This window comes from Eubalaena glacialis, chromosome X (assembly GCF_028564815.1).
Source record: "Eubalaena glacialis isolate mEubGla1 chromosome X, mEubGla1.1.hap2.+ XY, whole genome shotgun sequence".
Classification (NCBI taxonomy): Eukaryota; Metazoa; Chordata; class Mammalia; order Artiodactyla; family Balaenidae; genus Eubalaena; species Eubalaena glacialis.
The window spans coordinates 20,767,056-20,899,243 of NC_083736.1; the positions used below are offsets into that span (position 1 = coordinate 20,767,056).

Here is a 132,188-nt window from a genome sequence, read left to right on the forward strand (position 1 = left end):
ACACTAAGCACTTTCTGCTTTTCTTCACGGAAACAACGGACTTCATATTCCAGAGAACATGCCCCCAAATGCATCACAGCCTCCCTCTTGAGCAATGTTGCAATAGAAAGTTGCCTTCCCAAGGGGAGGATTCAGAAAATGAATCAGAGATATGACCCACAAAATGCCACAGATACAAAGACACACCAAAACCTTCTCAAACTTTAAAAAATGGGGAGAAATGTATCATATTGCATTCATTACAGGAAGGGCCCCATTGGACACATGGAACCAAAGTTTACAAAGTAAATATGAGACTTTTAATATTAACTTCCTTGCTTTTCTTAGAACTTGTTTTTAAATGTTTTTGTTATTTCTATCTGTGTCAATGTTATATGGGTACAGGGTTTCAAGAGTCAAACAGTTCCACTAAGTCTGTTGTAAAAAACAGGAGTCCTATCGTCTCCCTCTCCCCAGCCTTTCCTTGTGTGCTAGTGCCATCCCTTTCTTCTTGGCTTCCTGGGGTTTCAGGCGAAAGTAATGTATGTGTTCAGACACTATCATTACCCGAAAGCCATTTTCTCATAATTTAGAAGAGATATGGAAGATAAATGAGATGGCTGATACTTAAAAGCTGATACTTTCCCTGTAGTGAACGAAAGCATTTAAAATCATTCCTCCAGACTTCCCTGGTGGTGCAGTGGTTAAAGAATCCGCCTGCTAACACAGGGGACACGGGTTCGAGCCCTGGTCCGGGAAGATCCCACATGCCGCGGAGCAAGTAAGCCCGTGCGCCACCACTACTGCTCCTGCGCTCTAGAGCCCGCGAGCCACAACTACTGAAGCCTGCGCGCCTAGAGCCCCTGCTCCACAACAAGAGAAGCCACCATGATGAGAAGCCCGTACACTGCAATGAAGAGTAGCCCCCGCTCACCGCAACTAGAGAAAGCCTGCGCACAGCAGCAAACACCCAGCGCAGCCAAAAATAAAATAAATAAATTTATTTTAAAAAAAAATCATTCCTCCAACCACACTCAAATTTGGGGTCACTAACAAAATCCCAGTATTGTGTCAAATAAGCATTTAAAGGACTCACTAATGACTTCACTTTTGAGTGTGGGGAGCAGTCTTTGCATCCTGTATTTTCCTCCATCTTTGCATTTGTTTTTTGTTCCACCTGTCCTGTACACTCCCAAAACAGGCCAGCACTGAAGTGAGTCTTCAGTGTGTACCTTCAGGGTGTACCTGAGAGGAGAGAGAGTTTACGGAGTGACTTTGCCAATGCTGAGTCTGAAGACTACGTCACAGGTGGGAGGGTGGGCAGGGAGAAGAGTCACTTCCTTCGCTTTTCTTTTGCCTTTAAGAGTCACAGCTAAAGTTGAACAACTAAGTTCTAGAGCTGATTAAGATGATAAAGGCCCTTAAATGTGAAATACAGGTGACTCAGCACTGAACAAAATGTGAACAAAATGTGAAATAGTGAAACACTTGTTTCTGAAAACAAACTTTTCTCCCACTGAGAAATGTGCTTGGCTATCATTTCATAAACTTAAATAAGCCTGAACTTCGGTTATATCTGGAGTTTGACCTAATTGTACCTTTAGAACTATGTGCTGGCTAATTATTGACTTGAAATCTGAACCTCTCAGAAGGGAAACAAAACATCAGACAGGAGGTGGACAGGGTGAAAACCAAAACCTCAGGCAAGTTTCTTTCAACCAGTGGTGAACAAAACCATTATTGCAAATATTTACTTTTAATTAAAATTAAGCCTCGGATGAGGGTGTAGTCCCACAAATATACTGCTGGTCCCTCTGACAGTGGTTTTTGCATTAACTTGGGTGGGTGCAATGAATTAAAAAGTGAAAACTTACACTCACGGTAAATTCCTCAGCTCCTATAAATAATCATGAATAGTGCTGGTCACAGACGAAAATGTTCCTCTAAATACCCAGCCTTTTCCAAAAGATTGTGCCAAGTGTGTTCATCAAGATAGGAGAATGAGGAAAACATAATCTGTCTCTTTTTTTTGCTGAGCTCAAGCATTCTGAATTTTATCTTTAAACTAATGAAAATCATCATTACTCATTACTTGGCCTAATTTTAACTGTCACAGATTTGCTATTTAACCACAAGCTAGTTGCATTTTTCTATCTCTATATGTGAACACAGGCATTTTACATATATTCTGAATTTTCTTTGAGCCATTTAGATATAATGTCATTGATCCATTAGGGAAGTGCCTTGCATCACACAGGCCTCTACTGGGCTGGGATCCAGCACTGCACTTAGCACAAAAGTTGCTGACCCAGCGGCCCAGGCACCTGCTACTCCACTGCCTGGGTGGGTGGTCCCTCAGCAGGGCTCGATTCTTCTATCTACTACTATTATTGTGACTCTGTCCCAAGGCGTGACATAGGTGATAAGATTGATGAAGGCATTCTTTAGCGCCACTAGTCCCTTTCTTCCCCACTGAAACAATTGCTTTTAAATCTTGATTTTTGACAAAGCAATCTTTCTCAGGACACATTATTACAGAACAAAACATGCCACATCTGTCTCTTCAGAGAAGCTTAAATCACTCTGTATGGTAGAGAACTGTTCTCTCCAAAGCCCTAAAGTTATTCAAATAGATCCATCCTGATTAAGTTAGAGATAAATTGGATTGAGAGTCAGTCTTATAAGAAAAAAAGGTCATAAGAAACAGAATAAAGAGTGTAAATGTAAGTAGAGAGTATTACCTCAGGACAGAGAAAAACAGAGTACAAATGCACTGAGGTCAGGAAATAAGCCAAAAAGGAAAGATATAAAATAGCACTTAGAAAAGTATAAACAGCTAGGGAAATGCAAGATACTATAATATGCAAAATTTATATTCCCTGCAGTTCAAAGTTCATGGAAGGCATGCAAAAAGTATTAAATACAAAAAAAGGCAGATACAAACAGCCATGAAAGGAAAAGATCATAGTATAAAAGCAACTGAGTTGCCCTGGGTGGGAGGTGATTCTCTTGTTATCCTAAATATGGGCCAGATACTACTGGGTGCCAGCTCTGTGAGACCCACCCTCCTTGGAGGAGTTAAGAGATTTTAAGGCAATGTTTCAACACGACTAAAGTGTTAAAAATGGAAGTAATACCTTCCAATTAGGAGACTCTGAAACACCTTTTGATTGATGATCTCCAGAGCACGCTGTGGTGGGGGCCATTCCTTCATCTTCTCTAGATCAACAGTGAGGAAACCTGTGGATTCTCTACTTTCTGGAGGCGACAGAGGAAGCCAAGCCAATGGGAAAAGCCTGAAACAATAATAGTATATTTATAGTGAGATATTATAATTTAGGCACAGCTTTAACGTATTTGGTTGACTGGTGTAGTAACACGAAAGTATTTCAGTATAGCAGGAAATAAAAGATTTCTGGGTCACTGGGGGATTATTCTAGAGACAAATATGCTTCGGCTCATTAATCCAGTAACAATGCTGGCACCATTCCTGTCATCTTGGCTCTGTCAAATGTATTTAACATTAACATGTGCATGTTCCATTTGTGTATTGCTATCTTACCAACTGCTATCAGTTCTGGAAGGTCAACAATTTAGGAATTAAATTGACACTATAAGAATACAAAGATGACTTATAATTTCTAAGCTTGATTGAAATTTGGAAATTCTCAACCCTCTTTCATATAGTTTCCCCACCCATCCTTCCTGGCTGGCTGACAAGTCAAAAGAAACTCCTGCTGTTCCCACCAGCACCGGGAAGACGGAGTTCAATGAGCTGTGCATTTAGAGGCCACAAAGGCAAATACAAGGCCTACATACAGAGAACCAACACACACAACCACATACCATTCCTCCACTGGCAGAGGACAGAGACTACGTCATTATGCATCTCCCGCTGGCAGTCAATAACTGGAAGATCTGTACAAGCTGGGAGGCAATGGCACACAATAAGGGGTCCCGGTCATTGTTTTCTTTTGTATGTCTTCTCATCAGGGTCAGGCAAACTATTACTTACAAGTTTTGTTCCTTGTGCTGGCAATAGAAGCATCGTCTCTCAGCTCCAGAGCCACTTTTCCCAACTTGACCTTTGGAGACTGCCTGACAGCTGATGCTAAGAAGCAGAGTGAATGGTTTTAACACACACACACACCATGCACACATGCATACCCCCCCACACACATACATGTACACTCAGAGACACACACAGGGACATCAGATACACTTGAACTGTCACTCAATAAATAATAAGAGGAAAAAAAGCAGGACAACTTTTTTTTGTAACTTAGAATTTTAATTATGTACATAAATAGCAACATGAGAACGAGGAGTTCTAAGGCTTATACATTATCTCTAGGTGAAAGAACTTCAGATTAGTCCACTTGGAGTATGGCATCACCCAAGATAACAAAGAGGCCTAGTATAGTTTCTCCTGAAGAAGAATGCCAATTTACTACATTCAATACTAACTTCTCTGCCATTTTTCTGTAGAAATACTGGTTTACCATATGGAGTTTCCAATGTTTACCTATAACTAAAAGAAAAAGAAAAACATAAATAAACAGTTCCTCCCAAAATAAAAACAGCTCTAAGATTTTGCATTTTGAAAATTCTTTAGGTTTAAGTAATCACATCAAATACTTATAATACCATTATATGACCATGAGGATCACAATGAGCCAGAGAAAACAGTAATTATTCCCATTTTATAAGTGGGTACACTAAAAACCAGAAAGGTTTTGTGTTACATCAATACTACATGCAGATTCTCAGCTAGCTGTGTATCTGAGATAAACGGATGGGTGAATAAATTAAAAATAAACGCTTAAATGGCACAGGACACACTACATCGCTCCCCTTCTGAAAACCAAACAACTACATTTCCATCCACCTGCTGGAGGAGAGCATGATTATATCATTGCTAGTCCGACGCAAACCTTTCCTCACATCACCCCATCATTCTTTTCTGGAATGAAACACACATCAAATCCAAAGACACCAAAGACAAACCAATTCTTCTCCAGATTGCCTTTTTCCTAATACGTAATGAATCCACTTAGCAATTAGAGGTTTATAAATATTTTAGAGGCCAGTGACTACTCACTTGATCTTTTAATATAAAACTAAAAATTCTTAAACATCTAAACCACTAACTTACCTTTTCTATCTCTGTTTATTAATCTGTTTTGAACTTCTCTAAGAATTCAATAGATTTACTGCATTGTTAAAAAAAAACTACAAACTGCCAGTAATCTATATTAATAAGGATTCAATAGATCATGGTAGTCCATACTAGGAAATTATGAAGCAGCTAAAGGAGGAATGAGATAGACCTATAAGTACAACAGGGAAAGATGTACACAACATATTAAGTGAAAAAAAAAGCAAGTTCATTCATTCAGTCAACATAACTAAACATAACACTGTCTACAAAGTATTCTTACCAAAAAATTGAACCAAAATCTGATTTAGCCTTCAGATCCAACTATCAGTTTATGGGAAATGCAGAGAGGAGAGGAACCAAGAGATAAACAGAATGACACTAAATGGATGCACTCAGCCACAGCCAGAGCATGGGAAATTTAAAGGACAAATAAGCCCAGTTTTTCAGCAAATAAATGATAAGAGAAAAATGAGGGAGAAGGAACTATTACAGTTTAAAAGGGACTTAAAACATCTGAAAATAAAGACAGTTTATATCTTTGTAAAAAAATTAAAAAACAAAAAAATAAAAGGGACCTAAGAGACTCATCAGTCAAATGCAGTGGGCAGATCTTGTTTGGATCCTGACTCAAACAAAATAACTGTAAAAAAGTTATTAATGAGACAATCAGGGAAATCTGCAAACTATCTGAATATTAGATGATATTACGGAATTAGTGTTAATTTCTTTAGGTGTGATAATAAAACTGCAATATGTGCCTGCATGGAGCTTTCAGTGTACTTGCAAAACAGTACAAGGAATATGATCTCATTCTATCAAAAACCCAAAAGCATGTATGGATGCGTGTGTGTGTGTGTGTGTGTGTGTGTGTGTATGTTACACATAAAGAAAAAAGTCTGGAATGATGTACCAAACTATCAACAGAAATTACCTCTGGGAAAGGAATGGAGGACAAGACAAGCTTTAAAAATATTTATCTAAAAAAAATTCTTTACAACAAATATGCATCGCTTTTATAATTAAAAATTACGTCTCCAATAAAGAGCTAACAAAAATTAAAAATGAAATCAAGGCTGTGTATATAGTAAGCTGAACTCTGGCCCAGAATATTTTTGAAAGAATGAAGTGGATATGTACATAGTTTTCCTTTATTCTGTGGCTCGTTGCCCCTGTAAAGAAATATAACCATATTCAGTGTAAAGTCTCTGAAGGACACGTGTGACTTCCTGGCTGTTTACCCACCAGTCGCCTTTCTAACAGCATATCTGATGCACATCGGGCCCCACTTTCCAGAGATGCCAGTTCTAGGGTAGGGCTTACGCCTCTGCTTTTTAACAAGCTTCCCAGGTAACTTGTATAACAAAATTTGAGAAATGCTGATTTGGGGTTACTATATGAAAGGCTGTGATGTGAAAGAGGATCTGGATTTATTTTCTGTGACTGCTAAGGCAAGATCAGACCATTGTGTAGGAGTTACAAGGAGACATATTTTTGCTTAGTATAAGAAACAGCTCCCTAAAAATTAGGACTGCCCAAAGATGGCTGTCCTGTGGGGTGCTTTTCCTATCAGTGGAGGTGAAAAGTGGGAACACACAGGGCTACAGAGAATTTACGCTTGAGGCTGGGGGTTGGGCCAGATGACCCTTTTCAAATTCTAAGATTATATGACTCTCTAGGTCTCTGAAAACACGGAGACAACTTGAGAAAGAAAACCTCAAACCCAGAGCTTTCATGAGTTTTAAATAGTAGCCATGACTTATGATAAATGTGACACTGATTTTTTAAACAAATTTCTATTATAAAGAAAATGCATATTCATTGCAAAAAATTTAAAAATACATAAAGTTATATAGAAGAAAAAATATAAAAATCATCCATAATCCTACTATCCGAAGATACATACTTAAATTTTTTGTTGTGTTTCCTGGTCATTATCCTCTCTAAAAATGTATCACACTAGCTTTTTTTTTTTTTAATTTAATAATTGTGCATATGTTCCCATGCAATTAAATATTATTGAAACATAATAACATTCCTCTTTATGGACATACCATAATTAAACCATTTTCCTGTAGCTGAATATTTAGATTGTTTCCAAATTCAATATAATCTAATTACCATGAAATCATAAGTGCTATTATATAATTTTTAATATATACACAAAATAATATTAACATAACTAGTGTTTTCTACTTAGCAAGTACTCAATGGGTAAATATTGAACATATGAATGAAAACAAATGGTGAATTGAGTATACGACCAGAAGAAATCACACTGATTGACTTTATCAGATACCATCCTAAATTTCTCTAGACTCAAGTTACTCAAATCTGCAAAGAAAGACGACACCTATGAATTCCCTATATCACTTACTCTATATAATCTTGAGCTTCTCTACAATAGTCATGCATTCAGCAAATGTTTATTGAATGATTATTAGATGAATACAACTGTGCTTACTATAGTGAAATGCTGTCTGAAAAAAAAAATAAGCCTAAGAAATAATTGTTTGAAATAGGTTTATAGACAAATCCCAAATGTCGAGTTCTAGCTTGTCTAAAAAACCCAGGTACTTCTCAGGAACAAACACAATTAAAAACTCATAGCACTTAAGCCCAGAAATTAAAGACGGAATGAAATATCATCCTGACCCTTATGTGTCCACACGAAGTTGAAATGGCTATAATTAATCAAATTAAATTAATTAAAGACAAGTCATTTCAATTGGTGCTAATAATGCTAAAAATAACCACAGAGTTTTCTTGTTCTTTACCTGATTAAAATGGGCAGAGCATGGAGTATTCTACTTATTTCCGGGTGAATTCTTCACATTTTCCGACTTGTAAAACAGAAAGTAAGAATATTAATGCAGTTTGAAAAGAAATAGTAAAACTTCTAAAGAAATAGTAGACTGTCTCAAAGTGCACATCTTCACTATGTGACTGAATATTATCTGATGCAAAGTGACCCATGTCTCGGTAAACTGAAGGAATTACTAGGGCTCCCTGAGGGCCCTGCTGTAAAAAGTGACTCAGGCACAGAGAGCAGGAAATAAAGCTCCATTAATCCTCACTACACAGATTCGGCCAACAGCTGATTTGATAAAAAATCCAATCAATAGTGAAAAGATTTCTTTACTACTTCATGCCACTGTAATTGTTAAAGAAGGTTACTGAATCACTTTGCTGTACACCTGAAACTAACACAACACTGTAAATCAACTATACTCCAATAAAAAAAAAAAAAAGAATAATCATCATGATCTGAAACTAAAAAAAAAAAAGGTTTTACACCTATGGGACGGTTTCCGATGGGTACTCCACTCCGTATATCATCCACCATAGGGGCCAAATCACAAAACATGTTTACTCTGAAAGAGGTTATAACCAGACCGCACCCATTCCGCCTGGCCACCATCTGGGAACATATAATTAGGTCACGTCATCAATGAGAAGTAAGGTAGGAAAGGTTCTAGTGGGAAAAGTTCACGTGCTAAATGTTTAAGGCCTTACTTTCTTTCCCAGATGTTTTTAAGACTTTAATTCTGAAAACACGTTAATAAGACCTGATGTACGTCAAGGATCTGAGCTCTCATGAGATGGCAATCTGAAAAACACTAGGCTGTAGTTGGGTGGGCAATAGGGCTGTGATTCTGTGGTCTAGACTTGGTGCAGGTTCTGCCGGTGGCCTTCTCTCAGAGTTATCCACGGGTGAAGGAGGGGGAAATGTGAGAAAGCAGGACCACATGCCTAACCCTGTAATTTCAGAGCATGGTTTCTAGGCAACTTCAGGCTTACTGAAGTGGTTGAGAACCTGTCTCTAAGCATAGTGATCATACATCTTGGCTTGCCCAAGTTATACATACTGGTTTATACCTATTGTCCCAGCATAATTAATAGTGCCCCCTTTCACTCTCAAGAGTATCCTGGTTTGGATGATAAATTATATGGTCACCCTATCTACAGACCACATTCACTTGATGATGGAGTTCTGGGGAAAAAGGCCATACGTATTGCTTGGTGGATCATCATACAATATCCAGGTCTACTTGTTGCTCTGAACAGAGCTCTACAGGACTCAGCGCCTATGCCTTACGCTATTCCTTGAGAGCCACTTTCACACACACACACACACACACACACACACACACACACAGAGGCCTTCTTGCTGTTGCTCTTCCAACTTGCCAAGCTCTTTCCTGGGATAAGACCTTTGCAAAATAAATCCCTTGACCTAGACTGGTCCATCCCAATTTTGGCCTGGCTAAATGCTATTCATCCTTCAGATCAAGGCTTTCCCCTGTCCTCTGCCCTTCGATTCAGATAAGAACCTTTTATTCACATTGATAGCACCCATGCACTTCCTGATTTGTGTAATTCTTTCATTCATGTTTGAATCCTTCACAAATATATATAAGTTTCATGAGGGCACAATACTCCTAGAACCTCCTAGCACACAGTATTCAAACATTCGTTGAATAAACAAATGAAATGACGTAGAACCTAGAGACCTGATGAGTATTTAAAAAAAAGTTTGGGTATTAATGAAGAAGAGATAAAAAGAGGCTTATGAAGGCAAGTGAGATAACCATGTCCAACAATTGGGTCTGTCATAAAAACCATGTGGTTCCCTACTCAGTTAAATGTATTTTAGGTCTGAATCACCTTAACATAATGCTTGCCAAATACTTCTAGTGATATTCTTATATATTCTACTACCTATATTTGCCAGCAACTCAATCTCAAAAATATAAGATAAGATATATTATCTTAGAATAAGATAAGAATATAAGATGCTAAATTCATAAGCTTTTTTTTATCCTTTGGACATTAAGAAAATGAGCACATAAAAACATTCTTCTGGTTGAAGAAAACAATTCTGTTGCTAGGAAATTTTTCTTGTTTGATTACATATCACTTATAGTATAACAAAACATGACAGTCAAATATCTCACTAGTGAAGTATTGAACCTATCCACCCTATTACAAATCAGATCTCTCTTGGCAGAAACCATCATCATCTCAGCAAAAACAACATTCTGACTTCAAAAGACAGTTTGTGACTTAGCACAAGCCAGAAATCAAATTTTTTTGCATTTTCGGACAGTTTTATTTAAAATATTTTACAATGCAACCATTCTCCTTATAATCTAATTTCAATACATATTGGGTTTCATCGTTTTTTAAAAGTGATTGATATTTTATTTAACCCAACACATCTAAAATACTATTATTTCAACATGTAATCAATATAACATCAATCAACATTAAAATTATGAGATAGTTTACAATCTTTTTATCTGTACCATGTCTTCTAAATTTGGTGTGAATTTGCGCTTACAGCATACCTCAGTTCAGATTAGCTACACTTCATGTAGTCAACATCTGGTGCCTGCCATATTGGATTGCAAAGGGCTAGAGGAATAAGCTAAACAGCACTGCACTGTGATGGTTAATTTTATGTGTCAACTTGGCTAAGCTACAGTAGAAATTTTATTTTCTTACCATGTCCATGAACATGAATAATAATTTCTATTAGCAAAACTGAAACATTTGTTTTAATCAAAATATTTATTTCTAATTAGTATGCACTGCCATATGAAGGGGGATTTCCAGCCAAATTTTGAGGTACAGCAATCCACTTGAAATGTCTGATCCCCTCACCAGTTGAATTATTTTGATCAATTACTTAACTCCTCCAAAATGCAGTTTCCTCGTTTATAACATGGAGATAGTAACAGAACCTGCCTCACAGACTCTTCCTGAGCATACAGTTAGCACCCAGGGCCAAGCTCACAGCAAGTGCTCAATAAAAATGACCTATCCCAAAAGAAACGAAATTGAGTTATATGTAGTGACGTGGATGGACCTAGAGACTGTCATACAGAGTGAAGTAAGTCAGAAAGAGAAAAGATAAATACCGTATGCTAACACATATATATGGAATCTAAAAAAAAAAATGGTTCTGATGAACCTAGGGGCAGGACAGGAATAAAGATGCAGACATAGAGAATGGACTTGAGGACACGGGGAGGGGGAAGGGTAAGCTGGGACGAAGTGAGAGGGTGGCATGGACTTATATATACTACCAAAGGTAACATAGATAGCTAGTGGGAAGCAGCTGCATAGCACAGGGAGATCAGCTCGGTGCTTTGTGACCACCTAGAGGAGTGGGATAGGGAGGGTGGGAGGGAGACGCAAGAGGGAGGAGATATGGGGATATATGTATATGTATAGCTGATTCACTTTGTTATTACAGCAGAAACTAACACACCATTGTAAAGCAATTATACTCCAATAAAGATGCTAAAAAAAAATTACCTATCCTATGTGGTAGGTCACTTAAGTTTTTTGATGAGGAAATAAAAGGTAAACATAAATGACCTGTTAAAGACCCCAGTGAAATTCCAGTTCACTGGATGTGGTAGGCAGAATAACGGCCCCCTCAAAGATGTTTGCACCCTAATCCTGGAACCTGTGACTGTGCTACCGTACATGGCAAAGGAGAATTACGGTGGCATTGGAGTTAAGGTTGCTAACCAGCTGACCTTACAATAGGGAGATTATCTTGGATTATCTGGGTGGGCCCAATCGAATCACATGGGTTCCTATAGTCTAAGAGGACGGAAGACAGGGTCAAAGAAATGGGACATGAAAAGGACTCATCTGCAGCAGCTGGCTTTGAAGACGAAGGAAGAGGGCTGGGAGTCAAGGAATGCTGCAGCCTCTAGAAGCTGGGAACTACCCTCAGCTGACAGCTAGCAAAGCAGACCTTGGTCCTATAACTGCCAAGAAACTAAATTCTGTCAACAACCTCAATGAGCAGGAAGCGGATTCTCCCCTGGTACCTCCAGAAAGGAACGCAGCCCTGCTGACACCTTGAGTTAGCACCGGACTCCTGACCTACAGAGTCTAAGATAATAAATTTGTATTACTTTCAGCCAGTAAATTTGTGGTCATTTGTTATGGCTGCAATAGGAAACTAAAACAGATAGGAGGACTTTTGACTAAGGAGTATAATAAGCCCTAGGGCTCCATTTTCCATCAGAAAATGCTACCTTCTCCTATGCAGATGTCACATGACATCTATCATGGCTACCATTTCTAAAGTCTGTCCATTTTCTCAGCTTCTCACATGGATAAACTCAATCCTTGAAACAGCCCCATGAGGTACTACCCCCATTTCCCAAGAGCACCAGAGCAATTTCCCAAGGTTTCAAGGCTTGTAAGAGGTGGGGGTGGGGTGGGAGTGGGGGAAGAGCCCGGTGCACCCACTCTGGAGTCCACTCTCTTGGCCACCAGGCCATGCTGCATCCTGCCTTGTCTACCTTTCCTCATACCAAAAGTGTATGCCTTTCGAAAAAGGAGACATTTTTTTTCAAGATTTCTTACTTTTTATTTTGCTAAGTAATGATGTTTAAAAAAAAAGAAAGGGACTTCCCTGGTGGCGCAGTGGTTAGGAATCTGCCTGCCAATGCAGGGGACACGGGTTCAATCCCTGGTCCAGGAAGATCTCACATGCCGCGGAGCAACTAAGCCCGTGCGCCACAACTACTGAGCCTGCGCTCCAGAGCCCACGAGCCACAAATACTGAGCCTGTGTGCCACAACTACTGAAGCCCAGGCGCCTAGAGCCCGTGCTCTGCGATAAGAGAAGCCACCGCAATGAGAAGCCCATGCACCGCAACGAAGAGTAGCCCCTGCTCGCCACAACTAGAGAAAGCCCATGCACAGCAATGAAGACCCAACGCAGCCAAGAAAAAAAAAAAGAAAAATCATTGCCTAGTACCTTTATTTCTTAGAATTTTAAACAGCAAAAACTAGAAAGGGCACAAATTCAGAACAAATTTAGCTTTATGGAAAACCCACCACATTGTCCTTTTTATTTTATTGTGGTAAGAACACTTAACATGAGATCTGCCCTCCTGACAAATTTTTAAGTGTACAATACAGTAACGTTAACTACAGGCACTATATTGTACAGCAGGTCTCTAGAATGTATTCATCTTGCATAACTGAAACTTTATACCCATTGATTAGCAACTCCCCATTTTCCCCTCCCCCCAGCCCCTGGCAACCACCACTCTACTCTCTGCTTCTATAAATTTGACTATTTTAGATACTTCATTTAAGTGGAACCATACAGTATTTCTCCTTCTGTGACTGCCTTATTTCAAAGATGATCATTTTAAAATCACATAACTTACAGCAAAACTTGAGTGTGTTTAGAAAGCTAAGGAATTTCGAATGGAGAAAAAGAAAGCAGGACACATTTACTCAGGATGATGGCTGCTGCTTCCCTTTCATTTTCCTGCTGAGCCAGCAAAGGCTTGAATACAACTATTAAAAGCTCAGCTTTAGAAGTTCTGCTCAGTTTTCATGTTAGTAACAGGTTTATATTTCTTTTATATTTTCCTTACCTTCAAAGAATTATTAAGATTTTTTTTAGTTACTGTTGGTCTTTAACAGTCATTCTACAATTCTTTGATAGTAACTTGTCACATTTTTAAAAAATCTAGTGAAAATTAAACATGACTTTTACTGAAACACACTGCTGTGTTTGGCTAATGTAGAAGACAACTCCAAAAGAGCTATCTGTGACCCTGGGGCCTGACACCCACAAATAGCCTCCATCTCTGAAACTCAGGCTTTGAGCTGGGACTATTCTGAAAGGGTTTCAGATTAGCAATGGACAATCAATAGCTTCATGCTTTTATTAAACACCTAGAGTCAAAGAGTGAAAACTGTAATGGAAAAGATCTATGAATCAACTACATTAAGTACTTCTGATCATCAAAAGACACCAAAACTGAAGAGACAAGCCTAAAACTGGGAGAAGACATCCGCAAACATGTGACCAAAAATATTAGTATCTAGGAAAAAATAAAGAACTCTTATAAATCATTAAGAAAGGAACTAATGACCCACATAAAAAATGGCCAAAAGACATGAACAGGCATTTCAAGAAGAAACCAATAAACATGTGAAAAGATGCTCAACCTCATTAGTAATCAAAGGAACATACAATAAAACAACAATGAGAGATTCTGAGACCATTTTGACATGCCAGACAGCGAGGAAACTATTGCAGAGTCCTTGCGTCATGTCAAAAGGACGCAGAGCCAACTTCTACTAGCCAAAATGGAACAATCTGAACTCCAACAAGGATAAGAAATACAAAGCATTCAAACCCAAATATATTTAAGTCTACAAATTCAAAATGATTCTTAAAAAAACCCCACTAATTGGTGACCTTCTGAGGATGAGAGGGAACCAATTTATTATTTTGAAAACCAGATAAATAAGAGCAAAAATTGAGCATTTATCCTATCTTTCCTATAACTGAGTAACTAAATAGTATATGAGGGGAAGTAGCTCCTTATTAAAGTGTTCTAGCTATTATGTGAAAATGAAATGACAGAAGTAGAATATCACCATTTTCCAACTCCCAGTGAATCAGTAGGTCTAGGCATTGAGCCTCAACAGCCACTAACACCAAAATGGTAAAGTGAAGCAAAAACTTAGATGCCTACATAGAACTATAGCCTTGCCAATAGGATCAAACACGAACTTGATTAGGCAGCCTCTGGATCCAGTGGCCAATCTACAGGAAACGTAGAGAAGAAAGGAACACGCTCAACTACACCGTAAGCGTGCAATCCGCAAAACCCAAACTGTAGGAAACTCTACAGGTCCGACACGCCAGGTTCCTTCAACAGACACAGTGTAAGGAAAATAAGAGGATGGAAGGGGAATCTGTAGATTAAAAGTGACTTAAAAGGGAAAAAAAGACTTAAAAGGAATATCAAGTCAGAAATAATCATGGGCAAGACTAAAGTGACAGGGATAAAGACTTAGGTGACAAAGCCATTAAGAAAAACAGGGAAGTTACTTCCTACTATGGAAGTCAGGATAGTAGGTAGTTTTGGATGGAAAGAGAGGAATGTGATTGGGGTGAGCTACATGGAAGGGCTTCTGGGGAGGCTGGCAAAATTCTGGGTTTTTGTCCTAGATGATGGTTACAAGGGTGTGTGCCTTATAATAATTCACTCAGCTATAAAAAACTCAATTTAAAAATTGTTGAAGGAAAGCACATTATTGTGGCAACTGAGGAAATCTGACTATGGACTGTATATTAGATAATGATTATGGAAACAGTGAAATGTCAACTTTCCTGAGCATGATAATGGTATTGTGATTATATCAGTAAATGACCATGTTCTTTAGAAATATATGCTGAATTAGATATGGGTAGAAAGCGCAATATCTACAACTAACTCTCAAATGGTTCAGAAAAATAAAATACACATGTGTGTGAGCACCCAAGCATGTGTAAAAAGACAAAGCAAATGTAGCAAAACGTTAATTGGTGAATCTAAGTGAAGGGTATATTCATTATACTATTCCTGCAACTGTTCTGTAGTTTTGAAATTTTTTTTCAAAATAAAAATTGGGGAACAGGGGCTTCCCTGGTGGCGCAGTGGTTGAGAATCTGCCTGCCAATGCAGGGGACGCGGGTTTGAGCCCTGGTCTGGGAAGATCCCACATGCCGCGGAGCAACTGGGCCCGTGAGCCACAACTACTGAGCCTGCGTGTCTGGAGCCCGTGCTCTGCAACAAGAGAGGCTGCGACAGTGAGAGGCCCGCGCACCGCGATGAAGAGTGGCCCCCGCTCGCTGCAACTAGAGAAAGCCCTCGCACAGAAACGAAGACCCAGCACAGCCAAAAATAAATAAATAAATTTATAAAAAAGAAAAAAAATTGGGGAACAAAGTAAAGACACACACACGCACACACGCACACACACACAAACACACAAACACACCCCACAGTGAAAAACTATTTTAAAGGCACCAGACTGGCAAAAATGGAAAACTTGTCACCTAGTAAAATTGATGTGCAGACCCTATGAACTAGGAATCCTGGCCTAGAAAAACTCTTTTTTAAATTAAATTTAATTTAATTTAATTTTTGGCTGCGTTGGGTCTTCGCTGCTGAGCGCGGGATTTCTCTAGTCATGGCAAGGAGGGGCTACTCTTCGTTGCAGTGCACGGGCTTCTCATTGCAGTGGCTTCTCTTGTTGTGGAGCATGGGCTCTAGGCGCGCAGGCTCCAGTAGTTGCAGCATGTGGGCTCAGTAGTTGTGGTGCACGAGCTTAGTTGCTCCGCAGCATGTGGGATCTTCCCAGACCAGGGATCGAACCCGTGTCCCCTGCATTGGCAGGCGGATTCTTAACCACTGTGCCACCAGGGAAGTCCCTGGCCTAAAAAACTCTTAACAAACCATGACACGTACAAAAATATGCTCAAAGCTGTGTGTGCAACAACAATATACTGAAAGCCATCTAGCTAGCCATCAACATGGGTATTTTCCCACAAAGAAATATTCCATAGCAGTGTAAATTAATAAATTACAGGCATACAACCCATAAACATAATGTTTAGGGAACAAAACAACTTGCAAAATAACACATATAGTAAGACTCCATCTAAACTATATATTTATATGTATATTTGATAGTTATATTATAAAGGCAAAAAACAGGCAAGCTCAACTACAGTGTTTTAGAATAAATACGTTATGTGGTTCAACTAAAAGAAAAAGTTTAAAGAAAAACAATGGAATGAAAAGCACAAAATTCTGGATAGTGGTTCTCTCTGGGGAGATGGAAGGGCCCAGGAAGAACTTGGAAGACATTGGTAATTTCCTATTTTTAAAGATGGATGGTTTGTTGGTATATGTATGGTCATTATACTGTTGGATTTTAAACTGTAAATATACATATATATGCAGTTATTTTATATTATATATGTTGTATTTTATGACATATATTTTTTATGTTCTTTTATCTCAAAAAAAGAAAAAAAAACCTAAATCCATTATGATGACAATATTTCTGGACACACCCATCTTTGCTTCACAGTTCTGACAAAGAATTCATTTTAGCTGAAGCAGATAAATTCCTCTTCACTGACCAATGACAGGACTGAAAGACCACCTCATCCAAACTTCGTTGATAGAAGACTCAGTGCAAACATTTAGAATTAATTCCTAAAAGGGAAAAGGGATGTGGCAGAGCAAACAATGCCACAGACTGAGGGTTTCTGAGAGTAATACAGCTCCATGGGAAATAATATAATTGAGAACTGAACCATCATTCATACCACTTAAAATTTCAGGGCCCCATTATTTGACAATGAAATGCCATCGTCTTTTATTGATTTCCCTGCCCCCCACTTGTTGGACTTTGTGGGTTTCAGTATTTTTTGTTTGTTTGTTTTTGCTTTATTAACGAGAGCAAAGACTTAAGCTACCCTGGAACAGGAATCTTTTGGGGCCCGGGAACTCTTTGAAGGGAACTGAAGAACACCTCATGGAGGAGATATTTGTTTGTTTCTTAGCCTGTTTGGAAATTGGTTTTCAAGTTAGGCTTCAATTACCAGTCTCAATTAGGTGCAATCTGATTCATAATTGTTTGTACTATAATAATGTAACAGATGTACCTACTTTTGGTTGTAAATAGTCAAAGAAATTTGTGGCATGCAGGGATCTAGTTCCCCTGCATTGGAAGCACAGAGCCTTAACCACTGGACCACCAGGGAAGTCCCTCAGGGCCCCATTTTAAACACAACGTCCACAAATTTCTTTGACTATTTACAACCAAAAGTATGTACATATCAAATAATTCCCAAAATCTAACTATATCAAATCTTGAATTAATAAGGCCTTCTGATATTTTTCATTTAAAACTTGTGCTAAATGTTTAAGTAGTCAACATCCATTTTATTATCTTCTATTCACAACAGATAGCTGTCAGGACAACTGTGCTTTGAGAGTAAATGAATGGAAGAACACTAAGCTCTCAGTGACGCTCAAGAGGGCAAGAGCATAGAAAGAAGACCAGAGGAGACATGCAGACCAACCCCAGGCTAATTAGGCATCTTTACTATCTCACTCCCCAAAGACTTGCATGTAAATACGAGTAGCTGTAATAGGCAACGTTTTCAAATTACCATAAAATGCTGTTCTGCTTAGTTTGCATTCCAACCACAGTCCCACTGGCGTGCACGTGTCTGCCTGACACCACAGTGAGCGCTCAGAGGCTCCCAGGGGATCCCCCCCACCATAGCTTCCATGTGCATCGGTTCTGCACTGACACCACAGCGAGCACTCAGAACTGAGGAGGAGTTTCATTTTCCACATTTCTTTCTAAGGCTGTGTATAGCTTTCCTGACATTCTGTTTCCTTTCCCATATTAAACTCAGTGTGGACTTAAGGAATTTTTTAAACAGGAAAGAAAGCTTCCAAAGAAAATGTCAGAGAAATGAAAATAAAACTATGAGCGTTTATTCTTTAAAAGGGATTGCCAAAGGGCACTTGATATTAATACAGAACTTCCTACTCAAGAGCTAGTATAAACAGGCTCAACAGAGACTAATTCATTTACAAATCACCAGTACAATAATTAGTCTTACGATTTCACTGGAAGATTATTTATGTAACTAATGAGGAGGGCTTATAATTTATTCCGTTAATGTTACTTCCAAATGCCAGTTCGAAATCCTGGGTTTTGAGATAGGTATGTATGTATGTATGTATTTATCTATTTATCTATCTAGCTATTTATTTATGGGCCATGCCGCATAGCATGCGGGATCTTAGTTCCCCGACCAGGGATCGAACCCATGCCCCCTGCAGTGGAAGCTCGGAGCCTAACCACTGGACCACCAGGGAAGTCCCTAGGTATTTATATTTTTAAAAAGGGTATTCTGATTTGAGATGACAGGAGTCAAAAGTATTCTATGATACAGAAGGTACGTTAATAATAAGAACCCTAATTCTTCCTTATCGAGCTGTGCCTCTGAGTGCTTGGAGGAGACATGATGCCTTGTTCTATACTCACTAATCCTTATCAGAGGAAAGAGAGAATGTCCCAGCAAACATGGGCAACATTTAATCAGCTAAGTGGCTGTGAGAAGAGACAAAAAAATGACCTGTCCTTATAATTCCACAACCTTTTCCCCTCTGCTGTTCGCCCACCAATCAGCACAGTGGCCTGTAACTGGTGGCTGGTCCTGTATATGCCCTTAACTGGGCCCATAGGCTAGGGGATGAACAGTTACAGTACTGATAAAGTGAAGAATGAAGCCTATGATGAATGAAATAGCAAGAGGAGGAGTCTCGGTTATTTGTCTTTTGCTGGGAGCATAGCATGTTCCCTTTGAATCTAGTTTTGAAAAAACTTTCAGATAATATGCAACACTTTGAGCCAACTGTAAATACAATACAGTGGAAATTATGGTCTAAGACTGGGGTGGAATGTATTTTATGGTCCCCACTTATTCAGCCCTGCTGAAAATTATTAAATGCACAGAGGTTCTATTGCTCCTCCAATAAAGGCCACCAGGGAATCTGAGCTAGAAGCATAAGGAAATACAAACAGAAAAAGCAAGAGCAAGCAACAGGGCATCAAGAATTTTATAAAACCCGAGAGAAACCACATATTTAAACCAAAAGGAAGATAATGAAAAAGATCTTTCTCACCTTTTGAATATTCTCCCTCCACAAATCTTCAACGACTATGTATCCTCGTAAACCCCAGTCATATAATTTCTCCCCACTGACCTTGAAACAAAATATAAAAGATCCATTGCTATTCCATACATGAAGTGGTAAGGAAGAGAATTTTCTGTTTTCTTTTGTCCTGTTTCCAAAAGAACTGTATTTAAGCATACGACAAACACAGGAATCTTGGGACATACACATTAAAACTGTGCAATGTAAGCAAATAAAAGATAGTAAGAATGATAGCATAAAAAGAAAAAATAGCTTGCCCGTGTATAGTTACTGTTTAAAATAATTTGCCATAAATTATAGGTGTATATTTCAAACTTTCACAATTTCAAGGAAAAAAAATGTAGATCATTGCTGATATGGGAAATGCCTGAAGATCAGACAAGAAGGAAGGCTACTACCTATCACATCTAGCACGTAACAGCCAAACAAGTCTGAAAATCAAGCTTAAAATCAATCATTCATTTTAGGGGCTACGTAAAAAAATAGGTGAGCTCAGTAAAGATGCTCTCAGTCTTCCCAGATCCCTCAAAACATAAAGTCTTTGAGCTTCTACAGTGATTTTGCCTCCTGTTTCAAAATCCTTTCTACAACATCCTGAGAGGTAGGCCCCAGGGTCAGAGAATATTTTGGGGTCAGTGAGCTCACTACCTTAAAATGCACTTGTCCAACTTTGGCCTGCTGGCTTAAATTGTTGGAAACTTTTTTTTTAAGTATTGAGCTTTCTTAAAAAAAATGCTTCCAATAATTTGCATTCGTTGGTCCTACTTATGACCATATTGATTATTCTTCTAAATGACAGTACTTCAATTTTCTGAAAGCAGTTATTATTCTCTTCCTAATTTTTATAATAATTTGTCTATGTATAGCATTTTACTTTACAAAGCACATTCACATGATTTATCTCTATTCTATATAACAACCCTATGTGGTAAGTAGGCAAAGACTGTAAGGAAATATTCAGAGGCCAAGTGACTCATCCAAGATCACAGTGCTAGTAAATCCAGGGGTTGCTGCAACATGCTGGTTTCTTACAAGTTACATTCTTCCAGTTGCTCCAACTGTTCTTAGAATATGATATGATTCTCAGACCCACTGGTAGACATATCAAGCATTTATCATGAGTATGGCACTGTTTTCAGTGCTTTAAATTTGAGAGAAAAATAATATTTGCCATCACTTTAAGGGTTTTCTTACAGTACTTTTCTCCAAACACTACTGAACAGAAAACAGAATATAAGTGATTAAGTGGCTTGTCCAAGGTCATGGCATTCATTAAAAAAAAGAAAAAAAAAGAAGAGGAAGTAGAAAAGAAACTGTGAAATAGGAACTAAATGACACTAAAACGGTATCAGAAATTCTCTTTCAGTCGCTGATGTTGTTTTGTTTTACTGTGGCAAATACACATAATATAACATTTACCATTTTAACCACTTTTAGGTGTACAATTCAGTGGCATTAATTACATTCACAATGCTATGCAGCCATCACCACCATCCATTTTCAAAACGTTTTCATCATCCCAAACAGATCACTAATGTTTTATATCTAGTGAAACTAGTTAATTGCTTTGCTCTGGCTTACCCTAGGTACAAAATAAAAGACAAAACTCCTTCCCACTGACTTTAAAAATAAATTAGAATACAGCTCAGATTTGCATGCTACTATCTTGGTTGTGAATACAAAAAATCTTTTGCAACATATGCTGTGGCATATAAGATAAAAAAAGACCTCTACTCAGAGGGCAGCCACATATGCTTCTCAACCAGCAGCCAATTTACTATTTAAACCATAACAGACTGAGATGATGTTTGATCATTTTTATGATCTAGGGCAGGCAGACACGATTCACTGTTCCAGAGCTGGGGCTGAAGCAGGCAGAGGATCAGTAACTGTCTGCCTCCAGGACTGCTGTAAACAATGTTAAGGCCATGCTACGAAGATCTTACTGGTATTTGCCACCAAAGGCAACAATTTCCCGCAGCTGGAGCCACTGGGCTCCCACCTTCAACTGCAGCACCGTCTAGGAATCTAGACTCGATACTGTCACAAGGACTCCAGGGGGCACAGTTTCAGGTCAGTTTGGCTCAGAGCCCTCAGGGCCCAAATCTGGTGATGGCACTGCTATTCCTCCTAGGACCAAGTCTCAGTGTGAGATGGCAATTCTGGCAAATGAGTCCTTGTCTCCATAAGCTGTCTAGGACCTCAAAAGCTCGAGTCTGCCTTGCTCTTGCCAGTTTTCCAAGGGACTCTACATGTAGAGTCGCACTAAGTCCACATACCACTGCCCGGAGAGAGTCTAGTCTTTATCAGTGGTTCTCAAATATTATGGGCTTGCTAAAAATCCCCCAGAGGGCTTGCTAAACCACATATTGCTGGCCCTAACCCTCAGAGTGTCTGAGTCAGTAGGTCTGGGTTGGGGCCTGAAAATGTGCATTCCTGACAAGTTCCCAGGTGATCCTGATGCTGCTGGTCCAGTGACTACACTCTGAGAACTGCTGGTCCAGCTGTTATGGACTGAATTGTATCCCCCAAAATTCATATATTGAAGCCCTAACCCACAGTGTTAATACAGTAGACTGTATTTGGAGACAGGGCCTTTAGAGAGGTAATTAAGGTCAAGTTCGTCATAAGGGTAGAGCTCTAATCTAACTAGTGTCATTATAAGACAAGGATGATAAACCAGGGGAGTGCACGCACAATGACAAGGCCACGTGAGGACACAGGGAGAAGGTGGCCATCTGCAAGTCACGGAGAGAGGCCTCAGGAGAAACCAACCTTGCTGACACCTTGATCTTGGACTTCCAGCCTCCAGAACTGTGAGAAAATAAATTTCTGTTATTTAAGCCTCACAGTCTGTGGTATTTTGTTACGGCAGCTCAAGCTGACTAAGGCATCAGCTTTATCCGTGTTCTTGCCACTGTGTTCTACTTGCCAGGATGCCATCAAACTGAGGCCTGAAGGGTAGGAAAGGAGCAGCCAACTGACAGCCCTGAGAAAGGCGTTCCCAGCAGAAGGGACTGCACTCCCTGTAGTCCCCAGCAAGGAAAGCGAGGCTAGCACCAGGATGAGGGAGAAGGCGCAGAGGGCCAGAGCACAGGCCCATGCCTGCAACTCCAAGGAGGGCAGGTTGTGACCAGATAAGCCCAAACTGAGAATGACCTGTAACTATCAGCTTTGGAATTTGAGTCTCTAGATTTCCATGTAATTATGCAAAAAAAAAGGCATAGCAAATTTTCTTTGATTAATATTCAAATTAGCATGCATTCTCTGAATACTGACATTGGAAGGAGGGCCAGAACTGAGGTACATAGTGCAGAAAAACATTTAAATTTGTTGTAGTTCATTTATATGTGCAAACAAATTTTAGTCTGGTGTTAGAAAGGCTGCAAAATAAAATTAAATTAAGCAGTAAACCCATACATACATAAGCAAGAACAAAGGACATGCAAGCTTACTGGATCTAACTTACCTGGACAAATACGATGGCTTGTTGTGGATAATAAAGAGAGGCAGCTAATCCCATGAAACCAGGTGGATACACCAGCTTCTTTATTTTTGAACCTATTAAAAAAAAGGTTATGGACACCATCAGAGTATTCATTATCTTCACCATTACAGTTTGCGTCATATATCTAACATTGAGTAGGACTTCTTTGGTCTTAGACTGACAGAGAATGTGCCTAATATATGAACCAAAAAGGACCACCACATTTTCGTAGCTTTAGGAAGATACAATTCACACAACTCACCCACTTAAATTGTACCATTCAATGGCTTTTAGTGTATTCACAGAGGTACACGGCCATCACCACAATTAATTTTAGCAGTGATCACCCAAAAAGAATCCCCACATCCGTGAGCAGTCACCCCCCAATTCCTCCATCACCTCCAGCCCTAGGAAACCATTAATCTACTTTCTAGCTCTATGGATTTGCCTACTCTGGACATTTCGTATAAATGGAATTACATAATATGTAGTCCTTTGCACCTGGCTTTTTTCATCAATACAATGTTTTCAAGAGAACCACCATTTCTAAGGAAACAGAAAAAAAGATTGTTTTAAAAAGAAAACCACACATTATTTTGGTTTCTAAGGTTTACATTCTTTCATAGTAAACTGGTTTCCTATTTAAATACTGAATGCAAGCATTCCTCTCCTCTCCTTTCCAATACCCCATAAAAATAACAGTAAAAGAATAAAATACAGATAATAAACCCACAACGAAGAGAAAATGTATGGAGGGGCTATTGGCTATTAAGAAGTGTCAACCAAGTTTCAGAAAACGGAGAGTGGATGGGAGCAAGAGGACAGACAGCCTTTAAATCCTGAGCAGGGGCCACAGCAGAGGAGGGAGCAGAATGTCCCTGGCAGCCCAGAGATGTCAGGTACCATGCAGGGTGGAGAGGGCAACCAGGGATCAAGATAGAGGGAGAAATACAAGTCCTGTGCATGGACCAGGTGAGCCTCTCCTTCCTCCATGCCATGCCAGTGCAAAACTGCCTGTGGTCATGCCATCTCGCCAGACAAAATCTTAAAAGGGGGGCAGGGTATCGCGGAAGAAATGCCATGGATTTGCTGCTGAGAACCGAGACAGCTGCTGTGAGCGCATGTGCGTGTTAGTGCTCAGAGTCCAGCCTTCCCCAGGTGGGCACTGTCACCCCCCACCTAAGGGCAGTCCCCTTTTGGCTCACCCTGAGGGAGAACCTGCTTGCCAGCAAGCCCCATCTATACGCAAAAAGTTCTTATTAGAGTTTCAATTGCCTTGTTCTTTCTTGTTTTGTTTTTTGCCTTGTTCTTAAACATGACTGTACAACTGAGGAAAGTTGAGGAAAGCCTGCAACATAAAAGAGAAGATCAAGACAAGCAAGAAGGAAAAATGACCCTAAAGGAAAGAGAAGAACTTAAAAACAAAACTAAACCTGTTATTAAGTATCATCAATAAATTCAAGAAGCTACTGCATTAAAAGAAAAATGAGTTCTGTGAAAAGAGAGCAGAAAAGAGCTCTTGGAAATGACCAAAGTAAACTAATGCAAAAAGAATAAAATAGTCAAGAAAATACAAGAGACATATGGGGTCAGTTTAAATAGCTCAATCACAAATGAATTCGTGTTCAGGAAAGAAAAAGAATGAGAGGAAATTTCCAAATAAATACAAGATATATATTTGCCTACAGCTGAGGGCTGCAAGCCACCAAAATGCCCAACCAAAGAATGAAAAACATCTATATGTAGTCACAGCACCATGGAAGTTCAGAACACTGAAGACTAAGAGAAGATCCTCAAAGCTTCCAGAAAAAAAGAAAAAAATGAATCACTTCATAAGGAACAATCATGCAGACTGGTTGCTGACTCTCACACCTGCAACGCTGGGTGCTAGAAGATGCAGCCTTCAAAGTTTTGATGGAGAACAAATTCTACGACCAACCAAACTATCACTAGGTATGAGTCCTTTCAGACTTGCAAAAACTTGGAAAGTTTACCTCCAACATAGGCTTTTTTGAAAGTGACTTAAGCATGTAGTTCAACAACATGGCAGCAAATCTAGGAGAAGACAACATGGACCCCAGGCAAAGGGGGTCAAACCCAAGAGAGCATGGAGCCATGTCCCAAGACAACAGCTGTGTTGACTGAGTCTCAGTCTAGACTGTGAGAATACGTAGAGCCCTGGGAAAGGGGAAATGAACAGACAGAAGGATGGAGAGCTGGGAGAAATGAGAATGAGATTAAGAAAACTGGTAGAGGGTAAAACTGGAGAATACACTAGAAATGGACTTGACACAAGAAACAGTCTCCACTCAGAGGCACGGGGTTTTTGAGATGGGACGCATATAGATGCTAGTGCAATGTATGTTACTCACATTTACAAAGAAGAATGTAAGTGCTGTTTATCGGTCTTAAACTTTAAACAGACAAATCCCCCAAAATGGAACTGGGGTTACAGAAGAGAATACAAATACTATCAATCTAGACTCTTAATATTATGTTTCTCTCCCTGTCCTATTGCCTTGACTGAAAGGCTATAATTACTCTAGAAGAGAAAAGCCTTTTACACCCCTGGAAGCCCACCTGTACACTTGAAGCTTTAAGCACCTGGGCAGCTCATGAAGGTGAGGACCAGGTGAAGGACAGCAAACCCTCCAACCAGCCATTTTTCACTCCTCTAGGGAAAGCTGATAGGCAGCAGCTCTTGAGCTTCTAGCTCCTAGTGGTTCACACAATGAGCTCGGGGCCCCAGAACTTCTGGAAGAAAGTGCAATCCCCTGTCTCCCTGCCTATCTCCACACCCACACCTCCCAAGAAGCCAGTGGTCTACACTGTAACCGTCAGCATTGCCAGAGGGGAACCACTGGCTGCCAGTGCTGGAGGGAGCCACCAGAAGGCAACAACGGTGGGCAACGACCACCTGCCACCCTTGGGTGTCCTGGCTGGGCCCACTTCCTCTGAATGATCATCCACTCATCTCTCTTCCAGAGAAGTACCTCTTGTCCTCACCACAGTCCTGGCCACCCTCACCACCATTATCTGCCGAATGCTCAAGAAACCTATCCATATGATCCAGCAATCCCTCTTCTGGGTATATACCCAAAGGAAATGAAATCAGTATCTTGAAGCATCCCATGTTCATTGCAGCATTATTCACAATAGCCAAGACATGAAACCAAACTAAGTGTCTTTCAATGGAAGAATGGATAAAGAAATTGTGGTATATATTTGCAATGGAATATTATTCAGCCTTTAAAAGGAAGGATATTCTACCATGTGCAAAAATATGGATGAACCTGGAGGACATTATGCTAAGTGAAATAAGCCAGACAGAGAAAGAAAAAACAGTGCAAGATCTCACTGATATGTAGAATCTAAAAAAGTCAAATACATAGAAGCAGAGAATAGAAGGGTGGTTATCAGGAGTGGGGAGGTGGGAGAAATGGGGAGATATTGGTCAAAGGGTACAAAGGTGCAGCCATGTAGGATGAATAAGTCTAGAGATCTAATGTACGGCATGATGACTACAGTTAATAATACTGAACCCTGGACATTTACTAAGAGGAGATTTCAGGTGCTCTCATCACAAAAAAGGTAACTATATGAGAAGATATATTAATTAGCTCGAGTCTAGTAATAATTTCACTATGCATACGTGTATCAAAACATCATGTTGTACACCTTAAATACATATAACTTTTATTAAAAAATAAAATTAAAATAAATAAAATGTTAGATTGAAAAAAAAGAAGAAACGAAACTCCACCAGGAGGGACCTTCTGAGCCCATCGTACTGCTGCCAGCATAGGGGACCTGGAGGGGCCTGAAAATCACTCTGACCACCCATGAACATACCTACCCTCCCACTCCCCACTCATCTTGCTTAGGGACCCCCCACCCCAACGTTGTTTACCTCAGGCCCTTGTACCCCAGCACCCACAGGAAAAGATCTGTTGTTTGGTATGTGCGCATGAGTATGTGTGCATGTGTACTTTTCTGAAAAAGAATTAAGGTTTTAAATTATTTTAATACAACCGAGCCCTCACAGGAAAAGGAAGAAGAGAGAGGAACATATAAACAAGCAAGAAAACAAAAGCAAAGACAAAGGACCCGCAGTAGTGGTGTCCTTCTGCTGCTGTTCTGCCCAGGAGAGCACAGCCCCCAGTCGTCCTCAGGACAGTCACCACAGTGGATATGCAGGAGATAAACACGGCGTAAAGAGCACACATGGCACAGGGAGCTCTCTTTAGGGCTGTAAAACTGCTCCACATGCTCTACCCATGGAGAGGGAAGGAGGAAGCTAATCTCACTTGATTCCACGTTCCTGGCTCCCTAACACCCAGTCAAATTCCAACACCTTGGCCTTGGGATCTTCATAAATTCTAAACACTATCTAAATAAGATAGGAATGCTTTCCTAGACAGCTTTACAGAAGGAGGGGAAAGAAGTTTGGGACAAAAAGCTGGTTCAACTATTGCCCAAGCTGATTAGTAAAAATAAACTCTGCATTTAATTCTTATATATCCTGCACAAGACGGGAGGAGGACACAAAAACTACAACAGGAGTTCATTCCACACACTGGGGGAGTGGCACCAGGGCAGCATTCGTCCAGATTCTAAAAGAGCGGTTAAGGCATGTATAGGAAGGTTTTTAATATTGAGAAATGGTTATAAGACTAGTCTCTATAGTTATCTTTTATGGGGACCAATTACAGGGTTCATAATCTTTATAATTTAGGAATTTTTGTGAAGTCTGAATTTTACAATCAGTGAAACTTCAAGTAGTTCATAACAAATTCATCTCATTATAATGAAGTATTTTATCATCCTGTATTTCCTATAAATGTTTTGTAATCCAGCAGTAAGGTGTAGTAATATCTTTAAGTTGATATTTGTTAGCTTTTAATTTTATTTTTAAAAAACATTTATTTATTTCGCTGCATTAGGTCTTAGTTGCGGTACGCGGGATCCTTGTAGCATGCAGGCTCTTCGTTGCAGTGCACGGGCTTCTCTCTAGTTGTAGCGCGTGGGCTCTAGAGCACAGGGGCTCAGTAGTTGTGGTGCACGGGCTCTCTAGTTGTGGTGCAAAGGCTCCAGAGCGTGCGTGCTCAGTAGTTGTGGCACGCAGGCTTAGTTGCCCTGTGGCATGTGGGACCCTAGTTCCCCGACCAGGAATGGAACCCGCGTCCCCTGCACTGGAAGGTGGATTCTTAACCACTGGACCCCAGGGAAGTCCCTAATTTTAAGTATTTTTAAAAGTTTTTATCATCACTGACTGAAGGTACAAGACATCAGGAAATTAATAAACTCTCCATGAAATCACTGTTACTAGGAATAATAGCCTGATCTTTTATTTTAATATAAATTTATTTTATTTATTTATTTTTGGCTGCATTGGGTCTTTATTGCTGTGCACGGGCTTTCTCTAGTTGCAGGGAGTGGGGGCCACTCTTCGTTGTGGTGCGCGGGCTTCTCATTGAGGTGGCTTCTCTTATTGTGGAGCATGGGCTCTAGGTGTGTGGGCTTCAGTAGTTGTGGCACGTGGGCTTCAGTAGTTGTGGCTCGCGGGCTCTAGAGCGCAGGCTCAGTAGGTGTGGTACACGGGTCCAGTTGCTCTGTGGCATGTGGGATCTTCCCAGGCCAGGGCTCAAACCCATGTCCCCTGCATTGGCAGGCGGATTTTTAACCACTGCACCAACAGGGAAGCCCTAATAGCCTAATCTTAACAGTGAAACAGTTACAGTTTCTCAGGTGTGACAGATCTTCATTAATGAAAGTTCACTCTTTCTGTATCAAAGAGCAACAGGAATTTGACCAAGTAAGTGTACCTATAAAGGATAACTAATTTCTTTTTTTTTATTCTAATTAATTTTTTTATTGGAGTATATTTGATTTACAATGCTGTGTTAGTTTCTGCTGTACAGCAAAGTGAGTCAGTGATACATATACATATATCTACTCTTTTCTATACTCTATTCCCATATAGGTCATCACAGAGTATTGAATAGAGTTCCCTGTGATATTCAGTAGGTTCTTATTAGGGAAAATTATCTTTTTTTTTTTTAAAAACATCTTTATTGGAGTATAATTGCTTTACAATGGTGTGTTAGTTTCTGCTTTATAACAAAGTGAATCAGTTATACATATACATATGTTCCCATATCTCTTCCCTCTTGCGTCTCCCTCCCTCCCACCCTCCCTATCCCACCCCTCTAGGTGGTCACAGAGCACCGAGCTGATCTCCCTGTGCTATGCGGCTGCTTCCCACTAGCTATCTATTTTACGTTTGGTAGTGTATATATGTCCATGCAACTCTCTCACTTTGTCCCAGCTTACCCTTTCCCTCCCCATATCCTCAAGTCCATTCTCTAGTAGGTCTGTGTCTTTATTCCCGTCTTGCCCCTAGGTTTTTCATGACCTTTTTTTTTTTTTTCTTAGATTCCATATATATGTGTTAGCATACGGTATTTGTTTTTCGCTTTCTGACTTACTTCACTCTGTATGACAGACTCTAGGTCCATCCATCTCACTACAAATAACTCAATTTCGTTTCTTTTTATGGCTGGGTAACATTCCATTGTATATATGTGCCACATCTTCTTTATCCATTCATCTGTCGATGGACACTTAGGTTGCTTCCATGTCCTGGCTATTGTAAATAGAGCTGCAATGAACATTTTGGTACATGACTCTTTTTGAATTATGGTTTTCTCAGGGTATATGCCCAGTAGTGGGATTGCTGGGTCGTATGGTAGTTCTATTTGTAGTTTTTTAAGGAACCTCCATACTGTTCTCCATAGTGGCTGTATCAATTTACATTCCCACCAACAGTGCAAGAGGGTTCCCTTTTCTCCACACCCTCTCCAGCATTTATTGTTTCTAGATTTTTTGATGATGGCCATTCTGACCGGTGTGAGATGATATCTCATTGTAGTTTTGATTTGCATTTCTCTAATGATTAATGATGTTGAGCATTCTTTCATGTGTTTGTTGGCAATCTGTATATCTTCTTTGGAGAAATGTCTATTTAGGTCTTCTGCCCATTTTTGGATTGGGTTGTTTGTTTTTTTGATATTGAGCTGCATGAGCTGCTTGTATGTTTTGGAGATTAATCCTTTGTCAGTTGCTTCATTTGCAAATATTTTCTCCCATTCTGAGGGTTGTCTTTTCGTCTTGTTTATGGTTTCCTTTGCTGTGCAAAAGCTTTTAAGTTTCATTAGGTCCCATTTGTTTATTTTTGTTTTTATTTCCATTTCTCTAGGAGGTGGGTCAAAAAGGATCTTGCTGTGATTTATGTCATAGAGTGTTCTGCCTATGTTTTCCTCTAAGAGTTTGATAGTGTCTGGCCTTACATTTAGGTCTTTAATCCATTTTTAGTTTTCTTTTTGTAACCAAATGTATATAATTTCTTTCATTTTATTTTTTTACAATTTCTATATATGTTTAAAATCAAATATACTGGAGAAAACAACCGTATCAATTATACATCAAGAAGGCCATATTCAGGAACTAACTCATTACTCCAAAAACTGCTAAGTGAAAAGAAAGAATCAAATGTATATGTTATGTCTCCCTTATGAACTGTTTAAAAAAAAAAAAACTACAAAATTGTACCTACCTCTAGCCAAAAGGAGTCCAACAACTCCAGCAAAACCAATAACACCAAGTCTTGGAAAAAATCCAGGAGGTGCATTTTGGAGATATTCATAGCTGTCTACAATAGAATCAGACCAGGAAACAGTTTTATAAATTGCTCATTAAAAAACAAAACATGTACATCAACTATATTTCAATTAAAAATAAACATAAACAAAAAGAACAAAACAAAAAAGTCAAATATAAGCAGCACATGTAGTAGCAAATGCTTTTCAAATAATGTATTCTTTGCTTTCTGTTAATATGCTTCTTTTCAACAAGTTCTTTTTATGTAACAGATAAACATGATTTACTAGTTACATCGCAAGTATCCAATTTTCAAACAACTTTTTAGCCTGATGACATTCTGACAATAAAGTAATGTTAGATTACCTTCATATTCCTGAAGGCAACAGATCTGAAACAATTATTCATAAGGGCAGAAAGACAAATATAGGAATCCCTTGCTATCCAAACACAGAAACAGAATAAATTTGGATAAATCTTTGGATAGATCTGTCGCTATCAGAAGCTTTGCTGCTTGCTCTCTAAAATTCAGGAACCAAATACATTAGACTCTGGAAAAAAAATGTATCTTTTGCCATCTGAATTCATTATTTAAACTCAAGATAAGAATAAATCTGGATAATGAAGGAAACTTGTAGTGCAAGTATATGCAGGAAATAGTCACTGTTGATAGATAAAATAAATACAAATAAATGCAACACGTGAGTCTACTTGCCACACCTGACCATGCATTATGACCTCATTCACATGATGCCGCCTCTCCTCTCTCCTGAGCCAATGCCACCAAATAAAAGCCAGCTTAAGTCCTACCTCCTCAGAAAAGCCTTTCCTATACTCATCAGCCCACACCTCTCTTTCTCCTCTAAAGTCCCACCATATTTATTTTCTCTACCGTCATCTGATGCCTAATTGTATGGCCCTTGTTTTTAATTATTCAGGGTGTATTTTATGTCTCCTCAAAGAGAATATCTGCTCCTTAATGGTGGACTGCTTAGACTTCTATGTCATTTTCCCCCAGTGGTAAATAGTGGATGTTCACTCAACAGATACTTATTTGAAGCCCTGCTAGGAGTTAATGGATACTGAATGAATTAACAAAGGGATTTCAGCTAGGTCATGACTTGAAAAGCCTGCAGGTCTCTCAACCTCATCTTCAGCACTCCCGACCTGCTTCCAGTTCCCGGCACACGCAACACTAAGTCACCACTCCAAGCCTTGGTCATGCTGTGCCCTCTGTGTGGAATGCCTCCCAACTCCCACCCCCATGTTTTGGTGTGGCTAACTGTTCATTCAAGACTCATCTCAGAACTCCTTCCCTGACTGCTCCCATCTCCCCAATCTCTGTTAAACTAGTCTCTTTCCTCTGTACCTTCAATGGTGGTCTACGACTGTTTCTGTATTTGTGCTAGTATTGAACACTTTATTATATGCACCTCACTGGCTGTGACCATTGTCTCAATCAGCCTCTCTTCAATGCCTGCCACGATGGTGACTTAACAGACGTACATGGAACTGAACTAATTGGAATACTCAATAATTCTCTCGTCTAGATAATACTAGGCATGTGCCAGTTATCCTTTTCTTGGTTTCTTTGGGAAATGTGGTGATCATTTTAAATACTACTATACAGCTTGTGTTCTTTGCACCAATTCCTGTCTGGCCTTTTACTTATTTTGCCTTTAACCTGGTTCTAACTTTTCATCCTCTTGTCTGGGTCATTTGAGGCAATTTTCTGCTTCCCTTTATTTTTGCCTACCAGCATGGTATTTTCAATTCTAGACAGGCACACAGAGCAGGTGATAGAAGGACACCCAGATGCCTTGGTGAGCTGAGCCAAAGTGGGAAAATCACAAAGAAATGGGAAAGAAGATATGCTGTAAGACTACACTAAATATGAAGCCCAGCTTCTAGCAACATGTCTTGGCTATGAGTCCTGGGAAATGGACTGGTTGCCTTGGCAGACAACAATGCAACTCATAATGGAACGTTTCTTCTTAAGTCTTTGCAGTAACTATGAGTCCAGGAGAAGAAAAAAAAGACTCATATTGCAAATACTGCCTACTGCTGTGAACCAATGGGAAATGATAGGCGACAATGAAGAGACACCTCAGTCACCCATATAGATAAAAGAGCAGGAGTTCTTTAGCTTTCTCAGGTAAAAAATGAAGGTAACAAAGTACCTAACTGCCAAGGTTGTTATGAGGATTGTACATAAATTAATACTTTCAAAGCACTTAGACTAGTTCCTGACACATAATAAGCACTAAATAAGTGTTTATAAAATTAAGATATTAATTAACATACATGAATAATTTAAAGAAGTGGTAAGCTACTGATATGTCTGTCTTCAAATGAAGAATTTACTTATATAGTAGTCTCAGGGGTATCAGTGCATCAATACTATGATAATCTTCACAAAGAAACAAATTGTACTCATGCTTATTTTATTCTGTCACGGAAACACTTGTAAAAACAAGAGGATGACTGGCTGAGATGTCCAATAAAGGGAATGAAATATGATCAATGTCTATTAATTTATCAGTTCCTGATATTAGTTAGAACACAGACTGTGAAACCAGTTTATGAGTGTATATGTTAAGTGAATGTGAAAAACAATCAAAGGTGATAAAAAACAAATGAAAACATGGAAGAACACTACGAATTATGCAATAACGCCTTTCCTAGGCACACCAGCCCAGTTCCTTCCTGCCTCTAAACTTCTATAAAATGTGTTAATAGTTGTGCCAATGAGCTATCCTGATTCTGAAAACCTATAGATGAGTTAGGACATTGCACCTGGAAATAGATTTAAAGAAAGAAAATCCAGTGTATCTGCACCTGCTAGGCCAACAATCCTAATGATCTTGAAGAAACTTACCTGAGTGTTTGGGGACACTAGTTCTCTGAAATCTGATGAAAAACATAGATCCTCTTTCCAGAAAAATCCAAATAGCTCTAAAATTCTACACACAATTTTAAGGAATTCACAGATCTCCTGGAGCCCATCAATGGACTTCCAGTTAAAGAATCCAATGTCAAACAAACTGATTATGCCTAATTAAAAATCAACTTACCTAACCCCCACTGAACCAAACTTTGCATCCTGGGCTTAGTTTGGGAGTACATTTCCTAAAAAGATGAGAAAAAAAAAAAGAATCAATAGGATTTGCTGATTAGAAAGTAGCAATAAATATATTTGTCTTTACTGAATAAATTATCATGTTATTAGCACTTTTTGAACAAAGGGATACACTGTCTATCTGGGTTTTTTGTGTTGTTTTTCCTTTTCTAATTTCCCCTTCACCACAAATTGCTCAGCAGAATGGCTTATTATTGCCACAGGAAGCAAAGATTTCAAGTAGAGTGGTTTCAACAACCCAGCCTTTTCATTCTTCTACTGAAATTGAAGAGGACGAAAAAAAATCAATCCCCTTGATAATTAAAGTGGATATTCTTTCCCTGTGAGATTAAATCATTCATATTAAGTCTATTTCCTGATTTGCCATGATTTTAGAGCCTATGTCTGAAAACTGCCCATTTGAAGCAGGAATGACCAGCTTTAATGGGACAAAGGAGTCTATATCCAGGTTTGGAGAAACATTTACCCCAAATGAGCAAATGAAGTATTAACATTCTCTTAATGACAACAATAAAAAGGCTTTGTACATGAACATCAGATGATCCTAAAGAAAGCAAGGGACTACTTCAAAAAGTGTACAGTAAAGATGGGAAAAGAGATATGTGGGTATCAGAAGATATCAGAACCAGTTGCCACTTGGAAAAGGATTTGTTTATTTTAATTCAGTTCAAGTCAGAGCAAGTTACCCTAATACTGTTAAATGGCCTTAAATAATAAGTGCTGAATTTGGGTGAGGACATAAAGAACATTAAAAAAACCTGAGTACTGCTTCATTAAAATCCATTATTAGTTTTTTTCTGCACATGAAAAGAGAAAAACTACAGATCAATGTCTAGACTGCCCACTTCTTTTGCTAGCATAATGTTTACTATGAAGAAAAATTAAATCAGTTCTTCAAGAAAGGGACTAGAACTTGTAGGCCTGAAAATGGAGCCAGGAATGAGAAAAATTTTCATTCATGAAGACTTCAATCTATAGGAAAATAAAACCAGTGTAATCACACAAAAAAAGCTTTTTTACATATAACTAGTACAAATAAACATGTTGATAACTATTCTGAGGCATTTTGTTGCACTAGGCATCATGCACAGATGAAAACGTAAAAAACAAAAAGCAACCTTGGGTTGAAGGGTAGAGACAAAGTACTTTTATAACCACAAAAAAAAAAAGAGCAAGAGGGCTTCCCTGGTGGCGCAGTGGCTGAGAATCTGCCTGCTAATGCAGGGGACACAGGTTCGTGCCCTGGTCTGGGAAGATCCCACATGCCGCGGAGCAACTAGGCCCGTGAGCCACAACTGCTGAGCCTGCGCGTCTGGAGCCTGTGTTCTGCAACAAGAGAGGCCGCGATAGTGAGAGGCCCGCGCACCGCGATGAAGAGTGGCCCCCGCTTGCCGCAACAGGAGAAAGCCCTCGCACAGAAACGAAGACCCAACATAGCAATCAATCAATCAATCAATCAATCAATCTTTAAAAAAAAAAAAAGAGCAACAGAGAAATAACAGTAGCCATGCCTACATGATACAGAAATATTTGCAAATGTGCTGACCTTATCTTAACCACCAGCAGATGGTTTAAAAATCTTCTAGTCCATTCTCTACGTCTGCGTCTTTATTCCTGTCCTGCCCCTAGGTTCTTCAGAACCTTTTTTTTTTTTTATATTCCATATATATGTTAGCATACGGTATTTGTTTTTCTCTTTCTGACTTACTTCACTCTGTATGACAGACTCTAGGTCCATCCACCTCACTACAAATAACTCAATTTCGTTTCTTTTTACGGCTGAGTAATATTACATTGTATGTATGTGCCACACCTTCTTTATCCATTCATCTGTTGATGGACACTATGTCCTGGCTATTGTAAACAGAGCTGCAATGAACATTGTGGTACATGACTCTCTTTGAATTATGGTTTTCTCAGGGTACATGCCCAGTAGTGGGATTGCTGGGTCGTATGGTAGTTCTATTTTTAGTTTTTTAAGGAACCTCCATACTGTTCTCCATAGTGGCTTGAGGACACGGGGAGGGGGAAGGGTAAGCTGGGACGAAGTGAGAGAGTGGCATGGACATATATACACTACCAAATGTAAAATAGATAGCTAGTGGGAAGCACCCGCATAGCACAGGGAGATCAGCTCGGTGCTTTGTGACCACGTAGAGGGGTGGGATAGGGAGGGTGGGAAGAAGACACAAGAGGGAGGAGATATGGGGATATATGTATATGTATAGCTGATTCACTTTGTTATAAAGCAGAAACTAACACACAATTGTAAAGCAAGTATACTCCAATAAAGATGTTAAAATTAAAAAATCTTCTAGAACAAGAGAATAAAGTTTAAGTGTGTTACAACACATTATGTATAAAGTCTTTAGGTATTTCATAACTCAATAATATGGTTACGGTACTTTAGTATAATGGCCTAATTTATGCTATTTTCTTTCTAAATTGGTGAACAAAAGTTCAGCACTGGCACAGACAGTGGAAATTAAAAATTTTAAAACAAGTTCTGGATGAAAATTGAGTTTATCATCTCAAGCAAAGTAAATCTAGACCATGCCACACACATCTACATTCTTTTACTTTGTCATCAGTTTTCAAAATCAAGATCAAGTGTGGCAAATATACATATCAAAGCCCACGAAAACATTCTGTAGACTGTAAACTTCAGTTTCCAATGTTAAAAATTGCACACATGCTTTCATGAACATAATGACAAATGCCTGATTTAAAACCTGAGCAGTAAAAGTCAATTTGTATATGCAGATCTTTGGTCACTAAGGGAAACAGTTAAGTACTCAAGTATGTAATTCCACCCTCTTTTAGTTATCTACACTCCTATTATAGCATTCAAAATCCTCTGTACCCATTCCTGTTTAAAGTGGTACTGGGATTCCCCTGGTGGCACACTTGTTAAGAATCTGCCTGCCAACGCAGGGGACACGGGTTTGAGCCCTGGTCCAGGAGGATCCCACATGCCGCAGGGCAACTAAGCCCGTATGCCACAACTACTGAGCCTGCGGTCTAGAGCCCGTGAGCCACAACTATTGAGCCCGTGTGCCACAACTACTGAAGGCCACGCACCTAGAGACCGTTCTCTGCAACAAGAGAAGCCACCTCAATGAGAAGCCCGCGCACCGCAACAAATAGTAGCCCCGGCTCGCTGCAATTAGAGAAAGCCTGCACGCAGCAACGAAGACCCAACACAGCCAAAAATAAATAAATAAATAAATAAATAAATAAAATAAAATAAAGTGGTACTGACTTGTAGAATCTCTGTGGGGAGAGAAACTTCCTAATTTTGATATAAATGTTTACACTGTACCCTTTTCCTTCTTCTGAAGTTCCAGCCCCATATCCTCCCCTGGTGGACAATAATGTTTTCATAGCCGCAACCAACAAGATAGGCACCATGGGGGAATTCCCTGGCAGTCCAGTAGTTAGGACTCGGCGCTTTCACTGCTGTGGCCCAGGTTCAAGTCCTGGTCGGGGAACTAAGATCCCACAAGCCGCGCGGCCTGGCCAAAAAAAAAAAGATAGGTACCATGGGCCTCTGCTCTCTAGTCAACATGACACAGGCTGCCCAGTGGGAGGGAAACTCTCTCTGCAGCTATGGCGACAGCTGCCACCAGGAAGGTAGGGCTCTCTGCTCCCCTCCAGAGATGGCACTGACGAACATTTTTAAGTCAGGCACTCTTAAGTTGGGGCCCTTTATTGTGCCTTTTTCTGAAAACATGCAGCCAGTATAGACTTTTTACTACTGACTCTAAACAGAAATGCATTCATTCCATTTTCAGAACAGCTGTCTGTACCTGACACCAACTTGTATATGGTTCGCAATAATGTCGGAGATGGGAGATGCTTTCTTCAAGGTGGGTCCTTGGCTCTTCCACATATTTAGACTGACCCTCAGGAACAGAGTAGAGTGAAAGCTGCAAAGATTGAAAAACAAAATAAAAAGAAATTAAGAAGTGTACACAGTAATGAAATAACAATCAATTATTAAATTTGTAATAACTCACAAACTACAGTGAATAAGGGTTATGTGTACCCTGAACCTTGCTTCAGACGATCTTTGCACCTTAATCAATAAGGACAAGGCCAAGAGAGCAGGGCTATGAGGTGTCCTAGCCTCCCCCAACCCTACTCATAGCAGACAAAGCAGTCCCCTTTTACCCATTTTATATATTAGTATTCGTTATTTCATCTTAGATTTAGTTTGGAAAAAGGATTCTATTACTCTAAATGGTGGGTTGAAGGTGGGATAGGAAAAAAAAGCTTGAGAATAACTGAATAGCATATGACTTAGTTCTAGTGATCAGTCTAGTGCTAATCAAAGCAGAATAGCAGGTTTGTTCCCCACCAGAGAGGAAACGTTTCACAGCCACCACTGGCTGCCTCCTTCACCCTCAAAAATGCCACTGTCCCAAGGCCTGAGAAGAAGAGAGTAAAGGGCAAAAAAAACAAGCTATTTAGCTTTAGGTAAACACCATTCAAGTAACCCTGACCATAACTGAAGGTAGATCTTTTTTTTTTTTTTTTAATTTATTTATTTATTATTTTTGGCTGTGTTGGGTCTTCGTTTCCGCGCGAGGCCTTTCTCTAGTTGTGGCGAGCGGGGGCCACTCTTCATCGCGGTGTGCGGGCCTCTCACTATCGCGGCCTCTCTTGTTGCGGAGCACAGGCTCCAGACGCGCAGGCTCAGCAGTTGTGGCTCATGGGCCTAGCTGCTCCGCAGCATGTGGGATCTTCCCAGACCACGGCTCGAACCCGTGTCCTCTGCTTTGGCAGGCAGATTCTCAACCACTGCGCCACCAGGGAAGCCCGAAGGTAGATCTTTATGACACTTTACTCACAAGTCAAAAGAAACCAAATATCTAAAATAATCAGTGGGAAGTATAGACAAAAAGGAATGTAAACAATGTAGAGATGATTTCCTGTTTTATTTATTTAGTATTTATTAAGCATCTACTTATGAGCCTCTAATCCAGCCAAGAAGCAGGATGAGCCCTGGTCTTTAATTTCTTAGGAGAGGGAAAAATGTGAATGTTTTCCTGGCTTGATAAGCAGTCTGGAAGCAGGCAGATCACTTAGAAGTGACTTGGGCTTACAATCTACTGGGACAGAGCAGATTCCCCACTAAAAATCTAGGAGATATTCCTTAACTATGCCCTTAGCTAAGTACCATTAATTAAAGTTGAAAAAGCCATAGTCTAGCAGCTTCCCACAAGGAAAAACTATTTCCTCCTTTTAAATATCTTCTGAATTGTCCTATCTTCCTGATGTTCAATTTGTATGCTTCCCATAGTAACTAAATCACATATTCAAAATATATCACAACATGTTACCTCATTAACCTTCACAGCAGCTTTGTGAGATGAGTCCTTTTTTGCTGATGCATAGACTTTGAAGGTGAGCAGGCTCAGGCTGGCCGGCCCCACAGACCTCTGAATTACCTGAAACACAGAAACAATCTTAAGCCTTCTCTCAATTCTACAAACTGAAGGTACATAACGTGGGCACATTTGCAACCTCAGCCACTCCTGCCCTGAGAGGCTTATTGAGCGTTATGAGAAATTCCCGAAGTTTTATGGAAGTCAGAAACTAAAAAACATGTTCTCGGGCTTCCCTGGTGGCGCAGTGGTTGAGAGTCTGCCTGCCAATGCAGGGGACGTGGGTTCGAGCCCTGGTCTGGGAGGATCCCACATGCCGTGGAGCAACTAGGCCCGTGAGCCACAACTACTGAGCCTGCGCGTCTGGAGCCTGTGCTCCGCAACAAGAGAGGCCGCGACAGTGAGAGGCCCGCGCACCGCGATGAAGAGTGGCCCCCATTTGCCGCAACTAGAGAAAGCCCTCGCGCGGAAACGAAGACCCAACACAGCCAAAAATAAATAAATTAATTAATTAATTAAAAAAAAAAAAAGAACCTCTGCTTAAAAAAAACAAAAAACAAAAAACAAAACAAAACAAAAAATGTTCTCGTGGACTTAAAATTCCAGGTCCCCTTTATCTTCATTTCCAAAACAGCAGTTCCTGAGTTTTCTACTTAGCCTTTCAAGGAAAATAAAAGATACACCTCCCCTACCCTCCCCAATAACAACAGGGGAAGGAGCTTTTTTTTTTTTTTTTGGCTGCATTGGGTCTTCGTTGCCATGCACGGGCTTTCACTAGTTGCAGCGAGCGGGGGTTACTCTTGGTTGTGGTGCGTGGGCTACCCATTGCGGTGGCTTCTCTTGTTGTGGAGCATGGGCTCTAGGCGCGCAGGCTTCAGTAGTTGTGGCACACGGGCTCAGTAGTTGTGGCTCTTGGGCTCTAGAGCGCAGGCTCAGCAGTTGTGGCACACGGGCTTAGGTGCTCCGGGGCATGTGGGATCTTCCCAGACCAAGGCTTGAACCTGTGTCCCCTGCATTAGCAGGCGGATTCTTTAACCACTGCACCACCAGGGAAGCCCGGGAAGGAGTTTTTAATGATCTCACCTAGTGATTCATTGAACAGAGTGAAGATTCTTTCGATAATTCCAATAATCAAACTTTGAGCAGCTCCCCCTTTCCATTCCCACCCAGAACCGCTCTCCCCCAACCTCAGTTCCCAAACTCAGTCTCTTTCTGTGCCTTGCTCTCCCTGACTAGGTCACTCATGCCCATGGCTTCAACATGAAGCCAGTGACCCCTAGATATGCAGCTCCAGCCCAGAGCTCTCTCCTGAGTTCCCAACTCCCTTATCCTACTGCTTCTGGACATTTCCACTTGGATGGGACACAAGCTCCCTACACCAAGAACACCCAAAACCAACTCATCAGGATCCTGTCTGTGCCTCCAAGTCTATACTAGGCCTGATAGGTGAATGTGTGCTGTGGAATCTAGAAAGCTTTTTTAAAAGTGATACATTTTAAAAATTAATACACAGCACTTGACCATCTTGCATCTTTACCCCAGAAATGCCCCCTCTTCCTCTACTTCTTCTCTCAGGAATGGTGCCACCATCCACCTAGACAACCCAATCGGAAACTCTGAGGTCATCTCCACTGCCCCCACCGCCATCCTACTGGTCATTAAGTCCTGTTAATTCTGCCTATTAAATGAACTTAATTCACTCTCTCCTCTTTATCTTCTCCTGTACAATCTACCCTTGGGCCCTTGTTTCTTTCCTGGATTGTTTCCAACAGCTTAATTCGAAATGTTCACCTGGCCCTCTGATGACTCAAACCACCACACTGCAAAGGAACGATCTTTCTGAACTGCAAACCCGAATATCTTCTATCCTTATTTGAGATCCTTTGGTATTCATTACCTAGGACTTTTATGTGAGCCAAACAAGGCCCATTTATGATCTGACCCCAACCACCTTCTTAACTTCACCTGTCACTCTGCCTTTTCCCACAAAACTTGAACTCCCTATATTTCTCCCATGCTGCTTCCCAGCCTCGTGGGTTCACACATGCTGGTTCCTCTGCCTAGAATGTTCTATATTTGCTTTGCCTTTCTGTACAATTGCCTAAGGGCATGGAGACTTATTGCTTTTCTTTTCTTATTTATCCATTTATTTATGTCTATCAAGTTCTCCCTCCCAAACTGGAAGCCCTTTCAGGATGGGGCTGTGTCTTACCCTGTATTCCTCATGTCTATAACTGTGCCTAACACATAAGAAATGCTCAAGAACTGTTTAATGCCTGCATGAATGGACAGAAGAGAGGCAAAAAATAAATGACCGGTTGACTTGTTCTAACTACTTAGGCATGATTTGGCATCACGGAAATCATATTCCTGAGATCTGCAGTGCCCGTAATGTGAAAGACTATGCTACTCTGCAATACTCACAAAACATGTAATGCTAGATAAAACCTAAAAAGGTCTGTTGAAATGTATGCCTTGGGCTTCCCTGGTGGTGCAGTGGTTAAGAATCCACCTGCCAATGCAGGGCACACGGGTTCGAGCCCTGGTCCGGGAAGATCCCACGTGCCACGGAGCAACTAAGCCCGTGCGCCACAACTACTGAGCCTGCGCTCTAGAGCCCGCGAGCCACAACTACTAAGCCCACGCACCACAACTACTGAAGCCTGCACGCCTAGAGCCCGTGCTCCGCGACAAGAGAAGCCACTGCAGTGAGAAGCCCGCGCACTGCAATGAAGAGTAGCCCCTGCTCGTCTCAACTAAAGAAAGCCTGCACGCAGCAACGAAGGCCCAACGCAGCCAAAAAAAAATGAATAAATAAAATAAAATAAAAATTTTTTTTTAAACGTATGCCTGAAGTTGCACACAAAAAAGGAAATACCCATATTTCAGAAGCAAATAAAGAGCTAGAAGCTATTTTTAAAAGGAGTGGTTATTACTTAAGCTGGTTTAAAAATAATTAACACACCCTAAAGCATTAAGTGGAATACTTAAAAGATATTTATTTCCAGGCAATATTGCCACTAATTTTTTTTGCTTCCAGGATAAAGGTTAGTGAGCCACTGCTAACAGTCAGTGTGGTCCCTCCCTACTTCCCAGGAGAGGGCCTATTAGGCTGCTGGTATCTGCAGGTGCCAACTCACTGCTCTCTGCCTTCTGGGTTTGTCCACAACTTACTGACAACACTACTTAACCTGGGGACTTTCCACCGAGCCAGCTGGCAGGCACCGCCCCAACTTTGTTTCAGATTCCCTTTCTTACCGTCAATAGCTGGTGCCCCACCCCTTTTCCCACTTCCTCATCCAAGCATTTTGGGTTCATGTTGTCCCCTTTTTCATCCTCATTTGATATAATGCCTTGTGTTGACCTTTTAAATTCTTTTCTTTTTTTAAATAAATTTACTTATTTATTTTTGGCTGCGTTGGGTCTTCGTTGCTGCATGCGAGAGCTCTCTAGTTGTCACGAGCGGGGGCTACTCTTCGTTGCGGTGCGCGGGTTTCTCATTGCAGTAGCTTCTCTTGTTATGGAGCACGGGCTCTATGCGTATGAGCTTCAGTAGTTGTGGCTCGTAGGCTCTAGAGCGCAGGCTCAGTAGTTGTGATGCACGGGCTTAGTTGCTCCACTGCATGTGGGATCTTCCCGGACCAGGGCTCGAACCCGTGTCCCCTGCACTGGCAGGCGGATTCCTAACCACTGCGCCACCAGGGAAGTCCCCAGATACCTTTTTGAGTTAGTGTTTTTGTTTCCTTTTGATATATTCCCGGAAGTGGAATTGCTGGATCATATGGTAGGTCTATTTTTAATTTTTTTTGAAGAACCTCCATACTGTTTTCCATGGTAGCCGCACCAATTTACAATTCCATCAGCAGCGCACAAGGGTTCCCTTTTCTCCACATCCATGCCAGCATTCATCTCGTCTTTTTTTTTTTTAACATATATATTTATTTACTTATTTTATTATTTATTTTTGGCTGTGTCGGGTCTCAGCTGCAGCATGCAGGATCTTCGTTGCGGCGCGCAGGCTCTTCGTTGTGGGGAGTGGGCTTCTCTCTAGTTGTGGCGTGCAGGTTTTCTCTCTCTAGTTGTGGCGCTCAGGCTCCAGAGTGTGTGGGCTCTGTAGTTTGCAGCACGCATGCACAGTAGTTGCGGCGTGTGGGCTCAGTTGCCCCACAGCATGAGGGATCTTACTTCTCTGACCAGGGATCGAACCCGCGTCCCCTGCATTGGAAGGCGGATTCTTAACCACTGAACCACCAGGGAAGTCCCTCATCTCTTGTCTTTTTGATGATGGCTATTGTAACAGAGGTGAGGTGGTATCTCATGGTGGTTTTAATTTGCATTTTCCAAAAGACTTGTGATGTTGAGCATCTTTTCATGTACCTTCTGGCCTTTTGTATATCTTATTTGGAGAAATGTCTACTCAGGTCCTTTGCCCATTTTTTAATTGGGTTATTTGTTTGTTTGTTTTTTGCTATTGAGTTGTATGTGTTCTTTATATACTTTAGATATTAACCCCTTATCAGATATATGGTGTGCAAATATTTTTTTTCTGTTCTGTAGGTTGTCTTTTCGCTTTGTTGATGGTTTCTTTTGCTGTGCAGAGGTTTTTCAGTTTGATGTAGTCTCACCTGTTTATTTTTTATTTTGCTGCTTGTACTTTAGGTGTCATTAATTTCTACTTTATTTTTCCCTCTTGTCCATTTTTCTAGTTTTAATATTATGCTAAGCCTGCCCTTTTATTGCCCAAGTTGTTTTCTTCATCTTCCTCTTCTCCTGTTAGTCACTCCCATTCCACAGCAAGAACTGTGGCCACAAGGGTGGTAGCACTCAAGAAAGGTCCCTCTTGCAGTTGCCCTTTCCGTTTCCTGCAAGCTCTCAACAAACAAAACAAAACAAAACAAACAAAAAACAAACCTCATCCCCAGAGACTTGGGAGATACAGAGATTAACACTCCCCAGGGCCACAATTCTCTCTGCAGAGGTTTACTTCAGGGTTTATCAATCTCAGCACTGTTGACATTTTGAGCTGGATCATCCTTTGTTGGGAGGCTGTCCTGTGCACTGTAGGAGGCTTAGCAGCATCCCTGGCCTCTACCCACTAGATGCCACTGCCAACCACTCCCAGCCATAAGTCAAAAATGTGTCTAGACATTGACAAAAGTCTCCTGGGGGGCATCCTCCCGCCTTGAGAAGCACCAATCTACATGAATAAATATTATTTTCTGATATCTCTCACCATCTAGATTTTTTTTTTTTAAGATAAAACACAAGTCAAATTTATTGTTAGATTTGTCCACAGTCAGCAGTGGTGATCTTCTTGCTGGTCTTGCCATTCCTGGACCCAAAGCGCTCCATGGCTTCCACAGTATTCATGCCCTCTTCCACCTTGCCAAAGACCACATGCTTGCCATCCAACCACTCAGTCTGGGCAGTGCAGATGAAAAACTGGGAACCGTTTGTGTTGAGGCCAGCATTTGCCATGGACAAGATGCCAGGACCCGTATGCTTCAGGACGAAATTCTCATCATCAAATTTCTCCCCATAGATGGACTTGCCACCAGTGCCATTATGGCGTGTGAAGTCACCACCCTGGCACATAAATCCCGGAATTATTCTGTGAAAGCAGGAACCTTTATAACCAAAGCCTTTCTCCCCAGTGCTCAGAGCATGAAAGTTTTCTGCTGTCTTTGGAACTTTGTCTGCAAACAGCTCCAATCTGTTAACATAGCTTTATGGATTGGATGAGCAGTCACTTCTTGGTTTCCAGGTCCCTTACCTCGAAGGAGACACGGCCCAAGGGCTCACCGTCGATGGCGATGTCAAAGAACACGGTAGGGCCGACCATGGTTGGGCAGCATGGGAGGTTCCGGGGTGACGGCGTCTGCAAAGCAGCCACCATCTAGATTTTAAGATCTGTGGCCTTAAACCTAATACACAGTGATAGAAATCAGAATAGTCGATGCCTGGGAGGTGAAGCTTGCATGGGGTAGACTTACTAAGAAGGGGCACAAGGGAACTTTCTGCAGTGACAGAAATGATCTATATCTTCATTGGGTGTGAGTTACAGAAGGTGTATACACTTGTCAAAACTCAAATTGTAGCACGATCTGTACAATGTACAATCTGTGCATCTCACTGTATGTAAATTACATGTCAAAAAAAATCCACACAGACCTAAACCATGTCAAGTTTATGCCAAAATATGGGTGGGAACTGCAGGTCAAGGGTGATTCTTAGGAAGGAGTCAGCCATACACCTGACCATGGTAAGGATCTAGGTGGTACTGACCTGTGCAATGGAAACTCACAGAAAGAGCCTGGGTAAAAGATCCACAGGCAGACAAACCTGACACTGATGCACTACCCAGCATCTTGGGTGGTTCACTTTCTTTTTTGGCATCAAAGAGGGCTCCTCATAGTGACAGACTACCCCATCCTGCCTTGACCAGATGTTATCACAAATGGGGATTCTCAATGCTGAGTCCCTACTGGGTGGCTATCATAATTTGTTGGAGCTCAGATTGATTATACAGGCTAACCCATTCAATATCAGAATTTAAGAAGGAAAGTCTGTTAAAATGGGCAGAGATCACCCCAGGAAAGTGTGAGGGCAATAAAGGGGGCAAAGAATCTTCTTCTTCAACCTTTTGTCTACCCAAGGAAGAAAAAGAATATGAATCTGGAAGTTAGCTCTCCTGAAGAAAGATTTAACCAACTGGGTCATAATCACTAAAGCTCTAGCTTTATCATCTTTTCTCCCATGGGTACTCCTGTTGGGTTGCCTTGTGAGACACGAACACAAAGGCTTTCTCTCTCCATGAGGGGTCCTGACCCATTATGGTACAACCAGAATGAAAATACCTCCTGGGAAATGAGATCTCCCCTGGACCTCTTCTGATGAGGGGCTGGAACCTCTAGACTGTGTGTACCCATGGCCTGAGCACTCACTGTCCCAAGTGACAGTCCTTGAGAATCCCTGTTTGCCAGGCTCACTCTCCACCCAGGGCAGATGGCTTGGCTCAGAAACTGGGTACACATGCACCTTCCAAGAGCTGATTAAACATTCTCTACTTTGGATTAGATGAGTTTGGCTTGCTAGATCAAAGTCAAGCCCACTCTGTTAAGAGCTGTATGTTCAATGAGTGCTAAGCTACAGCTACAGACTAATTAGATCCAGAGGCTGCATTGCTTTACATCCAGCCTATCCTCTGGAGTGTGCCCTTCAGTCACTAGATGCCCCTCCTGGAATTCAGCTAGTTGAGGGTCTCAAATTAAGGACCCAACGTATTGGCTTGTTTGAAGTTTTAAATATAGCTGTAAGAGACCCACAGTCATAGGGGAAACAGGTGAGTTGGTGACCCTGAGCTTTGCAAACCTCAGAGGGAGTGTCACTGAGTTCCCTGGCTCATGTGGTTAAACATTCTTTCTTTCTGTCTGATTATATTCCCCAGCAAGATATCTTATATACTCTGCTTATCAAGGTATATTCTCCATCTTAGACCTTTGGACTCTCTTTGCTCTCAACTTTTGTTGAGTCCTCAGAGCGCTTAATTGTCAACGGAAACTGAGCACCAGGATTGGCAGTTGGTTGGATGGGGCCCTAACAAGAAGTGTTGTAAAGGAGTAGGTCACCACTGTCTAAAAGGCTTTTGCTTCTTACTCTCTCCACTGGAGCTCATCAGGGACTGATGAGAACAAAACAAATCTGGCTAGGGAAGCAGGGTTATGTATGATATAACAATTAGAAGTGGTCAACTAGAATTTTATTTCAAAAACAAATATTTATTACATACCTATTCCACATCAGGTACCATGCTAAACAGGACACAACACTTAAGCAGACATGGTCCCTGCCCTTACAGAGTTTCCAGGAAGCTTATGAGTTTACTCAAAAAAACTCAGGTTACAACTTTAAAAAAAAAATGTTTTTTAAGACTGAGGCATAAGATTGAGTTTAGCCTTCAGCTCTAGCAGCAAGGGCAGATTCTTGTACACAGTTAACTAAGATATGAATCGGGTGAGGTTACACTCAGATCATAATGGGTACCCAGAAGGCTAAACTATCCTTGTTTTGCAAATAAAAGTGTACTGCCCAGAACTCTAGCTCCAGGACCACTTCCTGATTGTGTCCCAGTAAAACTGCTTCAAGGACAAATAAAACTCTCAAACTGAATAAGCCACCCTCAGAATTATTCAAGGATGCTCAGGAATGGTGGGGCTCAAAACCCTGACAATTTGCTTTCTCTATCAACTTTATGGAAAACCCAGTATATAGTCTCTCTCATTATTAAGAAGGGTATGCTTTTGGGCTTCCCTGGTGGCGCAGCGGTTAAGAATCCGCCTGCCAATGCAGGGGACACGGGTTCGAGCCCTGATCCGGGAAGATCCCACATGCCGCGGAGCAACTAAGCTCGTGCGCCACAACTACTGAGCCTGCGCTCTAGAGCCCGCGAGTCACAACTACTGAAGCCCGCGTGCCTAGAGCCCGTGCTCCGCAACAAGAGAAGCCACTGCAATGAGAAGCCCGCGCACCGCAAGGAAGAGTAGCCCCCGCTTGCCGCAACTAGAGAAAGCCCGTGTGCAGCAACGAAGACCCAACACAGCTAAAAATAAATAAACAACAAAAAAAAGGGTATACTTTTATTCCCCCACAATTACAGATCTATTATTTTATTAGACCTTCCACTAAAAATATATACCAGTTTCCTAACACAACATTTTAAATCAACTATACTTCAGTAAAATAAATTTAAAATATATACGTACATACACCAGTTTCCTTTTCGATAAAACGTAAGCCTCACTTTCCAGGACTGTGTAACATAAAAAGTTTCAGAATCACCTGGGGAGTTTTTTAGAATCACAGATTCCATTGCCTTCCCCCAGAGTATCTGACTCAGTAAACCTAAGAGAGTCCCAAGAAGCTATTCCCACAATCAGCCAAGTTTAGAAAACCACTATTCTAAAAGCAGATGCTTGGGGAACAGTTATTCAACTTAAGTTTGTATAAACACTCAATTGTACTTACTTTTAAAAACATTTGAAAGAATGAAATGAAAACTGTCCTAAACATAAAAAGAAACAGTGACTGGTCAACCAGTCTAGAGAAGTTATGGGATTTATTTACATTCAAGAAAATCTTTCCCATCTTAAACACAACACAAACAATACCCTCCACCCCTAATCCCCTTTCTAACTACCACCCTATTCTTCTATCTCCCTCCACTGACAAAATTATTTTTAAAAAAAGACTGGTTAGAAGGCAGAATAATGGATATCCTTAGCAAGCTGGGGAGTGACTAGAAGGGCCCTGAAGGCTTCTCGAGTGCAAGATATACCAGTATGGTCAGTTTGCAAAAATTCCTTGTAATCTGTGCACCTTCCTGTATGTATGTTATATGTCAACACAAAGTTAGAAAGATAGATTCTGCCTGCTTTCTCTGCTTTATTCCCTCCTCCCCTCACTACTCAAGATATCTAAAACTGGCCTTCCCAAAGCCACCAATGGCCTCCCAGTAACTAAACTCCAATGGACATCTGGCACCTCAGTTGTACCCTGAAACTGGTGACCACTCCACCATCTTCAAACTCTCTCTTCCTTTGGTTTCCAAGTTTCTACTCTAGCTCCATTCTATAAGCTTTGTAGGGCACTCCTTCCATCTCTCTTTGGGCCTTCTCTTCCTCTGTCTGCCCATCTCTTCAAGGCTGACGAGTCAGAGTAGTACTCAACCAACCCTCTTCTCACTCCAGAGCAATTTCACTTAAATCTAACTCTTCAACTACCGCCCTATGCTATTGATACCCAAATCAGTATTCCCAGGCCTGGCCACTCCCTAAGGCTCAGGCTTGTGTGTCTAACTCCCCATGGACATCTTCACCAGGTTTCTCAATTGCTACCTCATAACGAATTCTCTTTCTCCAAAAACCTCTTTTTCTCTGGGTTTCCCTACCTCATTTAATAGCCTTACAAGCCACACAAAGGACAACATCAAAGCAACTCTTTAATGAAACAACGAAAATAGACTTCAAAGACAATAAAATGTGGTCGCTGCCTCCACAATCTAATAAAGCAGATAAACGAATAATTACACCACTTGTGATAAGTACATTACCAGAAAAAGGACAGGAGTAACACAGAAAAAGGAATAATGTACCACGACTGGAAATTCTGGGAAACAACTGTAGAGAGAAGGCAGAATCAACAGTTTATGCCTTTCTGCCTGCCTTCTTTCCTTTCTTTTTTAAGCAAAGTCACCCAACAGATTGATGTAAAGACTGAGCGTCACTAGGAACAGCCTCCGTAAAGAGCAGTAACAAAAGAAACAAAGGTTTGGAACATGAGGATGATTTCTGACACACTACAATCTTTTCAGCTATACTCATAAGTAGCTACAATCTCTAGATGGAGCAAATATAGGCAACCATAAACCATGACTGCTACATATCAACGTTCTCAATCCACAAGTTCCCTTTTAATATCAAGATCAGATGAGGTGGGACTTCCCTGGTGGCACAATGGTTAAGAATCCACCTGCCAATGCAGGGGACACGGGTTCGAGCCCTGGTCTGGGAAGATCACACATGCTGTGGAGCAACTAAGCCCGTGTGCCACAACTACTGAGACTGTGCTCTAGAGCCCGCGAGCCACAACTACTGGGCCCGCGTGCTACAACTACTGAAGCCCGAGCGCCTAGAGCCCGTGCTCTGCAACAAGAGAAGCCACCGCAATGAGAAGACCGCGCACCGCAACGAAGAGTGGCCCCCACTCGCCACAACTAGAGAAAGCCCGTGCGCAGCAACGAAGACCCGATGTAGCCAAAAATAAATAAATAAAATAAAATTTTTAATTATGAAAAAATAAATAAAATAAAATTAGATATTCCTCTATTTACAGGAAATGAGACACAGTTATGTATTTTTTCCCTGTTACACTGCTTCTTTGATCTTCAATCAATCTTTTCTGCAAAAATTTCCATCTGAAAGCATTTTTCATTTAAAAACAAAATGCTTTTAATCTGATTCTTTTCAGTTGTTTAAGAGGTAAAAATGTGATAGGGATTTTTAAAGGTCTATGAAAAGTGACAATACTTTTGAGGTTATTCTTGTTCTAAAAAAAGAACATAAAACAAAAAATAAATTATGTAAAAGAATTTAGGGTAAAACAAAATGATGAAAACAATCAACAATTTTGCCCACATCAGGCTGCATTGCTGTCCTTAGTAATGTGTCATAAACTGAATTAATAAAGAGAAACTAAATGAGTCCATAACCTCCAAAGATCAAAAGAATATGCCTCCCCCCATAGTGAGCATTCAGTACAGTTCCTACATTTTATACAGCAATCCTTTCTAATCTGGAGGGCCATATACCAAACTGGCAACAGAGGCTTTCTCTGAGAAGAGAATTAGAGGGAAGCAGATGATGGGAACCATATAATTATCGTAACTGTACTGTTTGACTTTTTACAAGTTATTTCAGCATTACTTATACAATTTTTAAAATAGGTATTTTCTCACCTCATACCCCTCAGGATGGCCACTATCAAAAAAACAGAAAATAACAAGTGTTGGAGAAGATATAGAGAAACTGGAACCCTTGTGCACTGTTGGTGGGATTATAAAATGGTGCAATCACTAAGGAAAACAATATGTAGGTTCTGCAAAAAATTAAAAATAGAATTACCATATGATTCAGCAACTCCCCTTTTGGGTATACATCCAAAAGAATTGAAAACAGGGTCTCAAGGATGTATCTGCACACCCAGGTTCATAGCAGCATTATTCACAACAGCCAAAAGGTGAAAAGTCACCCAAGTGCCCATGGACAGATGCATGGATAAATAAAATGTATATACATATAATGAAATATTATATAGAACCTCGAGGATATTATGTTAAGAGAAATAAGTCAGTCACAAAAGACAAATACTGTATGATTTCATCTATATGAAGTGTCTAAAGTAGTCAAGTTCATAGAAACAGAAAGTAGACTGGTGGTTACCAGAAGCTGTGGGGGAGGAGAAAATGGGGAGTTTTTGTTTAATGGGTACAGAGTTTCAGTTTGGCAACAAGAAAAAGTTCTGGAGATCTTTTCCACAACAATGTGAATATATGTAACAGAACTGAACTGTACACTTAAAAATGGTTAAGATGGTAAATTTTATGTTATGTGGGTTTTATCAGCATAATTAAAAACTATGGAACTTAAAAAAAAATGCAACCAGAAAAAAAAAAACAAAACAGTATGCCTCCTCCTCCTCAAAAATAAGTATTTTCTCTCCAAAGCAGTAACCTTGATGGATCATATCAGAACTCACTGTAACTATTTATATAACAAATTAATAAAGGAAATTTACTTTTAATATGTGATCATACAGCTTCCATTTCTAAATGCCTTCACATCAAATTTTAAGCCTATAAGAAAATCAGTCTCAATATATTCGAAATAAAAGCAGATTAGAAAATGAAATAAATTAGATTGTTTTAAAAAGAGGGGGGAGGATTTGTGAGGTTTTTGAAAATGTTAGACTGAGGAGGTCTATTTAAGTATGCCCAGAAATGAGTCTGAAAATGATGTTAACAATGGTTATCTACAGGTGGTAGGATTAAGGGTGATTCTTCAGTATTAACTGAATTTCCTGAAGTTTTTGCAATGAATATTAATTTGTTTTGTAACATGCAAGAAACAAAAATAGCTGGCTCCTGAGGATATTCTAAAGAATCTGTCAGAGAGTATGACCATAACTCCAAATGAAAAGAGACAAAATGTTTTGATCAGGGATGATATTTCTGGAACAAATATATTGATCAGTGACGGCGTGTTTGGAAGAGATGTATTGACAAGATAATTAAATCTGTCCTCTCAATAACGACTGTTTTGACAGGCACTCATTTGGATGTATAAATCTGGGAGCACTTACACTTCAACAACAACAAGACAAACCACAATCATTTCGATCTGTTTCATAGTGAATGGATTATGCAGCCAATATTTTAAGAGTTCAGACTTTAACCAACAAAAAGAAAAACTGTCTTCCAACTATGACAAACATAGAACTATCTTATGATAAACTTTCAATTCTGGGGTAACTGATATTTTCTAGTTCTTCCTCATCCACTATAAACACACTGTGGTCTAAAGAGATAAGTGAAGAAAAAAAACCAAGGCTGTTTTCAAGATTAACATCAACTTTTTTTTTTTTTTTAAAGAGAAAACCAGCTTCTATTTTATCTTTGGAGGGCAGAATTCACCCAAAATTAGGTCAGCAAAGCAAAGCAAGTATGTTTCATTTGCAATTGTTTCACCTTTAAAAATAATCATTGGATTTTGTTAAATTCACGCAAAAAAATAATAAACTTGTCTGATAAACAGGAAGGAAACCTCAGAGCCAAAGAGTGAGATAATTGTTCGTTCAGGCAGGTTTTGAGTCATCTGGTTGGGCTGTACTGGTTTCACAGTCTTGGAACACAGATGACACATAATTTACCATGTTGCAAATTTATTTTGAACTTCCTCATTCAGACAGAAACTTAACAGTGCTTACCTAAAACTCCAAAATATAAATATATTTCTTTTCTCTCTTGGAATGGCATCCCAAGATCCATTCAGTCTTTAATGAGTTAAGGAAATATAGGCAGGAAAAAAAATCACAGAGGAACATTTACTTCAAGATTTGCCTTTCAAATGCTTCTACATTTTCAAACAACTAAAAAAAATTCCATTTTCTAAGAGGAAGAGGTATTCTGTCAAAGTAAAGTCTATCTAGACCCAAGTTTCGTTTCCTAATAGACCGCTGTGTGCACAGAGAATGCCGAACTCACTGACAACAACTGCCTTCAACCTCATCTCAGTTATTCACAGGCTTTTCCTTCTTTAAGGAAAAGGAAACTACAACATTCTTTTGGAAAAAAAATCATGGGCAAGGCTCAATTCAGCTGATGACAATCTGGATTCATAATGAAAATCTCTGTGAAAATAAGGAACAAAAACAAGAGAAGTCAATATTTGGACTAAACACAGCAATTTTTAACAGTGCTCCCGAAAGATGTGACTCCACAAACAGGCTCAGTCAATATTTGCCAAGTGAGGTAAGCCATCAACAAACGATTTAGGAATCTTGTTGGAGTCCCTGTATCACTTGATTCTTACTTACTCACTCACCAGTTTAACCCATGTCATAATACGACACATGAAGCAGCACCTCTAATGAGAGAGGAGATTCATTTCAGCAAGCACAAAGAAAAGCAGGCTGTTATTTCACAAGGACTGACATCTATGGAATGGGGGAAAAAACAAAAATGAACGTTTATTATTTTCATATATCCTATTTAAAGACTGTTCAAAGGAATGAATAGGAACATCTGAAAAAAATAAACCACTGGGTATCCCTCCCAACTAAAGCAATGAACATGCACTTGTGAACCTATCTCTAGCTCCCACAGAGGGCTCCTCATCCTCACCCAACCAAACAAAGACATCCTTAAGTTGGAGCCAGTGTGGGCTTTGAACAAAACACGCTGCATTGCTTCAAAGACTTAGAAAGAAGTAGGAAGACAAAGGGTGACTGTATTTAAAGTGCCTTTAAAACAATATTCATTCAAAATACAACTTACTGTCTATAATGGTATTATCATGAAAATATAGCTTAATATTCAAAGTTATAGGCTCTCGGCATAATGAAAACTCTACAACCCTTGCTCTAAATTCTTCCTTCTACAAGTTTTAGTGTACAATGAACACAAGTTTTTTTTGTTTGTTTGTTTTAAATTTATTTATTTATTTATTTATTTGGCTGTGTTGGGTCCTCGTTTCTGTGCGAGGGCTTCCCCTAGTTGCGGCGAGCGGGGGCCACCCCTCATCGCGGTGCGCGGGCCTCTCACTATCGCGGCCTCCCTTGTTGCGGAGCACAGGCTCCAGACGCGCAGGCTCCGTAGTTGTGGCTCACGGGCCCAGTTGCTCCGCGGCATGTGGGATCCTCCCAGACCAGGGCTCGAACCCATGTCCCCTGCATTGGCAGGCAGACTCTCAACCACCGCGCCACCAGGGAAGCCCTGAACACAAGTTTTAAAACCCACTAAATTAAGAAACTGGCACTGTTCCAGTTTTCTAATAAAACTGGCATAAGGCCACACAAAAATCAGGAAAAACTCAGCAAAAGTGAAAAACAAATAGCTTCCAAATTCTACAATATACCTCTAGACTGAGTTTTTTTTCCCCTGAAAATATCCACATAAACTTTCATGCTGTATGCACTAACCATAAATTTCCGCTTAAGCATTACTGGGGAAAATTAACTGATACAAACTATAATTCCTCAAGGAGAATTCCCTCGGAGATGTTTTAACTGTAAGGGCAAAAAATCTTTATTATCTTTCAAAATATGTGACATTTAAAATAATATTCAAGTAAAATAAACTTACAGTACTTTTCCAATTTACAGATGATTTTCCTTTTCCAGTTATCAGTGTAATTCTCCCCTTAGTTTGTAATAGTAACATACTATTCACGATAAGAAAATTTATTTCAGGACTTCCCTGATGGCACGGTGGTTAAGAATCTGCCCGCCAATGCAGGGCACATGGGTTCGAGCCCTGGTCCGGGAAGATCCCACGCGTCGTGGAGCAACTAAGCCCGTGCACCACAACTACTGAAGCCTGCACTCTAAAGCCCGCAAGCCACAACTACTGAGCCCGTGTGCCACAACTACTGAAGCCCGCGTGCTCTAGAGCCCGTGTGCCACAACTACTAAAGCCCGTGTGCTCTAGGGCCCACGTGCCACAACTACCGAGCCTGTGTGCTGCAACTACTGAAGCCTGCACACCTAGAGCCCGTGCTCCGCCACAAGAAGCCATCAAGCCACTGCAATGAGAAGCCCGCACACCGCAACGAAGAGCAGCCCCCGCTCGACGCAACTAGAGAAAGCCTGTGCACAGCAAGGAAGACCCAACGCAGCCAAAAAAAAAAAAAAAGAAAATTTATTTCAGAAAGATAGGCAATAACGGCATTACATCAAGACCAAACAGCCACAACAGGTAATAATGCCTTATAGCCAAGGATACGGTCACCTCAGGCTCCTATGAGCAGTGAGCTCTGAGTGGAGCTCACATCTCCGTCCTTCAGGAAGGAAGTGATGCAGACCAGCTTTCACTAGGCCATCTTCTGGCCCTTGAAGCATCTGATGATTCCTCCATCTCCAGCCCACATCTCTCTCAGGAAAACTCCTCACTCCTGGATTCCATGTCAACTGATTACCACCTCTTAATGTCCACAGATACTTCTCCAAGTCCAACCTATTCAAAAGCAAGTTATCACCTCCCCGCAAACCGAACTCAGCCTTCTTCCACTCTCCCATCTCAATCAACAGTTCTAAGAGCCACTCAATTTTCCAAGCCAAAAGCCTGGGCAGCATCCTTAAATTCTCCTTCTCCCAACTCTGCCACATCCAATGAACTACCAAGATTTGACACTAAAAAATACTTCTGGAAAGTCCCAAGACTGTGCACCACCATAACACTACCATAGCAGCCTCCTACAAGACGCCAACTAAAAGTTATTAATAGCTCACGTTTACAGAGAACTTACTTTGTACCAAACACTGTGCTAAACTTTGGGTCTGAGTTAATTTAATCCACGCAACAATTTAAGGTTGGTACTAGACTTATCCTTGTTTTATAGATGAGGACACAGCTACACAGAACTTTAGTGTCTCACCCTAGGTAACAAGGTTTTAACTTGGCACTGAACTCTCAGTTCTGTGTCCTTGCATGAGCTTTTCTGCTCTGCTTGGAAGGCCCTTTCAACCATGTCTGCTCAGCTTCAAAGGCATGTTCTCCTCTATCAAGTCTCCTGATGCCCCCTGCTGGTGCTTGTTCCTCTAAGTCAGTAGTTCTCAAGGTTGGCTACATGCCCTATATGCCCTATAAACTAGATGCCTAAATCTCAACCCCAGAGATTCTGATAGCACTGGTCTGGGTGCAGTCTGGGCACAGGGACTTATAAAAGCAACCCAGGTGGGTCTAATATGCAGTCAAGGTTGAGACCTACTGCTCTACATTTCCCCAACCCTTTTACATCAGAGCACTTATCCCACTGCATCTGAATGAACTGTTCCTGTCTGTGCCACTAATTACATTGTGAGGTCCTGAAACCCAAGTTTCACAGTCACCTGGGGGGCTTTTTCAAAACTAGAGATTCCTGGACCTCACTTAAAAACTAAATCCGACCCATGGGCAGGCCTTGGAAACTGTCTCACAAATAATTCTGATATGTGGCCACATTGGGGGACTCTCTCCATGGGTCTTTTCATTTATACCTGCCAAGGTACCGCAGAGTGCCCAGCCCATAGATGAACTGTGATAAACATTTGTGCAACAAATGAAATCTAGTAACATGAATCTGAAGACTGGGTGTATGTAGTCAGTATTCAAGCTTCTTGCAGCAGCACCTGGAAAAGCTGCTTCCTGCAATAGAATGCAAACACTGGGCAGCTTTTCAAATGTGTTTTGTGATCCACCAGTGCCCCCTACTGACTTGAAGATGGATAGCTAAATCAAAACAACGGTTAAAACACAAATATTTTCATTGTATATGCACATAACTAGCCACACAAACTGTACTTTTTCCACCAACACCTATACTATCAACTCTTCTGCCCTCCAGTCCTAGTTGACCCAAGCTGATAAGTCTCAAACCTGATCAAGCCCTACCATGTGCTCAGCCCCACTCCCAGGCTGCAATCATGAAAGACGGCCAGTAGCAGTTCTCAGCAGCGCCCTCAAAGACTCTCACTTATCTTTTTTGTTCTTTGGTCAATGCCTCTTCCAAATCCCACCACACTCATAAAATCACTCACCTGGAAAACACAAGAAACCATTCATCTACCAGTTTGCCTCAGTTCTTACTATTCAAAGTATGACAGGAGACGAGCAGCATCTACATCACCCAGGAGCTTGTTAAAAAATGAAGACTCTGAGGCCCCCACCCAGACCTCCTGGATCAGAATCTGCATTTTAATAAGAGTCGCATGCACATGAAAGCTTGAGAAGCACTGGTCCTCACCTACTAGACCTGACACCGCCATTTTATGACAAATAATTTTCTAAGTAACTCTTGCTATCTTGAAGTAAAATTCATCACCCACCTACATACATAAGTCCAAAAAAAAGAGAGACCCGTATATCAATTTGATGGTAACACAATGGAGAACAAAAAGGAAAGACTTATAAGCATTATATTTCAGCATATGAATGTTCAACACAACTAAATGAAAGATGTGAAGAACCAACCAAGTTTCTAAAACACGCTCGAGGCAGGTGGTACCATCCAGATGAGAACCACTAGTCTACAATTACTGCCATCCTTCGTTCCCTTCCATCTCACAGGTGGAAGGGACTATCTCTCCTCCTTTTCAAAGCTAAGGGATTCTCTTTTATAAAAGTTCCCTCCCTACATTCCTCCCGAGGCCATAAACATTGCCAAATCTTGAATACTGGAACAACCACAAAACGACTCTAGAATCTTGACCAAACATGTCCCTCTAGTTACTATATTCTCCCTCCTTCCCTTGACAGTCAAGCTTATAAACCCCATTTACTCATCTTTCAGCCACCAACCCATATTAATCTAGCTTTCACTTCCATCAGTAAACCTACATGTATAAACATTGTGAAAGCCTTCCAACCAAATTGCCCAGAACAGTGAACACTTCTCCAAACCCATCTAACTCATCTTTCTGTAACAGACATTGTCGTTGCACATCCAGTCTCCATTCCCCCACTGTGTTCATGGATTCATTTCTCTCCCAGGTGATTAATGTAGTGATCCCATCCTGAGCTGATCCTGTTTAGTCTAAGCCAATCAGGGCATGGCATTCCCCTGGCACTGGCTATTGGGTCAGGGGCACTGGTCCAATCAGACTGTAGAGTGTAATCCAAGTCTGGGAGTTTTGTCCTCTCTTTCTCTTGCTCTAGTGGATGGGAAAGCATGTGTTACTGGCAGTCATCTTGCAACCATAAGGGGAACCAATCTTACTTCGGAAAGCCAAGAAAAGAGATGGGGACCTTGAGGACATCGTTGACCCACTGGAGTCCACCCTTCCTCTGGACTTTGTGAGATAATTTTCCTTACTATTTAAGCAATTGGGTTTTCCCAACTGGAAGCACCCTAACATAGCCTGTCCTTGAAACTTCCCTCCCTTAATTTTCTAAACATCACTCTTGTGCTCCTACTTCTACTTATCAAAAGTTGCTTCTCGAAAATCTCTGGCCTCCCCTCTTCCTCTTTCTCCTCCTTACATTTTGGTATCCACCAAGGTTTGTCGTGAGTTTTTCTACTCAAAGCACATATTTCAACAATTTCAGCTCCCTTTATCTTTCCCTTGACACAGCACAGCTGAGCTACTGGCACTTCCTCAATGGAGTACCACTGCTGCTGTTCCCCAGCTCATCCACCTGAGGAACTCCTGTCTCTCAAAACTTGCCTCCCCTGAAGTCCCCAGGGGTTCCTTGCCTTTTTTGTGCCATAGACCTCTTTGGCAGTCTGGTGAGCGCTATGGACCCCTTCTCAAAATAATGCTTCTAATTGCATAAATGCCAATTATAGTGCAATATAATTGTTTTTTAAGACCCAAAATCTGATACAGTAATATGTGCTTCTTTATTAGCTCATTAATACTAAAAAGATCTAGTAGTGAGTCATAACTACTATAACTTTGATGTAGTGATGAGCATCAATGATATTTGGAGATCTGCAACAACTGTAATGTGACATGAAAATGTCTGTGACATACACTGGTCCTGTTAACTTCGACTGGTGACAGGTACTGCCAATACTACTGTAGTTTGTTGCTGTAGTAGCTTATTAAATGAATTGCTCCCAATCAATCACATGTCCTCATATCCATGCTCTGTGTAATCCCCCACCATATTGACTCTGGGCTTGGCCATATGACTCATTTTGACATCAACAAATGTGATGCAAGCAGGTGTTTAGCATCAGGACTAGCCTTCTTGGAACCCAGTAACCATGTTAGGAAGCCCAAGATAGCCACACTGAGGGGCCCTAGGCCCACAGATATGGGAATAAGTCCACCTCATAGTTTAGCCACCAGCTGAATTCAGCCACTGGGAGATGCCAGCAGAACTGCCCAGCCAACCTATAGATGGTGAGAAATAATAAATCATTGTTGTTTTAAGGTCGTTATCCGGAAATAGATAACAAACAGTTACCTACATTCATAACTGAAGGAAATGCTAAACTGCAGTGAAAGATTAGTGAAAAAGAGTATTTTTTTCCCCTCAGAGTTCAGGGACCCCCTGAATGCTATTCACAGACCCTCTGAAGGGCCAATAACCACAAACCCCTGGTAAGACAGATCCTGCTCTTTTTACTACCACAGTACATTGATAACCATATAAACTGATCACAGCATATCCTTTGTTGTTCCAACCTTAAAACTGAGCCGAGCTCCTAGCACATAATAGATGTTCAACACAAAGTTATCAAATGAACCAAGTTTCTTATGGGATCTGTTGTCCTAACTAAACTGTGAGCTGCCTGAAAACAAAATAAAAGCAAATACTTGGATGTCACTTCTATGTGCCAGGACCTCTTCCAAGTGCTTAACACATACTAACTTATTTATTCCTTATAACAACCCTATGAGGTAGATGTTATTTCCCCAATTTCACCAATAGGAAAACAGGCTCAGAGAGGTTAAGTGACTTGTCCAAGGTGACACAGCTAGAAAGTGGCAATGCCAGGATTGGATGGCCAAATCCATGTTCTGATTTTATTGTCTGTCCTAATGCACCCAAAGCACATTGCAGAAGCTCAATAAGACTTTAAAATGAGTAGTGCAATTCTGAGATTTCATTAGCAATATTTTATGGGTGCACTGCTTCTTCAAGACTCGATTTTGTAGACTCCTTTCTAGTAGCCTGTGATTTGTTTTTCATGATAGAAAATATCATTTACTTTTTTTTAAACTAGGAGAATAACACCTTCATGTGTACAGATTTTCGAAACAGTCTTCCCTGTAAAAGTGTATTTCTTTCAAAGGACATGAGTTCATAGAATGTAAATGGAGTTGACCTATCCATACTATATACTGTTCACTGGAAATGGCAGAGAAGTTCCAGCTTCTCCCTCTCACCCAGCCATTCCCATGCCAGCCTCCCCGACTTCCTGCAGCAGCTTCTCCGAAGGTGACCCTCCCCCATTCATACACCAGGTTCTGAAACCTGACCTTACCAGGCAACCAGAACCGAACCCCGCAGTGCCCTGAGGTGGCCTAACCCTACTCACGAACCCAAGAGGGCACCAGACGAAGGGTGGATACTTTGTACTTTAATTTTTTAAGTGTTTTATTCACGAGAGCACAACCCAAAGGGCCCCACCCACCCACCCCCGGGTCTCACGCCTCCGCCCGGCAGCGCCTCGCTCCACGCGGACCGGTGAATGAACTGCGGGGCCGGAACGCAGCCGGCCCGGAGGCGGGAAAAACCTCGGGGCGAGCCGGGCCTGGTCCCCGGAGAGGCCCACGAGAGCGCGGGGAGGGCTCCGGGAGGCCGGGAAGGGGCGGTGACAGCTGTGACCCGGCTCCACTCTCTCACCTTGAACATGTCGCTGGCAGCGGCGGCTCCGGCGGGGGTCACCCGGCCTTGACCCCGCCCACTACAGAGAGGTGGCTACGGCGGCCGGCTAGGGCCCGATTCCTCCGACCGCAAATGGGCCGCGGTGCGGGTGACGGCCGTACAGCCAATTCGATCCGACCAAGGCTTAGTTCGGAAGCCTCGGGGGGAAACCGCGACGTTGAGCTGCAGCGCGTCGCGCCTCGAGCGGCGAGCGAACGCAAGCCCCGCCTTCCAGAGGCTCCACCCCTGCGCCGGCGGTTGCTAGGCGGCGGGAAAGCGCCACCTCAGTGTGGGCGGCACGCGGGGGTGAGAGGAGGGAGGTACCGGCCCCGCGCCCCGCTGGGAATCGGCCTTCGCCGTTGCGATTGGGCGCCCAGTGGTGTGGGCTGAGAATCGTGTGTGCGGAGGCCGCCGGGCGGGGGCGCTCGGCAGGCCTCGGGCGGGTTCGAAAGCCTAGCAGCCGCAGCTGCCGACCTCTGGGGCCTGGATTTACCTCACAAAAGGTTTTTAGTTTTGTGGGGATTTTGTTGTTGTTGTTGTTGTTGTTGTTGTTTTACTCTGGGCTGGACATTTCTAAGATTTTAAATTTAAACTAATTTGCCACGTCCTTTAATCTCGAAAGACCTGACATTTTATTTTTCCTCTTGAAAATACTTAAGCTTCTGTCCCTCACTGGGAATCAAATATTTGTCCCTTAATACTAGTAGAAATAAGTAATAATGACAATAATTATCTTTTTTTAAAAATTAATTAATTTATTTATTTTTGGCTGTGTTGGGTCTTCGTTTATGTGCGAGGGCTTTCTCTAGTTGTGGCGAGCGGGGGCGATTCTTCATCGCGGTGCGCGGGCCTCTCACTGTCGCGGCCGCTCTTGCTGCGGAGCACAGGCTCCAGACGCGCAGGCTCAGTAGTTGTGGCACACGGGCCTAGTTGCTCCGCAGCATGTGGGATCTTCCCAGACCAGGGCTCGAACCCGTGTCCCCTGCATTAGCAGGCAGATTCTCAACCACTGCGCCACCAGGGAGGCCCCGACAATAATTATCTTATTAACAAGAGTAGCAACCACCAATAGCGTTTACTATATGCCAGGCTCTGAACTAAACTCCTTATACATAGTCGTCTTCTCTTTCCAACAACCCAAGTAGGTGGGCACGATTATTACTTCCCATCTAATAGATGAAGAAGCTGAGGCACAGACAAGTAATATGTGCAAGGCCACACAGAAGGAAAGTGGGAAGTCTGGACCCAAATCTAAGTTGTCAGCCTTTAAACCCTGTGATCTCACCTAAACAATTGTTACAGTGGCTCATAATGGGGTTGTGTTTCATATTTCATTCTGTATTTTATATTCTAACCCTATAGCAGGTGTAAGCCCATCCAGGCAGGCATCCAGAAGATTTGGGGGATTTTTGTGGTGCAGTGTCACTGCCCTCCAGCCAAAGACCACTAGGAACACATCTGTAGTTGAACAAGTTGGGTTTTTTTCTTGTTGCTGCTAGGAAAACGCACACCTTGGGAAACAGTGGGGCATCTCAGTAAGAGGGTGTTAGAAAGATTTATTCTAGGATTTGGGCTTTGGTTGGGTAATTTGGGGGCGGGTTCAAGGAAGCAGGGCTTTGCTCTGGGTTCGGTGGTGCTAGGAAGCCAGGGTTAACACTAAAGCCCAGCTGTGAGTGCCAGGCCAGCTCCTGGATATATATATATTTTTAATATAGATTTATTTATTTTTTTATTTATGGCTGCATTGGGTCTTCATTGCTGCGTGCGGGCTTTTCTCTAGTTGCGGCGAGCGGGGGCTACTCCTCGTTGCGGTGCGCAGGCTTCTCGTTGCAGTGGCTTGTCTTGTTGAGGAGCACGGGCTCTAGGCACACGGGCTTCAGTAGTTGTGGCTCGCGGGTTCAGTAGTTGTGGCACACGGGCTCAGTAGTTGTGGCTTGCGGGCTCTAGAGCGTAGGCTCAGTAGTTGTGGTGCATGGGCTTAGTTGCTCTGTGGCATGTGGGATCTTCCTGGACCAGGGCTTGAACCCGTGTCCCCTGCACTGGCAGGTGGATTCTTAACCACTGCGCCACCAGGGAAGCCCCAGCTCCTGGATATCAAGGCATGCTTTTCTCTTTCTCGAGAGAATAGTGTATTCCAAGCCATCCACATCCCCATCGCTAAGGAGAAATATTAAGGAGACTCTGAAGGCTCTGCATCAGTAATGGAATGTCATATGTATATAAAAGTGTGACTTATAAGTGATAAATTAGGGCAGGAATTCTTAATTTGGGGGTACATGAACTTGGGGAAAAATTGCAACTTTATTTTCACTAACGTCTAACTGAACTTTAGCATTTTTCAATTATAGTGTAGGTAACAAACCACAGTAGTATCAGCAGCACCTGTGACTTTGTCATCCATAGAAAGCACAGTATTTTCATACCATGTTACAGTCACGGCAGATTTCTTGAAATATCGTTTCTGCTCATTACCACTTCACAAGTACAGTGATTATTAGCACTCTCGTATTATTTAATGCATAAAGAAGACACATTTCTATAATTTTGTTTTTGAAAATGTTTTGACAATGATTTCAATATAATTGGAGTCTTTTGTAATCCCATATAGTTTATGTTATGCATCTTAAAAAACATAGTTCGTAGAAGGAGTTTGTCCATAGGGGTCCATGGCACCAAAAGAAAAGATAAAGAGGACCTGGTTTAGTACAAGATACTAAGCAGCGACTAAGAATTTGGCAGCTGCTTCCAAATTGGAGTAATGTGTCAAAGGATAGAAAACCAGAGATGGAATCAGATCACTTACTACACGTTCTCTCACTTTACCAGGGAGGGAACTGAGCTACTGAAAGGTTAAGGGACTTGCCCAAAGTCTCACAGCTATTCCATGGTAAAACCAGGATGAAAAGTTTTTAGAAAGCATGTAAAAACCCTCCACTCTGATAGGCACTGGGGATTCCATAGTTAGCAAGATGCCTCCTGCCTTCAACAAGCTTGTTGGGGTGACAGCCAAGAAACCAAATTATGATGCAGTATGAGAAGTACTGTAAAAGAAAAACATATACAGTATTATGGGACCTTGGAGACAGTAGTCAGTAGTTCTGGAAAAAAGACAGTGGAAAACTTCAGAGAAGAGGCATCAATTAGCTGGGGTCTTGAAAGATGAATTGATGTTTGCTGGTGGTAGGGAAGTCATTCCAGGTAGAGGAAATGGCATGATCAGCAGCACAGAGTTGTAAAACATTGATTTTGGCAAGAAGTTCTTGTTCTCACAGAGTATAGAGAGGAATGCTAGTGGAAAGTTGATATTTTGAGATTTGAGAAAGAATGGAACTAGGTTGTGAAAAGAGTTGAACGCAATTCTAAGGAGTCTGGACTTTAGCTTGGAGGAAATGAGGTGTCCCTGAAAGATTTTAAGTTGAAGAGTGATAAGGTTGGATTATTGCTCTGAAAAGTTAACTCCAGCTGCAGTGTGGAGGATGGAAGAGACTGCAGACAGGGAGACCAGTTAGAAGGCTATGGATAGATCCACTTGTCTTTCCCATATACCTCATAATATTTGTAGTACACAAAGAATGTAAGCAACATTAAGAGATCTAGGAATAAAGACACAGACGTAGAGAATGGACTTGAGGACACGGGGAGGAGGAAGGGTAAGCTGGGAGGAAGTGAGAGAGTGGCATGGACATACATACACTACCAAATGTAAAATAGATAGCTAGTGGGAAGCAGCCGCATAGCACAGGGAGATCAGCTCGGTGCTTTGTGTCCACCTAGAGGAGTGGGATAGGGAGGGTGGGAGGGAGACGCAAGAGAGAGGAGATATGGGGACATATGTATATGTATAGCTGATTCACTTTGTTATAAAGCAGAAACTAACACACCACTGTAAAGCAATTATACTCCAATAAAGATGTTAAAAAAAAAAAAGAAAAAAAAGTGTTACTCGTGACTCAAAAAAAAAAAAGGAGATCTATGAAACCTTCCTTTTTCAGGGGTTCTGGAATTAGCACAACAATCATAATGGCACTTGAGTCTCATCCAAACAGTGTAATAACATAGATTGTGACCTCAAATGTTTAATTTATGTATTTCAGAGTACTTCATTGTGAGGAAAATGAGTCATTCCCCAAAGACATCAGTTGCTGGTGTCCCAAAATCAGATAGTCCACGCTTGGGAAAAGGTCACAAAGTACATTTGTCAAATACTGTAAAGACAAAGGGAAAACAACAGTAAGTAGCCATCTTTCGCCTTGTATCATCTTCCACAACTGGACAGTTTCCGTATGGTATTTACCCAGCTAACATCAAACACTTCTTGTTTTGTAAATTAGAGGTTTTTTGTGTGTTTTAAAATTACTTGTGAATTGAATAATAATTATTATAATTACAGTATTTCATAATTGACAAAGCATGTTAACACACATCTCTTTGATCCTGACACAACCCTGTGATGCAGTCTTGTTATTACATTTTATAAGTGAGGAAGTAGCAACTGGAAGAAGGTAAGTGATTTGCAGAAGGTTAAACAGCTAATAAATGGCATCAGCTAGTATTCAAGGGTTTGTTTCCATACTTCAGGCCTTTTCTACTCTACATCTTGTAGTCTGCACTTTGCCAGTCAACAGTGGCATTATACAGGAGTACCTACCTCTCTTTGTAGCCCTGTGAGGGGTAATGATGGGGTTGGGGGGGGCAGTTCTTGGAGAGTGAGATCCCTATTATCTGCCAGTGCTGGGACATGATCCAAAGTAGAATAATGCTGTGACCTGACTGGGATGAGCCTGGTTCAAACAAAGATCAGAGAAGGGAGTTTCTTTTTCTAGGGCATGGTCATCTGCTCCCAGAAGAAAATTGGGCCTACTGTAACTTCAACTATTCTACATTCTATTTTCTTAGCACTTGAACTAGTTGGACAGTGTTTTTAAGAACTATAATGGAATCATTTTAGGTCATGGATGTTTTTAGAAAGCACATTTTTTTGATGATAAAGTTTTAGCCAGGATTTTTTTTAATCTCAAGGGAAATATTCTCAAGCATTTCATATCCTCATTCTGGCTAGATTCTGCAGATGACCAGTTCTAATTACCACATCCAAATGTTCCTCATTAGGTCAGTCTTAGGGTGGAGGATGGGGAGATGCAAGAGGAGGAAGCATAAATTCAGAGTTCCCCAAGACTTTAGGAAAATGAAAACTACTTCACAAATCTTAAGCTCTTTTTTTTCCTCTCAGAAATAATAAAGATATTTCAGCTCACACGATACAGAGAGTGTGGTTATCTCATCTCGACAAATCAATGTTTCAACTCCTTAAGCGTACAATTTGTGCAGCGGTATGTATTTTGCTTTTTGTTTGCTCTGACAGATATAATTACTTATCAAGGTAAAAGGTGTGTTAAATAAAGAAAGAATATATAACCTTTTAAAATCTCTTCTATTTGAATGTAATAATATTGCATGGGGTTATGGGATTTCTTCTTTGGTTGACCCTAAATGAATATTTCTGGATTTACTTTTAACATGGGTAACTACTGTGTCTTTTTCTGAAACCAATATGATTTTTTTTAAAATCTATTTCTTATTTGAAGATGTGAGACAGTGATCTTCCAGCACTAAAAATCTCTGAATTAAAAGTGCCTTTGCCTTCCACCCAGCAATTTCACTTGTAGGAATCCATTCTACAATCTATGTACAGTTTCATTGCAGTATTGTTTGTAACAGCAAAGAAAGTAAACCCTATAATGTCCATCGATAGGATACTGGTTAAATAAATGTTGGTGCTTTCATACTGTTAAGGCTTGCAGCCTTGCATATGATTCTGCAATAGAAAGATAGCTAAAATATCTCATTAGTGAAAAGGCAAGTGCAGAACATTATGAATAATATAGTCCTATTTGAATAAAAACAAACAAACGAACAAAAAGGTGCACATCCCCCACTCCCCAAAGAAACAACTCTGGCAACGCTGGCAGAGTATTAAGCCTTCTTTCATATAGTACTAAATATTCTCCTAATAAAATCACCTGTGATTACAGTAATCTATAATTAGTAATAGTCACATTAAGCGAATTTTAGCAGCTCTGAAAAAAATGATAAACTCTGAGAAATGTGTACACTTTTTCACCGTCTGACCCACAAACCCATTGCTTTATTTATTTTTTAAATTTATTTATTTTTAAAAATTTTTTTTCCCTCTTGCGTCTCCCTCCCTCCCACCCTCCCTATCCCACCCTTCTAGCTGGTCACAAACCACCGAGCTGATCTCCCTGTGCTATGCGACTGCTTCCCACTAGCTAGCTATTTTACATTTGGTAGTGTATATATGTCCATATATACACTACCACTCTCTCACTTTGTCCCAGCTTACCCTTCCCCCTCCCCGTGTCCTCAAGTCCATTCTCTAGTAGGTCTGCGTCTTTATTCCCATCTTGCCCCTAGGTTCTTCATGACCATTTTCTTTTTTTTTTTAGATTCCATATATATGTGTTAGCATACAGTATTTGTTTTTCTCTTTCTGACTTATTTCACTCTGTATGACAGACTCTAGGTCCATCCACCTCACTACAAATAACTCAATTTTGTTCCCTTTTATGGCTGAGTAATATTCCATTGTATATATGTGCCACATCTTTATCCATTCATCTGTTGATGGACATTTAGGTTGCTTCCATGTCCTGGCTATTGTAAATAGAGCTGCAATGAACATTGTGGTACATGACTCTTTTTTTAATCAGTCATCAATTTTATACACATCAGTGTATACATGTCAATACCAATCGCCCAATTCAGCACACCACCATCCCCACCCCACTGCGGTTTTCGCCCCTTGGTGTCCATACGTTTGTTCTCTACGTCTGTGTCTCAACTGCTGCCCTGCAAACCGGTTCATCTGTACCATTTTTCTAGGTTCCACATACATGCGTTAATATACAATATTTGTTTTTCTCTTTCTGACTTACTTCACTCTGTATGACAGTCTCTAGATCCATCCACGTCTCAACAAATGACTCAATTTCGTTCCTTTTCATGGCTGAGTAATATTCCATTGGATATATGTACCACATCTTCTTTATCCATTCGTCTGTCGATGGGCATTTAGGTTGCTTCCATGACCTGGCTATTGTAAATAGTGCTGCAATGAACATTGGGGTGCATGTGTCTTTTTGAATTACGGTTTTCTCTGGGTATATGCCCAGTAGTGGGATTGCTGGATCATATGGTAATTCTACTTTTAGTTTTTTAAGGACCCTCCATATTGTTCTCCATAGTGGCTGTATCAATTTACATTCCCACCAACAGTGCAAGAGGGTTCCCTTTTCTCCACACCCTCTCCAGCATATGTTGTTTGTAGATTTTCTGATGATGCCCATTCTAACTGGTGTGAGGTGATGACTCATTGTAGTTTTGATTTGCACTTCTCTAATAATTAGTGATGTTGAGCATCTCTTCATGTGCTTCTTGGCCATCTGTATGTCTTCTTTGGAGAAATGTCTATTTAGGTCTTCTGCCCATTTTTGGATTGGGTTGTTTGTTTCTTTAATATTGAGCTGAATGAGCTGTTTATATATTTTGGAGATTAATCCTTTGTCCGTTGATTCGTTTGTAAATATTTTCTCCCATTCTGAGGGTTGTCTTTTCGTCTTGTTTATGGTTTCCTTTGCTGTGAAAAAGCTTTGAAGTTTCATTAGGTCCCATTTGTTTATTTTTGTTTTTATTTCCATTACTCTAGGAGGTGGATCAAAAAAGATCTTGCTGTGATTTATGTCAAAGAGTGTTCTTCCTATGTTTTCCTCTAAGAGTTTTATAGTGTCCGGACATGACTCTTTTTGAATTATGGTTTTCTCAGGGTATATGCCCAGTAGTGGGATTGCTGGGTCGTATGGCAATTCTATTTTTAGTTTTTTAAGGAACCTCCATACTGTTCTCCATAGTGGCTGTATCAATTTACCCCACCAACGGTGCAAGAGGGTTCCCTTTTCTCCACACCCTCTCCACCATTTATTGTTTGTAGATTTTTTGATGATGGCCATTCTGCCCAGTGTGAGATGATATGACATTGTAGTTTTGATTTGCATTTCTCTAATGATTAATGATGTTGAGCATTCTTTCATGTGTTTGTTGGCAATCTGTATATCTTCTTTGGAGAAATGTCTATTTAGGTCTTCTGCCCATTTTTGGATTGGGTTGTTTGTTTTTTTGATATTGAGCTGCATGAGCTGCTTGTAAATTTTGGAGATTAATCCTTTGTCAGTTACTTCATTTGCAAATATTTTCTCCCATTCTGAGGGTTGTCTTTTGGTCTTGTTTATGGTTTCCTTTGCTGTGCAAAAGCTTTGAAGTTTCATTAGGTCCCATTTGTTTATTTTTGTTTTTATTTCCATCTCTCTAGGAGGTGGGTCAAAAAGGATCTTGCTGTGATGTATGTCATAGAGTGTTCTGCCTATGTTTTCCTCTAAGAGTTTGATAGTGTCTGGCCTTACATTTAGGTCTTTAATCCATTTTGAGTTTATTTTTGTGTATGGTGTTAGGCAGTGTTCTAATTTCATTCTTTTACATGTAGCTGTCCAGTTTTCCCAGCACCACTTATTGAAGAGGCTGTCTTTTCTCCATTGTATATTCTTGCCTCCTTTATCAAAGATAAGGTGACCACATGTGCGTGGGTTTATCTCTGGGCTTTCTATCCTGTTCCATTGATCTATATTTCTGTTTTTGTGCCAGTACCATACTGTCTTGATTACTGTAGCTTTGTAGTATAGCCTGAAGTCAGGGAGCCTGATTCCTCCAGCTCCGTTTTTCTGGTGTACTGTCACTTTGCCATGCCCCCTCTGTTATTTTCAATAGATTGTGCCTGGGCAGGGTACCGCATTCCATTTATAGCACCATCATCTATTTCAGGAACATCATGTGACACATGAAATTTTGAAGAAAGTGAGCCCTTTAGAGGCTGAGCTTGTTAAAGATCCTTGCATGAAGTGTAAAGTTAGATTCAGGTAATGTTTTTATGCTGATTTATTTCAAGCAGTACTTCGTTAACGTGAAGGAATCTTAGAAATTTATTTTCTTAAGTCCTCATATGTAATTACAAAGTAAAGGTGTTGTTCTTATTTACATTTATTATGTGAAGAAACTGAGGCATAACTCTTGGGCCAAAAGTTGCCTTGAGAGTAGCTCTCATCTCTCATGATGTGTTCAGTCTGACACACATATGAGAATAACTGTGAGCACACATGCCAAAGTGTGGCTCTTTCATACTCTGTGATCCGTTTCATTATCAGTTCTTTTTATGCTCTGGTATAGCCTTTACCCTGCATGCAAAAAACTATGTGAATGATCTTAAGTACAAGGAGGAGAAGTAACAGCCCCAAACCTGATGCCAAATGACTAATTTTGGTCTTTATTTCAGATTTAGTGGCGAAACATTTCCACCTTTCATCGTGTTTAAAATTTTTCTTCATACTGAAGGCCTTGGTTACAAGTATTTCAGTGGAAAAAATTTATTAAAGCCATCAAGTGAGGTGATGTTTCATGATGTAGAGTTTGTGTTAATTTAGCTTCTTAACATCTATGCGGTATCTGAATTGCATTCAAAGTGTACAGACTACGTTATTTCACCATTAAACAGCCCAGCAGGCAGGTAGTATTTTTTTAAGCATCATGTTTCAAAGTGTCTCTGTTTATTAGCTAAAAAAATATTTGGAATGAATTTCTTATATAAGGCCCTAAAAAATACCCATCAGTTTTCTTTGTAAGAAAATTTTGGTTTGTTAATAATGAATTACAGTGGCCTATTGGTCAGGGCTTTTTAATTATGCAGAACATTTGATGCAATTTTGTTTTAATGGTATTTTATCATTGTTTCTTTGATTCTGGTAGCATGTTTAGAAAAAGTGTGCTAGAGTATTGAAAAGGAACTTTTAAAATGTTTATCCTTTTTTACATGAGTTCTCATACTTTTAACTTTCATGAATATTCATCATAATTGTGTCTACAGCATAGGACTCACCTGAGGATCTTATTAAAATGCAGGTTTTGATTCAGTAAATCTGGGACGGGTCCTGAGATTCTGCATTTCTACCCAGCTTCCAGCAGCTGCCACTGCTGCTGATGCATGTACCACATTTTTAATAGTGAGGATCTACAGCATAGGTTTTATTCCTTTGACCCTTATATATGACTATAGTTGAGAAAAATGTGTACATTCTCATATTTAGCCTTTTATAAACCACATATCAAAGGTTGTTTTCTTGTAGCCTTCTGGAAATATCTCACATGAAAAGTATGACCCACCTGAAATCATCAGTAATGGCATGTATTCAGGAGAGAAGACCACACAACCTGGCAGTTTCTGACCAGATCCAGCATGTGCAGTATTTATTCTCTGAAGAATATTAGAAAAGGAAAAGAGACTGCTTTTCTATGTCTTCTCAGGCAATATCAGAGAAAATTTAGCTTGGTTTCAGAAATGTATCAAAAGGACTAGTGGTTTCATGTGGAATATGGTGTTTCAGAAACATTAATATTTGTTCATTTATATAGAATGACTTCAAATGGGAAAGTAGATGTTTATTCTCCATTCCAGAGATAAATTCATGCCACATTTATCTACAGAGTAAGCTTATAGTTGTCCCTATAAAATGTCATCAACTTTTTCTTTTCTGAGGTTATATAATGGGGCTTTTTTAGGAACTGAAATTTTCCCAAGACAGCTAATGGCAGACCCTGCTATGCCCAGGCTGGAGCAAATGAGAACCTTAGAGGCCATGACTGAAAAGCACTGTGTATATATCACAATGCATTAAAATGCTGTATAATAACTTAAATTTTATTTTAATTACAAAGTAACTGTTAAAAAAAGGAAATAGCACAGAGATTTTTTTTAAAAGGAAAATATGCCTTTATGCCTTTCTTCTTTGTGCTGCAACTTTCATTCACCTTGGGTGATCACTGTTAATAGTTTGTTGTGTATCCTTCATTTTTTTCCATAAAAATACACATATTATTGCACATATTTTTCCATAAAAATATATTTTTATTTAAATATATTTTTAAATTTTTCATTCTTATTTTTAAAATGTGATTATACTATTCAGCTTGAGTTTTTCACTAAACATTATAAGGGGTTTTAAATGATCAGAACATACCCAACTTGGAGAGAACAGTTTAGGATTCCTTTTTCCTTTAGTTCAGGTTCAAAACAAACTCTGGCAATACTTGGATTCATAGTTAATAGAAAGCCTGTAGAAATGGAAATTTTCTCACTTTAAGTTCACTCAACTTTTTTGCTCTTTGAATGTAGACACTGTGTCTTTAGCAAACTGATACAACTTTACTAAGTTTATTTATTTCTCCATGTGAAAGAAATAAGTCAGTTGTAGCCCATTCAGATGTTTAATCTAAGTTCATTTATGAAGGAGGGGAGTTTCACTAATTCTTTTTTGTTCCATCTTTTCCCTCGTTCTTATATCCAATTCTAGTTTCATTTCCTTATCATTTTCCAACAGCATTTCTCATGTATTTACAAACACACACACACACACACACACACACACACAAAAGCAAAAACAAGTGAAAGGATGTAGAATAGCCTGAACAACTTTGGAGAAGAAGAACGAAATTAAACTATTTACACTACCTGATTCCAAGACTTAAAACGCTATAGTAGAGGGCAGACAGCAGAATCAAGAAGAACTACAATCCTGCAGCCTGTGGAACAAAAACCACATTCACAGAAAGATAAACAAGATGAAAAGGCAGAGGGCTATGTACCAGATGAAGGAACAAGATAAAACCCCAGAAAAACAACTAAATGAAGTGGAGATAGGCAATCTTCCAGAAAAAGAATTCAGAATAATGATAGTGAAGATGATCCAGGACCTACGAAAAAGAGTGGAGGCAAAGATCGAGAAGATGCAAGAAATGTTTAACAAAGATCTAGAAGAATTAAAGAACAAACAACCAGAGATGAACAATACAATAACTGAAATGAAAACTACACTAGAAGGAATCAATAGCAGAATAACTGAGGCAGAAGAACGGATAAGTGACCTGGAAGACAGAATGGTGGAATTCACTGCCATAGAACAGAATAAAGGAAAAAGAATGAAAAGAAATAAAGACAGCCTAAGAGACATCAGGGACAACATTAAACACAACAACATTCGCATTATAGGGATCCCAGAAGGAGAAGAGAGAGAGAAAGGACCCGAGAAAATATTTGAAGAGATTATAGTTGAAAACTTCCCTAACATGGGAAAAGAAATAGCCACCCAAGTCCAGGAAGCTCAGAGAGTCCCATACAGGATAAACCCAAGGAGAAACACGCCGAGACACATAGTAATCAAATTGGCAAAAATTAGAGACAAAGAAAAATTATTGAAAGCAGCAAGGGAAAAATGGCAAATAACATACAAGGGAACTCCCATAAGGTTAACAGCTGATTTCTCAGCAGAAACTCTACAAGCCAGAAGGGAGTGGCATGATATACTTAAAGTGATGAAAGGGAAGAACCTACAACCAAGATTACTCTACCCGGCAAGGATCTCATTCAGATTCGATGGAGAAATCAAAAGCTTTATAGACAAGCAAAAGCTAAGAGAATTCAGCACCACCAAACCAGCTCTACAACAAATGCTAAAGGAACTTCTCTAAGTGGGAAACACAAGAGAAGAAAAGGACCTACAAAAACAAACTCAAAACAATTAAGAAAATGGTCATAGGAACATACATATTGATAATTACCTTAAACGTGAATGGATTAAATACTCCAACCAAAAGACACAGGCTTGCTGAATGGGTACAAAAACAAGACCCATATATATGCTGTCTACAAGAGACCCACTTCAGACCTAGGGACACATACAGACTGAAAGTGAGGGGATGGAAAAAGATATTCCATGCAAATGGAAATCAAAAGAAAGCTGGAGTAGCAATACTCGTATCAGATAAAATAGACTTTAAAATAAAGACTGCTACAAGAGATAAGGAGGGACACTACATAATGATCAAGGGATCAATCCAAGAAGAAGATATAACAATTAAAAATATATATGCACCCAACATAGGAACACCTCAATACATAAGGCAACTGCTAACAGCTCTAAAACAGGAAATTGACAGTAACACAATAACAGTAGGGGGCTTTAACACCTCACTTACACCAATGGACAGATCATCCAAACAGAAAATAAATAAGGAAACAGAAGCTTTAAATGACACAATAGACCAGATAGATTTAATTGATATTTATAGGACATTCCATCCAAAAACAGCAGATTACACTTTCTTCTCAGTGTGCACGGAACATTCCCCAGGACAGATCACATCTTGGGTCACAAATGAAGCCTCAGTAAATTTAAGAAAATTGAAATCATATCAAGCATCTTTTCTGACCAAAACGCTATGAGATTAGAAATCAATTACAGGGAAAAAAACGTAGAAAACACAAACACATGGAGAGTAAATAATATGTTACTAAATAACCAAGAGAGCACTGAAGAAATCAAAGAGGAAATCAAAAAATACCTAGAGACAAATGACAATGAAAACACGACGATCCAAAACCTATGAGATGCAGCAAAAGCAGTTCTAAGAGGGAAGTTTATAGCTATACAAGCCTACCTCAAGAAACAAGAAAAGTCTCAAATAAACAATCGAACCTTACACCTAAAGGAACTAGAGAAAGAAGAACAAACAAAACCCAAAGTTAGCAGAAGGAAAGAAATCATAAAGATCAGAGCAGAAATAAATGATATAGAAACAAAGAAAACAATAGCAAAGATCAATAAAACTAAAAGCTGGTTCTTTGAGAAGATAAACAAAATTCATAAACCTTTAGCCAGACTCATCAAGAGAAAGAGGGAGAGGACTCAAATCAATAAAATTAGAAATGAAAAAGGAGAAGTTACAACAGACACCGCAGAAATACAAAGCATCCTAAGAGACTACTACCAGCAACTCTATGCCAATAAAATGGACAACCTGGAAGAAATGGACAAATTCTTAGACAGGTATAACCTTCCAAGACTGAACCAGGAAGAAATAGAAAATATGAACAGACCAATCACAAATAATGAGATTGAAACTGTGATTAAAAATCTTCCAACAAACAAAAGTCCAGGACCAGATGGCTTCACAGGTGAATTCTATCAAACATTTAGAGAAGAGCTAACACCTATCCTTCTCAAACTCTTCCAGAAAATTGCAGAGGAAGGAACACTCCCAAACTCATTCTATGAAGCCACCATCACCCTGATACCAAAACCAGACAAAGATACTACAATAAAAGAAAATTACAGACCAATATCACTGATGAATATAGATGCAAATATCCTCAACAAAATACTAGCAAACAGAATCCAACAACACATTAAAAGGATCATACACCATGATCACATGGGATTTATCCCAGGGATGCAAGGATTCTTCAGTATACGCAAATCAATCAATGTGATACATCATATTAACAAACTGAAGAAGAAAAACCATATGGTCATCTCAATAGATGCAGAAAAAGCTTTTGACAAAATTCAACACCCACTTATGATAAAAACGCTCCAGAAAGTGGGCATAGAGGGAACCTACCTCAACATAATAAAGGCCATATATGACAAACCCACAGCAAACATCATTCTCAATGGTGAAAAACTGAAGGCATTTCCTCTAAGATGAGGAACAAGACAAGGATGTCCACTCTCGCCACTATTATTCAACATAGTTTTGGAAGTCCTAGCCACGGCAATCAGAGAAGAAAAAGAAATAAAAGGAATACAAATTGGAAAAGAAGAAGTAAAACTGTCACTGTTTGCAGATGACATGGTACTATACATAGAGAATCCTAAAGATGCCACCAGAAAACTACTAGAGCTAATCAATGAATTTGGTAAAGTTGCAGGATACAAAATTAATGCACAGAAATCCCTTGCATTCCTATACACTAATGATGAAAAATCTGAAAGTGAAATTAAGAAAACACTCCCATATACCACTGCAACAAAAAGAATAAAATACCTAGGAATAAACCTACCTAGAGAGACAAAAGACCTGTATGCAGAAAACTATAAGACACTGATGAAAGAAATTAAAGATGATACCAACAGATGGAGAGATATTTACCACGTTCTTAGATTGGAAGAATCAATACTGTGAAAATGGCTATACTACCCAAAGCAATCTACAGATTCAATGCAATCCCTATTAAATTACCAATGGCATTTATTGCAGAACTAGAACAAAGAATCTTAAAATTTGTATGGAGACACAAAAGACCCGAATAGCCAAAGCAGGCTTGAGGGGAAAAAAATGGAGCTGGAGGAATCAGACTCCCTGACTTCAGAATATACTACAAAGCTACAGTAATCAAGACAATATGGTACTGGCACAAAAACAGAAATATAGATCAATGGAACAGGATAGAAAGCCCAGAGATAACCCACGCACCTATGGTCAACTAATCTATGACAAAGGAGGCAAGGATATACAATGGAAAAAAAGACAGTCTCTTCAATAAGTGGTGCTGGGAAAACTGGACAGCTACATGTAAAAGAATGAAATTAGAACACTCCCTAACACCATTCACAAAAATAAACTCAAAATGGATTAGAGACCTAAATGTAAGACCGGGCACTATAAAACTCTTAGAGGAAATCACAGGAAGAACACTCTTTGACATAAATCACAGCAAGATATTTTTTGATCCACCTCCTAGGGTAATGGAAATAAAAACAAAAATAAACAAATGGGACCTAATGAAACTTAAAAGCTTTTGCACAGCAAAGGAAACCATAAACAAGACGAAAAGACAACCCTCAGAATGGGAGAAAATATTTGCAAACGAATCAACGGACAAAGGATTAATCTCCAAAATATATAAACAGCTCATGCAGCTCAGTCTTATAAAAATAAACAACCCAATCCAAAAATGGGCAGAAGACCTAAACAGACATTTCTCCAAAGAAGACATACAGATGGCCAAGAAGCACATGAAGAGATGCTCAACATCACTAATTATTAGAGAAATGCAAATCAAAACTACAATGAGGTATCACCTCACACCAGTTAGAATGGGCATCATCAGAAAATCTACAAACAATAAATGCTGGAGAGGGTGTGGAGAAAAGGGAACCCTCTTGCACTGTTGGTGGGAATGTACATTGATACAGCCACTATGGAGAACAGTATGGAGGCTCCTTAAAAAACTAAAAATAGAATTACCATATGACCCAGCAATCCCACTACTGGGCATATACCCAGAGAAAACCGTAATTCAAAAAGACACATGCACCCCAATGTTCATTGCAGCACTATTTACAATAGTCAGGTCATGGAAGCAACCTAAGTTGCTTCGTCCCATCGACAGACGAATGGATAAAGATGTGGTACATATATACAATGGAATATTAGCCATAAAAAGGAACGAAATTGGGTCATTTGTAGAGACGAGGATGCATCTAGAGACTGTCATACAGAGTGAGATAAGTGAGAAAGAGAAAAATATTGTATATTAACGCATATATGTGGAACCTAGAAAATGGTACAGATGAACCAGTTTGCAGAGCAGAAATTGAGACACAGAAGTAGAGAAAAAACGTATGGACACCAAGGGGGGAAAGCGGCTGGGGGTGGGGGTGGTGGGATGAATTGGGAGATTGGGATTGACATAGATACACTAATGTGTATAAAATTGATGACTAGTAAGAAAAAAAAATACATAAAAGTTGAGTGGAAATATAAAGAAAAAAAAACGCTATAGTAGTCCCAAAGGTGTAGTGATGGCAAAAAGGCAAACATGTAGATCAATGAAATAGAACAGACAGTTCAGAAATAGACCCACACATATATGATCAGTTGCTTTTCATCAAAGGTGTGAAGGCAGTTTAAATGGTGCTAGAACAATTGGATAGCCATGTGTATAAGAAAGAGATCTCAATTCAGTTACCTACTTCGATGATCTATTTTCAGAGCTATGCTTATTTAAGGAGGGTTGTCACTATCGTAGTCCACCAACTATACTTAGAATATTCTAAAGCCTTGCTACTCAAAGTGTGGTCTGCAAAGATAAAAATAAAAAAAATCTTTCTAAAACAAAAATTTTTTTTAAATAAATAAAAAATAAAATAAAGTGTAGTCTGCAGACCTGCAGCAATGGCATCCCCTGGAGCTTATTAGAAATGCAGGCTCTCAGGCCCCACCTCACACCCACTAAATTAGCCTATGCATTTTAACCAGACCCCCAGATGATCCTAGGCACAATATAGTCTGACAAGCACTGTCCTAAAGGTGCCCTCCCCCATGACCTGGACACCTCTGGGTAATTGACAATTCTTAAACATTAGCATCCAGTAATTGTTATTTTAAATTGAAGATCCCTGTTCTTTTTGAGGATTGGGCATTTATGTAAAAAGGAAAAACATTATTATTAATAATAGCTGCCCTTATTGAGCACTATCAAGTATGATGTTAAACATTTAATGTGCATTATCATTTAATTCTCATAAACTCTAGAATGTAGATTCTGTTATTGTCTTCATTTTAAAAAGACTAAGTAACTTGCCTAAGGTCTCACAACTACAAAGTGAAGGAACTGACATCAAGACCCAGTGAGCCTGACTCCAGAGCCCATGCTCTTAACCACTTCTGTGTCAGGAACCCTGCTAAATACATTCTCTTATATGGCCCCCTGATAACTCTGATGAGGTACATGTCATTCCCATTTTGCCTGTGTGAAAGCTGGAACTTGGAGAGGCTCATCCGGGCCAGAACTGAGACTTCACTTCTCCATATTTCCGCTTGACAAGCCTAACTGTAGATCTTGGCCAGCAGGTAGCCGCAGGGCTGTGGGGGAGTGATGCTGGCTATCAGGGGAGGAGTCAAGTTTAGAGATGCCCCCCTCTGACCCTTTGAGTCGCCCACCAAGAATGGAACCTGCCTCTTGAATCCTAGTCTGATTGGCTGCTCTCCTGGAATCGTTGCCTAGTTTTCCCCCTTCCCTTTCTCCTGGGGCTGGGCTCTTTATTCCCATCCCTTCCTATCCAGAAGGACTTTCCTGAATCTGGCCATACACGGCAAATGTCTGAGAAAGAACATCTTGACCACTGGAGGGCAAACTTTTTTCAAACCCCTGTCACAAGTGGGCAACAAGCCTGCCCTGTGCTGCCAGGCATGGGGTATTTTTGGCTGAGAGCCTGGGATGGGCTTGACACACCTGAGCCACACAGCTGAGGCACTGTATGAATAAGGAAACTGGGGCTTGGAGAGATTGGTGGTGGTGGCTGAGTGGAGTAGAGTAGGAACTGACAAGAAATACCTTTTCTAAGTAACTTGAGCTAGTAAAATATATCTAAAGAAATTCTCAAGGCAGAAATTATATGGTTTTCAGACCTGTTCAGCGTACAACTATTTGCTTTTACCTTTAGTGTCACTGTGGGGATGGTTAATTAGAACCCACAGGAAATAAATTGCAAGAAAGCATAATGGAGATATGTGCCAATACTGCCTTTTCTTTAGATGCATAGTGTTTAAAGAAACTAATGAAACGGAAAGCCAAAATGATCTGCCTAAAGGAAGGTTCCATCACATTTTTAGTAAACTGTTTCTGTCCCTTCGATTTAGTGCATTAGGAATCAAACTACAACCATTTGAATATTTTCTTTCACTTTCCCTATGTGTCTGTGTTCTAAGCTTTGGAATTTAAATAAAGAAATAAATAGGAAATATTCTGGATAACAAAAGTGAGAATTGGAATAAGAAGTACATTAAGGCTTGCTATTATTTTGCGTGTTAAGTAAAAACAGAGATTCCGAGTTTTAGTCCTGTCTCAACCACTATTCTATGGTCTTATATCAGCATTAAAACACAGAGTTCCCATACTTTCACAGTATCACATTCTGAGATACAAAGGAAAAAAGAAACTGATCTGGAATCAAATGATGCTTGAATTTTCATCTACGCCAGTCTCCCTTCACATAAGCATAAGCTTTGTGGCCAGAAGCACAGATATGTAATATAAATATGTATTAGAATAGTCAGCACATATTTACGGGGGGTGGGAAGGAGGGTGGGGAAGCACTTAATTCTCTATTCACAGTCTATGTATAGCTCTTAGCACAAGGATAGGTATACGTGGAAGGGTATGGTGCAAATACAGCCAGACTGGATTCGAGCCTCCATGTTTTCTGTGATTCTTCTGTCTCTGCCCTCTCAGGTGCTTTCCTTGAGTAGAAAATGTTGACATTTGTGAGAGAAAAAAAAACCTTTGTTTGCTACTCTTTTGCTACTGAGAAAAGCCTAAAGGAGAGGGAGGTCTCAGCCCTCTGAGACCGTACATGTTTCCATTTGAGGGCGAGATATTAACAACCACATAAAAGAGAGCTGGCCCCAGTACCTTTCATTGCGGTTCCTAGGGCAACCTGTTTAATAACCAGATAAGCTTTCTCTGCATTCACAGCATGAATAACGTTAGAAGTTTGTTTTGTTTTTTAAAGGAAAATAATGTTTTTTCAGGGGGAAAAACTTTTTTTTTAAAAAAACCTGTTGTCTTCTGAGGATTGTGGACTCAGCTACTCCTCTAGCTACATTTTAAAACTATTTAGATATGGTTATGGAAACAAATTTTAAGTGGTTTAAAAATCTATATAATCTTTTCTTTGTAAATACAGTCTTTTTATTGAATAGCAAGCTACTAGAAGAAAGGAACAATATTTGATGTATTTGTCTCAAAAAATATGTAAAGTGTGTGCTGATAGTTATTGCTATTATACTACTATTTTAAAAGTATTTTTTCCTCTTTATAGGCTGTGGTTGATGCTTGCAAAATAATGGGGAAAAAGAAATTTTATCATCAAATTATGGAAGATGAACGTCTTTTCCAGAAGTTCAAAATAACTGATGAAATAGATATTGTCACCCTGAAAGATTACATGCAAGTAAGGAATTTAGATTTGGATATTGAAAACAAACAACAAAATAAGCCTTGTGACCCTATCCTCCAGGAAGAAAGAATCATGTATCAGTTTACTGTGGTGAAATACACACAATATAAAATGTACCATTTTAAAGTGTACAATTCAGTGGCATTAAGTACCTTCACAGTGTTGTGCAAACATCACTACTGTCTAGTTTAAGAACATTTTTGTCACCCCGAAGGAAACCTCACATCCATTAAGCAGTCACTCCCCATTCCTCTGTCACTCCAGCCCCTATCAGCCACTAATCTGCTTTCTGTCTCTCTGAATTTGCCTGTTCTGGATGTTTCATATTAATGGAATCATATAATATGTGGCTTTTTGTGTCTGGGGAGTGATAGGTAAGGAATGTAGGGTTTTTTTCGGGGGTGATGGAAACGTTTTGGAATTAGTAGTGATAGATATTGTGAATTTACTAAAAAAAAAACACTGAATTTTATACTTTAAAATGGTAAATTTTATATTATGTGAATTTTATCTCAATAACAAAATCAAAAATAAATACATGGTGCTAAAAAGAGTACATGACGGGGATTTGACCGAGTAATGAAGGGGTCTATTATTGTTTCGATGCTTTCTGCTACAAGGAACAGAATATCCCCAACCACAAGAGGCTTAAACAATAAAGGACATTGTCCCATGTTAGGGAGTCCCTGGACAGGTCCGTCCTGGGATAGCTAGTGTCGCAGCTCAAGCACATCAGGGTTGTTGGTCAGCTTCTCTACAGTCCTCTCAGCTTCCTTCACATAGTAACAAGATGACTATCACATTCTCAACTACATTCAAAGGCAGGAAGAAGAGGACTCAGCATCATTTTCTCTAAATCTCAAGAAGAAAAATCTTTCCCAGAAGCCCCCAACAGACTTCCTCTCAGGTCCCGTTTGTCAGAACTGGATCACATGCTCCCCCTAAACCAATCACTGTAAAGGGAAATGGGATCGTTTCCCATGTGACTTAGAACAATCATGGTTCATGTGCTGGGGCCTTCCTTCCCAGAGCGTATGTCTGTTCCATATGTGAAAAAAAAATCGGGGCTCCATAAGTAAGGGAGAAGAGGGAAGTGGGTGATAGGCAGGCAATCAACAATGTGTCACAGCCTCGGTCTGCGGCTGAACGGGTGGTGCACCCCAGGCAAAGGCTCTGTGGCAGGACAAACTGCAGGGCATGAAAGCAGGTTTGTGGGCCTGAAGGGAGAGCACGGAAGGTGTGGTATGCAGTCAGGCTAGAGGGCTGGTAAGAGATCATGATGCAGGGCTTTTGACCATAGTAAGGTGTTTATTTTTTTCCTTGATTCTGTGTGCAATGAGAAGCTGGTGCAGTGTTTCGGGAAATGAGGTGACCTAATCTAATATGTGAAGAGATCCGTCTGGCTGCAGTGTATTATAGATAAGGGATTAGAAGACAGCAAGAGCCTCCTTCTAGTTTGGAGATTCCTGCAATATTTTAGGAGAGATGGTGTTATCTTGGTTTAGGGCTGTGAGGCTGGAGATGCAAGAGATAACTAGAGAATAAAAGCAGTGGGCCTTGGGGACAGAGAGGTAAGCTAAAGGAAAGTGTCCAACATGGCTTCTAGGTTTCTGGTTTGCATAACTGGTCGGACAGCAGTGCTGAATCAGGGAACTTAAACTAGATACCTGAATAGTAATAATAGCAAATGCTGGTGTAATAACAACTCCTTTTATTCTCATAACAACCCTAAGAAGTAGGTACTATTATTACCCCTGTTTTATAAGTTCTAAAGCAACAAGGTATCCCAAAATTCTAGCTCATAATAATAATAATAATATATGGCCTTAACTGTTCACCCAGTTGCTTGCATGTGAAACATGAAATTAATGCGGTGCTTTAGAGACTCCCAATTGTGTTATCTTTCTTTTAGAGCATTAACCTAGAAGATTCAGGGACTGAACCAGGAAATAAGTAGAGCTTGGGGATGTCAGCTATCTTTGCTAAGGACATGGGTGGCATACTTCCAGATTGTCCCTATGCCAAGGATTGGTGTCATAGAAAGAAGTTCCCAGATAGACATATTGGAAGAGAGAGATCTGATGATTGCTGACGTTTATTGAGCCCTTTATGGACACAGCATTGTTTTTAGCTCTTTAAATGCATATTATCTCCTTTTATCTCCAAGTTTGTAAATTATGTGACCCTTTAAGAGATGAGAAAAATGGAGCTTAATGAGAGTTTTAAAAACTTACTCAAGGTCGTATAGCTAATAGGTGCAGAGCAGATCATTGACAGTTCTGAGATGTTTACCCATTTTACCATTCCACTGTCGGGAAATAAAATATACAGGCAGTCCTCACTTTGCATGGTAGTGCAGGGCCATAAAAAGGACCGTGCAAGCTGAAACCATGCAGAGCAAACTTAATCATCAATGGGAAAAATCGTGATTGTTCCGTGCCTTTAAAAAATCTTATCAAAACATTAAAAACTCTCTTACTCTCTGTTATAAATATATAGGAAAATGGAAAAAAGCAAAACATTTATTTAGTACACTATAAAACATTAGAAACATTCAGAATTTAAAATGTTTTATTTCTTTGTAAAAAGCTCATCAACTGTGACTATACTAGAAACTATTGAATTATATACTTTAAATGGGTGAATTATATGAGATGTGAATCTCAATAAATCTGTAAAAAAATCGTTTTATCAAGAGTAGTTTAAACAGTGCTTACCTTCTTGTTCTCATATAATTTACAACAAGGAGTGAGCATCTTCTCTATGCCCTGGCAAATTGTCATACTCCTTTCTAAGTTTGGATCACCTGCCAACATTTTATCCTTGTACTTTTATTGGCCGCACCACGCAGCTTGCAGGATCTTAGTTCCCTCACCAGGGATCAAACCCAGGCCCCTGGGAGTAAGGGCACCGAGTCATAACCATCGGACCTCCAAGGAATTCCCTATCCTTTGTACTTTGAATGTTATGAAATGTTTCAGAGCTCCTTTATTATGAAGTTTCTTTTTTGCCATTACTTCTTCTGAGAAAACTTTACCCTTTTCAGCAGTGCCATTTTCCCCATTTATGTTAGTAAGTTCACCTTCACCAAATTCCTCTAGCAGCCTCTCTGCAGTGTCTTGAATGATGGCAGTGTCAGCATCCCCATGGTCACCTATTTCTTCTAGAACTCTATTTACATTTGATTTGAACTTCACTTCCAGCTTTACCACTTTTTGTTTCTTTGTTTGACCTTTCCCTCTTTTGTTTATCTTTATTTGTAAAATGTCACATGGGTTTATCACTGGGAGACAAAGAGGTAACACAATTACACTCTTTGCTGTCTGTGAGTGAACTAAAAAGCAGATCTACAGTGACCAATCACTGACACACTTCGAAAGAACTGATGTGATTTGTCATCTACCACCATGCACATCTGTTATTTATGTAGTAATCTATGGACTGAAGAGCTAGCAGCAGAGTTTGTACTTTATGCATTTAACTCAGTTATACTGTGGTAACTGAAATTTGAACTGTGTTATTGAAGGACTGAGCTTATTTGACGAAATGGTGGTGATTGATTGAAATTCGTGCGTGCCTAAATGATACAAAGGGAGCACTGCCTGTACGTGTGTGAGTGCGAGAGCGCAAGAGGGAGAGAGAGAGTGTACGTGTGTTATACCCTAAATGCCAGGATTGTAGCTCCTCCTGCCCTATTCCTATCTCTTGAATGAACATTTATAAGGTTGAATTGATTATATATATTTACATTTTTAAATTCCTAATTTGATATTTTAAATTAAAAAAACAAAAGTGGGATTTCTACAAATACTCCAAATGAAAATAGTGAAATTTGCCACTTAGCCCCAGAGGTGAACTAATTATTTCTAAAAAGGTTTGTACAAATGTCCTTTCAATGCAAGCATGTCATGAACAAGCATTGCCAGGTATGTAGATCACATAGCTATTTTCAACTTTCAGGCCCATCCTGAGTTTAATTTATCTGAGTTATATTTGCCTTAAAGATTTAGTGTTTATGCATTAAATAAATATTTAGTGAGCGTGGTACTATGTGCATGATACTGTGTGACAAGGATCCTGCCTTGTCACAGTAGGGGAGCTAAAACATACACAGATAGCTAGAACATCAAGTAGTCAGTAATAAGAGTCATAGAAGAGAGATACCAATACAGTTCAGAGACGGGATCAAGGAATGCTTTTGCATGAAGTAACATTTGAGTGGATCCTTGGGAAATGTGTCTAAAAACATTCGAGAGCACCACAGCCAATCATGCTTAGTTGTTTTTTCCATATAGTATTCCAGTCTTCTGGATGAGAGCCCTGCATCTTCTGGTGGCAGAAATAACTATTGGCGAAGATTAAATCTCGAAAACATTCCCAGGACAATGATAATGTATGACATAGTTGATTATGCAGAGTCTGGAATAATCTCAAACCGTCTAAAAAAAGAAATGAAGTATCTAGTACAAAGACCAAAAACAGAAGAGATGCGTCAGCACCAGCTACGGATTGTTTCTCAAGTTAGGTAAAAAGTGATCCTTCACTGGGGTTACAATACTAGGGGCATTTCTGGAAATGTTCACATTCTGCCAAATAGCTCACGAAAAATAATAACAGAGCATATGGGGAAAAAGGGGTTGGGGCAGATTGCTCAAGACTTATGCAACTTTGCAAACAGAGCACTAACAAAAAGGACAATTGGTACCTGGGAAGATACCTTGTACCACCAGACAGGCCACCACAGCAAATATAAAAAATGTACAATAGAGTGAAAATGCTGGCGACTCTTTCATTAGAGCAGGTAGTGGGCACCGAGACAGTGCAGATGGAAGTGGAGCCCTGGGCCAATGTGGTGGCCTTTTAAGTGGACATGAGAGGCAGTGTGACCTGCCAAGAACCATGAACCGCTCAAGGCAGGGAGTAGGGAAGAGGGCAGTAAGGGTGGATTGTGTGTGTGTGCGGGGGAGTGCCTCTCTGGGGAGAGAGCCCTAGGTGCTGGTGCTCATTCTTGTTTTCATGAATGCAGCCAAAAGGGCTCCCTTTGCCCATGCTGCACAGAGGAGAACTTTTTCCTTTTCCGCTGAAGGTTATAATTCTAGTCTTGATATTCTGGCTCCCTTTGCAGAGGATAAATTGCATATAAATTACAGTGACATTATTCCCTTCTTTACCAGTAACATGTGCACCATTTCACATTATAAAAGAACATGTTGTAGCAAAATAGACTGTGTTATGATTTGAAACAACATGGACAGACTATGACTGCACCAATTATCTTCCTTTTTTCTTTCCATTACCAAGTCTCACCTAGCCCATCTTATTTACAAATTAAGCTTTTTTCTTAAGAAAATGAAAGAGATTATAAGACTGAAGAGGACCTGTTCGTAGTCTATTTCACACAGTCATATTTGAAATGAAAAATACTCCTTTAGTACATGAAAAGACACTGGTGACCCACTGTCAGGCAAACACACTGGTTGTTTTTTTTTCAGGAGTAGAGATGAGTGGGTGCTGACCCAATAACATAATTTAGCCCATTTATTTTATGATCAAGGCTATACATTTGCCAGACAGATGGCCTAGTGTAGGGCGCAGTCTGTCATCATGAAATAGATTTTCTCTAACTCATCCGTCTAAGCACTGAATATGGAACTTAACCCTGTTACCACCAAGGTCAAATAAATGATGTAATTTTCTCTGCCACCATATATAACTGTAGGCTCCCTGCTATTTAGACTCATGCTACTGATTATCCTAGAATGAGTCACTTAAAGAACCAAATAAGTAGCCAAATTCTAAATCAACTGAAGAGGGAAAAGTACTTTCTTAAAGGCTCTTTTGAAGGCAGTTCAAAGTTTGTGATCTCCCAGAAGCAAACCCTGAGGTAAGTATTTGAGTATGAGTAGTTTATTTGGGAGGTGATCCCAGGAACCACTGATGAGAGGGGGTAGAGAAGTGAAACAGGGAAGAGCAGGCAGCCAAAACAGTGTATGTTAGCAAGCAGGTTGTCACTGTGGGTAACTGGAGCTTAATCTCTCCTGGGAATGTCCTAGCCAGTGTAGAACACACAACTCAAGTTATCCCACAGAGGGGAAGGGAGTTGGGATATTTATACACCAACACCCATCAGTCACTGGTTAAGGGTAGCTTAGGAGGGGAGGTATTAATTCTGGGGCCCTTTCCCTGCACATGGGCTCTTGTTTTCATAAGAAAGCTCTCAGGCTAAGTGAGGCCAGTGTGTGCTATGGCCAAGGGGACTATGAGCATGGCACCAACTGTGTCTGGTCCCAACACTGATCAAAACAACTTGTCTCAGCCATTATGAAATTTAATACTTTTTGGTGTTAGTATATAGTATATCTTTTCAAAAGATTCAAATGGCTACTACACAGTATTTTCCAGGAAGACTGATTTTAAATTGATATAACATTTTATAATTTTCATTATCATTGTTGTAAACGTCATCTATACACCTTCATAAGTGGCAAAGAACTATGCTATGTAACTCAAGCAGAAATGATAACTTTGGCCTAAAAACTTACGTGCAGTATTGCTCCAAGCACAGGTTTAGGATATATTTACCAGAGGATGCTTTAATAAAATTTGGAACTTGCTTATTTTGTACAATTTTTCTGTCTATACTACAAATATTTTCTAGGTGCCCTTCATCCTTATCAAGTCTTCAACCTTTATATCGGCCCTACCAACAGCAAAGTCAAATTAAACATCTGGGTCGTCGATCCCAGCAAGCTCAAATGAAAGTTGAAAAAATGAAAAAAGCTTATAAGATGGCTAAAGAAAAAATTACTTCTGCAGGGACTGTAAGTTTAACTTGTACTGAATTCATTGTTTTGGACAATATTCAAACTGTAAGTAATTCTACTTCCTTAAGTAGAATTTTCCTAATCTACAAGTTCAAGGATGAAACACATACATTTGGTATATACCTTGGGTAGTATAAAGCTACATTCCTCTTGGTAACGCATATTTTAAAAATTCTTAAACAATATGAGTAGCTATTCTGATAAATACCAGCCATTTTGACTCCACATCAGCATGAGTTGGCAAAAACCCTACTGTTTCTGTATATTGGCACTGTTGATTCAGCACATCACTAATGGTGCTTTTCTCAAAGTGGAAGTCATTTCTATTTACACTTATTAAGAGCTGTAGTGTGGAAAGTCGGCTTCAGTATACTACATTGCAGGAATATTTACAATGAACGTGTATTCATGTTTTACTTTGTAATTTTAAAAAAATCTGCTATATATTTTTTTGAGATGAGGCTAAGTGTGAACAGTCAAATATAAAAAACATAAAATAGTAAAAACCAAATATAAAACACTTTCCGCTTTTATTTATAATTCTACCTAGGAACCAAAAATGGACATACCAGGTACAAAGCAAAAAGAGACGATGGTCTTCTCCACCCCATTCTTTGACATTGTAAAAGTTAATGAACTCATGTCAGATGACGAATTGGAAAAAGAGGAAAAGGAATTATTTGCCTGGTGTCAAGACTTGTATATTAATAATTCTCCATCATGTTAAAGCACAGCTAATTGACAGAAAACCAAGTTATTCAACAATCTGCTTGTCTGTCTATAAATGATGAGTATGTGCGTTAAAGGAAAACAAAATATAAACAAGCCCTCAGTATGCTCTCTTAACCAAATGTGTGACAGATTTTAAAGCCCTTTTTGTATTACCGTAGGTACAGGTATTTTTTACTAACAGAATTTTAATCTAAATAAATTAAATTGAATCAACTAGATGCCCTCAAACTAGCTGTATATGGTTTTGTTCAAGAAATGGTATTTCGTCCCTGGAACTTTTATTCAATTGTGATTTTCCTTCATTTAAAAAAAATATCGAACAGGCCATGCTTAGCATAAATATTAGAATTCACAGAATAAAAGGCTGCTCTTGAGTCAGCCTCCAGTGTCTTTTTTTTTTTTTTTGTAGCATGTTGTTTTTACAGAACAGCTTGTGATTGACCTATTCTGAATTATAATAAAAATAATAAAGAATTTGTTGCTACAGTAGGCATGACATAGCATACCTAGTCATTACTGAGCATTGTAAGCACCTGGGGCAGAATGTTGCATCTGCTTCAATGTTGTACTTTGTATTTTTTTAAGTATGAAGACTGTTTTGAGTAATATTTATCAATTTCCTTTTAAATTGATAAATTCTCATTCCTGATGTAGTACAAATTATTGGTATTTTTTTTGATCCAGGCTATTAGATTATATCAAACCTTACTTGAGGCTGTGATAATTAAACAAAGTGCATTATTTATTGAACTTTAAAAATACAATTTTTTTTGAATTTTTGAATTTTATTTTATTTAATTTTTATACAGCAGGTTCTTATTAGTTGTCTATTTTATGCATATTAGTGTATATATGTCGATCCCAATCTCCCAATTCATCTCACCACCACCACCTACCCCTGCCACTTTCCCCCCTTGGTGTCCATGCGTTTGTTCTCTACATCTGTGTCTCTATTTCTGCCTTGCAAACCGGTTCATCTGTACCATTTTTCTAGATTCCACATATATGTGTTAATATACGATATTTGTTTTTCTCTTTCTGGCTTACTTCACTCTGTATGACAGTCTCTAGATCCATCCACGTCTCTACAAATGACCCAATTTCATTCCCTTTTATGGCTGAGTAATATTCCATTGTATATATGTACCACATCTTCTTTATCCATTCGTCTGTCGATGGGCATTTAGGTTGCTTCCGTGACCTGGCTATTGTAAGCAGTGCTGCAGTGAACATTGGGGTGCATGTGTCTTTTTGAATTACGGTTTTCTCTGGGTATATGCCCAGTAGTGGGATTGCTGGGTCATATGGTAATTCTATTTTTAGTTTTTTAAGGAACCTCCATACTGTTCTCCATAGTGGCTGTATCAATTTACATTCCCACCAACAGTGCAAGAGTGTTCCCTTTTCTCCACACCCTCTCCAGCATTCGTTGTTTGTAGATTTTTGATGATGGCCATTCTGACCGGTGTGAAGTGATACCTCATTGTAGTTTTGATTTGCATTTCCCTAATGATTAGAGATGTTGAGCATCTTTTCATGTGCCTGTTGGCCATCTGTATGTCTTCTTTGGAGAAATGTCTATTTAGGTCTTCTGCCCATTTTTGGATTGGGTTGTTTGTTTTTTTAATATTGAGCTGCATGAGCCGTTTATATATTTTGGAGATTAATCCTTTGTCCGTTGATTCGTTTGCAAATATTTTCTCCCATTCTGAGGGTTGTCTTTTTGTCTTTTTTTGTTGTTGTTGTTCCATTATTTAATTTATTTATTTATTTATTTATTTATTTATGGCTGTGTTAGGTCTTCGTTTCTTTCTTTCTTTCTTTCTTTCTTTATGGCTGTGTTAGGTCTTTGTTTCTGTGCGAGGGCTTTCTCTAGTTGTGGCAAGCGGGGGCCACTCTTCATCGCGGTGCGCGGGCCTCTCACTGTCGCGGCCTCTCTTGTTGCGGAGCACAGGCTCCAGACGCGCAGGCTCAGCAGTTGTGGCTCACGGGCCCAGTTGCTCCGCGGCATGTGGGATCTTCCCAGACCAGGGCTCGAACCCGTGTCCCCTGCATTGGCAGGCAGATTCTCAACCACTGCGCCACCAGGGAAGCCCTGTCTTTTCGTCTTGTTTGTAGTTTCCTTTGCTGTGCAAAAGATTTTAAGTTTCATTAGGTTCCATTTGTTTATTTTTGTTTTTATTTCCATTACTCTAGGAGGTGGATCAAAAAAGATCTTGCTGTGATTTATGTCAAAGAGTGTTCTTCCTATGTTTTCCTCTAAGAGTTTTATAGTGTCTGGCCTTACATTTAGGTCTTTAACCCATTTTGAGTTTATTTTTGTGTATGGTGTTAGGGAGTGTTCTAATTTCATTCTTTTACATGTAGCTGTCCAGTTTTCCCAGCACCACTTATTGAAGAGACAGTCTTTTCTCCATTGTATATCCTTGCCTCCTTTGTCATAGATTAGTTGACCATAGGTGCGTGGATTTATCTCTGGGCTTTCTTTTTTTGATTTTGCTTAACATTTAAAATGTAGAGGTTGATTCCCGATTTAACTCAGGCAAAGCAGCCTATAAATGGATCTCATCCTCTGATAAAACATTCTCTTAAATGATAAAGAATATTGGAGTAAATGTATATAATTCCCACTAGAATATGTTTTACATAAATGTGTACTCTTCAATATTAATATATCCTCATTCGATTTCCAAAAATAGGATGGATAATCCTGTTGTTTTCAGAGCTTGTACTGGACACTGGTTGAATAGAAAACACATATTTGTCCTCATGAGTCACACATATTCTCATTCATTAAGTTGGGAAGCAGTCCCTCATCTAATCAAATGCATATCAGATCTAGTCCACCCATAGTATGTGCAATAACAAAACTAAGGAAGATTTCAGATAACGAGATGAAGGAAAAGGTCAAAGGAAGGACAGACTCTTTACGTTTAAGGGCACACACTTCTCATATTTTATTAGCTATGACTTTGTCCCATCATAATGCCTGACTACAGGGGAGGCTGAGAAATGTACTCTTGTTTTGGGCAGTTATGTACCCAACTAAAATTCTGTTGTTATAAAAGAAAGGGATAATGGATATTAAGGCATAACTAGGGGCTTCCCTGGTGGCGCAGTGGTTAAGAATCCGCCTGCCAATGCAGGGGACGCAGGTTCGAGCCCTGGTCCAGGAAGATCCCACATGCTGCAGAGCAGCTAAGCCCGTGCACCACAACTACTGAGCCTGTGCTCTAGAGCCCGCGAGCCACAACTACTGAGCCCGCATGCTACAACTACTGAAGCCCGAGTGCCTAGAGCCCGTGCTCTGCAACAAGAGAAGCCACCGCAATGAGAAGCACATGCATCGCAACGAAGAGTAGCCCCCGCTCACCGCAACTAGAGAAAGCCTGCGCGCAGCACCGAAGACCCGATGCAGCCAAAAATCAATAAATAAAATAAATAATTTTTTTTAAAAAAAGGCATAACTAGCATCAGCTACCAGACAGAGATGTGTCTTCTATTATTCTTTTAACTCACATTAAACAATGAAACCACATCACAAAAAACCCTTTTAAAAGTAGAATTACAGGGTTTCCGTGGTGGCTCAGTGGTTAAGAATCCGCCTGCCAATGCAGGGGACACGGGTTCAAGCCCTGGTCCAGGAAGATCCCACATGCCGCGGAGCAACTAAGCCCATGTGCCACAACTACTGAGCCTGCGCTCTAGAGCCCGCGAGCCACAACTACTGAAGCCCGCGTGACTAGAGCCCGTGCTCCACAACAAGAAAAGCCAACACAATGAGAAGCCCGCGCACAGCAACGAAGAGTAGCCCCCGCTCGCCGCAACTAGAGAAACCATGTGCGCAAGGAAGACCCAACGCAGCCAAAAATAAATAAATAAATTTTTAAAAAAAAGAATTACATATAATCCCATCACTATAATATAACAACTGTTTTCATTTGCTCATATTTTTCTTTCTTTCTTTCTTTTTTTTTTTTTGGCTGCGTTGGGTCTTCGTTGCTGCGCGTGGGCTTTCTCTAGTTGTGGTGATCAGGGGCTACTCTTCATTGTGGTGCGTGGGCTTCTCATTGCAGTGGCTTCTCTTGTTGCAGAGCACGGGCTCTAGACACGCAGGCTTCAGTAGTTGTGGTGCACGGACTTCGTTGTTCCACGGCATGTGGGATCTTCCTGGACCAGGGCTCAAACCCGTGTCCCCTGCATTGGCAGGTGGATTCTTAACCACTGCACCACCAGGGAAGTCCCTCATATCTTTCTGATCTGTCTAAATGCACACATATTTTCACATACAGTAAGTCCTCTACATATGAACCTACAAGTTGTGAACTTTCAAAGATGCAAATGTGCATTCAGATGTCCAATCACATAAGTTAGTTCACGTGTCTGGCGTACCTTGTCACGTGTGTGCATCCTTTACATATGGACCAGGGAGTTATAGCAACTGTCAAGAAATATTATTTACATCACACTTTTCGTCAGGCAGTAAAGGCGAGTGACGAATCAAGAACAACCTTGAGACAATTTTGGAAGGACTATAACATCTACAAGGCCATAAAAAATATTGACTTTCCTTGGCGTGAGGTTACGGCTGTCACCATGAATGGGGTTTGGAGGAACCTTTGCCCGAAGTTTGTTCATGATTTTCGTGGATTTGAGAAGGTGGATGAGGAGTCCAAAGAGGTCTTCAACAACTTAGTGACCCTCAGCAAGAAGCTGGAGCTAGATCTGCAAGAAGACAACTTCATTGAACTCCTGGCTGTGCAACACGAGGAGCTTACTAATGAAGACCTGATGGAATTGAAGGCCCAGAGAAAGGACGAAGAGAGACAAGAGGAAGAAGAAGTAACTGAAGAACCGAAGATATTCACGACACAGGAAATGGCAAGGGGATTCTCTTTATCTGAGGAGGCACTGTTAGTTTTTGAGGCACAGGACCTGAATGTAGAACAGTACATGAAGGTTGCAGCAGCCATTCAGAATGCAATCCAGTGCTACCATGTCATCTGTGATGAGAAAAAAAGAGCTACTACCCAGACATCACTGGATCGTTTTTTCAAGAGGGTAGATAGAATTGAGTCCAGCAAGGAACCAGAACCTGTGCCATCAACGTCAGGCATGAGTGAAATTGCAGCTTGCCCTTCATCTTCTATTACTGATGATCCTTCAGCTCTACCATCTCCCACCTCCTCTCCCTCCTCCAGTCAGTAATTCTTCTTGCCTGTTCACTCGATGCCAGCCCCTGTATACCAGTTGTTGTACTGTACTACTGTACTTTTCAAGGTACTGTGCTGTAAGATTAAAAATGTTTTCTTTATTCTGTGTGTTTGTTTTTTATGTATTATTTGTGTGAAAAGTATTATAAACCTGTTACAGTACAGTACTGTATAGCCGATTGTGTTAGTTGGGCACCTAGGCTAACTTTGTTGGACTTATAAACAAATTGAACTTATGGACGTGCTCTCGGAACGGAACTCGTTCGTATGTAGGGAACTTACTGTAGTTGTAATCATAAGTAACACATATAATATTAAGTGAAAATTTAGAATCTATCTTAAACATAGTCTATTTTAAAATAAATTAGGAGTTTGGAATTAACATATACACACTGCTATATATAAAATAAACAACAAGGACCTACTGTATAGCACAGGAAACTATATTCAATATCTTGTAATAACCTATAATGGATAACTGAATCACTTTGCTGTACACCTGAAACTAACACAAAAAATAAAAAATAAAAAAAATTTGGGAATTCCCTGGTGGTCCAGTGGTTAGGACTCCGTGCTTTCACTGCCGAGGGCACAGGTTCAATCCCTGCTCGGGGAACTACGATTCCGCAAGCCACATGGAAAAAAAAATTAGAAAGTAGAATTACATATAATCTCATTACTATAATATAACAACTGTTTTCATTTGCTCATATTGTTCTAATGTGTCTAAATACACACATTTTCACATGGTTGTAATCATAAGTAACATATAGATTCTAAATTTTCACTTAATATTACATCTTGAACATAGTCTATTTTAATAAAATAATTTTTAATAGCCACATGATACCCCATTGGGTTGATGAGGCATAATTTACTTAACCATACCCATATCATTGGATATTTCAGTGATTCTAATTTTTCACTATTGTAGGTAATTAACACTAGAGTGAACATCTTCACACACAGTCTTCTTCCTTTTGGTTATCTTTCTGTTATTTGTTTTTAGCCCAATTGCACTGTAATCAGAGAACATGATTTGTATGATACTGATCCTGGGAAACTTGTTGAGACTGGCTTTATAGCCAAGTATATGGTCAGTTTTTATAAGTCTTTCTTGTACTCTTAAGAAAAATGTACATTCTCTATAGTTAGGTCCAACATTCTATACATGTCCTTTAGATCAAGCTTGTTAGTTTTATTATTTATGTTTTCTATACTATGCTACTAATTTTTGGTCTGTATGATATCAGTTACTGAGAAAGATATATATATATATATACGATGGTGGTGGACTTGTTGGTTTCTCCTCATAAGTCTGTGAATTTTTGCTTTATGTTATTTGAAAATATCATTAGGTACATATATAATTTCAGAAACTGCATCTCTTCCTGGTGAATTGAATCTGTTATCATTATGTATTATAGTTACTATCTTTATTCCTAATAATACATTTTTCTTTGAAGACTTGTCCATTATGAACAGAGCTACTCTAGTATTCTTCTGGTTAGTGTCTGCCTGGCATATCCTTTTGCATCTTTTCTTATTTTCAACATTTTTATGTGCCAGAGACTGGCTAGATGTTCACTAATTCCATTTCCTCTTCCTGGGAACACAAGACTACATTTCCCAGCTCTTTTTGCAGTTATGTTGGGACCACCAGAGGAATGTGGGCAGAAGTGATGTATACCCCTTCTAGGCTTGGCCCCTAAAATGTTATACATGGTCTTCGATGTACTCTTTCAGCTGCTCACATGGCTCAAGGCAAAAAAACTCCAAAATGGTAGAACTAGGATTGAAAGATCTTAGATTCCTATGTCACTGATTGAAGGCGCAACAGTCAAAGCAGCACCCTGACCTGATGAATTGTGATGTGAGCAAGAAATAAACTTTGTTGTGTTAAGCCCCAGGGATCTTAGGGGTGGTTTGTTACAGCAGCTAACATTAATTATTCTGATATACCATGTCTTTGTGTTTTAGGTTTTCTCTAGGATAACAGCAAATATCTGGATTGTTTTGTTTTGTTTTGTTTTAGTCCAGGCTGAGGATATCTTTCTTTTAACTGGTGAGTTTAGACCATTTACACTTTATTGTGATTTTAATTAATTGTTGATGTGTGGAATTATCTTTACCATTTTATTTTGTGCTATCTGTCCTGATTTTCTCTGTCTTTTCTCCCGTTTCCTGTTTTCTTTCAGATTGTTCTTTTGATTCCACATTTTCTCCTCTATTATTTTGGAAGTTATAACTCTATTTTTTTCTTAGTGATTACTCTTAAAGTTTAGCATGTGTACTTGAAATCTAAATCAATAGTTCCACCCCCTCTCCAAATTTATCCAAGGGTCTTAGAATGCTAATCACCATCCCCTTGTCTTAAAAGTAATTGTTATCCAATATTTTAGCACCACCTTGTTTTCAACCTCCAAATTAGACATTATTGTTGTTTTATAAATCTCAGACTTTTTTCTAAGATTATTTTTCTTTATCCTGATGAATAATCTTGAAAACTTCTTTAATGGGCATCATTTGGTGAGAACTCTGTTTTTGGTTTTCTGAAAATGTCTTTATTTCACCCTTATTCTTAAATACATAATTTCAGTAGGTATCAAATTCTGCATTGACAATGGTTTTCTCTCAGCAATCTGAAGTTATTGTTCCCCTGTTGCTGCCAGTCTAGTTGTTGTGCCTTTTAGATGCTCTCTCTTTTCTCTTTGTATTTTGTGCTCTTCAGTTGTACTGAAGAAGATTGTCCCACATTCTCTCTCTTCCATCTCCGTTTTGTTTCACCTCACTGTCCTTTGAGAGTCTGGCTTTATGCGGAGGTCTCAGTTCCAACCTTACCTGAGCCCAAGATTTTGTCTCCCACATGCATGAGGTCATTAAAACCTGAGACTTCAGGGACTTCCCCGGTGGTCCAGTGGTTAAGACTCCCCACTTCCACTGCAGGGGGTTTGATCCCACATGCCATGTGACATGGCGAAAAACAAATAAGTAAACAAATAAAATTAAAACCTGAGACTTTAGGTTCCAGGGAGTGACAAATGTGCTAGTGTGTAGCTCCCTCTTTATTTTTCACTCCTGAGAATTTTCATTCTTACAAGCTCAACTATACCTTTTTTTTCTTTCTTTTCTTTTTTTTTTTGGCCGTACCGCGCGGCATGTGGGATCTTAGTTCCTCCACCAGGGATCGAACCTGCGCCCCCCACCCCTGCAGTGGAAGCTCAGAGGCTTAACCACTGGACCACCAGGGAAGTTCCTCAACTATACCTTTTAAAAGATTTTAAATTTTATTTTATCTAGGGTTTCTGTGGTTTTTGCAGTGGGATGGTTTTTCAGAATATTTAGTCTACCATTTTCTCATAAGTGAAAGTTCACATTTTCATTTAATTCTGTTGAATTACATCCTTAGGATAAAATGTTGAGAGTGGCACTACTTACTGCATCAGAGATTTTAAACATTTTTATAGCTGTTCATATTTTGAGTGGTGAGTACTATATTGATGTTTGTTTATCCACTTCATGGAGGCAGAGTAGTATCATAGAGTATGGGTTTAAATCACCCAAATCTGCTTCTTTCTCCCTACCCCATCTCTCTCTATTCTGCCACTATTCATACATATACAGATTAGAGAAACTCTTTCCCTAAAAAGTTTTGTTGTGGTTTGAGATGCAAGAGAATTAAGAAAGAATTAATTAATTCTTCCCTTTGAAAAGGAGGGAATTAAGATACGTGTAGAAGAACTTCTGACTAAAACTGCTGGCTTGAATATCTATCATAGTCTCTTCTCCCCCGCCAAAACCCACTAAAATAACAGTAAAAAGATTTTTTTAAAGCATAAACTTTCAATGATAAAGAGAGATCAGAGAAAACAGTGGCAAAATTTTGTCAGTTGGAAAACTTACAAGTTTTTGACATAGTTGATGTAGCATGTCTGAGAAAACTGTATCTGAAACTGGCTAAGGAAAGCTAAGAAGCAAACCAATTTACACCGTGTGACCCCCAGAAGACTCAGGAATTGTCAACAACTAACAGGTTACTTTTGGAAGTGAGGGGTGAAGTGAAGGAGAAAGAACTGGCTGAAAATCTGTTAAAGAAGCAATTAAAACACCAAATCCCTTTCCCACTGTTATGGGTTGAATTGTGTCCCATCCTCTTCCACAGAAAATATATGTTGAAGTCCTAACCCCTAGTACCTCAGAATGTGACCTTATTTGGAAACAGAGTTGTTGCAGATGTAATTATTTAAGATGAGGTCATCCTAGAATAGGGTGGGCCCCTAATCCAATAAGACTGGTGTCTTTATAGGAAGACAGCCATGTGAAGACAGAATCAGTTAAAAGAATTGAAATGATTGCCTGTAAGGATCAGAAAATGGGAGAAAGAGGAGCAGTCTAGTGGATTTTAGAGCAATCATTGTAGAACTATTTGACTTTTAAAACTCTGTGCAAGTATGCATTTGATTTTAAAAACTAAATTTTTTGAAAAATACAAGAAAGCAAGAGAATTGTTGGGATGCAGACAGTAGTGTGTCAGAGCAGCTCATACTTAGCTTGCTCAAGCTGGTTGTTAAATTTCCAGGAATTTCATAAGCCAGTTGTTAAATATAGCCATTATTAAAAATTAAATTATATATGCTTACAATTAAATAAACTATTATATTAAAAGCACAGTTAGTTACTCAAAACTCATCACTTCCTGTTTATCTTACTACATTTTACTATGATCTATGACCTTGCTGTTATTTATATCTATTTTATTTGTCTGGTAGAAATGATATATAATGTTGTGCTACTGGACATCTCTTCTGAACTCCGTGTTGTGGTATCATGTTGGAAAGTAACTTGAAAATATATGTATTTCTTGTTTACTTCTTAAACTTTTTTATTGTTAAATATAACACATCTATAGAAAACTATATAAGACTAATATATAGTTTAATGAATTATTGGAAGCCAAAACACCCTTGTAACTACGATCCATGTCAGAAAAAGAACCATGGCTAACCACCCCAGAAGCTCTCCAGCTGCTCCCCTTCTAAGAGTAACCATACTTCTGACTTTTATGGTAATCACTTCATTACTTTATAGTTTCATCACCTAAGCATGCAGCCATAAACACTACGGTTTAGTTTCACCTATTATTTTTATATGGCTTTTACCTCTTTTTAATCTGTAGGTTCCCCCTCCACCTCTTTTTCTCCCCCTTCCAATGTGTTGACAAAACTGGATCATTTATCTCTAGCATCTCCCATGATCTGGATTTTGCTTATTGAATTCCCATGGGGTAGCTTAACATGTTCTTCTGTTCTGTGTATTTCCTATAAATTGGTAGGTGGATCTAGAGACACGCTCTTTATTATTAACAACAATGACAACAACAAAAATAGTAATTCAGTAAATATATATTGAACATTTATTACATGCCTTAATGGGATGCTATAAAAATACGAAGTAATTTTTAAGGACTTTCATTATTTTCAGGTAACTGACAGAATCTTCTTGAGGGACAAATTGTTATACTTCACTCTATAGCATTAGCTTGGTCGCCAGCTCAGGATGCATCTCCAAAAGTGTGAGGTTTTATATGTGAAATGTTTATTAACTGACAGAGGGACTCCTGATAATAGCATAGCAGTAGTGCAACAATGCCTTCCTGAAGAAATTATTAACTGCATAACCACTTGTATAGAAACCTCTGTCTGTTTTTTCAAGGCTAGTACATTTACCAGACACCACTGACAATGATTGCAAATTTTATAGAAACAGTTTGTAGGAACTCAGCAGTAAAGGACTTTTTAAAAGAAAAGGAGGAAATTTGATTACATAGTTCTAAGTAATCAGAACCTGGGAATTCCCTGGCGGTCCAGTGGTTAGGACTCGGCGCTTTCACTGCCAGGGCCCAGGTTCGATCACTGGTCGGGGAAATAAGACCCCGCAAGCCGTGCGGCGTGGCCAAAAAAAAAAAAAAAATCAGAACCTTAAGTTTAAAATAGGACACAGAACAGTAAGATTCTATAACTTGATGCTCTCTGTAACTTTTTCCCATGATGAGCCAATAATACAGTCTCCTTAACTAATACTAATGATTTCTAGAATAATATTGAAACTTGAAGAACTGTTGATTTGCTTTAAATCAAACATCAAGGCTTCCTGTTCATAAACAGTACTAGGCTAAATTATTTAAAGTGTGGTTTAATTTAGAATAGTTTTGTGGCTTATTTTCATAGTGTACTAGTGAATGTTTTACATATGTATATTATGCTGATAAAATTAATGAAGTTTTAGTAAGAAGAATTTACTTCACCTCTACTATTCAATCTTTGCTTGGAAGTAAGGTGAGATGCTCAGATTTGTGGACCAGAAAGATAAGAAAGAATGAAGATTGCCCAAATACCTAAAAATTTCAACCCTATTCTCTAAATTTACAGTATTATATTCAGCTATGATTCATAGGAATGACATTAAGTTTAAAATATTCATGTGTATCATTTTTTAAAGTTCTCCAAGAGTAAGTCATTTCCTTCTGTATTTTTGGAAAAGTGAATATTCATTTCTCCCTGGTAATATTAAATTTTGACAATCTTTGGCATTAAAATTAACCTGTCAAATTATACTCTCCAACATTTGCAGAGATATGAGAAACTTTTAAAAGTGAAAATATCAGTGATGGTTATGGACCAGACTAAAAAAATAAATACCAAAAATTATACCATTCCATCATGAAATATTAAGAAAGAATCAAACACAACCTGAGCTTATTTTGGATCAATAATTATTGCGAGTTTCTATAAATAAAAATCCTCCAGTGTTAAAAGACATTGGATCAGCATTTCCGGAAATCTATGACTAATGCCATTATACTATCTGTCCCAGGGAGTTTTATTATGACATCATCTCTTGAGAAACTTTAAATATTAATCCATAGGTTATTCTCAGCATGGAATCCATTACGTTCTTTCCTCATTCAGAGTACTTTCTCATTTAGTGCACATAAGTTGATGTAATTCTTTTAACATGCTAAATAGGATCAGATGATGATATTCAGCTTTGCATTAATTTAAAGTGAATAAAAATGCTCTATGCAAAGACTATGCATTGCCAGTCCCTTATTGCCTTCACAGATTATTTCTGAAGGCATAGCATCAAAGGGCTATTATTTTTGACAAAAATTTTATAGTGTCACTCCCAGGAATATGTTCCTATAGTTTGAGTAATTTTGGAGTAAATTAAATCATGATATTCATATTTTCCTTCTAAAATCACACAAATCTTTCTCTGCAAGGTAATTTCACTGTCTCCAAAATGCGATTCCCCTTCCCAGCTATGGCAGATGCTGTAGATGTGCTGTGTGTATCCCTTCCCCTTTACCACTTCCGTGCACACAGCCTAACCTCCAACTTAACCAACCCCTGACCACCTTTTTTCCTCTTATTCATAAAATTCTGTATTCATATTTATATCATCATTAGGAAGACCACTGCAATGTACTAATGGTAAACAACTTTTTAAATTTAAACCTGGGAGAATGTATTTGAGAATTGTCAGTATAGAGAGATGAAGAACCACAAAAAGAAGAGAAGAGTGGATTAAGAAAGGAATGCAAAACCTGGAACAAAAATATTGGGACCAACAGGTAAAACCGTTGCTTCTGTTTTTGTTTTGTGTGTGCTTGGCTTTTCGTTTGGTAAGCAGACTGATCTTTGTTTAGGGCATTCTGCTGCTGGTTTTTACATAGCAGGCCAGAAGTGCCAGGGAATTAATGCCTCTCAAGAGTGACTCTAATGCAATGCCTGAAAGAACTTGGTATATAAATATCCCAGCTCCTTCTGTCTTTGGTGGAGTAACTGAGGTGTGTGTGTGCCTTACACTGGTTCTCAGAATTTCACCAGCACGATTAAGTTCCAGTCACCCATAGTGGCAATGGACTTAATAATTCACTCTATTGGCTGCCCTGCCTTCCTTGTCTTACTTTCCCAATAACTTCCTCATTCTCCTACTGAGGTGTTTGTTTGTTTGTTTTTCTACCTTCTAAATAAGCTACCTGCGCTGGAATCCTTGCCTCAGAGTCAGCTTCTGGGGAAAACCAACCAAAGACCAGCCCTTACTGCTTTGGTTCATTCTTTCCTCAACATTTGAATTTATTTGTCATTTCCTGGTTTTATAGTGCAATGAAGAGAACAAATATCACCTTTGTTAGGAAATGACTTTTCAGCTCCTTCTGAACATACTATCTTCTTTCTATTCTGTGTCAAGAATAGTCATTTTAATTCCTTTGCTAATCCTCCAAGGTATAGAAATCTACAATTAAATTTGGCTACCTGGAGAGAAAAAATGGGGTCTCTGGTGTCCCTATAGACAAATCAAGGTCCTAGTCAGTACTCGATTTCAAAGGTGCCTTCCAGCTTTAAAATTCTATGAGTTTTAGCACCAATTCTACAGAAACTCCTCCACAAAGTTGAAGAGGAGGGAATGCTTCCCAACTCATTTTGAGGACAATATAATAATACCCAAACCAGATAAAAGCAGCGCAAAAAGAAAACTATAGAATAATATCACGCATGAACTTAGACACAAAAATCCTCAAAAAAATTTTTTAGCAAATCAAATCCTGCAATATATAAAAAGAAGTATATACACCATAATCAAGTGGGGTTTATTCCAGGATGTAAAGGTAAAATATTTAAAAATCATATGAATAGGCTAAAGTAGAATAATCACATGATAATATAATTGATGCAGAAAAAGCATTTAACAAAATTAAACACTCATTCATAATAAACACTCGGCAAATTAGGAATATAGGGGAACTTCCTCACCTGATAAAGAGCATTGAAAAAAACCCCTATAGCTAACATCATACATAACGGTAAAAAACTGAATGCTTTCTCCCTAGGATCAGGAACAAGGCAAGGATGTCCACTCTCACCACTCTTATTCAATGCAGCACTGTGAGTCCCAGCCAGTGCAATAAAACGATAAAAGGAAATAAGATGCATACATATCAGAAAGAAAGACTGAAAACTATTCCTATTTGCAGATGGCTTGATTGTCTACATAAAAAATCCCAAGGAATCTACCACAAAAACTTATAGAACTAATGAGTTCAACAAGGCTGCAGAGTACAAGATAAATACCCCGAAATCAATCTATTCCTATATACTAGCAAGAAACATGTGGAAACTGAAAAAGAATACTGTCTCATATCATTACTGAAAACACCCCCACCTATGTGCAAATCTAAACAATCATGTAAAACATATGTATGCTGAAAATTTTTAAATATGGATGAAAGAAACCAAAGATTTAAATAAATGGAGAGACATACTGTGTTCATGAATGGGCAGACAATATAGTAAAGGTGTTAATTATCTCTAAATTGATATACAGATTTAACACAATTCCTGTCAAACTCCCAGTAAGACTTTTTTGTAGATATGGAAAAGCTTATCCTAAAAGTTATATGGGACTTCCCTGGTGGCGCAGTGGTTAAGAATCCGCCTGCCAACGCAGGGGATGTAGGTTCGAGCCCTGGTCCGGGAAGATCCCACATGCCTCGGAGCAACTAAGCCCGTGCGCCACAACTACTGAGGCTGTGCTCTAGAGCCTGTGCTCCGCAACAAGAGAAGCCACCGCAATGAGAAGCCCGCGCACCCCAACGAAGAGTAGCCCCCGCTCGCCGCAACTAGAGAAAGCCTGCGCGCAGCAACGAAGACCCAATGCAGCCAAAAATAAATAAATAAATTTATTTTAAAAATAAATAAATAAAAGTTATATGGAAAGGCAAAGGAACTGAAATAGCTACAACATTTTGAAAAACAGGTATAAAGTGGCAATAATCACTCTACCTGATGTTAACATACTATCTAGCTACAGTAATCAAGGCAGTGTGATATTGGTGAAGGAAAAGACATATAGATCAATAGAACAAAATAGAACCCAGAAATAAACCAAAATAAATACACCAAATTGATTTTTTACAAACATGCAAAAGCAATTCAATAGAGGAAGAATAGTCATATCAACAAATGGTGCTTGAACAATTGGACATCCATAAGCAAAAATAGAAGAACGTTAACTTGAACCTCACATCAATGTTTCCCATATTTCGAGCTTGCTTCACTCTGATTAATTTTTCATATGCCATTATTATTGCTTCCAGTTGTCTTTTCAGAAAGGGACATGACTCCTTAAATGTCTGAAATGTTTGCCTTTGCACATGAAGAATAGCTGGAACAGGGGCTGAATTACAGAGTCACATTCCTTTTCTGACAGAACTCCATTTTTTTCTATCATTTGATTCTAGACTTGAAGCTCCATGCTAGTGAAATTAATAATACTTTAATAGTATTTTGGTCAGATTGAGATGAGCGATCAACAATGATAATGGACAAAGCAGTATGGTAAAATATTTCAAATTTAAGTTTTATCTTTCATTTATTTCCTTCCTGACTTTACTAAAATGTTTCACATTTTAGCCAAATGTTGAAGTGCATTGATTGAAGAAGTTTAATTCTGCAAATAAAAGATGAATAATTTTCAAAGAGGAGAAAAATATCTTAGCCTTTGAATCCCTGTTTTTCTGCCTCTGATAACTAATAAATGGCGAGTGCCTGGTCAAGCACGACTATGGTTATAATCCTCACATAGAAAATTGGGCCAGGGAAAAATATTCTCAATACACAGTACAGGGACTTCCCTGGTGGCGCAGTGGTTAAGAATCCGCCTGCCAGTGCAGGGGACACGGGTTCGAGCCCTGGTCCAGGAAGATCCCACATGCCATGGAGCAACTAAGCCTGTGCACCACAACTACTGAGCCTGCGCTCTAGAGCCCGCGAGCCACAACTACTGAGCCCACGTGCCACAACTACTGAAGCCCACACGCCTAGAGCCCGTGCTCTGCAACAAGAGAAGCCACCGCAATGAGAAGCCTGCGCACCGCAAGGATGAGTAGTCCCCGCTCGCCGCAACTAGAGAAAGCCCGCGAGCAGCAACGAAGACCCAACGCAGCCAAAAATATAAATTAATTAATTAATTAATTTTAAAAAACTACGCTATACACAAATCTTAATTTTAAAAATTGCAACTGCTTTGTTGAGGTGTACTAGACATACAATAAATCATACATATTGAAAGAACAATTTGAGAAGTTTTGACCTATGTATATACCCATAAAACCATCACCACAGTCAAAGTAGTGAACATGTCCTCCATCCCCATAAGTTTCTTCACGCCACTTTAGTCCCTCCCTTATGCCTTTCCCAGCCCCCATCTCCAAGCAACCACTGATGTGCTTTCTGTCAGTATAAATTCGTTTGCATTTTCTAGCATTCTATATAAGTGGAATCAAATGACATGTGCTTTTTTTTGCCCAGCTTCTTTCACTCAACATAATTATCTTGAGATTCATCTGTGTTGTTGCACGTACTCATCTGAGTAGTATTTCATTGTTTAGATAGACCACAATTTGTTTATCCATGTTGGGTAGTTCACCTGTAAATGGACATTTGAGTTGTATCCAGTTTTGGGCTATTACAAATAAAACTACTGCTTTGAACATTTATGTACAGTCTTTGTGTGGACATAGACTTTCATTTCTCTTGACATCATCAGTCTTTTTAATTTTAGCCATTCTGATAAGTGTGAAGTGATATCTTACTGTAGTTTAATATGTATTTCCTCAAGGACTAATGATGTTGAACATCTTTTCATGTGCTTATTTGCCATTCATATATCTTCTTTGGTGAAGTATCTTGCCAAATCTTTTGCCCATATTTTTATTGGGTTGTTTTCTTATTATTGGATATTGAGAGTTTTTATATACTCTGGATACTAATCCTTTATCAGATATATTCTCTGAAGAGATTTTCTCCCAGTCTGTGGCTTGTCTTTTCATCACAAGTGTCTTTTGAAGACCAGTTCTTTTTTTTTTAATATTTATTTATTTGGCTGCATGGGGTCTTAGTTGTGGCATGCGGGATCTTTCGTTGCGGCGCATGGGCTTCTCTCTAGTTGTGGCGCTCAGGCTTAGTTGCCCCGCAGGTGTGGGATCTTAGTTCCATGACCAGGAATTGAACCTACGTCCCCTGCATTGGAAGGCAGATTCTTAACCACTGGACCACCAGGGAAGTCTCCTGAAGACCAGTTCTTAATTTTGATGAAGTCTAATTTATCAGTTTGGTTTTTAATGGATTATGCTTTTGTTGTCCTATCTAAGAAATCTTCACCTAACTCAAGGTCACAAAGATTTTCTGGTATGTTTTCTTATAGTTTTATAGTTACAGGTTTTACATTTAGGTATATGATGCATTTTGAAGTAATTTTGGTAATGGTGAGTATATAGTGTGAGGCATGTATCCAAGTTCCTTTTGTTTTTTGGGGTTTTTTGCATGTGGATAACCAACTGTTACGGTACCATTTGTTGAAAAGGCTATTCTTTCTCCACTGCATTGCCTTTGCACTGTTGTAAAAAATAAGTTGTTCATATATGTGTGGATTTATTCCTGAACTCTCTATTTTATTCCATTAATCTATTTGTCAATATTTTACCCCAAAAAAATCCTGCTAGGACTTTGGGATTGCATTCAATTTTTGATCAATGTGGGAGAGAATTAACATCTTAATATTGAGTCTTCAATATTAAGAAGACACATACCATACAATTCACCCATTTATTTTTTTTAAATTAATTTATTTAATTTATTTATTTTTGGCTGCACTGTGTCTTCGCTGTGCATGGGCTTTCTCTAGTTGCAGCGAGCGGGGGTTACTCTTCGTTGCAGTGCGCGGGCTTCTCATTGCGGTGGCTTCTCTTGTTGTGGAGCACGGGCTCTAGGCACAAGGGCTTCAGTAGTTGTGGCGCACGGGCTTAGTTGCTCTGCGGCATGTGGGATCTTCCGGGACCAGGGCTCGAACCCGTGTCCCCTGCATTGGCAGGCGGATTCTTAACCACTGCGCCACCAGAGAAGCCCCAATTCACCCATTTAAACTAAGTATATCTTGTCATTAATTTAGTCTTTTTAAATCTCTCTCAGCAATATTTTGTAGTTTTCAGAGTATAGGTCTTTCACAACTTTTGGCAAGTTAATCCCCAAGTATTTAATGTTTTATGCTATTATAAATAAATTTTTTTCAAAATTTCAATTTTCAACTGTTTATTGTGAATATATAGAAGTAAAATTGATGTTTGTGTATTGTTCTTGTATCCTACTACCTAGCTAAACTCATTAGTTCTAGTAGCTTTTTTGTAGATTCCATCAGATTTTCTACATAGATAACCTTGTACAAGACAATTTTACTTCCTTTTTCCAATCTGGATGCCTTTTTAAAACAGCTTAATTGAAATACAATTCACATACCATACAATTCACCCATTTAAAGTGTACAATTTTATGGTTATTAGTATATTCACAGAGTTGTGAAACCATCACTGCAGTCAATTCTAGAACATTTTCATACAGCAAAAGGAAATCTCACACCCGTTATCAGTCACTCTCCATTTACCCCCTACCACTGCCCCCACCCCCAGCCCTAGGCAACCACCAGTCTACTTTATGTCTCTATAGATTTGCCTATTCTGGGCATTTCATATAAATGGAATCATACAATATGTGACCTTTTATGTCTGACTTCTTTTACTTAGCATCATGTTTTCAAGGTTAATCATGTTGTAGCATGTATCAGTACTTCATTCCTTTTTTTCCCCATTTTTTTTATTGTGGTAAAATACACATAAGATAAATTTGCCATCTTAGCTACTTTGATGGTAAAGTACAGTTCAGTGGTATTAAATACATTCATATTATGCTACCATCACCACCATCCATCTCCAGAACGCTTCTCTTCTTGTAGAACTGAAGCTCTATACCCATTAAGCAATATCTCCTCATTCCTCAATTCCCCCTCCCGCCCTACCCCCTGCCAAGTCCCTGGCAACCACCATTCTATTTTCTGTCTCTATGATTTTGACAACTCCAAGTATTTCATATAAGTGGTATCATACAGTATTTTCCTTTCTGTGACTGGCTTATTTCACTAAACATACATTACCGAGTCCGAGCTCATACTGCTTGCTGCGTGACAGGCCGATAAATCGAGAGAGGAGTTGTCAGGGCAAGGAATAGCGACTTTATTCTGAAAGCCAGCAGACCAAGAAGACAGTGGACTAGTGTTCCAAAGAGCCATCTTCCCCAAGTTAGAATTCAGCCTTCTTTTATAGTCAAGGGAGAAGGGTAAAGTCTTGGTTCCAGCCAGACTCCAGAGGGGTTGTGTTAATTTCGTCCTTCCTGCAGCCATTCACAGGTGGGCCTGGCCACGATGTTTCCTGTGAGCTAAACAAAGGTATTTTAGCTTAAGGCTCATTACCTGGGCGGCAGGGTTCCCAGATATGGGCCATTATGTATAATTTAAGTTTATAGGCAGCATCCCTTTAGTGATTAACTTGTAATAGAATACAAAGGTTCTTACCTATTACACAAAGTGTCTATCCTCAAGATTCATCCATGTAGCATACGTCAGTATAGTATTTCATTCCTTTTATTGCTGAATAATATTACAGTGTATGGATATATGTACCACATTTTTTTATCCATTCATCAGTTGATGGACATTTGGATACTTTTCACTTTTCGATATTAAGAATAATGCTGCTATGAATATTTGTGTACAACTTTTACCCCTTACCACTGGAAACCACTGATCTCTATTCTGTCTTCATGGTTTTGCCTTTTTCCAGAATGCCATATAGATGGAATTACACAGCGTGTAGCTTTTTGAACCTAGATTCTTTCACTTACCATAATGCATTTGAGATTCTTCCATAATGTTGCATGCATCAGTAGTTCCTTTTTAATGCTGAATATTATTCCATTTTATTGATGTACCATACTTTGTTTATCCACTCAGCAGTAGAATGATATCTGGGTTGCATCCAGTTTTTGACAACTGTGAATAATGCTACCATACACGTTTGCATGCAGGGTTTTTTCTAAACATATGTTTTCATTTCTCTTAAGTAAATATCTAGGAGTGGGATTGCTGAGTGGTATGGCAAGTTGTATTAGTTTCCTATTGCTGTTGTAACAAATTACCAAAAACTCACTGGCTTAAAACAACACATATTTATTCTCCTACAGTTCTGGAGGTCAGAAGTCCAAAATGAGTCTCTTTTTTTTTTTTTTTTTTTAGTATTTATTTATTTGGCTGGGCCGGGTCTTAGTTGCGGCATGCAGGATCTTTAGTTGCGGCATGTGGGATCTAGTTCCCTGACCAGGGATTGAACCCGGGCCCCTGCATTGGGAGCGTGGAGTTTTAGCCACTGGACCACCAGGGAAGTCCCCAAAATGAGTCTTAAGTGGCTAAAATCAAGATGTCAGTAGGGCTGATTCCTTCTGGAGGCTATGAGGAGAGATCCTTTTCCTTGCCTTTTTCAGTTTCTAGTGGCCACTTGTATTCTTTCTTCAGGTAGAATACAGAAGGATGGATGAAGGTCTCTTCTTCCATCTTCAAAGCTCATCACTCCAATTCTCTGCTTCCATCATCACGTTACCTTCTCCTCTTACTGACTTCTCTTGCGTCCCTCTTATAAGTACCACTGTGATTACGTGAGGCCCACCCAGATAATCCAGGATTATTCCCTCATCCCAAAAGCCTTAACTTAATCACATCTGCAACTTGTTCCTTTTACCATGTAAAGTAACTTTCACAAATTCCAGGGATTAGGATGTGGACACATTTGGAAGGTCATTATTCAGCCTATGTGTGTTTAACTTTGTAAGTGTATGTTTAACTTTATAAGAAACTGCCAAACTCTTTTCCAAAGTGGCCATAACATTTTGCATTCTCACCGGCAATGTATAAGAGTTCTAATGGCGCCACAGCCTTGCTTTGCGCTTGATATTATTAGTCGTCTTAATCTTAGCCATTGTAGAGGGAGTGGAGTGGTATTTCATTATGGTTTTAATTTGTGTTTCCCTAATAACTAATGATTTCAAGCAGCTTTTCGTCATCCATATATCTTCTTTAGTGAGGTATCTGTTTAAATATTTTGACCATTTTTTAGTTAGGTTGTTTGTGTTCTTAGTGAGTTTTCAGAGTTCATTATGTATTCTGCCTACAATTCCTTTATCAGATATGTATTTTGCAAATATTTTTCTCAGGCTGTGGTTTGTCTGTTTCCTTTTCTTTTCTTTTTTTAAATGAAAGCTTCTTTATTTATTTATTTAGTTTTGGCTGTGTTGGGTCTTCTTTTCTGTGCGAGGGCTTTACTCTAGTTGCGGCGAGAGGGGGCCACTCTTCATCGCGGTGCGCGGGCGCGGCCTCTCCTGCTGCGGAGCACAAGCTCCGGACGCGCAGGCTCAGTAGTTGTGGCTCACGGGCCTAGTTACTCCGCGGCATTTGGGATCCTCCCAGACCAGGGCTAGAACCCGCGTCCCCTGCCTTGGCAGGCAGATTCTCAACCACTGCGCCACCAGGGAAGCCCTGTTTCCTTTTCTTAAAAATGTTTTTCAAAGAGCAGAATTTTAGTGAAGTCCAACATCAATTTTTTATAGATTGTCCTTTTAGTGTCAGAGATAAGGATGCCTTGTCTAACAAAAGTCACAAAGATTTCATTCTAAAAGTTTTCTGCTTTAGATTTTACATCTAAGTCTGTGATCTATGCTTAATTCATTTGTGTATATGACGTGAGGTATACAATGAAGTTCTCTTGTTTGTTTTCCCTGTGACTGTTCAGTGGTTCCAGCAACATTTGTTGAAGAAATTATCTATTTAAAAATTGCCTTTGTGCCTATGTTAAAAATCAATTGACCATATATGTGTGGGTTTATTTCTGGATTCTCTGTTCTATTTCATGCGTCTATGGGTCTTTTTGCCAATACCACACTTAGTTACTCTAGCTTTATATCACATCTTGAAATCAGGCACTGTGAGCCCTCCAGCTCTGCTCTTGTTTTTCAAAATTGTTTTGACTATTCTAGTTCCTTTGCTTTACCATATCAATTTTAGAGGCAGATTGACAATTTCTACAAAAAGTCTTTCTGAGATTTTTGGTTGGGATTGCATGGAATCTATCCATAATTTGGGGAAAATTGACATAGTATTATCTATTACTACATAACAGACTAGCCTAAAATTAACTGGTCTACACCATCAAATATTTATTACCTCACAGATTCTGTGGATCAGGTGTCTCAGCTTAGCAGGGTGCCTCTGCCTCATGTCTTTTCACCATCTTGCAATAAGTTGTCAGCCAGGGCTTGGTTGAAGGCTCAACTTGTGGAGGTTCTCCTTCCAAACTCACTCATGTGGTTGTTGGCAAGATTCAGCTCCTTTTGGGGTGTTGGCTGGAAGCCTCCCTCAGTTCCTTTACCCATGGGCCTTTCTGAAGAGCAGCTCACAACATGGTAGCTCGTTTTCCTCTGAGCAACAGGGTGAGAGAGTGCTCAAGACAAAACCACAGAATCTTTGCAACCTAATCTAGGAAGCAACATCATTTTTGCCCTATTCTGTTCATTAGATGTGCATGACCCTATGTAGCCCACCTTCAAGGGGAGGAGTTAGTGCAAGGGCATGAGTACCAGAAGGCAGGGATCATTAAGGGCCATCTTTTTTTTTTTTTAACATCTTTATTGGAGAATAATTGCTTTACAACGGTGTGTTAGTTTCTGCTTTATAACAAAGTGAATCAGCTATACATATACATATATCCCCATATCTCCTCCCTCTTGCATCTCCCTCCCACCCTCCCTATCCCACCCCTCTAGGTGGTCACAAAGCACCGAACTGATCTCCCTGTGCTATGCAGCTGCTTCTTAAGGGCCATCTTAAAGGCTGCCTACCACAGACATCTTAACAATGAGTCTTCCAGTTTATGAAGATAATATATCATTATGTATTGAGGTCTTCTTTGATTTCTTTCACTGATATTTTGTAATTTTCAGCATACTGATCTTGCACATATTTTATAAGAATCATACCTAAGGATTTCATGTTTCTGGTGCTCTTGTAAATAGGACTATTTTCAATTCTCAATTTCCAATTGTTTATTACTAGTATATAGAAATATAGTTGATTTTCACATATTGACCTCCTGTGCTATGACCTTGATAAACTCACTTATTGTTTCTAGTAGTTTTTTCGTAGACTCTTTGGGTTTTTATACATGGAAGGGTTGTTTGTCAATATAAATGATTTTCTTTTCTGATATGTATGCTGTTTATTTCTTTTTCTTGCCTTTTTTCACTGGCAATGTCCCAGATGTTCCTCTTAGAATCATTTTTATCCTTCTGGGATATATTCTTTAAAAGTTCTTTTAATGATGTCTGTTTATGTCTGAAAATATCTCTATTTCACCATAATTCATAAAAGTTTATTTGCTGGTGGGACTTCCCTGGTGGCGCAGTGGTTAAGAATCCGCCTGCCGATGCAGGGGATATGGGTTCCATCCCTGGTCAGGGAAGATCCCACATGCCGCGGAGCAACTAAGCCCGTGTGTCACAACTGCTGAAGCTCACGCGCACCTGGAACCTGTGCTATGCAACAGGAGAAGCCCACGCACCTCAATGAGAAGTGGCCCCCCGCTCGCTGCAACTAGAGAAAGCCCGCGCACAGCAATGAAGACCCAACGCAGCCAAAAATAAATAAATTAATTTAAAAAAAAGTTTATTTGCTGGTATAAAATTCTAGGTTCACAGTTATTTCTCTTGCCGCTTCAAATATACTATTTTATTGTCTTCTGGCTACCATTACTGGAAAGTCTTCTGCTTGTCTTTGGTATACTGAAGTTTTATTACTACGTGTTTAAGTGTGAATTTATTTTAATGATCCTGCTTAGAATTCTTAGGTTTCTGCATCTGAAGATTGGTGTCCTTCATAATAACTGAAAACTTATCTCTTTATATATTGCGTTTTCCTCTATTATCATTCTCTCCTTCTGGAATTCCACTTGGAACATATATTGGACCTTTTCCACGCTCTATTTCTCTTAACCTCTAATTAATATTTTCTATCATTGTCTTTTTTCCTATATTGGTAATTTATTTAGATCTATCTTCTAATTCTCTGATTTTATCTTTAGTTCTATCTGCTGTTTATAACATCCTTTGAGTTTCTAATTTAAATTATTACTTTTTTATTGTATAAACTCCTATTTGATTTTCTTTCAAACTTACCCTAGTCAGTTTTGATAGTCTCTTTGCCCTTAATTGTCAAGCCTATTTTTAATTTTTTAAAAAATATATTTATGTATTTATTTTTGGCTGTGTTGGGTCTTCGTTGCTGCGCGCAGGCTTTCTCTAGTTGCGGCGAGCGGGGGCTGCTCTTCGTTGTGGTACGCGGGATTCTCATTGTGGTGGCTTCTCTTGTTGCGGAGCACGGGCTCTAGGTGCTTGGGGTTCAGTAGTTGTGGCTCGCGGGCTCTAGAGCGCAGGCTCAGTAGTTTTGGCGCACAGGCTTAGTTGCTCCACGGCATGTGGGATCTTCCCGGACCAGGGCTCGAACCCGTGCCCGCCGCATTGGCAGACGGATTCTTAACCACTGCGCCACCAGGGAGGTCCCTAATTCTTTATATACAACAAACATTGCTATTTTATAATTGGTACATGAATATCCCATATCTGTTGTTTTGTGTGTGTATGTAGCTGAGTCTGAATTTTGATGTTCATACTGACTCTCATGGATTTATTGATTTACTTATTATTCTGAATTAGTAACTTTATGGTAATTCTTTAAAGCTGGTAAACGTGTTCCTTCAAAGAAAAATTTTTGTTTTCTTCTGGCAGTTTTCTGAGGACACTATCAAGGACTAGTTTGAACTCTGTTTTGGGCATGGGGTTTATTTTGGCCACAGTGATTCAGGTTTAGATCTGGCCCACACTCTTGTGAGTTCGCTTGTGCGTGGCTGTCCCCATGAAGTTTACTTCCCCCAGTTCCATCTGCAGGGTGGGCTTTTTCCAGCTGAACTTCTTGAGGCTGTTGCTCTTTGGCTCTCCGGCCTTTATGCAGGCGTCTCCATGCTGACCTCTCACACTGCTTGGGCTCTAGGATTTGTCTCCTGTCCCCCACAGCAATGGCTCATTAAAAGCTGGCTCTAGGCCATCAGGAATCAGCAGATACCTCCAGAGTAATATGATCTCTAACTCTTGTGGATTTGTGCTTTCTTATCATTCCTGCCCCCACCCCAGGAATTCCCTTACTTTCCCACCACTACCCTATGTATTAAAATATTAAAACTAGGGGACTTCCCTGGCGGTCCGGTGGTTAAGACTCCACGCTTCCAATGCAGGGGGTGCGGGTTCGATCCCTGGTCAGGGAACTAAGATCCCACACGCTACACAGCCAAAAAATAAAATATTAAAAGTTCTTTTTTTGGCATTTAATGTCTTCTGAACTAGGAGTTTCTCTAAATATCTAGTTCAGCATATTGCTGGAAAACACAAGTTCTGCTGTTAAATTATTAGTGTTTTCCTTTACGGAAATTTTTTCCATGCAGATATGTCATCTGTATAATAAGAAAACACCAATTCAGAAAGAGTCATGTACCAAAATATTCATTGCAGCTCTGTTTACAATAGCCAGGACATGGAAGCAACCTAGGTGTCCATCATCGGATGAATGGATAAAGAAGATGTGGCACATATATACAATGGAATATTACTCAGCCATAAAAAGAAATGAAATGGAGGTGTTTGTAATGAGGTGGATGGAGTTAGAGTCTGTCATACAGAGTGAAGTAAGTCAGAAAGAGAAAAACAAATACAGTATGCTAACACATATATATGGAATCTAAGGGAAAAAAAAAAAAAGAGGTCATGAAGAACCTAGTGGCAAGATGGGAATAAAGACACAGACCTACTAGAGAATGGACTTGAGGATATGGGGAGGGGGAGGGGTGAGATGTGACAGGGTGAGAGAGTGTCATGGACATATATACACTACCAAATGTAAAATAGATAACTAGTGGGAAGCAGCCGCATAGCACAGGGAGATCAGCTTGGTGCTTTGTGACCACCTAGAGGGGTGGGATAGGGAGGGTGGGAGGGAGGGAGATGCAAGAGGGAAGAGATATGGCAACATATGTATATGTGTAACTGATTCACTCTGTTGTAAAGCAGAAGCTAGCACACCATTGTAAAGCAATTATACTTCAATAAAGATGTTTAAAAAAAAAAAAAAGAAAACACCATGCATACTGCTTTATAACTTGTTGTTGTGTCATTTAGCAATATATTTTGAACATCTTTTTCACGTGAATAAATGTGTCAGCCGTGCTGTGGGCGGGGTTCCCCAGGAAACAGACTCTGAAGAGATTTGAGCGCAGGAAGTTTATCTGGGACAACTCTTAAGATCAACACCATCGGGAAAGGGAATAAAGTAGGACTAGGCAGAAGGGGAAGTTAGGCAATGGTGCAGTAGTCGCAAGGGCTCCAGCTCTGGAGCTGGGAGGGCCCTGCAAATGGAAGAAAGAAGGCTGGGTCTTTACACTTCCGTGGATAGGTTGATGTGGGCTGCCTCCCAGGAGGGGGAATGTGACATTGAGCAAGGCAGCCAACTTCAACTGAGTGCAATTCCTGGAGATAGCTGGCAGGTGAAGACTGGCAGCCTGGAGCACTCCTAGTATCTGGGAGCCCTGAAGGGAGATCTGAGGAAGCACATCACAACATCCATAAAGTTAGAGACACTTTGGGCTCCAAAAAAACAGAAAACCCAAGCAACTCTTGCTTAACAAATAGTTAAAATTTTCTCCCTTAATATAAGGTCTGCAGTAGATGATTATTGGCATCAACAGAATCTTTCCCTTTGATTAGGAAAGCAAAAAACTTCCTCAAAGCCCCCAGTAGACTTCTCCTTAGATTTCATTGACCAGGACCGGATCACATGTCCACTCCTAGGTGCAAGGGAAGCTGGGAAAGTGGGAACAGGATTGTCATGATTTTCTGCCTTCGAAGTGAGCATTGCTGCCCTGAAAAATATCTGGGTTCTGTCACTATAGAGGAAGAGGGGAAAGGATTTTAGACATGCAATTAACAAAGCCTGCCACAATAGACCTCGACAAAATTATTTTGAATTATTAGACATGTATACAACTTAGTGAAGCAGTCCCCATATTGCTGGACATTTTGATTATTTCCAATATTTTGCTATTATACACTGCACTGCAGTAAACATCCTTGGCTGCCCATATCCTCAGTTATTTACTCGAAATGCCAAATATGTAACTTCTGGGCCAAGAGAATCCTTTTTAAGGATTTTGATATAGATACCAAGATGTACCTGAGAAAGGGTCTACAGATTTATGTTTCCAGGAGCAGTAAATGTAGAAGCCTAGTTCCCCTGGATCCTTACTAACGCTAGATGTTAACATTCTTGTGAATTTTCATCAGACTTATATTCTCAAAAATGTACCTTATTATAATTTGCATTTTTGATAACTTTGTACTCATCGTATTTATTCATTTTTTGAATTATGGTCCAAAAATAGGGTTTGTATGGTTTCAGCATTTTGGAAATTATTGAGTTATACTTTGTGTTTTGCTATTGCACTATAAAGGTTAATCACAGCAGATCTGCAATTAACCTGAGATGTTTGGTAAAATTAAACCTCCTGATTGACACTGACTCCTGGTCAAAGCACGAAACATTGATGTGTAGCGTCTCTATGTAACCATGAATCCAAAGAGTTTCAGGGTAGTTTGGCCCAGCTTGTCTGCCTTGTTTATTAACAGTGAGATTGAAGAGTTGCACCTGGTTTGGTGTGATTCGCCCCAGCCCCCGCCCCAGGGTTCTGCCGGTTCTGCAGCAGGGCTATGCCTAGGTGGTGAGCAAAATGTAAACAACCTCAGCAAAGACTTCATTTTAGTCTCCCTGGTTCTGAAGTGTTCTGTGCATACATCAGTGGTTCCCGATCCACAAGACATCTGGCCTGGCCTTTCCAGCAAGAGGACAATAGGAGCCTGCACCTGGCCTCTCCAGACCCCTGCTGTGAGTCATATGCTCTGATGTATGTTCTGACTTTCACGCTCTTGCTATACTGTGTCCTTTCCCTGTAATAAACTGTACATTTGTAATCTTTGCCATTTTGGGTCCTGTGAGTCTTCTTCAGCAATTGAACCCTGTTTAAGTGTCACTGTTAGTGCAGCATATATTCAATTTTTGTAAGTGTTCCATGGGAACTAGGAAAAAAGATGAATTGTTTGGTATACATGTTTCTTTCCAGGAAGCTATTAAATAAGACTTACTGTTATTATTGAGGCTCTATCCTTCATATTTTAGTTTTATACATTTCCAAGCCATTTCATTCAGTTTTTGGTCTCAAATTCTACTAATTCAAGTATCTTGATCTTGGTTTCCCTTCATTTGTATCTGTTTTGCATGTTTTTCCAATTCTCTTTTTGTGCCATTGTGTGATTCTTTTAAATAACATAGAAATGATTTTTTAAAATCCAGTCTGGGAAATTTTATTTTTAAATATGGGAGCAGATTCCATTTATATTTATCATTATCGCTAATACATTTAGTTTATTATGTTTCATCTTTTTCTATGCTATTTTTAGTGGGCTCTTTTGCCATTTCCTTTGGTTTATGATTTTTCTTTTATGAGTATTTCCTTTGCTTTAACTTCTTCATGCTTTGTAAGGCATATATACTCCTTTTAGGACTAGGAAGTATGACCTTTAAGCATTCTGTGGATCTGGGGAAGGACACATACAAGGTGTTTTGATAGCAATAAAACTATCAGAGACTACTAGATCATGTCAAAAGGATTCAGGAGCCAACTTCAAGTTCCCACTAGCTATAGTGGGGATAATTTTAGCATCAATAAAGATAATTGCAGTGGTGTGAAACACATCAAATATGTTTGAATCCATGAGTTCATATTACCAAAAAACCTTTACTGTTTACCTTTTTAAAAAAACTTACTGTTTTTTTTTTTTAAGAGATGTTTCTGGCCCCAGCTGTATTTGGAAAACTGCTAAATAAAATATTCAAGCAGAACAACAATTTTTTAAAAAAGCATTCTGTGGCCTGTATTTCTTAAATTATCAGAATTTTTAAAATGAAATAGTAATCTTTTAGTTTCTCCTGATTCAGCCAAGTTGAGCTCACTTTTACTTTCCTCCCTCTTCTCTTTGTTAATAAAATCTTACATTTAGATGCAGATTAATCATTTAGACTTTTAAAAATTTTGTCGTTTTTACACGATTTTGTAATTTTTTTGAACTCTGTTTCTTTACTCTCGTTATTGTGGCATATATTTTTATTAAATTTTTTTTCAAGAAGTATGTGTTGGGACTTCCCTGGTGGTCCAGTGGTTAAGACTCCGCACTTCCACTGCAGAGGGCGTAGGTTCAATCCCTAGTTGGGGAACTAAGATCCCACATGCCACGCAGCATGGCCAAAACAAATATAATAAAATAAAAAGTGTGTGTTGATGATATGCTTTTGAACCCTGACAGTGTGGAAGATCAGATTGCCTAGGCACCATCCTGGCTCTTAGATAAGGTACTCAATCTCTCTGGGCTTCAGTTTCCTCATCTGTAAAATGAGGATAATAAGAATTTCTGTCTTACAGGGTTGTCCATGGAGTGGATGAGTCAATATATATAAAGCGCTTAGAACAGTGCTTGTCACACAGGGTGTGGTTTTCTTTTTTTGGGGGGGCCGCCCCGCGTGGCATGCGGACCAGGGATCAAACCCGTGCCCCCTGCAGTGGAAGCATGGACTCTTAACCACTGGACCACCGGGGAAGTCCACACAGGGTGTGTTTAATATCTGTTCCGTATTATTGTGAAAGACAATTTGGCAGAGCACGCAAATCTTTGGTTACAATCTTTTTCTCCACAAAGTCTAGCTGTTGCTCCATTTTCTTCTGAAAGCTGATGTTGCAGAGAAGCCTGAAACCAAACTGGTGTTGTTGCCTTAGAGCAGAGTGGTTAAGAGCTCTGGTCAGACTGCCTCGGTTTGTGTCCTGGCTCTTCAACTTACCCTGGATGTGCGACCTTGGGCAAGTTACTCGACCTCTCAAATCCCTACTGTCGTCATCTGTAAAGTGGGGCAGCTCCTAGACCTCCCTGTCGTGGACCCGTTGGATTTGTTAGCCAAACCATCCTTCCTCTCTTTTATTTGTCTATTTTTTCTCACTCTAACCTGTTAGTTCTGGGACTTCTAATCAGAGTGCCCTCAGCCCCTGGCTAAGTATCTTCCTCCCTCCTCTTGGCCACCGTGGTGGATCCAAGGGCAAGCACAGAACATAAAGACAACCGGTGTCCTTCTGTGGTGAAACCAGAAGAGGGACCCTTCCTTTCTTCTGGGGTAACTGAGCTGGGACAACGTGAGCCCGGAGCTGCGTGTGCCGCTCTGGGGGAAGCCTGCCTGCTCCCACGCGGAATGAGAGAGCTGAGGCGGCTGGAGAGCACAGGCATCCTGACAAGATCGTCCGAGTTTCTGAATCCAGTCCACTTAAAGGCCAGCACCGCCACTTTACTGGAACGCTATGAGGGTTAAATGAGAGCGTTCACGGAAAGCACCAAGTGGCGTGTGGAACTCAAGGTAAGCCCTCAATTAATGATGACTTGTTTTCTCCTGCCGTAACGATCACAGGGATTTTTCCCCCTTGTTAAAAGTTGTCGCCAAATGTGTCTGTGTGTAGGTAGTTCATTTTCCCTGAAGTGTGGCAAGTTCTTGCAGTCTGCAGATACAGATCTTCCTCAAGCTTAGGAAGACCTTTTTCTCAAAGATCTTTCATTGCACGTCTTGGCTGGGAACAGCGAGTACCTGGGTGCTGGTGCTCCCTCTCTGTTCTCCGTATCCATCGACCGTCTCTCTCGTCGTTCTCTCCTCCACCAGTGCCTGGTGAGTTCCTGGGGGCGTGCACCTGGGTGACAGTGTTAATCCCAATAGCGCTTGACTCCTTCCTTGTTCTACCCCCAACCCTCCTGGGCCACAGAAGGCCTGGGAGGACGAAGCCCCTGGCTGCCCTGAGGCAGCCCCTTTATCCGGAGGGGTCCCGGGGGGATGGGCTTCGGCCATTTCCCGGGCCAGGGCCTCTGTCTTTCCAGCAGCAGTGCTGGCAGGTACCTGCCATACACGACTTCTCAGTGACAGACTTCAGGCAGAGTCGGGGGAAGAGCGGCAGCTCTGCAGGATCCCACAGACCACTGCTGCACAGGCCTAGCCTGGGCGCTCAGAGGAAATGCAGAACCTCAGGCCCCATTCAGGACCCACTGCATCACAAGGAGCGTTTCTCACAACATCCCCAGGCGATTTGTGCGCCCGTTAACCTTTGAGAAGCTCTGCTCTAGAGCACAGGCCACTGTAACCCTTTTGTTCATAATCCTTTTTTTTTTTTTTTTTTTGGTCTACTCACAAAGTCATTCTTTACAGCAAAAACCTTCCCAGACTTTATCACCAGACCAGATCATGTCATGTTCTCTTTATTGCTTACTTCAGCTTCATGTGAATTTTCCCTTAATGTAATGTTATTATCATAAAGTGGGGGCTCCATTGCCAGAGACTAGGAGTCTTACATGCACAGTCCACACTTCACTGAAACTTTAACTTTACTAGGTCAGATTCCTGCTGTGTCCTTGGCTCGCCTCACCTTGCCATAGTTGTGTCAGCAGCTTCTGTTTTGTTCTTCTCTCCATAAGAGCTCAATGATTTGAATACTTTCTCCTGGGGTTTAGAAACTTAACTAATTTGTTTCCACTCACTAACCCTGATATATTTTCTTTCTCCAGTACTGGATCAATATTGCCCACCCAACAATAACAAAATATTAATGGCTAACATTGGTTACCACACACCGTTGACATGGTTAATCTCATTGTAACTCCATCAGGTAGGTTCAAATATTCCCATTTTTTGGATGAGTTGGAATTGGGATCTTTCTCTCTCTCTTTAGGATACTTCCATTCTCATGACAAAATATTATGTGTACTATAATGGGTATATAGAAATTCAATATACAATTTTGTCTACTTTTGTGTACCTTTGCATATTTCCATCAGGAAAAGGTACGTAAAAGCAAAATAAATAAGTACTGTCTGTAATAGTGGATGACTGTCCAATGTATCTCTCCAGCTCCGACCTCTCTTCTAAACTTCATCTAGATTTATATCTAGGGACTTTTTTGACCTTTACACTTGTGAACACCTCACAAGCATTTGAGACCTGATGGGACTGAACCTGCACTCCCGCTACTTCCTCCCCAAATCGCTCTTCTACCCATCCTTCCCATTGTAATTTATGGCATCATCATATGTCCTGTACTCAAGATGGTCCCCTCTCCAGCACCTCTTGTACCCAACCCATCACCAAGTTCTGCCGGTTGTAACCTCCAGAGCATGTCCTAACCATTCGCTTCTCTGTCTGCAGTGTCAGCCACCACTGTTTTCCAAGTCATCATCACCCTTCACACTTCTCTGACCCACTCAGTGAGATTCCCAACTCCATCCTTATTGCCATCTGGGGACCAGACGACCCTTTAAAATATAAATCACATCGGCCACTTACTTAGAACCCTTCAATGACTTCCCATTTCCCTTAGAATAAAATACAAACTCCTCACCCAGCCTTAGGTGGCCTTGTGTGATCTGGCCCTAGTACCTCTCCCATCACATCTTGCACCACATTTCCCACCTTCCTCTCCTCAGTCCTCTTTTAGTCTCTCTGCTGCCCCACCTGCTTTTTTGCTGCAGAGCTACACACCCCTGCCCACTCTCTATTTTTCGATCTTCTCTTACTCATCCTTTATATCTCCAGCTATATATTCCTTCTTTAGAGAGACCTTTCCTAACTACCCAGTCAGAACTGGCTTCTCCTGAGTAATCTTTATAGTGCCAGTTGTGGCAGCCATCAAAATTTGCAATTACATGTTAATTTGTGTTTAAGGGTTTAATGGCTGCCTCTCGTACTCTGAAGATAGAGAATATGAAAGCCTTTAGATCCTAGCACCTAGCACAGTGACTGGCACATAATAGGTGCTCATGAAGCATGTGGTGAAGAACTGAATCTCCTTGTCATTTTCTTCTGCACTCTGGGAAAGCATCTCAAAGATGTCTTTCACATGAGCAGGTGAATTTTCTACCACATCCTTTCTATTCTTTACTGACTTCATATGGATTTTAATTCTCTTGTTGCCTTTGGAATTTTCTTAGTCTTTGAGTCAACTACCTTTTCGTCTTTTGCTCTTCATCTTCCTGTGACCTTTTGCTCCTCACGCACAGAGGTTATGATTACTTGCAATCTTTTGAAGATGCCAAGTAGTGTGACTTTTTTCTTCTGGACCTGAAAGCAAATAACGTTCCACAAATATTTCCTTTCTCTGAGTCTTCCAACTACTTCTTTTATCCCATAGTCTTTGTTTGTAAACCCCAACTTGTTTTTTCACTTAAGTCATAAACAAATAAGGGGAAGACCCTTCCAGACTCAGTGTGTCAACAGAATGCATGGGTTGCCTTTAGTCTCAACTCCTATCCGTTTGGGTAGCGGTTCCATCCCTTTGATACATCTGTCGTTGGAAAGTGGGTGAGTTGATGAGCACAGCTTCCGGTCCACATTTCAGCTTCTAATAGGCTTTCTCTCATTGCACCTGTTGAATTCTGGTGGTTATTGCCCTCCTCTCATTGTCTCCTTCTCTGTTACTGGAAGCCAATGGCAGTAAGTGAAACTGTTCTTCCTACGTCTGTGGTCGCCTACACTGAGTGAGTAATGGGGGAGGATATGCTTTATACCACGGCCACTTGGTCCTTACTTCCTGCCTAGTTGATTGCTGGGCTTGTTCTGTCTCAACGTGAAAATGTAAAAAGACAGTTGGGTAGACTGAGGGGTGGGGATGGGGGCCGGAGGGGTCAGAGGGAGCTGGTGGGGGCGAGGGGTTTCAAGGCAAGGGGCAAAACTCAGGAACAAAACTGCCTCACTTACAGTGTAGCTTCTTGGAATCAAGAGAATTGAATGCCCAGTTCTCTGGCTAGTAAAAGCCCGAATCTCTGAGTCAGGACACAGTTGGTGGAGCAATAACAATATACCTTAAAAAATATATATTTCTCCACTTGCTCTCTTTCATGAAGGGAAGCCTGAGTATTCCATAATGTGAAGTATGGATCTATTTTTCTCAGTCTAACTCCATCTGCCTGAAAATTATTTTCAGGGCTGCTCACAATTTTATATTATGTTGCCTGTCAGTCTTTCATTATTTTAATGGGTTTTTATTCTTTTCTGTAGGGTCATGGGATATTAGTGAAAAGTTGTGAGGAGTTTCACTGGAGAACTGTAATATCCAATTTTTCTCTTATCCGCTTTCAACAAAGAACTCTGCAGATCCACGGAATATTCATGAATATGATTTTTTTTTCTTAACATCTGCTCCCATAGCTCTGTCAGTGAGGAATTCATCATTCCCAAAGCATTCCATATGCTTTTCCACTCTGCATTTACCCATGCAATTTCCCCTGGCACAAATCCTCTTCATTTTTTGGCCTCTAGCAATTCAAGAACAGGATGTTTCGATCCTCCTCTTCTTTTGAGCCGAGGACACTGTGACTCCATGTTTGTGAGTACAAACATTCTAATCAGAATCATGCCAACATTGATGAAATTTAATGAAGAACATACTTTCCTGAGCAAACTCAAATCAATTTAATTCCTTGATATCATTTTTTCTGTATAATGCAGGTAAAATGTTTCTAGTATATATTTAAATTTATTTGCTTTTATTTTACTGAAATTATTTTCATCTGGAAAATTCTTGTTCATAAAAATGTCACCATGGAGACCTCTTTTAAAATTTGTCCCAATAAAAAAATTTAACCTCTTACAAGTGAGTTTACTTTTATGGCAATTTTGTCTACCAATTTCCTGAGATGCAAATTTTGTGGCCCTAAATTTTGCCAAGACGTGATTCTTCTGATAGTTTTGAGCCAATAACAAATGTAGAAGATAGTAGTGGTGACCCTCCCCATACTCCCTTGGCACTCACCCTTCAGTATACCTGCAACTCCCCACCTGAGGGCTTTCTCTCAGCCAGACACCCCAGGCCAGAAGTGCTGGGGAGTTAATGTGCCTGGGAGTAACCCTGAGCCAATGACGGACAGCAGTTGGAGGATAAATACCCTAGCTTCCTTGTCCTCTGGTGAGATGACTCAGGTGAGTTCTACAGTTTTTCCCAGTACCCCGGGGAAGGGGGTGGGATTGACCCCCAGTCACCCCCAGTGAAAAACTGCTTGCTGATATACCCTTTACTGGCTCATCCCCAGCCCTGTCTTATTTCCCACCTCCCTACTGATGCTTTCTGGAATGACCTCTTAGATCATTCTAATACTCTCATTCTAGTCTCAGATGGAGTCAGCTTCCAGGGAGTCCAACCTAAGATTACAAATATAATTGTATAAAGTTTTTGCCATTGTCAGTTATATTGTGTTGATTATTTTTATGGAGTCTAAATTTTCCATGGTTGGTGTTTTTTTTAATTCCCAGAGATAAAAAAATTTTTAATGAGTTAAAATAAATGAGCCCCTAAATAAAAATGAGCCACTTTTTCATCTTAACAAATTTTACTAGGTGCTATTCTATGTTGATTATTTCTACCAGAACTAGAATCCACTTGAATAGAAAACTGATAGATTGGATCTGGGTGCATGCCTGGGTCAGAACCTCCTGCCTCATGTGACATCCTGTGCTTTTTTGCACATCCTTTCTTAAAAAGCCTTTTTCATATTCTCCACCTAGAGAAATCCAACTTAATCTCCATGACCAAGTAGAAATGCCAATTCCTCCATGAACCTTTTACCGATTCTCATCAATAGTAACTATAACTCTGAGCTCCCACAGCATTCCTGTTTTTCCTTCTACTTGGCACCTTAAGTGATTTTTAGGTGTTTATGTTTCCTCATTAGATTGAGAGCAAAGTAGATCTTTTCTTTCACTCCCACTAGCACCCACATAGCAGGTATTCAATAAAAGTTTGAATGTATGTTTTCATTACAGAAGATGGAACCCTACAAAGAAAATTCTCATAATCCAGATCTAAGGAGAATGCTGTTTAGGGTTTCTTTTGAATCTGTAACGTATACCACGCTTTTCTCAATATTTTATCTCTCAAATATATTTGATTCTTAATCATTTTGTTCCATCAGTATATTTTCCATCCCTTTGTTTTCTCTAAATTGTTTTATTTGCTTTCCATATTTAATGAAATGTGATATGATTTTTAATAATTGCCAATAATTAAAGATACCTAGTCATCATTTGAAATACTATACTGAAGAGTGACAAAGCATAGTTGATGAAGAATCCTTCAAAATCCGTAATAAAACACCAAAATATCATTGAAAAATGCATAAATGACATGAACAGGAATTCATAGAACATATATGACAAATAGGCGTGAAAATTACTCAACACTCACTATAATCAAAGAAATAGTAATTAAAATACAATTTTCATCTATTAAATTGCTAATTTATTTATTTCTAAGTACAGGGTATGGTAATAGAGGAACTCATATTCACTGCTGATGTGAGTTTAATATTGTACAACTTTCCTGGAGCTTAACCTAGCAATATTTGTCAGGGACATCAGTTCATTTTTTTATTCCATCTTACAAAACTACATTTAGAAAACAATTGTAAGTCTGGAACATATCAAATGAAAGAAATTTTTTTAATGTAGTATAGGAACAAGAGGGGCATGGTTAGATAAATTATGGTATAGCCATATTATGGAACACTAAGCAATCACTACAAATATTTTCAAAGAAATTTTAATGACTTGTGAAATTGTTTCTAATAAAATTTTATGTGGAATACAGGATACAAAACTAATCTCACTCATCTCCATAACACTCTGATCCCTGAGACAGCTTTCTATTGACTCCTTATTTTCCTAGGTATGAGTCACCTTCCTGTTTCTTAGCATGTCTCACAATTTTTCATTAGAAACATTTTAGATAATATATTGTAGCAACTCTGGATCCTGTGGGGTTGTTTTGCTGTTTTTTTGGTTTGCTGTGTGTTTGTTTAGTGACTTGCCTGGAGGAATTGTGGTGGCTATTCCCCGCCCCCCGCCCCCACCCATGTACAACCACTGATGTCTCAGCTCACTTTTTTTTTTTTAACTCTTGTTTTTATTTTTAAACTGGGATGCCCAGGGATCACTGGAGTCATCACAGCTTTGTGGTCAGCCAATGATTGGTCAGAAGCTACACTTAAACACCTTGAGCCAGTAAAGCTTCTGCCCTTTGCTGAGCAATCTGTGTGTGGCCTGGGGAATGCATTCAAAGTCTGTGCAGTTTCCAAGTCTATTACAGCTTTTATTTTCTGTGTTTGCAAGGCCTCACATCCAGCCAGGGACAAGTAGCTTGCTAGGGCCCTCTTAGGTCTCCCCTTAGTTACACACAGCCTTGTCCATGAGCACAGCTTCCTAGACCACCAGGGTTAAAGTAAATATCTCATTCACAAGATCTCCTGGTCTGTCCACTAGTCTATTGCTAAACCCAATCACTATTGAGACCTCAGGCTAGCTGCAGTGTCGGCCACACTGACACATGGGATTCTCCACACTCCATTACAAAGAAAGGCAGACCCCTCCAATGGCCCTGGTACAACTTCCATGCCACAGAGCTGGGGGACAAGGAGTTAGGATGAGAACAGCCCCAGGCTAAAACATCAGACTCCCACTGTTCTGAGGTTCAGTACATTTTCTTGAATAAGTGCTTCTCAAGTTGTTGGATGCCTTTGGTCAATTTCCAGAGTCTTTACACTTTTTTTGACAAGTTTGTTCACTTTTATCATTGTTTTTTAGGGAGAGGATTTGCTGAGCTCCTTAGTTGGCCATTCTGGAAGTCCTGCTCCTTAAATCATACAAGTTGTACAAATTAATTACACAAACTTATCTTACTCCTGGGGGGAGAAGGTGGGACCTTCCTTGGGATGTGAAATCCCCAGGGTAATGTTGCCTTGGCAAGATTTTCACTTCAAGCCTGGAAGCTAACTGGAGCTGCAGGAGTTAAGTCCTACTTTGTAAACCAGAGTGCCTGAATCAGTGGTCCTCTGTGCTTGTTTTCTTTCAGTTACTCCTTAGCCAGGCTTTTCCAAGAACATTCATGGATCATATATATTCCATGAAAAAAAGAGCTCCGTGGTCAAATGTTTGATTTACACCTAGCTAAACAAAATCAAATGAATTAACATAAGGACTTCTCAAAGCCTTTTAACATGCTAATGTTTGAGATTCTCTAAGAAAGAGAAATGATATGTAGGGTTTCCTCAGATTATCGTGACCACTGAACACTATCCCCCCCCAGAGCATTTCAGGGGATTAATGATCTGCAAAACACCCTTTGGTCTTGTTTTATTTGACATTTTCAGCCTGGGTCAGAAATACTGGATATTAAGGGAAGAACTATCTGTTGACAACTGTGATAGCTGTATGCATCAACCTTTTAGACATAGGAGCGATGGTAGTGGAAACTGAATGGAGGGAAATTCCTCTGGGAGGTCAATTTTGGCAGACAATCTAGCTCTCTTATACAGCTGCCCCTCCTCACCAGGAGTATTTCATTGGTGATCTTCCAAGTTTCTGGGTTCTATTTTTATTAAGGCAGACTTATCATGTGCCAGACATTAAGTCAGACTCTTGGAAAATAAAAAGACAGCATCTGTCCTCAATGAGTACAGTTAAAGGTAAGGTAAAGAAGACATTTATAATCAAGTGTTAGAGGAGGTGGGGTCTAGGTATCCACAAGGTGCTATGGTAAGACCAAGGGAACATTTAAAAAAGATGACAAAGGCCATGATGCCCAGGCTGGTTCTTGAAGGCCAAGAAAGGGTTAGCCAGGAAAAGAAGAGGGAAAGATCATGTGTGAAGGCAGAGAGGCTGGAGAGAACATGGCATATTCAGGGAACTCCCAGCAGCTTGCATAGCTAGAGAACAGGGCACAAGAGAGACTGAACAGGTATGAAGGGCATGCTAGGGAGTTTGAATCTTATTCTCATGGTGAAAGGGGATTACTAAAGGCTGTTGAATCTCAGGATCAGATTTACCTTTTGAAAGTTCACTCTGGAAGCAGTGTAGAAAATGGATTGTGGAGGTAGAAGATCAGAGAGAAAGCTCCAGAAGGCCAGTATGGATGGCAAGGTGAGGGCAGTTGACAGTTTAAAGTGATAGGAATGGGTGAAGTAAGATGTTGGGGTGAAGCGGGAGAGAGGCAATGGTAGCGCCACATAATAATATGTGGAATACAGGACGAGGGGCAGGTTTGGGGGGGAGAAGATAACGTATTGAGGTTTGCACTTGTTCAGTTTGAGATTCCGATAAAACATGTGAGAGATGTTCAGAAGATGGTTGGAACTCTGGGTTGAGAAATAGAGATTTAACAGGTATCAGAATAAAAGTGGTAGGTGAAGCCATAGATGTGGGTTAAACTGGACAGGGAATGTATAGACTGAGAAAAAAGCAGAGACAAAAACCCTGAGGAACTATATTATCTCCCTCTTCCAAATGCCTACAGAATCTTTTTGTAACTCATATAGCAATAAACATTTAGCTCAGTGCCTACTATGTACAAAAAGTATCATGCTAGATATGAGGGTACAAAGAGGAATAAAAGAAGGTCCCTTCATCCAAGGAGACTATGATCTAATTGTGGAAGGAATTATACCCAACCAGTATGCAAAATGAAATGAAATAAGAGCTATAAATGTGTTGAGCATAGAAGAGGCAATTAATTCAATGGAAGAGATAAAACAGGTTTCAGGAGGGGAGGAGAGCATTTGAGTTGGGCTTTGCAAAATAAGTGGACTTTGCAAGCAGGGAAGGGGAAACAAGGCAAGCGATTTGAAGCTGGAAATTAGCAAAGATCACAACAGAATAGAGTTCGGGAAGTGATAGAAAGAGGCGGGAAAGGTGGCTTGAGGCCAGGATCCAGGGAATCCTGTCCAGGTTTCTCAGGAGTCCATTTTAAAGAAGGCACACATGTGCCTAAATATATCCAAGTGCTTGTGTTGTAGCAGATTCATTTCTACTGGATTCCCTGATTTCAGAAATGCCTTTAAGAACACTGAATCAAAAATGCTAAAGGAAATCTAAAAATCACCAAACTAAGGCTTGAGGGCTTATAAATGCTTTTTCTCAGTTCTCTATTTCCATTCTGCAAAACTGTTAGTGGAACTTTAATTACTTGGCTTCACTATAAAATTTCCATTGCATGTAAGTGTAAATAATTTCACTCAAATGCTCTCATTTCAATCTGTGGCTGAAAGCATCGGTAGAAATTACATTTTTGTGGCACTTCCTTGGCACGTTGAAGGAAAACAAAATGTATACCGTTAATCAAGTCATGAGCGACTTTGAAAGTGATAGATTATATCAAGATAGTAAATAATAAGAGATGAAGTATATTTTAAAGATTAAAAATATTTTATTTAAACTTTTCTTCATAAACACTTTTAACATTTTTTTCAATTTAAAAACAGAATGGATAGCATAAACATGTTTTGAATAGATTATATTCACGGCTTGGGAAAAATTACCTGACAAAAATGTAAAGGCTTTCAAAACAGGTATAAAAGGCAAACCTTAAATTATTCTACGATTTTTAAATCGGCCCTAGGATTATTTGACTACTGGCCCAAAATGTACCTAAAGGTCAAAATATTTTTTCTATAGACAAAATATGCCCAAGGGGTATAGGGCATATACAAGTTAGATAGAAAATAACCTCTCTGATCACCTCACTGGAACATTCCTTCAGAAAGCAAACACCTAATCCTTACTGATATACTGATTAATAAGGTTTTTAATGTAGTTGTTCCCAAAGATGTAAAAAGAAAATCTAAGAACATTAAGGAGGAACAAACAAAGCTGATGGCATTCTCTCAATGTTACTTGTGTAATATTGAAGTTATACTGGTATACTGAAAGGAAACGACTTTCATGAGTTTACCTATTCCAGTCTATGTCTATTGAATATTTGACTTTATAAACTCTTGATAAACTAATTTTTCAGAACTTTCATTTTTAAGATAAATCTCTTTTTAGAAGATATTTATCCCCAAACCAACTCTAATCTGATAGAACGTATGATCCCTAAAAATGTTCAGAGTACAAAAAAAAATAAAAAATGTATGATAGGCAAACAGGAAAAATGGCACTAGCAGTTTTACTGCCATATAGCCCTCATTTATATCTAATTTACACTATTATCTATGTTGTGTTTTATACTTCAGTCTAAAATTTTAAATTACGTATTCTCAAAAGAGCTAGTCTTTTCTGAGAGATAGCTTATAAACTGAAATAACAATTTATATTATAAACTGAAATGTTATGACCTACAACCACATATACATATATAAAAATAGTCCCACTGAACGTTTGACATGTTTAGATAATGCAGCTCAAATAATTTGTTATAAAATATTTTAAAGCTTAGTTTCATGTAATTAAGACAAAACCATTTTTACCACTTCTCCCCACACAAATGTGTGTGTCCTTTACTATGACTCGAGCAGGCTTCCCAGAATGAGGTGTCCAAAGGTGCTGCTTTAGAAAAGATAAGTGAAGGGCTCAGTCAATATTTCACAAATTATAGTAACACTCACACAGAGTAATGAGGACACAGAGACAGCTGTCTCAAGAAAAGCTAATAATTCTATTAATTAAGCTTTACTTTTTAAAAACCAGTAGTATTTCTTCCAATACAAAACCTTCAAGGTGAGAATCTTGAATTTTATGAAAAGGTTGTAGTGCAAGGATTTTCTTTAAGCAGATTAAAATAAAAACTTAGAAGGTCAAAGACATGGAAGAGAACAAACGTTTCTAATTAAGATGCAATTAACAAAGATCAGCTATTTTTGTAAAGTCTGGCATTTAAAATGTAAAGTGAAAATTAACACACAAAGATCACAGCAATTACACTGTATAGTTTTAAATCTTACTGAATTTTAAAAAAACTATTTTGAGCACATATAATGTATATAAACAAAAATGGTTCCAAATGAAGCACACAAAAAATAAACTTGAAAAAAATTCTATGAAAAAATTTTCCATAGTTTAGTATAACAAAAATAAATCTCTTTCAGCAATTAAACCATAATTTTAAAAGGGAATGTAAGTTACTCATGGATTTAAAATAACCTAAGTTAGCACTACATATAAACAGAAGAGTTTTCTCATACATTCAGAACCCAAGCAATAACAACTATTCTTAAAGCTCAAAACTGATTACAGCTAACATCAGGTCAGACATGACTTAACGTGTGAAGCTAAACCCAGAGTTAGTTCAAGTTAAAAGATTTCACAAATTTTCCAAAACATGAACTTTGATCTTGGCCTTGTGTTTTTACAATGAAGACCAAGAATATTCAATTGTTTGCCCAGATCTTACTTTAACTAGGACTACGAAGTCATATCTAAGCAATTAAAGAGAACCACCACTGGAGTGTAAAAGCCTGATGGGGTACCCTGTCTCGGTCTTTTCCAGCAAAAGACAACAATGAGGAAAATAATGAAGATGTTACTGTTATTTTCTTTAAAGCAAGATGGCACACATATAAAACACTAAGCCAACTAATACATTAGAAAAAGAATTAAACGGCTAATCTAACTCCTAGTTTTCAAAAATAAAACGACTAAAAATGATTTTTAAGATGTAGAAAAAGACTTTTACCCATATTACCATGGGAAACAGGATACTGAATTTCGTTTTTAGAAACTGAAAGTAAATGATAGGACCACTTAATAAAAATTTAAGTCTCATATACAAAAGAATATTAACTTGATTTCTAAAACCAATCCCAATGTTTTGCTTTTTAAAAAACTACTTATGTACCTGACTGTTTCTAGCCTCCAATTGTAGAGTTTTAAAATCAGGTTTTTTTCATAGTTGTCTATTTTAATTGCAAAAATGAAACAAGTCTTCACATTTCCATGACTTCACTCTTCCACTTTATATTCAGTGGTGGCAGCAGCAAAAAAAAAAAAAAAAAAAAAAGTGAAACTAGAAAATTTATACAACAGCCATATAGAAGGCATTGCAATATTGCACCAATATCCTAAGATCTGGCAAGTTTTGCCAGTGTAGATCTAGTCTGTATCATATATAGAGTCTACTCAGAAGAAAATGGCATCAATTTGAATGATCCACTCCCTGGTTATTCTTGCTTAATTTTGACAACTATATGTTTTTTCTTCGAGTTTAAAGAGTTGAAAGGTGCGGCTAATCCTAAAACACTTACTATAAATGCTTTTAAACAGTTATTCTTGATCCATTCTGAACTTTGAGGTTACTATCCTTCATGCTAGTAGCTTTCAGTAAATAAAACAAAAGCTGAGGGCTTACATCCCCAGTGCCACTAAATATTTTGTACTAAATAAACAAGTAGATATGACCAGTTAAGATTAGAATTCTATTCCTTACCTCTAAGTCAAAACTGAGCTCAAATTTTCCACAAGTTGCTACTTTCCATTCAATAACAGATGCAGCAGCCTT

At 39.6% G+C, this 132,188-nt stretch overlaps 3 protein-coding genes across 3 annotated transcripts; 1 reads left to right on the top strand and 2 right to left on the bottom strand.

Moving 5' to 3' along the window:
• Positions 1-4,261: 4,261 nt before the first annotated feature.
• APOO (apolipoprotein O) lies at positions 4,262-61,241 on the bottom strand. Its single transcript, XM_061178787.1, has 9 exons — positions 60,998-61,241; positions 39,346-39,453; positions 37,810-37,929; positions 33,936-33,990; positions 30,818-30,913; positions 23,185-23,276; positions 19,683-19,763; positions 7,915-7,980; positions 4,262-4,510 (listed from the first exon to the last, which is right to left on the bottom strand). The coding sequence occupies exons 1-8, from the start codon at positions 61,004-61,006 to the stop codon at positions 7,945-7,947; spliced, it is 597 nt and encodes a 198-aa protein (XP_061034770.1). The 5' UTR covers positions 61,007-61,241; the 3' UTR covers positions 4,262-4,510; positions 7,915-7,944.
• On the bottom strand, positions 44,638-45,176 carry LOC133081535 (peptidyl-prolyl cis-trans isomerase A-like). The gene has a single exon (XM_061177672.1). It carries the CDS (start codon positions 44,983-44,985, stop codon positions 44,671-44,673), a length of 315 nt encoding a protein of 104 aa, XP_061033655.1. The 5' UTR covers positions 44,986-45,176; the 3' UTR covers positions 44,638-44,670.
• Positions 61,242-61,515: 274 nt separating the features above from the next.
• Positions 61,516-88,491, top strand: CXHXorf58 (chromosome X CXorf58 homolog). Its single transcript, XM_061179093.1, has 9 exons — positions 61,516-61,521; positions 65,113-65,248; positions 66,249-66,348; positions 69,911-70,005; positions 70,419-70,530; positions 80,803-80,934; positions 85,236-85,465; positions 87,599-87,761; positions 88,315-88,491. Exons 2-9 carry the CDS (start codon positions 65,133-65,135, stop codon positions 88,489-88,491), a joined length of 1,125 nt encoding a protein of 374 aa, XP_061035076.1. The 5' UTR covers positions 61,516-61,521; positions 65,113-65,132.
• The last annotated feature ends 43,697 nt before the right edge of the window (positions 88,492-132,188 follow it).

Bases quoted from the DNA above. Each gene is read 5' to 3' on its own strand.
- LOC133081535 (XM_061177672.1), bottom strand. From the start codon at position 44,985: ATGTGCCAGGGTGGTGACTTCACACGCCATAATGGCACTGGTGGCAAG.
- APOO (XM_061178787.1), bottom strand. The intron at 37,930-39,345 runs GTAACATGTTGT...CAATCTTTGCAG, and splicing joins CTGCTGTGAAGGTTAATGAG to CTTTCACTCTACTCTGTTCC. The intron at 7,981-19,682 runs GTGAGAAAGATC...CTGTTTTACAAG, and splicing joins GGAGGGAGAATATTCAAAAG to TCGGAAAATGTGAAGAATTC.
- CXHXorf58 (XM_061179093.1), top strand. From the start codon at position 65,133: ATGAGTCATTCCCCAAAGACATCAGTTGCTGGTGTCCCAAAATCAGAT. The intron at 80,935-85,235 runs GTAAGGAATTTA...TTTTCCATATAG, and splicing joins CCCTGAAAGATTACATGCAA to TATTCCAGTCTTCTGGATGA. The intron at 87,762-88,314 runs GTAAGTTTAACT...AATTCTACCTAG, and splicing joins AAATTACTTCTGCAGGGACT to GAACCAAAAATGGACATACC.